The 144179-nt window shown below is 39.6% G+C and overlaps 2 protein-coding genes across 5 annotated transcripts; one reads left to right on the forward strand and one right to left on the reverse strand.

The window, feature by feature from the left end:
* Nucleotides 1-28632: 28632 nt before the first annotated feature.
* Nucleotides 28633-60458, reverse strand: Tgs1 (trimethylguanosine synthase 1). Of its 2 annotated transcripts, XM_027398924.2 has the most exons (14): nt 60199-60454; nt 57992-58074; nt 52184-52248; nt 50408-50577; nt 49284-50103; nt 47988-48105; nt 46004-46090; nt 43760-43934; nt 41690-41990; nt 40535-40690; nt 38825-38968; nt 36096-36312; nt 35163-35241; nt 28633-30277 (listed from the first exon to the last, which is right to left on the reverse strand). In XM_027398924.2, exons 2-14 carry the CDS (start codon nt 58066-58068, stop codon nt 30149-30151), a joined length of 2538 nt encoding a protein of 845 aa, XP_027254725.1. In that variant the 5' UTR covers nt 58069-58074; nt 60199-60454; the 3' UTR covers nt 28633-30148. The 2 variants fall into 2 exon arrangements, with proteins under 2 accessions (XP_027254725.1, XP_027254724.1); XM_027398923.2 differs by lacking the exon at nt 57992-58074 and having other exon boundaries at nt 60199-60458.
* A 25-nt stretch (nt 60459-60483) lies between these two features.
* Tmem68 (transmembrane protein 68) lies at nt 60484-104026 on the forward strand. Of its 3 annotated transcripts, none has more exons than XM_027398927.2 (9): nt 60484-60637; nt 62629-62767; nt 66603-66647; nt 67155-67543; nt 72600-72764; nt 75734-75927; nt 81696-81756; nt 84702-84841; nt 103859-104026. In XM_027398927.2, exons 4-9 carry the CDS (start codon nt 67219-67221, stop codon nt 103868-103870), a joined length of 897 nt encoding a protein of 298 aa, XP_027254728.1. In that variant the 5' UTR covers nt 60484-60637; nt 62629-62767; nt 66603-66647; nt 67155-67218; the 3' UTR covers nt 103871-104026. The 3 variants fall into 3 exon arrangements, with proteins under 3 accessions (XP_027254728.1, XP_027254726.1, XP_027254727.1); XM_027398925.2 differs by lacking the exon at nt 103859-104026 and adding an exon at nt 85940-87235; XM_027398926.2 differs by lacking the exons at nt 60484-60637; nt 103859-104026 and adding exons at nt 61548-61609; nt 85940-87235.
* The last annotated feature ends 40153 nt before the right edge of the window (nt 104027-144179 follow it).

Here is a 144179-nt window from a genome sequence, read left to right on the forward strand (position 1 = left end):
CATGGGCATAGGAGATTGGGAGAGCCAGCTGGCCCTGATGGCATGGGCTTGGGAGAGATGGTACACGGATCAACTCAGCTACCACCCAGGCCCAGATTCAAGGGCTTTAAGTTGGCCCACCCCAACATCTTCCTCATCTGTGAACTGCTGGATCATGTGAAGGGACTGGTTCTGCAGAACCAAAGCTGCAGGATCTCCATGACAGGAAAACAGCAGGATATCCAAAAGGAATTTTGGTGATGGTCCAGTATTGATGGTGTACCAAAAGCCAGAGACCATGAACCAGACCAATGACTCACTGCAATAAACATTTGTAAGTACAGCTGTTTGGACAAAAGGGTATACTGTGTGACACACAGCAATTTCCAGTATCACTATAGAATGAGTGGGATTGGGGTGCATGAAGTGAAATATCCAAATATTCAATAAAAGACGATGTCAAACAAAAACAACCTCCAAAGCAATACAGAGAAACCCTGTCTTGAAAATCCAAAACAACAAACAAACAAACAAACAAACAAAATCAATAACTGACTTAAATGATGGGAGCTGCGTGGCCCACTTGTTGATCAGCATATGAATGCTTATCCAATGGAGTCTCCACTAGTCAAGGCCTGTGGAGAAGATCTCTCACTTGGCAAAGACCAGTGGACCCCTGGACAGCACAGAACACTGCTGAGACTGTGCAGCCTGCATGCTCTCTTTTCTCTCATAATATTGATGATTCTTTTGGTAGTTTTTAGTTTCGTTTTTTTCAGTCACACATGGGACAGATGTGATCTGATCATTCCTGGAAACCCCATTTTTTTCTCTAATACTTTCCCCTAAAAATCTTTGGGAATTTATGCTCCTCAAGTTTCTTATAGAGAGATTTAAGTGTGCAGGATCCTTTGTAGGACAAGGGAACAGTTGGAGAAATACAAGCTTACTGTATGCAAGCAGTTTATAGAAAATCACTCCTATTTCTGTAAATATCCTTTAAGTTTTGGATGATATTGTTGTTCTTGAGAATGTGTGCCTATGTTTATCACATTTTTAGCTTTGTAAGGAGAGGATGTGCCTGGCTTAGCCAAGCCAGCAAATTATTGAGCATTGTTTTTAATTTAAAAGTTGTTTTGATGAAAATTTTCGGGGGGAAACACTTGTTTTTTTGTTTCAGAGGTTAATCATTGAAGGTGGGAAAAACATGCCTGTTTTTTAAGTATAAATAAAGATGGCTCAAGCTACTTTGGGCCATCGATTTATGCGAAACTTCATGCGGTAGTGGACAAGTCTTTTTCTACCAACAACACCCCTTCCCATTTCAGGACCTGAATCTGGACTGTGGTGGGACCATGGCACTGACAGATATATGTCTAGCTTCTTTGTCTTTGCTAGCTTTGTTAGGCTTTAGCTATTTGGATGAACTGAGTCATATAAGAAAGCATAAGTATACTTAACTTTAAATAAATTAAGTGTTGACCTTTAAGTTCCTCAGAGTTTTGCTTAATGTGGCATTTGAAATATTTAATTTAAAAAACTTCCTGTGATAGACAAAACTGCTAGCTCATGGAGACAGCTCTAAGGTCTCCTTCAAAGAAGATTATTGCACACAAAATATGCTACCTGGATTATAGTAACTCTAACCAATGGGCCCCCAAAAACCTACCAAATGCCTTGCCTGCTGTCAAGACTGCTCAAACTGTGGACAAGGTCATTGGAGAACTGACTGTTCCTCTTTGCCACCCAAGTTAGGCTGATGGGGATGTCCTTCCGTATAGCTGTAAATATTTGTTTCTCTTATTAGTTAATGAATAAAGCTGTTTTGGCCAATGGACAGTCAGGATTTAGCCAGGAAGAGAGAAAGGTAGGAGGTGGAGTCAGGAAGACACTAGGAAGGTATGATGTCCAGGCATTCTCCAGTAAGCCAAGACTATGTGGAGATACATAGATTAATAGAAAGGGGTTAATAATTAAGAGAGAGCTATCCAATAAGAATCCTTAGCCATTGGCCAAACAGTTTATAATATAAGCCTCTGTGTGTTTATTTGGGACTAAACATCTGTGGGACCGGGTAGGACACTATCAACATTAGGCCAGTCTCTCAAGTTCTTCATACATAGAAAAGTCTCTCAGATCTTCTGGGTCTGAGAGCAGAAGGCTAAGTTGCCCTGTGTGGCAATGAAATACTTAATACTGTCCTGTGTGACTGTCTGTGGAAGACCAATGACCTCTGCCCCTAAGACCACCATAGAGGCTCCTAGGATAATTGTCTAGGTAAGTCTCTATCATTTTAACTGATACAGAGGCCATTTGGATTATACTTCATGTTCAAATTTATCCTTCTCAGATCTCTAATGATGTTGAGAACTAATTGTAGCTTTATTAGTTTAACAATAGCAAGCACACAGCTGCCTTGTCAGTTCATTTCACATGTGAAAAGTCAGGCCTTGTTTTTTTCTATGACTACGAGGTCTCCTGCTGAAAAAGGCAGACTCATGCAGTTTTCCTTGCTGACAGGCTTCGAGCTCAAAGAAATTTGGAATGTCTAAAGGTTGTGAGGGTTTAGTAAAGTGATTTAGAATGCAAGTTGTAAAGGCTTAAAGATGTAAAAGCTTAAATAAGTTAAGCAGGTCTAAGAAAGTCATTTAAGGTATATAAAGGTCTGTGGGTATAAATGCTTAGGTAAGTTGTAAGGGTCTGAGAAATCGATTTTTTGAGGTGTACAAATGCAAGTTATAAAGGTCAAAGGTCTTTAAGGCATATATAAAACAATTAAAAATTATTTCCAATTTCTTTCCCTTTTGCTATGCCATTGTTATATTAAGACTTCTAAAGTTTAGAGTGTTGGCATTCATCAATGGAGTTAGGATTTTCCCCTAAATTCCCTTCTGTTCCTAGTCTATATTTGACCCAGCAGAGTTTCAGTCAACTAAAGAGTGCAAACTGCACCAAACACACCAGCAACCTCAGTTAGTCCTTCTTAACTACCAAGCCCTAGATTTTCTGAAGCCAGTGTTAAACCAGGATCTTCTGATAAAATTTCCTACTAGCTTTAGTACCAGCCTTGGACCAGCATGTCAGACTGCTCCAAAGCTACCTAGACTTCATTAAACTCAGATGGTCCAACAAAATCAGGACAGCAAAACAGAAGTACCCTGTCCCCTCTAGGCCTTTGGCCAGCATTCCAGGTTTTCTTGGCCTGACAACATTCTGTCCTATTTCAGTTGAGAAGCAATTACAGAAGAGACTACATCACCATAAAAAAAAAAAAAAAAAAAAAAAAAAAAAAAAGCTGGCATGTTAGGTGCAAAGGAAACTAGTTCCCCTCTACTGAAGGAGCCATTTCCCTACCACTATCAAAGTACAAAAGGCTGTCTATGGTGCCAACTAACACATCAAAGCTCATGCTGGCCTCTAGGCTCCTTCGGGATTACAAATACCTGTTAAAACCAGAGAGTTGACAAAGGGTTATTCATGATGGTGGCTGGGATCTGATTGAATGGATTAATTAAAGTATCAACCTTTCCTCCCACATAAATCTGAATCAATGATTTGATTCATATAATCTAGAGATAGTGGGGAAGCTCCATTTTATGCTAGGTATCCATCTTGGTACCCAACAACCATTTGTTTATGACTTAAGTCACTGGAAGATAAATTCCCAGTAATCCTGACTCAGTGACCCGCCACCCAAAAATATACAGCATGACTATCTACTTGTTATGTTATGACTGACTTTTTTTTTTTTTTTTGCTTCTGTAACTTACACAGATACCCAAAGGTTGTTTTGAGTTGCCTTAACCACTTGGCAGAACAGCACAGTTTGTGCTTGCATGTGTAGATATTGAAGGTCTTCTTGTGGTTTTCCCTATTAAGAGTCCTTCCCCAAACCCCTCCTACATGGCAATCTCAAACTTGGCTCAGAGATTTTGTTCTGCTAACAGCTGATCAATCAATCTTTTAATTATAATTAGATTGAGTCTATGGTCTTTTCCCAGGGATCACAAACTCCATAAAAGAAATTGGTGAACATGGCTGAGACCTTGAGAACCTTGCCTCGTATGCAAAAAACCTTGGCCTTAAGCCATGAAAATAAAAGCTGAAAGTTCAAATTGTGGCTCCAGATGGATCTTGGTTTTGTTGCATGGTGTTAAGAATAGAACTCATGGCACCTGCACACACAAGCAACACCCCCAGCTTGTGGTTCCAGCTTCTGTGAGAACTTGCTTTTAAAGCTGACCCTTGAGCCCATTACTAGAGAGAGTACCACATACTCCCAACACAAGGACATTCCAAGATTCACTGTATGTGGTCTCTATTTGTACTTTTGTAGGGATGTCCTGATTTTTTCTGTGTCTCTCCTTCTGTAGGATATGGTGGTCATAACCATTTTGAATTCTTCACGATAGTCCACACAGCCATTAACTGCAACAACATTTGGGTGTTGCTGTAAACACTCTCTGGAGAAGGAGAGACTGCTTCCTGGGTTTTGTTTTTTCAAGCACCCAAATAGTTCCTGAGCATGCTATGCCTGAAACATAGACAAACAAATCTGTGTCTTTCCACAAAATCACAATTCACTGAATAAGAATAAATAGAAAAGGGTTAGCTCAACACCAGTAATTTGTTGTCTGCTTACCTTCATAGCCTGGCTCATGTGAATGCAGGTTCTTTCATTCTAGTCTTAATTATTGGTATCACTCATATCACATGTCACATAGCATAAAGTAAGCCTAGTTACATGTGGTTAATCCCAGAGATGTGAGGAGAAATACCACTGACCCAAATTGTGGCCAAATTAGCTAAAGCAGCTTTAAAAAAAAAAAAAGTCATGTATGTGAGCTGTCTTTCTCTATAGGAGATGTTACAGAAATCAAAATTGGACATAGGTGAGATAAGGGTTTTTATAGTTCAGGAGTAGGGGGTTTCCAAATGGCGGACTTGGCAGGCAAGTTGGTGAAGTCACAGAAGCAGAACATGGGCATAGCAAGTTGGTCATAACAACCTCTTGAAACAAAGATATGGCTGCAAGGTGGTCATGACAAGGTGGTTGTAACAGCCCTTTGAAACAAGGACATGGTTGCTGTTTCCTGAACAAGCAGTACAGAACTATGTGTAGTTAAGGTTACAGATGGAGCATCGTCACCGAGAGACAGATTTAATCATAGACAGGAATGAATCTAGTTTGTTTTACTCTAAGATGGCTTTCAAGCCTAAGATGGAGGCAGGCTGGCTTTCAATGCATATATATAGGTCACAGAATGAATACAAATAAAAGAGACTGCAGCAGGGTTCATGAGGCTTTAGAAGTGGACAGAGAATGTTCGTATTGATAACATGAACCAGACTAGTGTTGCAGGGGGCTGTTGCTGGCTGGAGATGCTGGGGTCAGGGTTTTAGAATGAAGCTGTTCCAGCTTTGAGGTGGAGGGCCGAGAGCCAATTCAGGTTCAGGTCCAAATGGGAGAACTGGTGACAGGCAGTCAGTGGGATAGGATTAGTCAACAGCAGGGAAACAAGCTAAGCCAAAGCTCTAAGGACAGTGGGTGAGTTCTCAGTGGTATCAGATGACAGGTAGTTGTGAGGCCAGGCCATAGTAGTATTAGGTATGGTGTTAGGAGCCATCACTTCATGGGTCCAGATGAGGCAGTTACACCTTTTCCTTGGTCTGGTGTGTGTGATAAGTAGATTTTAATATACCCATGTACCTGGACAGGCTCAACTCACCCGATAGATATATAGGTTGGCTCCCTTTCTGTTTCCAGACATAAGTCATCCATCATCTACACTGGATGAGTGGCACCTGAGGCTGAGGTGTCTGTGTCCACTGGAAGCTGTGGAATCAAAGTCTGCTTGTAAAATGGAGTCTCCTGGGGCAAGCCACAGTCTGAGAATGCAGTTTTACACAATATGGACAACTTGGAGCAGAGCACAGCCCAACTTAACAGTTTCAGTTTCATTTCCCATGCTGTGGCTTCAGCTTTTCAGCTGGAGCAGGTCACTTTCTTCTAGAGAAAGCAAGGAGGAACAATTGTAAAAAGCTCCTATGTGGTAGCCATTCAAACATCCAAAAACTGAAAAAGAAGGCCAGGTGCTAGGGCACACCTTTAATCTCAGGGCAGGAAGATCTCTGTGAGTTCAAGACCAGCCTGCACTAACAGGGGGTTCCAAAGTGGCCAGGACTATATAATGACATCTTGTCTCAAACAAACAGACAAGCAAAACAAAACAAACAAAACACAATCTAAAAAAAATTACTTAAAAATTAAATTATAGGCAACAAATTTAAGACATTTTTATAAACAATTTGAAAGTAGTAAATAATAAACCTTGATCTTGTAGGTTATTTTTTTTTCATGTATGAGCTGTGTAAAACATGACTGAATGGGGCTGGAGAGTGAGTTTAAAGTTATTGCTTGAGCCCACTGCCACATCATCTCCACACTAAAAGGCCTAGCTTCAGATACTTCGAGATATAGCCTGTGGGAATCAATGGCCACATAACATGCCTGGTACTGGGCACCTACCTGTGGCTGATGATACCATGGGTCTGAGAGAAGAACCAACGACTGCTATTTGTCTAAACCAATGTAATTTCTAACTAAGATCTAAATACTTATCCTTATAGCCACAGGTAAGTGTGGCTCTCACTTCTCATCAAATCAGCTATTTTTTTGCAGCAGGAAAAAAATTACAGAAAGCCACATCTGGTCAAAATGCAGAGATCAACTGACCATGGGATGTCCATTCCTGTCTGATAAATCTACAACACAACCTTTACACCTAAGCCTCAGGGAATATCATGGAAGAAGGGGTGGAAAGAGACATCCAGAGGACTAGGATGTCTGCTGTGAAATTGACTTCTTCAAATGATGGGGACATGACACTTGTGAAATCTCAATAATGTGGTTGCCTATATAAGACCCAAAAAATGATGACACCAACTGACATGCCAGTGTGATGGGGTAAATACCGTATGGCCCACCCTAGGTGAAGTCAATTAATGACTGCTGAGAGGAGGATAAGTCATCTCAGGGAGGGGCTCCCGATAGGTTATCCAGACCCAAGCAGTCAGCTGTAAAGCATACATATGAAGGGACGAGCTCCCTATTTCAGCAGCCATAACAGCTGAACATGTGCTTGTCTGACCTTGCCTTAGTCACTAAGAGGTTAGATGCCTGCCTCGTGGCAAGGAACCAATCAGAAGTTAGCTGGTGGCACTATGCTTTACGGCTCTGGGTGTGCTTTTCGGACAAGTGCACAGCAATGATGCACAGAGCATAGCAACCACCCTGGGAGGGCCTATGGGCCATAACAACCAGTTGACCAATCAACAGAGGGCAAACCCTCCAAGCCTGGAGGCACACCAATCCTGAGCCTGTGTGTACCCCTAGACACTCCCCCTACGCTGCCCTATATGATCTCTATGCAGACGGTTCGAGCTGTCTTTTCTAGCCACCCACATGGCAGGTGGGTGAAAGACCCGAGCTAACATGGGGTTAGCTTGTTAAACAACAATAAAGCCTTGTGCAGTTTGCATTAAGCTTTCGACTCCGCCTGGTGATTGGGGTGGCCTCGGTCCTGGGCTGAGATCCCGGAGGCCTGAGCTTTCCGGGGATCTTACACATATATGAGCAGCACTAAATGGATTTAGCAGGTTGCATTTATAAACATGTGTGTCTGCATGTGAGCAATAAGAAAGAATAAGAGGCCATGTTTTTTGAGGAGTGAGGGGGCTGCAGGAGTTGAGGGGAGGGATAGACGAAATGATGTAAATAAGTACATATATGTATATATATATATACATATATATGTATATATAATTATCAAAACATAATTAGAAGTTATCACTTCAACGTTGACCACAGGTGATGTGAAACATTGATTTTTATCATTGATAAAACATTGATAAAACATTGATAGAACAGAAACAGTTTCTTTTTAAAAAGGATTTTGTTTATATGCAGACCAGAAGAGGGCAAAACATCTTATTATAGATGGTTGTGAGCCACCATGTGGTTAATGGGTATTGAACTCAGGACCTCTGAAAGAACAGCCAATGCTCTTAACCACTGAGCCACCTCTCCAGCACCCAGAAAAAGTTTCTTTAAGAGTTCTTATAAGCCAGGCAGTGGTAACACACACCTTTAATCCCAGCACTTGGGAGTCAGAGGCAGGTGTATCTCTGAGTCCGAGGCTAGCTTGGTCTACAGAGTGAGTTCCAGGACAGGCTCCAAAGCTACAAAGAAACTCTGTCTCAAAAAAAAAAAAAAGAAAAGAAAAGAAAAGAAAAGAAAAAAAAAGAGTTCTTACACATATGAATTTTCTAGATCTGATTAAATGTAAAGTCTCCTGGGCAGAGGTATCTAAAGCATGACAGGGTTTGGTGATACCGGCTGGGTGTTGCCTTTCTTGTACACAGAAAGGAAATCAGTGGATGTATGAGCTTGTATAGAGAGAGGAAGTGGTTTTAAGAGCTCTGGGTAGAAAGCAGATTAAAGAGTAGTGTTTTAGCCAGAAGTGATGGTGAATGCCTTTGATCCTAGCACTCAGAAGGCAGAGGCAGGTAGATCTCTGAGTTCGAGGACAACCAGGGCTACACGGAGAAACCTTGTCTTGACTCTTACCTCTCAAAAATAGAATTCTTGATTTTGAAACTCAGTGGCCATGTGATTGCTGAGTAATCTCAGTTTCTCTCAAGTGAACAAGCACTTGCTATCATGATCCCTCACTTGCCATGTGTTGAGTGGAGTAATCTGTAAGCAGAAAGTTTTCATTTCATTTTGGTGTGTTTCAGGAGAAACAAAGAGCAGTGGCAGTATCTGTAGCCAAACCTATAAACGACTGAATAATAAAGGGCTTTCCCATTTTAGCAGACATTTTCTGCTCAAAGCGTCCACACAAAGGACAATGATCACTCCATGGACCTTCACAGGACAGACAGCTGAGGTTCTGAGGGTGGATAGTGCAGGTGTCCCAGGAGAGGAAGGAAGGATCTCCACAGGGGCCTCCCTGAGGACTGGCTGTCTGGAAGGACCAGGGTCTGAGCTGAGACTTGGAAGCTGAGCTGGTTGTAGTGTCCTGCAGCACACAGAACATTCCAGTCAAGAGATAGCCTGTGCCGAGGCTAAGAGGAACTGAAAGCAGCAGTTTCGGTGTGGGAGGGGAGACAGAGGAGGCCCATAGAAGGCCATTTAAGTAAATTAACAAGGCACCTTTGAGGGAGGGCTCCAGAGTGATACAGTGGATTTCCCCCCAGTTGAAGATAGATGGAGCAGCTATTATTTTAAAGAACTGTTTATATTATTTTTAAGTGTGTGTGTGTGTGTGTGTGTGTGTGTGTGTGTGTGTGTGTGTGTGTGTATACGTGCACACACTCGTGGGAGGGGTTATTTGCATGTGAGTGATGATGCTTATGAAGTCTAGAGGCATTGGATTCACTGCAGTTGTAAGCTGTCTGACAAGGGTGCTAGGAACCAAACCCAGGTCCTCTGGAAGAGCAGTAAGTGCTCTTAGTCATCAAGCCATCTCTCCAGCTCCTTAAAGAGTTTTTCTTGTTTATTTATTTATGCTGTGATTTGAAGGCACCTCATTCCTGCTGAGCCAAGGTAGCATACCCACCCAGTTGAGATGTTTCAGGGCAGTTCTGGTAGATGAAGAGCTGCAAGACAGATCGGGACCAGCCCCGTGGTTAGGAGGCTTAGGAGAAACTGAAGCTAGAAATGAGAGTGGCTGATATCACTGTGAGTGAGTGGAGAAAGATGTTTTGCCAGTTGTTTATCCATTGACTCTATTGGTAAGATAAGAGGATGTAGTGGGAGATTTCACCGAGCCATTGCATCTGGCTTGAATTCTGGAACGATAGCACCCAGGATTTGAACTACCTTTTGATTAAAGTCAGGAATTCCTATCTGAGGTGTTCCTGAAGGAATTTCAGACCCTTTGCAAACCTTAAATCTTGAGAGGACCTGGCAAACCAGGAGATCTCATGGCTGAAAATTGCTTAAGCAAATGGTTCCTTCAAAGGACTCCAGGTAAGAGATTTTGGTATGTAGAAACTGACTTGCTATAAGGTATCATTTGTGTAACAAAAAAAGGGAGGCTTTTGCAAAGCCACCAGTGCACTGACCAGTCCATCAGGCTGGACCTCCCAACTGCAGCGAGGCTCCCTGGCCATCAAGGCAGGTTGTGGGTGAATTCCAGGTTTGCTAAGACACTCTGCCTCCAAAAATAAGGTGGGAAGTAATGGGGGAAGACAGCTATGGTTTGACCTTTGGCCTCCACCTGCACTTACAGGGGTGTGTACACTAACACATGCATGCAAGACACACGCACACACACACACCTAGTATTTGTTTTGGTCAACCAAGTAGACATAGTAGGCTTGGTGATGGTATGGTGTATGGTATTGATTATCTGCTGCTGTGTACCAATGGTTCCAAACTCAAGGTCTTGGTGAGACTGCAGTTAGGGTGCTGGTAGGGCTGCAGTGGCTTGAGCCCTGAAGGGACCAGCTCCCCATTTCGGCAGCCATAACAGCTTGTCTGACCTTGTCTTAGTCACTAAGGTCAGATGCCTGCCTCGTGGCAAGGAACCAATCCGAAGTTAGCTGGTAGCGCTATGCTTTATGGCTCTGGGTGTGCTTTACGGACAAGTGCACAGCAATGATGCACAGAGCATAGCAACCACCCTGGGAGGGCCTATGGGCCATAATAACCAATTGGCCAATCAACACAGAGCAAGCCCTCCAAGCCTGGAGGCACACCAATCCTGAGCCTGTGTACACCCCTAGACACTCCCCTCATGCTGCCCTACAAGATCTCTCGGCAGCTGTTTCGAGCTGTCTTTGCTAGCCATCTGCCATGGCTAGTGGGTGAAAGACCCGAGCTAACATGGGGTTAGCTCGTTAAACAACAATAAAGCCTCATGCAGTTTGCAGCAAGTTTTCGACTCTGCCTGGTGATTGGGGTGACTGTGGTCATGGGCTGGGACCCGGGAGGCCTGAGTTTTCCGGGGGTCTAACAGCCCCACTTCCAAGCTCCCTTATGCAGTCATTTAGAGGCCTTAGTCACTTGCCACACAGTGAAAGCTGGTTTCTTAGGTGAACCATCCAAGAGAGGGTGATTGTCCAAACAGAAGCCAGTGGCTTTGAAACTTAATCCCAGAAGTGACATCACCAGTTCTGCTAAAATCTACTTGTTAGAAGTAAATGAGTCACCCTGACCAAAAACAAGAGAGGGTATAAGGGAGGCCAGGCCATTTGGAGGCCCCCTCAGGCTGCTCACTGACCATGCCCATAAACCATGCTTTATGTTAAAGACATCACTTACCTTAGGAACCGTGGCTGTTTGAATAAGAATGGCTCCCTAAGGCTCATATATTTGAATGCTTAGTAATCAGGAGCGGCACTATTTGAAAAGGATTAGGAGTTGAGGTCCTTTTGGAGGAAGTGTGTCAGTAGGGGTGAGTTTTGAGGCTTTGAAAGCCCAAGCTAAGCCCTGTGTCTCTCTCTCCCTGCTGTCTGTGGATCCAGATGTAGAACTCTCAGCTCCTTCTCCAGCACCATGCCTGCCTGCACACCAACATACTCCTCACCATGATAATGGACTAAGCCCCTAAAACTCTAAGAAAGCCCCAATTAAACGCTTTTTAAAATAAGAATTGCCATGGTTGTATGCACACAGGAGTATGTGTATGTGTATATTTGCACTCATATGGAACCCAGAGTCTCAGGCACCAGACAAGTGTGCCACCATGAGCTAGTCCTCTAGCTCTCACTTTTCCTGTCTCGTTATGTTGTCTGTTTTGTTCACATATAATATAGCATATATCTCAAAACAAAAAACTTCTACCTGCTATAACTCTCCAGTAAAATTAGGCTAGAAACTATTTCTCTTAAGAGTTACTCTTGATACCAAATGGTGTAGTTGTCATTAACAATTTTATGAGAAATTAAAAGGTGAGCTAGGTGTGGAGGCAAAATCCCAGCACTGGGGATCTTGAGGGAGAAAGATCATGAGTTTAAGTAAGCTTGGACTACAGAGCAAAATTCCATCTCTAAAAGCTCTATGTTGGGTGTGGTGGCACACACCTTTAATCCCAGCACCCCAGAGGCAATTGCAGAGGCAGGTGGATCTCTATAAATCTGAGGCCAGTTTGGTTCCAGGACAGCCTCCATAGTGAGACCTTTTCTCAAAATAATAACAGCAGCAGCAATATACCCACAGAGAGTAAAAGAAGAACAACTAATGTTAAAGGCTTTTGGAAAAATTCAGTTCTGGGGGGTAAACAATGATTGTGCCACACTGGTTATGTTTCCTTCGAGGAAGAATGTGTTCTCTAGCACTGGTATCCATGTTTGTGGACATAGATACAGCCCCTATAGTGAGGCGCAGAAAAAGAGCTGCCATCCGAGACTAAGCATTTGATGGAACCCTTACAGTCCACATTGGCTCTCTTAGGCCCTCTGGTGTCTGCCTTGAGGTTGAACAAGAAGCCCACAGGACAATACAGAAGAGCTGGCTCTAGCGAGGCAGGGCAGACAGCAATCACAACACCCACCTGTTCAAACACAGAATTGAAACCAGTCCTTAAAGAAGAATCTACAGTGCCATATGTGACAGACAGTAAGCCAGATTCTTAGGAACTGTTGACATTTAAACAGATATGCTAAAACAGTCTAAATGGTCACAATACAGAATAGTTATGTGCTGCAGGACCAAGATCCTACCCCTGCATCAAGGCTGCATGGGGAAATAGGTTCCAAAAAAATGAGATCATGTGCCTGATCCCATTGCTCGGAGCGCCATAAACAGACCAAGCTACACAACTGTTGCCCCCATGCAGAGGGCCTAGGTAGGACCCATTCAGGATCCCTGCTGTCGGTCCAGAGTCTGTGAGCTCTCACTAGCTCAGGTCAAGCTATCTCTGTGGTTTCTCCTGTCATGATTTTGAGCCCCATTGTTCATACAATCCCTCTGCCTTCTCTTCAACTGGACTCCTGGAGCTCAGCCTAGAGCTTGGCTTTGGATCTCTCTACATTTGGTTCCATCAGTTATTGGATGAAGGCTCTCTGATAACAATCAGGATATTCATGAATCTGATTACAGGAGAAGGACAGTTCAGGTACCCTTTCCATTATTGCTAGGATTCTTAGCTGGGGGTCATCCTTGTGGGTTTCTGGGAGTTGCCCTGGTACCAGGTTTCTCCCTAACCCCCAAATGGTCCCTTCTATCAAGATATTGCTTTCATTACTTCCCCTCCATCCTGCCCCCACCACTTGACCAACCCATTCCCTCATGTTCCCATCCCCCATCCCCTCTGCTCCACCTGCACCCCCATTTTGCCCAGGAGATCTCATCTATTTTCCCCTCCCAGGAAAATCCATGTATCCCTCTTAGGGTCCTCCTTGTTACCTCACTTCTCTGGGGCTGTGGGTTATATATAGTCTGGTTATCCTTTGCTTTACATCTAATATCCACTTATGAGTGAGTACATACCATGTTTGTCTTTTTGTATCTGGGTTACCTCACTCAGGATGGTTTTTTTCTAGTTCCATCCATTTGCCTGCAAATTCCATGATATCATTTTTTTTATTAACCATTAATACTCCATTGTGTAAATATAGCACATTTTCTTTATTCATTCTTTGGTTGAGGGGCATCTAAGTTGTTCCCAGGTTCTTTGACCAGTCTTCTTCAGGGAATATTTTTTGCTTTTTAATTTGCCTTATGTATGTTCAACATCTTCAGATATATGCATCCATTTCACTTTAAATACTTCCTTAGGAGCCGGGCGTTGGTGGCACATGCCTTTAATCCCATCACTCAGGAGGCAGAGGCAGGTGGATCTCTGTGAGTTTGAGACCATCCTGGTCTACAAGAGCTAGTTCCAGGACAGCCTCCAAAGATGCACAGAGAGAAACACTGTCTTGAAAAACCAAAAAAACAAAAACAAAAAACAAAAACAAAACAAAAAACTTCCTTAGGACAGACTTTCAGGAGTCAGATTAGTCACAGAAGGGAATGAATCAGACTGGATTGAGGGCAAAGACCAAGTTGACAGGGCAGATCAAGTTAGTGACCAAAGAGCAATAAGAAATTGACAGCTCATCAATCAACTCAAGCAACAGGCCATGTGGGAGACCAGAGGCATGGGGCAATGCACAGCTGCCTGGGACACAAGTGGTATGTGGAATGCCAGGCACTATGGTGATATATTATTTATGATTTATTAATGCTTGTCTGAGGATTCAGAAATCAGGGCATCAACACCCTTCACAATAGTCACAAATAATATAAAATATCTTGGTGTAACTCTAATCAAGAAAGTGAAAGACCTGTATGATAAGAACTTTAAGTCTTTGAAGAATGAAATTGGAGATTATCAGAAGATTGAAAGATCTCCCATGCTCTTGGGTTGGTAGGGTTAATATAGTAAAAATGGCAATCTTACCAAAAACAATCTACAGATTCAATGCAATTCTTTACAGACTTTGAAAGAACAATACTCACCTTCATATGGAAAAACAAAAAGCCCAGGATAGCTAAAACAATCCTGTACAATAAAAGAACATCCAGAGGTATCTCCATCCCTGATTTCAAGATCTCTACTACAGAGCTATAGTAATAAAAACTACATGGTATTGGCATAAAAACAGACAGGTGGACCAATAGAATCAAATGGAAGACCCAGACATAAATCCACACACCTATGAACACCTGATTTTGACAAGGAAGCCAACATTATGCAATGGCAAAAAGAAAGCATCTTCACCAAATGGTGCTGGCTTAACTGGATATCACCATGTAGAGAATGCAAATAGATCCATATCTCTCACCCGCACAAAACTCAGGTCCTAGTGGATGAAAGAACTCAACATAAATCCAGATACACTGAGCATGATAGAAGAGGAAGTGACAAATAGCCTTGAACTCATTGGCACAGGAGACAACTTCCTGAACAGGCCCCCAAAAGTGCAGGCATTAAGATCAACACTTAATAAATGGAACCTCATGAAACTGAAGGTTCTGTAATGCAAAGGTCCCATCAATAGGACAAAACTACAGCCTACAGAATGGGAAAAGATTCTCATCAATTCCACATCTGATAGAGGAATGATTTCCAAAATATATAAAGAACTCAAAAAACTAGACATTAGCAAACCAAATAATGCAATTAAAAAAATTCTAAACAGAATTTTCAACAGATGAATCTCAAATGTCCAAGAAACACTTAAAGAAATGCCCAACATCCTTAGCCATCAGGGAAATGCAATTTGCAACGACTCTGAGAGTCTATCTTACACCTGTCAGGATGCCTAAGATCAAAACCACAAGCGACAGCTCATGCTGGAGAGGATGTGAAGCAAAGGGAACACTTCTCCACTGCTGGTGGGAATGCATACTTGTATAGCCACTTTGGATATCAATAAGATGGTTTCTCAGAGAACTGGGAATCGAAGTATCACAAGACCCAGCTATACCACTTTTCCAAATATTCCCAAAGAACTCGCTACAACACCACAAGGACACTTGCTCAACTGTGTTTACAACAGCTTTATTTGTAATAGCTAGACTGTGGAAGCAAACTAGATGCCTCTCAACAGAGAAGAAAATGTGGTACATTTATACAATGGAATATTTCTCAGCTGTTAAAAACAATGACGTCAGGAAATTTGAAGGCAAATGGATGGAACTAGAAAAAAAAATTGCCCTGAGTGAGGCAACCCAGATGCAGAAAGACAAACATGTTTGTACTCACTCATAAGTGGATATTAGCATAAAAACAGATAGGTGGACCAATAGCTGTAAAAAAAAAAAGGATAAATATGCTAAATCCTCAGACCCCGAGAGATTAGATAACATGGAGGGCTTAAGGGTGGACACCCGGTCTCCCTAGGAAGGAGAAATAGAAGAGATTTCATGAGTGGACTGTGGGAAGGTGAGGATGGGAACATGGGAGGTCAGGTTGTGGGGAGAGGTGGAGAGTACTGAAAGAGGCTACTGAAAGCAGGCAGCATTACAGGGTCAAGTAGAAATCGGGCACAATCTCCCAGGAATCTACAAGGATAACCCTAGCTAAGACTCTTTTATAGAAGATATATAGCCTGAACTAGCCATCTCCTGTGACCAGGCAAGACTTCCAGTAGAGAGAGTGGGAAACCAACTGGGTCACATAACCTTTGACCTACAATCTGTCCTGCCTATGGGATGTGTTGGGGTAAGTGTGGCCTAGAGATTGACTGAGTGGCCAACCAATCATTGATCTAGTCTTAAATTCATGCTAGGAGAGTGAGCCTACTCTCAATACTGCCTGGAGCACCAGGACCCTCAGGCTGAGACCTACGTTAGAACCAAAAATCCAGAGACCTAGGATAGAACCAAACACAACTGGAGGGAAAAATGTCAATGTAATGATAATTAATGATATTCTGCTGTAGACTGGTGCCTAGCTCAATTGTCATCAGAGAGCCTTCACCCATTAACTGATGAGAACAGATTCAGAGACACACAGCCACACATTAGGTGGAGCTCAGGGAATCCTGCAGAAGAGAGGAGAAAAGATTGTAGGAGCCAGATGGGTCAAGGACACCACAAGAAAAAAACACAGAATCAATTAACCTGGACTCATAGGAGCTCACAGAGAGTGAACTGACAGCCAGGGAGCCTGCATGGGAGTAACCTAAGTACTCTGCATATATGTTACAGCTGTGTAGCCTGGTCTTCAAGTGGAATTCCTAACAGTGGGAGCAGAGGCTGTCTTTGACTCTCTTAATAGCTTCTGAGATCCTACTTCTCATACTGAGTCACCTTGCCCAGCCTTAATACATGGGGAGGTGCTTAGTCTTACGGCAACTTGATATGCCATGTTTTGTTGATATCCATGGGAGACCTGCCCTTTCCTTTACAGAACTGGAGGAGGAGTGGATTGGGGGGTGGAAATCAGGAGGGAAGGGACTTGGGGGAGAAGAGGGAGGAGAAACATCCCAGACATAAACAAATAAACAAATAAAATAAATAATGAAGATAAAAAATAATTAGGGAGAAGGAAAAGGTTGTTTGCACACTGCATTTCTTTGTGAGAATGAATATTTCAGTATTTTTCAGTTAATTCATTAGAATAACAATTTAATGAAAATCTCATTAAATGAAGAGAACAGAATAGAATTAAGCAATTCAGTAGCCCTTGCTATCTGGGCTATCAGAGGTTAAGTTCTCTACTATCTCTGGTGTATCAAGTTCCAAGGATGACCCTGAGAGGCCAGAATGGTTCAAACAATTGCAAGCCAAGGTCCAGAATGAGGTAGCCACAGCAGTTTAACACAGCCTTTAGCACAGACACTTGCTGGTTTACATAGCAGGCACACTATTCTTTATCAGGGAGAGTAAAGGATACTGCATTTACTTAACTGGGACAGCAAAAGTGGAATAAATCCTAAACCTAATTTAGGATTTCTTAAATTCTTGACATACTGTCAGACTTGTTTCCATGTTCTTATGTGGAAGAACAACTTAGATTCCTTCTTCTGTGTTACAGAATGTGAGCTTAGTGTTTGACCTCTGGCACCTAAAGTCCTGTGGCACCTAAGAATGAAACTTAATTCCAAGCACTTTACACTCAGTGTAGTGGTTCTCAACCTATGGGTAATGACCCCACAGGGGTTGCATATCAGACATTTACATCATAATTCATCATAGTAGCAAAATTACAATTATGAAGTAGCAATGGAATACATTTATGCTGGGGGGGGGTCACCACAACACGAGGAGATGTATTAAAGGGTCACAGCATAGTAAGGTTGAGAACCAACTGTCTAGTGTAACGTATGTAGTAAAAGCTGTCCTATGCCAAATGGTGATTTTTGTTATTGTTATTCTCCAGGTGTCTGTATGGGGGGTATTATCAGGGAGCACACGAGTACTTGAAAGATATTTGGTAAAAATTAGATGTATTGTCAGTTTCAGACGCTCAGCCCACAACTAAGGAATACAAAGAAAGTAGTCAGTGCGGGGTTGCATACCTGTATCTCAGCAAGTGGGAGTCAGCCAGGAGCAATGAGTTCCAGACTAGCTAGGGATGTATAATGAAGCTGTTGAACACAGCATAATCTCCACAGGCTGTAACTTTGAGGTCACTTTGATGGTCCAGAATGTGGCTGTCTTGTAGAGTATTTCTAATGTTCTTTTGCTTGTTTTTTTGAGACTGGGAGGGTCTCATTATGTAGCTCTGCTTTACCTAGAACTCTCTATGTAGACCAGGCTGTCCTTGAACTCACAGAGATCTGTCTCTTCCTCCCAAGTACTGGGATTAAAGGCTTGAGAAACCATGCCAGGTTTGGAGGCAAAAGCAGGTGAATCTCTGTTGACATCTCTGTTCAAAGTCTTAAAAACAAAATTAAGAAGAAAGTAAAAAAAGTGCTTCATAGTAATTATTTGTTTTGGCTACATATTGAAATGACTTTTTGATAATAAAAATATTCATCTTTTTAATGTCATTAATTTACTATTATTATTACTGTTAGTGTGTGTGTCTATGTAGACAGAGGACAACTTACAGTTTTGTTCATTCCTTTTTAATAATGTCAATTTATTATTTGTGTGTGTGTGTTTGTGTGTGTGTGTGTGTGTGTGTGTGTGTGTGTGTGTGTGTAGAAAGAGGACAACTTGCCGTTTTGTTACTCAGGAATGAAGCTTACTTCATTTTGTGACAAGATTGATCATTGATCTGGAGGTAGACTAGGCCATCTGTCTGTCTCAGCCTCATAGGGCTGAGAGTACAGGTACACACCACCAGACCTGTTTTTGTTGTTGTTTTTGTTTTTGTTTTGTTTTGTTTTCCTGAGTTCGGGGGTCAAACTCAATCCCCCTGCTTGCAAGCCCATCTCCCAGCCCTTGGCTTACCCCATTCTCATATTTATTGGGTATTTGTGGTTTGCCTTTCTGGAAAGCACAAAACTGGATGTTCCAGTTCATACCATTCTTGAATGCTTCTGCGGGGTCTCTCAGTTACACACAATGTCTTCCCCTTTCTGAGATGAAGCATTAGCCCACCTCCTCCTGCTTAGAAGACAGCTTTGCCTTACAATTTTGGGAGGCTGTGACAATGGATTAGGAAGATTGAGCCAGGCATTGCACACTGGGCTGATGTTAACTTGCCTGTGTCCTGGAATCCCCTCTTCCTCATTCTCTCTCACTTTTCCAATCCCCTTCCTTAGTTTTCACTATGAACAGGGCCCCTGGATACCCCCAGTTTTCAGATCAGTGTTAGAAAGCCTGTCTTGAGGAGGGGCTGCACACTCTGCAGGCCTCTCAGAGGCTCACGGATAGAATTTAGGCAGTCTGTTAGCAAGGACGAAAACATTCAACAAGAAGCATGGTTCTAGCTAGTTAGCATTCTGGGATTTGCCATTAACAGACATTTGGACATTTTTCTGTAATGTTCCTGTAATATTTCACATATCACTGCTCTAAAATGATGTAATGAGCAGACCTTTGGCTGTTTTGATATTTAACGTAATAGTTCACAAAAGCGTGTTTATTATAACACAGGTGACATGTTCTCAACATTACATAACTACACTGATACAGTGGGGTTCCCTCACAACCCTAGGCTTTATTCTATACATTTAAGGATATTGTTTTTTCTGACCAGGGTCTGTGGGCTGCACTAAGTGAAGCTTCCAGGTGTACAGTGGGACTGTTAGCCCATAAGCCTGTTTAGGCAAACTTTAGTGCTGCCTCTTTGTCTCGGTATGCTGTAAAGTTTCGTCTGCCTTGGAATGTCTTAGACCAATGTGTTGACAATGAAAATTCCTACTCTGCCAGAGGTTGGTGGCGCACGCCTTTAATCCTAGTACTAGGAAGGCAGAGGCAGGTGGATCTCTGTGAGTTTGAAGCCTGCCTGGTCTACAAGAGTAGTTCCAGGACAGCCTCCAAAGCTACAGAGAAATCCTGTCTCGAAAAACCAAATAAATAAATAAATAATAAAAAAATTATATATTCCTCCTCTGCCTATTTTTCCTGCAATGGTACAGTGAACCTGGAGTGGAAAAGACTCAATTTCATCTTCCACTACCCAAACCACTGCCTTCCACCCAAAGTCAAGACAGAAATACATACGAATATTAAAAGGAGAGTGATTTTTCCTTTTGTGGTATTTGAAAATCTATTACAATAGACTTTAACATTACAAAGTCATCCGATTTAAAATACTGAGTAGAGGCTGGACTATAGCTTGGGGGTTGGGAGCATGTGCTTGGCTGAATTCCACCACCACATGTCACTCCTAAGTGAAGCCAACACAGACAGAACAATATTCTGATGGTACTTCATAGGTTTAGGTACCCTTTTGAGTAGTTTGACATCAGATACTAATATTTGGAAAATGAATGAAATACAAATATTCTTTGTGTTATTTTCCCACTCTTTATGTCAGAAATTATTCCAAAGTAAAATATTTGAAAGAAGAATTAAAATATCATCATCATGTACTCAGCTGGGCATGGTGGCATATGGCTGTAAACCCAGCACTCAGAAGTCTGAAATGGGAGGCCAGGAGTCAGAGGCCAGATAAGGTCACAGCAAGACTGGTATCAAACAAAACACAAAGTAAAACAAAACTGCTGTAGTCAAAACATCTTGCTCCAGAAGGTATATGACCCAGTGTTCCTTGAATTGCTCCACGGACTCAATGATACAGCTAGTGTTGTACAGGCAAAAAACAATAAAATTTTTAAAAAGAGAAAGACAGAGCATTCTTCTAGAACGGTCTAACGTGGCTACTAAAACTAGGCAAGGTAAACAAACTGAGCCAAACAAAACTAAAGTAGTATAAAGTCATTTATCACATAAAATATAGTGGTGATTTAAAACTATACATTTTGATATAGTACAACTTATTCAGATTATCAAGTAATTTGGGAATTTAAAGTGACTTGGATTTTATGCACTAAACAAAAACTTCCTCCAAATCATTACCACCATCACACCACCAAAACCTGTTTTGGACAGTAAAAAAACAAGACATGAGGGTCACTATTACAAGATTCACAACATCCTAATTAATAAAATAAAAAAGAATAGAAACTAATGGGTATGTGATTAGATAAATGTATGTGGATGCCAAAACCTAGTTAGAAAATTAACATGAAACAACTGAGAGCTATTGCCACCATTTAAAATATTTCAGTAGGATGATTGTCTACACACATGTGCATGAATGAGTGTGTGCACAAACCACACACACTTGCACTTAACAGACTACAAATTAATGGAGAATAGTTCCTTTTAATATGAAATGATTTGGCAGCCCCAAGTGGTAATTCCAGAACCCAGTAGGGTTGGCAGTAAATGTCTATATCAGTGGCTCTTGGCTGGCTCAGTGTTTTTGTTTTTAATTCATTTTTACATATTTAGCTTCTCATTAAGATTTTATTGGAACAAGTATCATACAATAGGACACTTCTAAATGCCTGTCAAGCACTAATGGTGAATAAAAGTCTATAAATTAGTTTTTCCCCCATGGGTCTATGGGTTGGCTTCTTGTTCTACACATATTTGGGCAAACATGTTCAGGAAGACAAATAAGAATATATACTGTAAAAAGCCACACATGCATGAGAGGGTGTGCTAAAAAGCTAAAAATGACTAATTTTGGCAACCTGCTTTTACCTATGTCACCCTGTGTTGTGCTAGAGTTCCTATGCAGAATTATTGGTGACCATTGAAGGCATTATTCAAAAGTGCTTTAAAAGAAGAGGATATTGACAGATTTTTGATATTTCAAATTAAATTACTGTCTTCGGGCTGGAGAGATGGCTCAGAGATTAAGAGCACTGACTGCTCTTCCAGAGGTCCTGAGTTCAATTCCCAGCAACCACATGGTGGCTCACAACCATCCGTTATGAGATCTGGTGCCCTCTTCTGGTGTGCAGATATACATGGAAGCAGAATGTTGTGTACACAATAAATAAATACAAAATCTTAAAAAAAAATAATCTGTCTTCAATGAGCAACACAACTGCTTGTATTCCAGGGCAACTGAGCATAGTTACAAAGCTTCGAGAGTGTCAAAGTACTCAGCAGTGCTGCTTTGCTATGGAAAAGTCCGTCACATTTCTGTTTTCTTTGTTCTGAGGATGCAATCCAGAGCTGCAATGAATTTAAGCACACTGTTACTGAGCTTGCTTTGCTCAGCCAAATAGTCATGTTTCTGGCCTTCCAGTGCTCACTCAAAATCCGTGCCCTTGTTTCATTCCCCCAGATCTATCCCAGCCAGGATGAAAACATCCCAATGGTTACAGAGATGCACCAACTCCCACCTACTTAACAAATGTGAACATTTCATTAATATACCCTTTAATGACTCTTTCAACCATTTTTTAAAATTATGAGTGTTTTGCAAGCATGTACATATATACGTGCACCATGTGTGAGCCATGGAGGGCAGAAGAGGGCCTTGAAACTCTTGGAACTAGAGTCACAGACAGTTGAGTCACATGAGTTTTCTTTAAGAGCAAGTGCTTTAAGCCCTGGGCACACTTTTTAGATGAATAATTAAGCAGCACATATTTTTCCTCCTTTGAATGTTGCTATGATAAATCTTTCTGCCAAAAGCCACTGAGCCCCACCACCACGTGTACGCTTTACGCAAGCTGCCCGCCCGAGTTAGGCCCAAATGAATACTCAGAAACTTGTATTAGGTTTAAAGCTGCTTGGCCAATGACTACGATTCTCATCTGTTAGCTCAGTCTTAACTATCATACATCTATATATTTTTATAAGACTTATCTTATCGGCGCCTTATTGGCGTCCCTCCTTGTTGGTGGATCACATCATGCCGCTGGAGCAGGAGCGGAGGGGAAAAGAGCGCCTTCCTGTTTCTCCTTCACTTAAATATGAGTCTCCTTGCTATGTCACTTCCTGCCTGGATCATCACTTCTCTACTACATTTCCCAGAATCTTCTTTGACTCCTAGTCCCGTCTACTTGCTGTCTCATTGGCCAAACAGTATTTTATTTAACAATCAATAAGATAAACATACACAGTACATTCTGCATCAGAATGCAATTTCAGTTGAGAAGTACAATCTTTGAAATTATTATTAACAACAAAGATATGGCCTTCATGGTGACGTTTTTATTGTTACCTACAACATAGATATGTAATTCATTCTTTCACCTCCCTTGGATCCTCCTCACCATAAAGTCCTCCTTTCTGCTTTCATGACATGTATTATTGCCCTTGCTTGTTCTCCCTTTATAGCTCTGTCTACCTTCATTTTCTATGTGTGTGTGTGCATCCATCTAGCACAGAGTTTCTGTGTAGCCCTGGCTGTTCTGGAACTCATTGTGTAGACCAGGCTGGCTTTAAGAGATCATTTGCGTTTTCTTCCCAAGTGTGCCAAGTTGGGATTAAAGGCATGTGACACCACATCAGGCCATTTTACTTTTGTAGTTTTAGAAAATATTTAAAGAAAATTTATGCGTGTGTTGTCTGTGTGTGCTTGAGGAGCCCATAAGAGTGTGTCAAATCTTTGGCAGCTGGAGTTGTGAACCACCCGATATGCTGGAAACTGAACTTGGGTTCTGTGAGATTAGCCAGTGCTTTCTTAACTATGAGCCATCTCTCCAGCTTTACTTAGTAGTTTTGAATTCTTGACTATGTCAGAGAGGTTCTTTCTGATAATATGGTTTGAGGTTCTTCATTCTTTTCACAGATCTGGGACACTTTCCCCCCTATCATTTCTTATTCTGTGCCTTTAGTTTAGTGTGTTTGTGTGGCTGTTATGTGTGCATGAGCACCCAAGTGTGCAGAGGTGCACATGAGAACCCAGGAGGGCATCAGGTGTCCCCTTTACTACCTTGCTATAAGCCCTCTCACTGACTCTGGAGCAACTAGGATCCACTTTTCTCTGCCTCTCCCCACAGAGGTAACCCGCATCACAGGCACCTGAGGCTCTGACTGTCTCTATGGAGAGTGCTAGGGGTCTGAGCTCAGGTTCTCATGCATACAAAGGAGCCATCTCCACAGTCCCTGACTTGCTCTCACCTCAGCTCCGTCTACCCATAGCTTGGGAATTTTGACCATATCCTGCAGTTTTTCTAGGCTCACATCTGTTAGAATGCAGCATTTCCTTGAACTTGTCCTCCATCTGCTAATTCTTTTTTAAAGCTGTCTTGTAGTTCCCACAGACCTAATAAACAGCCTTGAATCAAGCAAAACCACATTACTATGTGAGATGTTTCTGCCGATGTGTAGCTACTAGTCTCATCAGGATGGACTTCTGCATCTGATAATTTTTTTCTAAGATATATATAATAAAGTGCTATATCCAGCAAGGAACATCACAAAAATTGGTAACCGCATAATCCCATATATTGCATTAATCATTCTGTACTTTATACATAACAGAAAAGCTCTGGTCATAAGAGTCTTCTCTAATGGAAGGTTGCAAACACATTTTAACAAAACCTAAGGCAATCATTTTTTTCCCACAACATTAGTAGCATTGAAAGATGAGTGAATTTTTCTCTGTTTTAGTGACTATGTTAATCACTGGCTGAAATTATTCATTAATATAATCCTAGAAAAACCTCAGCATGATTACTTTGAAACTACTATGGTAGGCAAGAAAGAAACAGACATAGGCAATGTCCAGTAGTCACTGCCTTATATCTGCTGGGAGACATAAACTTAGAGTCCTTACAAGGTGCTGTTGAAATTGGGAAGTGATGATGACTGTCAAGTAGATGATTCTCCATGGATTATACCATAAGCAGGGAATAGCTAATCACAGATGAAACATGGACCTCAGGAAGACATGACATTTCACCATCAAGTAGCATGCATGCACTACCCCTCTACCTAGCTTATGATGGAACAGCAATTTGAGAAACTCTTTCCTGGCAATAGACATAAGTTTTCCATATAATTGAAGCCTAGAGGGTAAAAGCTATGAAATTTGAAGGTGCTAAAATTATAACTGCATCTGATAATTTCTAATCTGCTTAAGCCAGTTGGTGCTCCCCATTGTACTTATCAGATGGAGTTTTAATAGCCAGCATTTTTGTTACAAACAAACTAAATTCCCTTGTTAAATGTCTCCAACATAGCTTACTTCATTCACATTGCTGTTTATTTCCCTCTTTCTTCTTGCTGACTACCTAATCTGATACTGGCTTTTGTCTCCAGGCACTGGACACATTTCCTTAATCATCTTGCTTGTGATGTCTTTGGGTCATGGACTATTTTGAGATCTTTAGCTGGTATTTTACCTGTTTGTCTTTGAACTCTGTAGCTGAGGAGTCAGTCTTTTGCTGGAATGGTGATTTATGCCTTGCCTTTTCATGTTTACTGCTTTTTTTTTCTTTAAAATCTTATTTTTAGTGCATGCATTAGTGTATGTCATGGTGGGCATTTGGTAAGAGGACAACTTTGTAGAGTGGTTATCTTCCTTCCACTGTGAGTTCCAGGGATTGAACTCAGGTTGTTAGGCTTGTGTGATGTCATAGTTAGCTCCAATTTTCAACTGAACATACCCTCAAAGAGGGAAATTCAACTGAGGAGTTGCCATCGGCTTGCTGGGGGGAAGGGGCATTTTTTTGATCGCTTGGGCTACTGTGAGCAGTGCTATGCCTAGGCAGGCAGACCTGGGCTGTAAGAAAGGCAGCTGCATAGAAGGCAGGAAACAGTATGTTGCCATGGCCTCTGCTTCAGTACCTGCCTTGACTCCCATCAGTGGTAGATTGTGAAATACACCCTTCCTCTCCAAGCTGATTTTGGTTAGTGCTTTATAGAAACAAGAACACCAGAGAAGTGCTTTTATGTGCTGAGCCACTACATTGGTCCTACTGTGTTTTGTGTTATGATTTATGTATCTGCAGGTTTGGATATAATTTCTGGTTTTAACTGAGGCTATTTCAAGTGACACCTTGTTCTTGAAGGCTTAATTTCTAATACCATTCATTGAGAAACTAGTGTAATGGTTAACAATACTAACCCACACAAGATACAAAAATACACTCAAAATCAATCAAAGTCAACTAACACATAACCAATGACTAAAAAGGTACTAATGTACAGTGTACTATGAAGTTAAAGAATATTAAGAAAAATTAATCAGGTTAAAAATGAAAATAGTAAATGAATGAGATTAAAGGGATAGGGCCAGAGGAAAATAAGAGGACAAACAGGCTAACCAAACAATTTAAATAAGGAATGGAGAAGACTGCTCCTGAGGAGACAAAGGCAAAGCTGTTAGGAAAAAAAGTAAAATATTTTCCAATAAGAAAATTCATAAATGTAGAAAACACCAAAGCATAAAGTTTTTTTTGAAAATAAAGATAGTAAAAACGAAAGATTAGCCAATACTGAAAAGTATTTTATAAACAAAACTAGATAAATGGCATGGAGAATAAAAAGGAAACCAATAGTTTTAAGATACATTAACATAGAAATACGGCACCGGAGAGACGGCTCAGTGACCACCACCACTGACTGCTCTTGTAGAGGATGTGGGTTGGAATCCTTAGCACCCACATGTGGCCCACAACTGTTCCTAACTCCAGTTCCAGGGCATCGGATGCCCTCTTCTAGCCTCAGCAGGAACCAGGTACTCACTGGAGCACATACATACACATAAGCAGAACACTCATCTACATAAAACTAAAACAAACAATCCAATAAAGTAAAAACACTTCTAAAAGTATAATAAAAAATACCCAAACCAAACAACCAGGGGCATAGAAGGGAAAATATTCATTGTTGGAGGACCTTGTTTCCTGGGTCTTTGAATTTCAGGATTTGTACCACAGCTAAGCTTATTTCTGTCTGGTAGTGATGACTGCTGGCACAGGCTTCAGTTCTGTACCTTCACATACTGTGGCCTCTGCTGGCCACATTTAACTCTGTAGACTCATCTGAACAGGTTCTCTCCTACCCTTCCCAGACTCTCCAGTTCAGAGCCCCCTTGGAGTGGATAATGCTATGGCTGGGAGTTGGTTCTTATATACATTGGGAGATCTGTATAAGCAGAAATGTTTGCACTTTCAAAATCTACTAAGAGTTTATCCCCTTTTCATTTTGCTGACTTCCTCACCTAATACTGGCTTTTGTCTCCAGGCACTGGACCGATTTCCTTAATCATCTTGCTTGTGATATCTTTGGGTCACGGATGCGGCACTGATGTAAGTCTTCTACCTTGGCTTTGCAGTTTAAACTCAATAGCACCTTATCTCATGGCAGGCAGCTGGCTCTAGAGGCTGGTCTACTGGAGTCTTCAAACCCAGTGTCTCAGTTAGGCTTACTATTCTATGATGAAACACCATGACCAAAAGCAAGTAGGGGAGAAAAAGGTTTATTTGCCTTACACTTTAGCACGGCTGTTCATCACTGAAGGAAGTCAGGACAGGAACTCAAGCAAGGCAGGAAATTAGACAGAGGAGCTAATGTAGAGGCCATGGAGAAGTGCTATTTACTGGCTTGCTCAGCCTGCTTTGTTATGGAATCCAGGACCACCAGGCCAGGGATGGCCCCAACCACAATGGGCTGGGTCCTCCCACATCAATCACTAACTACCACATAGGCCTGTCTACAGCCGGATCTGACTGAGGCAGTTCAGGCTCCCTTCTCTCCACTGACTGGTGCCAGCACATCCAGGGCTACTGAACTATTATCATTATTGTTTGATGAAGTCTGCTTCCAGGCACTGGTGGGCTACCTCTCTCTGCTCTTTCAGATGTTCAGATTCTTACTTTATACATCTCTCTGATGAGGGTTGTTTCTCACCTTGAGATGGTGGAAGTTTGGATCTTGATATGCTAACTGGATTGTTCCATGTTCTCAGGTCCCAATTAGCTCAGTTTTATACAATAGGTTTCTTCTCAAGATAGCATCTGAGTAAAGCTCTCTGTGCTAGGAAAGTCTTTTTATTTTTCTTTCTTTTGGCGATTTACTTTAAATGAAATCTATTTAAAGTGTGTGCATGTGTCCAGAGACCAAAAGGCATCGGATCTCCTGGAGGTGGAGTTACAGGTGATTGAACCACCTGACACTGGAAAGTGAACTTAGGTCTTTGCAAGAATATTACTCACTCTTAAAACCACTGAGGCATCTTTCCAGTCAATTAGGAAACCCCTTCTAATGCTAAAGTATTCTGACACTGTGGGCGTTCTTCATTTTGGTTCATCGTTCTCATGTTTTCCCACAATTTCCAGCTGCTTCACACTCCTGCTGTGCATCTCTGCAGAGCTTCCTCCATTTTTGTCTTTGGAATACAGTCTATTTTCCTTAGCCTGGTATTTCTGCCTCACTGGGTCTTACTGAGGCAAACTGGACACTGCAATCTTAACTGGAAGTCTTAACAAAATTTCAAGACTATAACTCTATATTACATTTCTGCATTCTGATTTTGCAATGACTAAGTAAGAAGATGTGGGTGGAGTTAGGAGCCACCCATTTAGGGGCCCACAGTCACTTGTAATTCATATTCCAGGAGATCTGACAACTTCTTTTGGCTCCGGAGGGCACCTGTACAAGTGGCATACACCCAGAAAGTAACAAATCTGAGTTCATGTGTGCATGCACATACAAAAGCCTTTAAAAAGAAATTCTGGCTAAAACGGAGATATGAAAACACAATTTGAGATAAATAAGCCTAAAAGCAAGATCAACTTTATTGAAGCAATTTGGCTGTATTTATCAAGACTGAACTGTACACAAGACCTGTGGTCTAACTGCTAGAAATTTACCAACTGAAATATTTGTTCAACAGCGAATATTGTAAGGAAAGACAGTACATAATAGTTGTTAATAGTAAAACCATGAAAACTGCTTGAGTGCCTCTTGGTGGGGAACTAGTTTATATACACAGATGATGGAATACAAGACACCCATTTAAAACACGAGGTAGATTGACATGTATGACATGTATGGGCTGAATGGAATGGGCTTTAAGATAAACTGATAAGACAGGAGGGTCAGGAACTCAAGGTCATCCTCAGCTACACAAGAAGTCTGAGGCTGGTCTGAGTCACACAACATTATCTATAAAAACTAACCACACCAAAACAGAAAAGTAAAAACATTGATTGATTAAATAAAAGCATCTTGGGTTGGAGAGATGTCTCAGCAGAGAAGACCAGAAGACCAAGTGCATTTTCTAGCATCCATATTGGGCAGCTCACAACCACCTGTAACTCCAGCTCTGAGGAATCCAACACCCTTCCTGAACTTTGTGGGAACCTCATACACATGGGGATGGGGGTGAGGGCAGGAATACACTCACACACTCTCTCTAAAAAAGGCATCTATTTAATAAAATATACATTAAGTATACAAAAAGGGAAGGCACAGTATATCAAAGGAAAAGTTTCAATCTCTTCAGAAGAAGAATTAACATGGGGACAGTGGGATGGTTCAGTAGGTAAGGGCTCTTGCCATTAGTTTAGCCTGATGATCTGAACTTGATTCCCAGGAACACACACGGTAGAAGTAGAGAACAGATTTCTACAAGTTGTCCTCTAACTTCTATGCACACACATGAAATAAAAATGTAATAAAAAAGTAAAATACACTGCTAACTGTGATTATCTTTAGACAGCTGAATAAAAAATAGGTAAGATAATGGGAGAGTTTTACTTTTTTTGTTATATCATTAAATTGGTAACATTATTTCACTAGGGGTTAAATGTGTAGGCAGAATTTTTTTCTTTTTCTTTGCATTTTTAAAAAAAAACGCAATAATTATTTTACATACATACACACAAAGAGGTTAAACCAAAATACAGTTACAGTATAGAAAGAAATACACACATATATACAGACATACTTAATTTAAGTACAGTGTCATGCCTAGACTATTTCTTTGAGGCAAGGTCTCATGTAACTCAGGCTGGCCTTGAATTTATGCAGCACAGGATGACCTTGAACCTCTGAAGTACTAGGATTATAACAGGCACCTGCCACCTCCTGGCCGGATGCTTATTGTTTTAAAGTACAGAACACAAGCTCAGTTAACATTACCTAAAGATCCAAACCACTTCATTAGTATTCATTAAAACTCACAAAGGTTCCCATATCACATTGCATACAGTATCAAAGATTGTAGAAGACCTTTCTAAGCGTCTCTCATTCAAATGTCTCTAACTCCACATGATCTTGCTGTCCTCACACTTCAGCTTCAGAGGCTGGTCTTCTGATCAGGTCACCAAAATATGCTGTGATTGTCTTTAATTTGTTATTAAGAAAGTTCTGTTCTATTTCCACTTGCCCTCCAGGACCAGCCAAGGATGCCACCTGTCAGGAAGAACACAGAAGTCATACATACTTGCAGGATCTTTTTTCTTCTTTTTCTTCATTGTATCATTAAGTAGCTCTGGCTAGTCTACTTTGTTGACCAGGCTGTCATCAAACTCAGATATTCTGCCTCTGCCTCCTGAGATTAAAGGTGTTCATTGCCATGCTCAGCACAAACATGATTTTCAAAAGTTTTTATTCCCCTAACATAAACTATCTGTAAGAGAAAGACTGTCTTTTTTATGAAAGTACTTTAAATAAAGGAGCACCTCATTCACCACTGCCTGCCAGGTATGCATTAATATAGTACTCATTGTAGAAACACTTGCTTCAGACTGTCTCGATGTGAGTCAGATCACTATGCTATGCTGTTCTACAGATGCCATCTCACCAGTGCCATAATCTAAGGATTCAGAGGAAAAGAAAATGGATAAAGCCTGCACGTCATGTCAGTTTTAGCACAGACATCTAAGAACCCACTTTCCTAAGAAACTCAGCTTTAATTTTTTTCTTTGTAGGTGGAGGCCAGAGGCCAACTTGTATGGGTCACCATGTGGGTTCCAGGGATTAAACTTAGGCCATCAGGCTTGGTGGTAGGCCCTTTACATACGAGCATCATCACCTACCTACTCCTAAGATACCCAACTCCCTTTGCTCACGCTACTCTCTCCATTGCACAACAATGTTTACTGTTTTTTGAGTAGAGCCTGTACTTTTCAAATTAGCTCTTTCCTGGATCTCTATCTCTGTTCACTTCCTCTACCTGATGTTCTTTTGTGTTACTTTACATATCTCTGTGTATCTGTATAACTGATTTTTGGGGTCTACTAGAACATAGCTACTGACTCGAGGAGATAAAAGCAACCCCCTTTTCCATTAATATTAAGTTAATATTAAGGATGCTAATCAAACAATTGGGCAATAAGAATAATTACCTGCCAAGGAGCTCTTTGCTCTGCAACACTTGCACTGGTCTTTGTAACATTTCAAACCAGCAAATTAAGAACTCTAAGTTCTTTTCTTTGTTTCTTTAAACCCTGGCTGTCCTGAAAGTTACTCTGAAGACCAGGCTGGCCTCAAACTCACAAAGATCTACCTGCTTCAACCTCCTGAGTGCTGGGATTAACCCTCTTATACAGAAAAGATTTCCATCTTGCACTCCCCCTCCTACCCCTTTAAGAGATTTATTAACCGAGAAATTTCTACCTTCTAACATATAATCTTAATCATTAATCAGATTATCAGATTGGTAAAAATCAAGGAAATAGTGAATGCAGTGGAAAGGCCCAGCCAGTCAGAACAGGAGGTATGTGGTAGACAAAGGGAAGCCCCAAGTTCTGGGGGCAGGCAAACTATGCTCAGAGGTTAAGAACACTTGTTGATCTTGAGTTTGGTTCCCAGAACCCATGCTGGGGGTAGATCACAACATCTGTAACCCCAGTTCTAAGGGATCTGATGGCATCTTCTGGCCTGTGTGCCAATTGCATACACATGGCATACATTCAGACACATTAAAAACAAAACAAAAACGTCAAAAATATCCTTATTCTTCTCTACCTATCTACCCTCCTACATATAAACCAATGAAAATAAGCTACAGTGAGTCAGCACCCACCTATCCCCTGCACTACATATGGAATACAGTTTATTTTTGATGCTGAGGATTGAACCCGGGGCTTTGGATATGCTAATATCATTTACCACTTAGCTAGACTTTCAGCCTCCTATGGAATGAATTATAAAAGCTAATGGGAATCTAGATAATAAAAATAAAACAGATGCTAACAGACTATTCATCTAAAAAAGCCAAGGAGGGTGGAGTAATAGCAGAGAAGGGCCAGGAATTGCCTGATGGAAGGCTATGGGTTTATCCTATTTTTATGTATATGGGTATTTTGCTTGGATATATGTACCACATATGGACAGTGACTGTAGAGGCCAGAAGAGGGTGTCAGATCCGCAGGGACTGGAGTTACAGCTAGTTGTGAGCATGAGGGTGCTGGGAATCAAACCCTGGTCCCCTAAAAGAGCAGTCAGTGCTCTTAGTAGATGAGTGTGTCTTCAGCCTCCAGGTTTACTTTAATACAAATCCAGGGATGCTGCCCAGGGTCACCTTGTTATAAGACCAGCATAAAATTGATCCAAGTGCTTGAGTTGAACTGAAAAGTGTAACTGCTCTTATGGATTCTTGGTTACATGTTTTGTGTAGTTTTGAAAACTAAAGAACAAGGAGCTACTATGCCATGCTGACTAGGAGGCCTGCTCTCATTCTCATGCCTGGAACGTAACTAGACTCTTCATGTTAAGAGTCCATGTACAAGGATTTCACATCAAAGTGGTACCTGAAACTGCTGTATGCAGCTACCATTAGATGACTAAGATGTTCAGAGGCTTCCATCTCTACTATATAGGCTTACTTTTTAAAAGAAATTTCCAAAGCATGCTTTGTTTGCAAAGCATGGTGAATCCAAAGCTAGTGCTGCCTGGAATTCTAGACTGTCAAGGGAAAGAAGTGAAGGAAAACAGTAAGGACTAGGAACCAAACAAGATTTCAAACTGTGGTCTCTCTGAACCAAACCCATGCCTCTGGGTTTCAGAAGCAATTTCAGAGAGGCATCGATTTCCAAAGAGCCTTTCACAAAAAGATGTTTTTAATGAATCAGTTCTGGTTTTACAATGAGAGTTTGGATGGCAAGGGATACATGTTCCAGAACAACCCCAAAAGAAAATGGGAAACCCAGAAAAATATTTCACTGGCTACAAAAAAATCAACAGGCATGATTTCCTACATGGAACACTTTCTAAGACAGATTCTATTTGCATTATCTCTACACTTGGTTTAGCAGAGGAGTAGAATGTAGCATAACTGCTCTGAAACTAAATGTGTGGTACAGATACATTTATAGGAAAAATGCAGCCCGAGTTGCAAACAGACTCATAATCAACTCCTTATACTCTTTCAACCTTGCATTATATTTCCTTTCATTTTAAAACCTCATACAAGGATGAGGCTGGAGAGATGGCTCAGTGGTTAAGAGCACTCACTGACTGCTCTTCTAAAGGAACAGAGTTCAGTTCCCATTACCTACATGGTGGCTCACAACCATCTGTAATTTCCGTTCTAGAGACCCAAGGCCCTCCTTTATGGGCACTGCATGAATATGGTGTGCAGACATAGAGGCAGGCAGAACATCCATATATTTTTAAAAAAACCCTCACACATAGATACTTTTTTTTTTTTTGTTTAAAAGAAAAATGCTGATTTCCCCTGCAGCTTATTTCATACCAAGCAGTTTCCTTATCATTTTCCAGTGTCAGTATTCCCCCTAGAGGCAGAAATCAGGAACTACCAACTCTAATTGTGGATGGTGTTTGTAGGGGCATTCACATACAGGTGAGACATGAGTGCATGTGGAAATGTGGAGGCTAGAGGTGGATGTCATGTGTCTTTCTTTCCTTGGCTGCTCTTCACCTATTTGTCTTTACCAAATGAGTCGTCTCCCTAGTTCCTACATGTCTAATTCTGACAGGTTTTGTGGATAAAAGCAAAGTAAAAAGGAAGCTAATTTTTGTGATAGATTTTCCAACTGGGTGTGGTGGCACACGCCTTTAATTCTAGCACTTGGGAGGCAGAGGCAGCAGGATCTCTGAGTTCAAGGTCAGCCTGGCCCACAGCCTAGCCCCAGGATAGCTAGGGCTGATATAAAGATAAACTCTGTCTTGAAAAACTGAGAAAAATAAAAGTGGCTTTCCTATTGCTACTGAAATAACCAAATGAGTTTGTCTACATGTACCACTAAGGACCATGACTTAGCCTGTGAAGATCATGTAGCCATGTGGGACATAGTTTTGAAGCATGGCAGCCTAAGTCTAGAAAGCAGTTACGCAAGTAACGATAACAAGCTCAACACGAAGAAACCTAAGAAACTCACAACCCTAATGCTGTGAGCAACATCACACTTAGTATCTTGGGAGGCTTAACGTTTGGTCAAGTAGATCATAGATAAATGACTGAAGCAAGGCAGAGAATTTCCCTTCCCTCTAACTCAGTGTAAGCACTCAACTTTTTATTTATCTTATAACCCAGAGTCTCAACTCTAGAGCACATTATAATCACTTGGGGAGCTACAAACAATTTTTGCTTGGGCATCCTCCTAGAAAATAAAGCAGAAGTCTTTCTTAGTGGGTCAGGGCCATCAGTGGTTGAAGAAATCTATTCAGCCCAAATTCACGACTCTTAGATAAGACACAGAAGCCCATCTGTGAGTTGAAGGGACAGACTGAGGTAGTCTAGATGGAAAAAGTAAAGTCTAAAACACTGAAACTACACCAAAGGCCAACATAAGTATGCTCCGAAAAAAGGCCAAAAGATAGTAAGAAGGCAGATCTCTGTAAGTTCAAGGCCAGCCTGGTCTATAGAGCTAGTTCTAGGACAATTGAGGTTGCACAGAGAAACCCTGTCTTGAAAAACAAACAAACAAAACCCCCAAACAAACAAACAAACAAATGAGATGGCAAGGACAGTTAAAATTGTTCCTGGTTAAGTTAAAGGCACTCGTTTCCTTCTTTCCCTTCCTGTCTTAGCTCAAGTGCTGGCATTCTGAGCCAATACACCTCGGTAAGGTCTTATCTTTTTAGCTGGGATCAGTAAAGTGGGCCTTGGCTAGTTGTTCATGCAGCATCTGTCACCCTATCAGTCCATCTTCATAAACCCAGGGAACACCATATGCATCTCTGTGTTCCTCAGGAGCCGTGGTGGTGGGGGACAAGCCAGGGGCTGCTCACAAGCATGTTCTCTGCTAAGGAAATGACCCTGTATCCTTTCCTGCCCATTCTTTCTAACAGGTAAGCAGAGGCACACAGAATTTCCTCAGCAATGGCTTACCTGGTCAACATCAGCATTTCTTGGAAGAAAATAAACAATATTATTAGTGATCTTCTGGGAAAGCCTGAAAACTTCAAAGGTGAAGAGAACAGTTAAGGGAAAAAACAGTTTCTGGGCAGAAAGATGCTCATTATTGTTCACAAATCAAGTGCATTTTGATAGGTAACAAAAGGGCACAGATTTCAATCCAGAGAGTTACTGATACAGGATTCTGGAACCCAGCAACAATAGCACAGATAGGTTAGAAGATTTGGCTGCTTTAGCAGAAGGCAGTGTGAGTTGAAAATCACACCCAGAGGTCTGAGGTTTTGGAGAAACTCTCAATTTGTGCTAATTCCAAACACTGAATAAATCTCTTTATTCTCAAGGCAGGTTCAGTAGAGGCACACCCAGACCTTGGGCAGTTCAGCTGTGGAGCTTCTGCATCATAAATCAGAACCTAGCTTCACATCAACCTATCTTCACAAAATCCTATCAAACAGCACTGTTGTGTCCATTCCTCAGGAGCTAGGGCTGGGCTCTTGCATTACAATGGCAAAATTAAACAGCAACAGAGGGATCTATATCTGTAGATCAACCAACACATAGTCTTTACATTGCCTATTTTTAAAGTTTTAGTTATTATTATTAGAGTGTGTGTATACCAGAGAACAACTCCCTTCTTTCACCTTTATGTGGGTTCTGGGACTCAAACTCAGGTTGCCAGGTTTGTGTAGCAAGTGCCTTTACCAGTTGAGCCATCTGGCTGGCTCCACATGAACTGTTCTCTGAGTAAAATACAATGGAATTATCAAATGTGATTAGTTAATGCTTTTCCTCTACACCAAACTCTCTCTCTCTCTCTCTCTCTCTCTCTCTCTCTCTCTCTCTCTCTCTCTCTCTCTCTCTCCTCTCAAAGCATTTATATGGACTATTAGGACTTTCAAAGGATATCCATCAGGAAACATCATTGTTCGAATGTCAAAGGTCTCTGCAGTAGCATAATCTGGTCCCCCCCAAGGCGGGCTTAGGAACACAACATCAGCCTTTAAACAGGGAGCCAAGAGTAGGAAATCTCCACAGATAAACTCTATCTTATCTGCTATCCCATAAACTTCAGCATTATTACGAGCAAGATCAATCTTAACAGGGTCGATATCAATGGCAATCACTAAAAATTGAAAAAGAAAAAAGTCATTGACATGAGTTCATCATTCCAGTAATTCAGGTTCTGAATAAAGTACTCAAAATAAGACTTAAGAGACATTAGCAACACAGAAATAAAAATTTTAGCTCAAATAAATTTAAATTAGAAAGGCTCACCAGAGTTGTAGCAAGAAACCATGATGTACACGTTTCCATGTTTTCTTGCCTACCTATCATCCAAAGCAACTTGCCACAAAACATGGATAGCTTTAGGGGGTCAGGGATATGTACAGTTGAAGCAGTAAGTGCTTACAAATGCTGTTACTTGCATGTAAAGCCCAATGCTAGCTTTCAGAAAAGGCCAGTTTCCTTAAGATTAGTCAATGCTTCTAGTCCCACAGGCTGTCAGGGCAGAGCCTAGGTCATCACAGCACTAGGAAGGCCCAATACTGACTACTTGCTTCCTTTTCTTCTCAAGGTCTGGTGATTTGTAAGAGTGAGTGATAAAATGACATCAAAAGGTTATAGAGCAGTGGCTTTCAACATTCCTAATACTGCGACCCTTTAATAAAGTGTCATGTTATGCTGACCCCAACCATAAAATTATCTCATTGCTACTTGATAACTGTAATTTCGCTACTGTTATAAATTGTAAAATAAATATCTGATATGCAGGATAACCGATATGATATCCCTATGAAAGAGTTGTTCAACCCCCAAAGGGGTCATGACCCACAGGTTGAGAACCACTGCTTTAGGTAGGAGTTTGACAATGAGAACATGGTACTACCTTCCTTTAGGACCCACACTGTACATCTTTCTTTATTAAATGTGTGTTAAGCTACATAACTCGGTAACAAACCTCAATCAAGAAACCAATCTACAATATGCATGTTTTTCATGATACTTAAGGAAAATTTCCAGACTTGTTTTATCATTGTTCAGATATTTAACCACTGTCTTAAGACAAAATGCTAAAAATGAATGAGTTGATAACTTCGGAGAAAAAAATACTTTTCATGCAATGTGTGTGTGTGTGTGTGTGTGTGTGTGTGTGTGTGTGTGTGTGTGTAGCTTATCTAAAGAAATCTGAGAATTTTGAAATATTGAATTAGTGGAACACAAAATACAAAATAATTATTATCTGATAAATGTGAAAACTGCTTTTATCTGAGTTACCGGGAGACCATATGGCATCAGCTAATGTCATGCATGCCTGGGTACTAGAATCAAGGCCACAGCTCATCAATCTGGTCTTAAAACCAATGGGCAAACTCACTTTGTCTCTGTTTTCTGATTCATATTTTGCTTTCCTAATTAACATTAAAAAGTTCATATAAATTAATGAGATTCTGCTGAAATTCTTTAAAATGAAAGCCACAACTTCTGGTGGGCATAATATGAAGATGCTGTGTGAAAACTATCTTTAGAGTATGATTTAGCTGTCTTTTGTCTCCAAAGCACTGGGATAACATAGGAGCCACAAACCAATGCACTGCCTATAAGGGCTCTCTACCAGAATACATCTTCAGTCCCAGGCATTTAAAAAGAAGGGTGGCGGGGGCATGGTCTCTCTGTAGCTCATTACAGTTTCAAACTTGCAACCTATCTTCCTGTCTCCCAAGTGCTCGTATATATGACTACATTCCATAAGAACAGTCTACTTTTTTTTTTTTTTTTTTTTTTTTTTTTTTGAGACAGGGTTTCTCTGTGGCTTTGGAGGCTGACCTGGAACTAGCTCTTGTAGACCTGGCTGGTCTTGAACTCACAGAGATCCACCTGCTTCTGCCTCCCGAGTGCTGGGATTAAAGGCAAGCGCCACCACTGCCAGGCCAGTCTACTAATTTTTAAAAGTGTTTATTTAGTTATTTATTTATGTGTGTGGTGGCAAAAGCCCTTGCCCACCAAGTTACCTCACTGCCAAACAGTGTTAAAGCTTTGTTCCTTGAGAAAAAGTGCACCAGACACCTGACAATAATTAGTAGACTACTCAGTGGTGGAGATTTTTTTCTCCTGGTTCCATGGGTTAAAAAAACCATGAGGATAACATACTATTCAAAGAATGTTTGGAGCTTTGGAATTTTACAGTTGAAAAGTATCACAGGACTATGTGAACTCAATGGTCCTTTAAAGTCGAATGATGTCAAAAGGTAAAAAGGCACTGAGTCACAGATGATGCTTGGTCCCCCATCCATTGTTCTTTAATTCTAAAGAATCCTTATATGGCTTTGTTTTTATAGACTGCTAGAATCTTGGCTTCAAAGATTAGTATGTGTCCATACAATCCTGTGCAATTATTTATCTTTTTATGTCTCAATTTATCTCTGAGATGAAGACAGTAACTTGTAATTTATGACTGTTGACTATGAACATATTAAGTGCTTACTAAACATATTATGTAAGATTAACAATAAACACAACAAGCTACTGTTTTAAATATTTGGTATGAAATTAATTATATGTTAAATCTCATCAAAGAAATGAACAAGAGTAGAAATATTTACTGTATAAAATGGAACTAAGAGAGTTCTTTGTACCTCTTTTCCCCGTTAAGGCAAACTGAATGGTGTTTCCTCCAACTCCACAGAAAGCATCCACTACAATGTCACATTTGAAAGACTGACTGACACGGCCAGCAATATGCTCAGCAATCTTCTCAGGAGTAACTGAAAACCAGCCCTCTGTAAAGGAAGAGTATTTTTATAAAATGTTCAATTCCAAGAATTCAAGCATGAAAAAGAAAACACTGCTCAAGTTAAAAAAACAAAAACAAAAAAAAACGTTTTTGGATATGGAGCAATTGCTTAGTGGTTAGGAGCTTGGTTAAAAGCCTGTACTGCTCTTGTTAGGAACCTGTTGGTTTCATGCCCACAACACCTCTATCTTCAGCTCTATGGATCTAGCCCTCATATCTCTTCCCACAGGTGCAGCCCACATATATACTCATAAAAAAAGCTTAGTTTCTCATTGCAAAAAATACAAATTATCTAGCTTTAGAGAAAGGTTCAACAAAATTGCTAATTCCTGACTCACTGGCAAGATATCCACATTTCTCCATTGTATGTATTACAACTGTTTGTAATTCTGTTTGAGGCATTACCTACTGCTTATCAGCAATGGGAAACAGCAAGTTCTAACTGATTTCTCAATTATTTTATTCACAGTGGAGAGGTAATGACAGATTTCTATAGATACTTTGAGAACATTTACATGTTTTCAAAAAAAAAACCTTTGCCATCCTCAGAAATGAAGCCACACTTAACTGGAGGAAAGAAAATACCTGCTTTCCTTTCTACCAAAGAGCCTGCTTTTCTCAGAAAGAGATTTAAAGTTCCCCAGCTCCCACCATTACAAACTTTAGATGGCTCTTCCTTACTATGAAGAGTTCTACACTCCTCTCAACATTTTATTTATTCCTTATCCAGTCTTTTTTCTCTTAAGAAAATTCCCATATACTTTCTGTACCACACTATTTTACAAATTATATGGGGGCATAGAATCACCTATACTTCACAACAGACCTCTCGATTCTGATAGGTAACAAAGAGATAAATATGTTAGTCTCAATATGAAAATGAGTGTCAGTCTTCGAGATTAATTTAAGTCTGTTAAAATCAGAGAATGGAAATTCAATGATGAATTCAAGTTTTCAGTGCTAACTAATTAAATTATAACTTTCTGCATTTGGTATATCTTCATCAGATGATCTTTTTAATAACCTATATACTTTTGCTACTTTGTATAAGATGCTACAAATATGGACTAAACCTGAAGTTAAAACATATAGTTGTATGTATGTCATGCTGGAGGAGTGCCTCAGTGGTAGGAGCACCTGCCTGGCTCAGGTGAGGCCCTGGGCATGAGAGTCTGAGGAACCACTACAGATTAAAGGAAGCTAAGGAAACATGAAAACTAAATGCACAACATGCTCCTTTAGGACAACATCTGGGTTAAGTAAGAAATAACTTACGATCTTTGTTTTACATTCTTGTGGTACTGGGGACTGATCCCAGGGCCTTATTATTACAGAAAAGCACCCTTATTCTTAGAAAATGCACACTAAATAACAGAGAGTGGCATGATATATGCAACTGGATCAGAAAGACAAGACACACACAGAATAGAAACTGTAAATGCTGGCAATAGCTGAATCCAGGTAAAAAGGATATAAAAATTGTTTTACAATTTTTTCTAAATTTTAAGTGGCTTCTAAATAAAGCTAAACAACACAAATATATTTTATTTACCTTTATCTAACTTGATCCCATCATCAAAACGAGAGAAGAGCCTGTACCTCTGGGCCCAGTATTTTGCCAGCTCTGGATCAGAGGCTATTTCAGGTGGCAGACCATTCATTTTTTTGTTCTTCCCTTTTTTCTTCTTTTTCTTCTTCTTCATTTCAACTAAAATAAGATACAGACAATACAGATCTGACCATGAAAAGAGAAGGGAACAAAGGAGTTCACAAGAAACAGTCATATCAAATTGTCAGTTTTGGACTGTACCAGACATATATGCACTGACACACCCAGAGAAACAGGAGGGTAAGCACTTCAGGTCATAGCTGGTTGAAGGCATAGAATAACTTCCCACTTATAGCACTGATAGGAGATGAAGGCTAAACATCCGAAATCCCCCCAAGCCAGTACCCTGAAACACATCTGGTCCCATCATGTCACATACAGGATACTCAACCCACATACAAAAGCACTAATATAGGTCTAAAAATTATCCGTAGCCACAACACTGCTTTAGCTGGTGAATTACACAAAACACAGATAATTTTCTTTACTTCTTTTGTTGCTGTTGTGCTATGGAATTGAACTCAGAACCTTGGGGTAGACAAACACCAACTGAGCTACATCTGTTATCATTTTTTTTTTTTTTTTAAATTTTATTTTGAGGCTAGGTCTGTGGAATTTTTGTCCAGGCCAGTGTTGAGCTTTCAATCCGCCTGTTTTAGACTCCTGAGCAGCTGAGGTTGTAGGTGAACTTTTCACATTAAGTTCTAGTCCTGGCCATTAAAAAAAAATACAAAAGGTCATTCATGTAGTGCCAGCTACTATAAATGTTTTGTTAATATTTTACCAAAAAGCTCCAAATGATTACAAAAAAAATTATCAAGAAGAAAATGCACACTTCACCAATTTCAGGAGGAACATGCCACTGTCAGCCAGGGACAGAGTGGCAGCAGAGATCAAGGTCCACATAGATAAAAAGTGAAGAACACTCAAACACCAAATCACAGCCATTAGCACATTCACACTAACATGCCTTTTCTCCACTTAAAAATCTTTAAAAATGAATCCTATAAATGCTACAGAAGTGAGAACAAAGGAAACATAACTAAGAAAATGTCCTTACCCTGACCTAGAGGCAAGGGGAAGGGTATTTATTCTTACCTCCCATTGCTGCTTGGGGAGAGTTAATTATTTCTTCCGTTATACAACCCTGCTTCTGCGGGACAGTGGTGAGGGAACTGCCTTCACTCTTTTCTGCTTCAAGTTCACTGGCTGAAGAGATGGTCTGACCTCTGTCAGGCTCTGGATCTCTGGTCTCCATCGGGTCATCAGCTTTCTCCAAAGGCATGTCTTGCTCCTCAGAGTCACTGCTTGTGCAAGAGTCTTGCATTTTGTTGTGAGAAAGCGACTCCTGTGAGGTTTCATCTGCTGGTTCATTAACCCATTTAAGGAATTTTTCCACCTGAAATTGTAAGATACTATTAGAAATATAAACTAACTATGAAGAACACAGTTTATCTTTTTACTTTTTACCATTTGTGACTTGATTAACAAACAGTCCTAATAATTAGCTCAGAGAAGTGCAATGTATCAAACAAGCTACTAATTCTGGGCTATTTGGAATTTAGAGGAGCACCTACTGACTTTACTAGGAATTCCTTTAAAAGAAAAATAACAGATTAAGAATTATCACAAATATACATATTCAGTCACTCACTGATTTTACATTTTGAAGAGCTTTCTGCAATGGCCAAGCTACAAACAATGTTAAATGTTACATGGTATTAACAGAACACTGCCAACCTGTCTTAAAATAAAGCCAGAGGACGCAGGAGGGATGGGCAAGGATGAGATGCTCAGCAGTTATAGGCTGTTCTCACAGAGGACCTGGGTTCTGTTCCCAGCACCTACATGGCAGTTCACAACTGTTCCTAACTGTAGTCCCAGGGATCTGATGCCTTCTTCTAGTCTACACAAGTATCAGGCATATACATAGTGCACACATATAAACACAGGCAAAATACTCATACACAGAAATTAATTTTGAAACCAAACCAAACCAAAGTCAGAGCTATCTCAGAAAGAATGAGTAAGAAGAGCAGGGCTGGAAAGATTAAGTCCTAATAAAATTGGTTTATTTGATAAAATGTTAAGGTACCCCAGGTTTGGAGGATGTACTTCTTTCCATTTGCTGTACAATGAACCTTCTGTATGTCAGGTCTTTATGACCATTAGAATGAGTAAATTTCAGAGAGTGGCAAACAATGATAAAGAAAACCCCACACTCCGAGAGGAAAGTGCCACCTATATACCCAATTGATTAAGGACACAGCTGCCACTATATACACCTGTTTCTATATTCATCTATAGGTGAATATATGGGAATTGTTATTATTCTCAATACACTATAAAAAGTCTGAAGAGATTGACACAAGGCAGTCTATGTAAGAAAGGGTTATTAAAATATTCATGAAGACATCAGCATTGACCAAACTGAAATATAATAATGATAATGATAATAATAATAAAACTACCTATCAATTTGTAGCATGCTTTGCTAGAATGCTGAAGCCAAGAAGTACCCTGAGGGCACAAAAAGTCTTTCAGAAGCCTAAGACTGTGCTCCTGGTCCTTAAAGGGGGCTGGTGACATCAATGACGGGACGGCTCTGCTCATCAGAAAGTCCCCTTCCCCAGGAGAAGGAAAGCTCAGCAGGTCACATGATGCTCTAATTTGTTTCATATTTCTCTACAGCAAAGACCAAGAGATCTTGAAGCTTTCAGCTTACAGTGTGACTCAATTAAGAGAGCTTGTATGTCACATTCCTGGGTAAGCCTATTACTTGAAAGCATGACCAATCTTTGGATGAACTCAGATTCCAGGCTTGCAGTTAGAGCTGCATCAGAATCTGGACTACTGGGATCCTACTTTGTGTGAGACAGGTAAGAAACTTCCCCTTGTCCTTGTCTGCATTACACGGGCAAAACAATCTAACTGGCTTACCTTCTTAGATGCTCTAACATTTTAGTTTCAAACACCCTTCTCTTCATATTACCTAAATTTCCTGAGGACCCCCCAAATCTAGTTTACACAATATGTATCTTCATAAAGCTAGTGGAAAAAAACTGAGGTACTCTTCAGTCTTGAAGGGTGGCACTTCCCGTTTGAACACAACTTTAAGGAAGCACTTCCAGACTGAGTGTGTCTAACTGAAGGCAAGTGTGCGCACACCTTACTCCGCACTTTACTCTTCTTGAGAAGGGGCTTTCCCGACTCTTCCGTGAACAGGATGTGCTTGTTCTTCACAGTCATTTGCTTGCGCATATCCAGGTACTTTGACTTGTATTTCACATTCTTCTCTAGATACCTGACCTGCCGATGACTGAAATTTGGAATTCCACCATATCTGGATCAGACCAAAAGTGGCACACATGTTAAATTCTAGAAAAAGTTTCCCATATAGAATCCCACACCAGAAAATTACAAAATCAAAAAACCCAAAATAATGTTTTTCACTAGTATTTGCTAGTTATATCCACCATTTTAATCTTAGTAAGTTTTGAAAATGATGAGTTCACATACTAACTGCAGAGTTCGGTCTAGTTTTTTTTTTTTTTTGACAATTTAAAAGCAAATGTTAAACACTGATGAGACTAGCAAGGCTATTTCTTTGTGTTTATTATACGGTTATACGATGTCATAAATTCTTGATTCTTGTGCCTCAGATTCTTGAATGCTGGGATTGTAAGTGTATACCTTCACAACTAAAACACATTTTTAATGTAGATTACAAAGTAGAAACTGTGTAGCAGACTGCAATTAACAGGGATAGAATAAAACAAAACAAAAACATGTTTTCTTGTTAGAGAAAATTTTTAAGAGTGATGACAAAGACTTTGAAACATATCTGGACATGTTCCAATTAATGTTAAGAACAGTCATTGAATGCTTAGTCTACAGCAATTCTGACCCAAACATCTGAGTTTTTAATCTGTCTGCCACGAAGTTTTCTTTGATGTGTCAAGCCCCATGACATTTCCTCAAGTCTTTCTCTTTAAATAGAATTCTATTTCTAAATAGAAAAGACAAAAGTTAAATCCCAAGCAATAAGTTTACCTCCATGAGTGTATACTATTAAGAACTAAACAACAGTTTAATAAAATCAATGCTGCCAACAATATAAACAGTTTTTATATATAATATTCAACTCTTTCCTCTTTAGCCTAAAGTGAAAGTGACTACACAAACTACTATTGTCTTTAGGTACCTAAGCAGGTGACTTTTTTTGTTTGTTTGTTTGTTTTTTGAAGTAGGGTTTCTCTGTGGCTTTGGAGGCTATCCTGGAACTAGCTCTTGTAGACCAGACTGGTCTCGAGCTCACAGAAATCTGCCTGCCTCTGCCTCCCCAGTGCTGGGATTAAAGTCACCGCCTGGCACAGGTGACTTTAGAAGTAATTTATAGGATTTTAATTATAAACCATGATCTTTTGAACTAATCTGGAGTCTTTACATTAATCATGAAGCCATTCTCATTTTCTTCCCCGAATTCATGATACACAGGTACTTAAATTTCTTAACAGGTAATTAGTACATTAAGTCTGAACCCTTAGAAACATAAATACTCAAAGATTAGAATAAACTGACTTAAACAGTACATAGTGAGGCTGTTTTATTCATTCAGTTTAGTCTTGCTGTCATGAGATGAAATTACATTTACTCTTAGATAATTACCTACTCATATTTCTCTTTAATATGTGGGCATTTAAGGCCAGAGAAAAGTTAGGTTTCTACACACAAATGTTCATAGCAACATTTGTTTATGGGTAATAATAGCATAATACCAGTAACACCCAAAGGCCCTTTAAAAGGCAAATGGTTGAACGAATTTTAGTATCTCCACACAATGTGCTGACTTTGCCATCAAGGAGGAGAGAACAATGGAATGCATGCTTAACAGACATCATTCTTAGAGCTTAGGAAATAAGCTGGATATTGTTATTGAGGATGGAGATTAAATACAATACATTTGCTGAAAGGATTTGGTAAATGTTCTGTGTACCAAAAAGAAAGGGAAAACATGGGATACTACTGTGAAAAGCAAGCTGAAAATCATGCATCCTACATTAAGTAATCTATGTATCTAACTGTGAAACATTTGAATTTTCATGTTTGCTACATCTGAGCTTAAACCCTTTGTGAAATGTCATCTAGATGAGGTCAAATATTTGTGACTTACAGCTGCTTATTTGTAAAACAGACAGAGGTAACATTTGGCTGTTGCTCAGTGCAACTGAGTTAATACAGTGAATACATCAAATATATAATACTATTTCTACTGTTAAGTCTTCTAACAGGAGAAGTTGGTGTTTTAATTGTATTATTTGCAATGGTATCAAATAAAGTTCTTAGCTATCATCTACATTAGATCTAAGGTGGCTGAAGTTGTTAGGATTTCTAGAAGGTGACAGTACTTACTTTTGTCCTGAACCATGCTTGAATCCTAGAAGGAAACCATTGTCATCAACTTCTGAATTTGGGTTTTCATCGATGTCCAATTCATGGCTAAAAAAACAAAAACAAAAACAGTAATAAGCCATACTTTTCAGAGTTAACAGTGCCATACATACCTGGAAGTCTGGAGAAAAAGTACTTTCATCAAGATTTTTGGATAACTTAATGTACTCAGCAATGTTTGAAACACACAAACAAGCATCGAAACATCTGATGTTAAATTGTATGCATGTGTGTCTATCTATGTGTATGTGTGTGTGAATACAGGGGCCTATGAAGGCCTCAGGTCCTCTGGAGCTGGAGTTTCAGGCTGTCTGATACTTCGGGTGCTTGGAACCTAACTCAGGTCCTCTGGAAAAGCAGCAGGTGCTCTTAACTAAGACCATCTCTCTAGCCCCCAATCTTAAAGTCTTTAAGTATTCTAGCTCTATTCTTGAAGATGGTGTAAATATCTCTCTATTTCCTTTGGAAAAGCCCCAGTAAAAGCTGAAGCCTGAGATTAATTTTTTTGTATTGATTTTTCTAGGTCTCAATTCACCCCCCACCCAAAACAAGCAAAGTACCAATCAGACCAAAAACAAATTATGGGAGGACTGTTATTAAGAATAAGGTATAGGGGCTCAGAGATTAAGAGCACTTACAGCTCTTTAAGAAGACCATTGTTGGTTCCCAGCACCCATACTGAGAGGATCACAAACTCCTGTAACTCCAGCTCCAAGGGATTTGATGCCCTCTTCTGGCCTCCTTGGGTACTTCCCGCACTACCTTCTGAATATACACGGAACTAGAAAGCAATCTTTAAGAAAGTCTGTGATGCTGATGGTAAGTAGCTCAGGAGAGTCTACCACTTAGGCCTGTGAAGGTAAATCTTCATTGTCAACTTTATCAGACTTGGAACACTTAGAAAACACACCTCTGCTTAGGTCTATCAGAGGTTTCCTAGAGATCTAACAGGGGAGGGAAGAACCACCCTGAATAGGTCTGATGCAATGTAACCAGCTGCCTCATGTGCCTGCAGTCAATGAGTTGCTTCTATCGACACGCCTTCCCTACTATGATGGGACCATGCTCTCTAACTACAAGAAAAGCCTTTCTTTCCTCATGCTGTTTTTGTCACAGAATTGACAAGTGTCTTAAACAGGTACCCTTAGAAGCTCTGATTGTTGCCAAGCAGTGGTGGCTCATGCCTTTAATCCCAGCACTTGGGAGGCAGAGCCAGGCTCAGATCTCAGTGACTTCAAGGCCAGCCTGGTCTACAAATCAAGTTCCAGGACAGTCAGGACTATTACACAGAGAAACCCCGACTCAAAAAACAAAACAAAACAAAGAACCCAAAAAACCAAGAAAAACAAACAAACAAAAAGAAACTCTGTATGACCCATAGCATTAAGCAGAATATAGCAGGAAATAACTCTAGCTGTTTATCTTTCCAAGTAAATAAACCAAACTCATTAAATATTTTATCAATTATCTACTAAATTTTAGGAAGTTAAGCACAAATCCTCTGCTTCTAGGAACTTATAGCAAATAATGGGACAATTCATAAGGTAGCTATATAAGGTAATGCAGCAGTAGCCACTCAGACTTCAGACTTTGCACATCATTTCCTAGATGCTATTCGGAAGAAAAAAGTTGTATGTGGAACACTACAAAGAAATGAAATATCTCCACCTAATGTTCCAATTCTGTAGTGATCTATTCTTTCCTTTTTGTGTCAGCACTTGGACACTTTTACTGATAGCTACTGTCACATACGGTGAGATAGCTCCAGGCAACCTAATGATCTCACAAAAGTTGCTATAAGTCTCATTTTTATAGTTGAGGAATTAAGAAATTTATTTAGTTATGAGTGGCAGAATTAGGGTGTGACTGAATCTAAAAGCCTTACTGATAGATCCTTCTTTTGTTTATAGTATAGTATTGCCAGGCTAGATTATGTGTAACTTACCTTCTCTTCACTTTGCTGGGCTTATGCTCAGGCGGATCATCGTCACCCTCATATCCATCAGTTTTGTTAGGGTATGCTTGATCTTTGCTTACATTTGTTCCTGAAGACTCCTTCAACTCTAAGGAGAGAGATTAGTGTATTTTCCTGGAGGTCTGGCAACTTTTCTATTATCTTCAAAGACTTAATTATATGCTATGCTTGTAATATTTAAGGCTTCATGATCTAACTACACAGTCACATGTTGTATAGCAATGCTTTGGTCAATGACGACACTGTATTTTATATTCAATGGTGGTCTCACGCAATCTTATCACAACTTGACTGTTTTAATTTCAGTGTTCTCTGATGTATGCACAGCAGTAAAATCACCTGATAATAACCCTCTTAGAATCTCATCTCCTACCTAAACGAAGCACAGTGTGCTTTAAAAAGAAAACTAAAACTAGTTTGTCCAGATCCATACAAAGTATCCTAGAGGGCACAGCCTTACCTTTCTGGAAACTGTTGGCAGGCACATTCTTTCTTTGTTTTTAAATCAAATTGTTAAATCAAGGTTCAAATTATTTCTTCAGTGCCCCTACAAGGTCATGAATATCTGGTGGTACTCTGAGATGGTGTGGAACCTTTAAGGGGCAGGATAAGCGCAGTAGTGAGTGGGTAAAAGGAGACAGGTACAGATGACACAGCCTGCTCCATTTCCCTTCCCACCTCTGCTCCTGGATCATCGCAGATCTGAGTAAGCAGTCTCAAGTTCCTTGCACCACTGCTGATAGCCATCTCCATGGCTGTGCCTTCCCTGGCATGGTGAACTGCATCCTCAAACCATGAGACAAAACAAACAGCCCCTCAAGTTGCTTTTTGTCAGGATCTGGTTACAACCACCATAGAAGTAGTGAATATAATGAGAATACTGAAATCCCTCCAATTATCAGTAGCATCAGAAATGTTGGTATCCTTTATAGAGCAGGATGGCTTACCCTAAACAAATTCCACACAACTCTTGGTATTTACCTGTCAAATTCTTGCTTCCAATTCTAATTCATTTGTTCTGGAAAACGGAAAGTTAAGAGTTCACCATAATTTAGATTTCCCAAGAGATTTTCAAATTTGCCTTTACCGGCAACACAGGTACAGAAGAAATGAGTATTTTTGAAGATGCAGTGCAAATCTTATTAATATAGATGGACAATTGATTGTGATACAAATTCAGTGGGATACATACTTCCATTACATATTGATGTGTTAAGTAGACTGTTTGATAACCATTACCTAACAGAGTAAGCCTGGACTTCCTACCTTGAGCTGGTTGGTCTGTGCTTCTGTTCTCAGATATGTTACTTTCCTTGGGTGTTCCATTAACGGTGTTACTTCCTCCAGAGGCAGGACACTCTTTGCCACTGCTATTCTCACTCAGCTGTGTATCACAGTGTACAGAGGACTCTAACTGGCTCTGTTCTACTTCCTCTGAACTCAGAACTATATTATTAATTCCAGTAAGTATTTCATTATGATCTTTATCATTTGAACCAGAACTTTCATCATCAACTGTGTTAGGCGAAGAAGAAAAAGACACTAAATCTACTTTCATGCTGTTCTCATCTTTTTTGTCAACCTCTGTTTGAGATGTGTAATACCCATCTATATCACAGTTTTGTGAGGCAGCAAAAGTCCAACCCTGAGCTTCCCAATACCGAAATTGTTCCAAATAATACCAATAAAGCTGACTGTAATGTTGCTCCCATTCTTCCTTTGTGTCAGCAAGGTTCCAAGGTTCAGAAGACAGTGTCTGATCTGGATGTTTTTCCTGCCAGCTCTGCCACAATAGCCCTTCTCCATATTCATTCCAATACCTTTCCCAATTCTCTGTGACCTCTAGCTTTGGTGACAGTGTGCTTTCAACAGGAAGGTTTTCTGTTTCAGTATTTGTTTTGCTTTGAAATTCACATGTTCTGTTGTTCTCACAGTGTTCAACAGATGATGGGTCATCCGAAACTACAACATCATCTTCTTCATAGTCATTTCTCCAAGATTCTCGGATCATTTCATCTAAGTACTTCTTTTGGTGCTTTCTTCTTTTTTGCTTTACTTTAACTTTATTTCTAGTATTCATAGATACCTGCATCAGACAAATGGTAACAAGTCTGAGTCTACTCAAAGATTACCATAATCCAAACCACACCCAAACTCCCACTGTGAATCGTTAAAACACAAACAAGTGACTTTTATGGAGTTTTCAAGTTACACACGAGACATATCCCAACTTGTAGTTTAGTTATATATAATACACATATTATATTAGTACACACACATATATGAGTAAAGTGTTCTAGCAATGGATGATTTTGATTGTAAATAAAAATGTAATACTTTAATTTTTTTCTGAAAAACAAGAAATAGAAATAGTAAGACTAGATTAATACCTCAAAATTCTCATGTGCAGACACTCTTCCAAACTGAATTGGCAATCCCATACTTCTCATGAGTTTGGCCTCAGAATCAAGTTCACTTTCATCTGGGCTCATGTCTTTGCTGGGTGATTCTCCGGTGTCATGGGAATGACCATCTTCCTCCTCTTCTGTAGCTTGGTCTCCTACAGACAGCATCTGTTAGCTCCATTGTAGGGAAAATGGAAAGGCAGCCTTTCTTATCCCCATTTAAGAACCCGAGATCCAGAACTCTTACATGACTTGCCCACTCTTTTACACACACACACACATACTACATATACTTTATACCCCCCCTTCAATTTCATGTATGAAATTCTACCAAAGAGGTTCTTCAATGAGGAAAAAAGACACCCATCTAAATAGTGAAGGGCATTACATCACTATTGCATCCAAAGTAATCATGAAATCTCAGGTGAGCACAGGATGGTGAAGATGAATTTACTAATTGTGCTCCTCTCATTGTAACATCTTCCCAGGTGCAGCAGGAGCCCAGTGCTTACAGAACTATCATTTGCACAGCACTGTAGGAAAACTTGCCTTATCCTATCTTTGAGAACATTAAGAGTGTTTCGAGGGCAATTATGACAGCTTATCCTGGGGTTGTCTTTGGCTTTCAACTCTGTACTGCAGTCCTGTTCATTCTGAGAAACAGAAATGTAGTTTATGTGGAAAGATTAAATGGACTAGGGAAGTCTGAGAGAATATAAAGTCATAATACATACCAAATTCTATTTTTTATTTGGGAAGATAACTCAAATGTCTTATTATTTCAGCCCCCCCCCCCAATAAAGCTGGAATGGTCACTTGTGATTCATCCTAATTTTCCCTTTACTATAAAAAATTTCTGACAGAGGACTTCACATTTTCTACTTCTCAAAATTTCAAATTCAGGCTGGAGAGATGGCTCACTGGACTGGTTGCTCTTCTAGAGGTTAAAGACTCCCACATGTTAATTCACAACCACCTATAATTAATTACAGTTCCAGGGGACTGATGCCCTCTTCTGGCCTCCATGTAACTCCATGCTTGCAGTGCACTTACACACATGCAGGTAAAATACCAATATCATACAATTAAAAAAGGCCTTAAAAAGTTTCTTTTTTAAACAAGAACTAAGTATAATACTTCTGTGTGCTGATGCTGTTCAGACTAGCACCAAGGAACGAATTCTTCTAAAGCAGGGTCATTGGATGGCAGGGTGAAGGAACATTCCATAAAGGAACTGCTGCTTTTGTAGTCTTACCAACATTTAATCCAGTCCCGTAGAATCTACTACTCTGGAAAAGTGTGTGTGCAGGGCTTTGTGCTGGTAGTGACTGAAGGTAACTATGTTATTGATTTGCAGTAACTTAAATCTTGGTGCATTAAACAGGGACTGCAACTGTTGAATAGAGCTGCTCTGACACACTCAAGGTATCTTGCTATCACTGTAACCAACTAATGCCAAAAGAAAGGTTTTTATAATAAAATCGCATGTATCTATAAATAAACAAAGTTTCAAATCCTGGCTAATGGAATTCAGGAAGGAATGGCAGACAAGGCAAAGTCTAAGCCAAGGAAACACAAGCTACAGAAGAAAAAAAAAAAGATAGTTTTGAGAGGGGTTCTAGTATGTATGTGCATATATTCGTGAAGGAAGGGTCTACAATCACAGGTTTACTTGCCATTCACAATTTTATGCCAGCAAGCACAACATATTACCACAAGGTATATATATATACATGGGCCATGTAGTCTTATTCACATTACCTGCATAATTGCCACTGCTTTTGATATAGTAGCCTTTTAACCCCAAGTTGTACAATTTTCGATCCCTGTGAAACAAAATAAATAATCCATTGAAGTTGAACTATAAACCTGCAAAGAAGAAAGACTTAATACTGCATAGATTAGCTAATAAAAAGGTTAAGAAATAGGATAGCAACCTATTAATACATTTCTCATACTTACATAGAGGCAATAATGTTCCTCATAGAATTGTTAAAATTTGATTATATAAAATAGCATTTCTTGATACATGATACACACTTATAATTACTACTTTAAAATTAAGTGGAATTTCTTCTGGATATTGAGGGGGAAATCTGATTTTTTTTTTGTTATACACATGCAATTAGGGAGTCTCTAGGTTTTTGGAAACATATGAATATATTTCTATAGTGGAAGGATTGAATTTACCCACATATAAAGCTACATGCATAGTGTAATGTAGTTAAAACAGGAGGGATGTCTATTACCTAATTCTTATTCAACTTTTCTAAAGAACATCTATTTCTGAACTTTTAAATTACTATAACTGGAATTTCATTACTAAAATAAACCTACAGAACACTTAATAAAAGCACACTACATATTGTAGCTAAAACTCCCTCCTCCTGTCTACTTTCTTTAATAGGGTCTCTCCATGTAGCAAACTCTAGCCTTGAACTTGAGGATCATCCCCCTTCAGTATTCCAGCTGCTAGAATCATAGGAATGAACCACCATTACTGGCACTAACACTAAATTTCTGGTGAACTTATAACAAACGTCACAAAATAAAATTCTTGTGTGCTTGATCTATTATTTCATCTCCTCCTGGTAAAGGAATACTTTATGAAATAGAAAGTAGATGGATAATCACAAAACAGCAAACAGGAAGGAATAAAGTACAAATGTGTTTTAGCCTAGCCACACTATCAGGAACACAGACACTATGGGCAAGGGAAGGAGTGGGAGCCACACACAGGCATTAGTGTTTTGTCTACTGGCACCTAAAGATATGGGACACTAAGAGGTGGAGAGAAGGTCAGTATGGTTACCATTATGGTTATAATAAACAAATAAGGAAATGGACTGAGGAAGATAGAGCTAAGACTTGCCTTGTTAAAGGAGGTCATTTAAGTACATAATGAATACAAGACAAAATCTGGAAACCTGGAAGGCTATGAAGAATCCAAGGTATTGGTTCAGTATCATAAACTCATGGCATTAAGTACACAACAAATATAGAACTAGTTTAAAAATGTTGAATGTGTACACATACACAAATATACATTCCTGCATGTACTACAAGCTCCTATGGATACTGCATAACTGTACTGAGAAGACACACGAACAAATACAATGAATGTGGCTGCTCCCTCAAGTTCCTGCTTTGGAGACTTCCCCCTATGATGGACTGGAACCCGAAGCTGAGAGCTAGAATAAACCCTTTCTCCCTGATGTTGAAAACATTTCAGTGCATTTTCATCACAGCAACAGAAAAGAACTCAATGGAGTTGAAGGTCAGGGAGCCCCAGGAACCTACCTGTCTCTGCTTTCCCAGTACAAGGATTACTAGCGTGGGTCACCATGCCCAGCCGTTTTCAGATGGGTTCTGGGTATTGATCTCAGGTCCCACATGCAAGCACTTTACCAACTAAGCTAAATCCATACCTTTTTATTGTTTTCTGCAAACTATTCTTGTAACTTAAAATACTTAAAAATGGATTACAAAAAATTCAAATAATTAAAAATGCATTTTACAGCATAAGCACCTTTATAACAAAACTAGTAACTACCATCTCAGCATTTCCTAAGCATATAATTTTACATTCATAGTATAGAAATATTTTGTATTCTGATGAATGGCTCAAGTTTTTAAAACCAGCAGAAACTTCAAGCCTCCAAACCAATAATATATCTAACTTATTTATGCTTGTATATCTCAGACCCTTCCAAAGTAGACCAAAATTAAACTGATGATCTCCTATCACTGCCCCCAAATAAAACTCCTTACTGACCAGTGATCCCTCTTTATCACCAAAAAGAGCAATACAAGAAATGGGTTACCTTTGACCTATTCTTCTCCTGTGTATGCTCTTTTTTCTTGACTTCTCTCAATCCAATGCCCACAATTTCTCAAACCTTTTTTCCTTTTACCCTTTTCTATTAATGTTTCTAATTTCAAAAACTGCTTTGTGACATGGTCTTGCTATAAAACCAAGGCGGGCTTAGAAACTACTGCTATCTTTTTAATCCAAGCGCATTCTCTTTCCCACACAAAGTTTGAGTGGTCCTTCTACAAACCACCATTCACACTACTGCAGATAAATCTTATGGCAGGGGCAAACTGATAGAATCACTTCATTCTCCTGCTTCAAGTTTTCCTTTCTGGGATTTTATTATTTTTGTTTACTTAGTGCTATAGTCACTAATAAATCTTCTGCATCTCAATTCTTTCTTTTAAAGAGCTCTATTAGCATAATCATCACACAGATAGATTTCAAGGATACCATTTGCTTTCCCCATACTCACTCCCCTCATTATCATCTCTTCTTCCCTCCTGCTCCTGCCAGCCACTTTCCTTTTCCCTAACAGTCCCCAATCTGGACACTACAGTGCACAGGAATTTGGTGCACATATATTGTAACATGTACCAAATACTCCCCATTTTATTTCTCACATCGAGTGTATGGTGTATATATACACACAAATATAAAATCTAGATTACAGATTTCAGAGAAAATGTGGTATTTGTCTTCCCGAGTTTAGCTTAAGATGACTGACTATCCACAGTTCATTTGCTTTCAAATGACACAATTTCATTTTCTTTATGGACAAATAAAACACCACTGTGTTTTATCCACTCATCTGTTAATGGATGCCTAGGTTGACTCCATAACTTGGTTGTAACTACCTACAATATACACAACAAGCATTTATCTTCATAATATGCAGATTTTAGATTCCTTTGAGTCTATTATCAGAAGTGGTTTATCTGGATTATTGGGTAGTTTTTTTAAATTTATTTTTTGGGATCCTTCACACTAATTTTCATAATGGGTGATTCCATCCAATAGCTCCATAAGACTTTTCTCATTCAATCTTAGAGAACATTTGCGAGGACTGTTGTTTGTTTTCTTAAGAACATTCCAGAATGAGATGGAATCTCTATGTATTTTGGATTTTATATTTCCCTGATATTTAAGAACATTTTTCATGGATTTGTTGATACTCTGTATTTAATCTTATGATAAGTGTCTGCTCAGCTCACCTGTCCATTTATTGATTGGGTTATTTTGTGTTAATTTTTGACTTCTTTATTAAGTTCTAGGTTCACTTTCTTTGAGATACTTCTTAGTTACCATTCTATTGCTTTGAAGAGACACCATAACCAAGGCAACTCTTGTAAAATGAAGCATTAATTGGGGGCTTGCTTAGTCCATAATCATTATATTATGGCAGGAAGCAGATGGAAATGTGGCTAGAGAGCTTTATATCCAAAATGGATGGACACAAGGATGACGACAGGACAACACCACAGACAGATTCTGACACATCTCCTAATCCTTTCCAAACAGTTTCAGTAACTGGATTCAAACATACAGAAATATGGAGGCCATTCTCATTCAAACTACCACAATACTGCTGCCAAAAATGGGGGGGGGGCGCAGAGGAATGAAGAAATAGTTTCATGGGTAAGAACCCCTGAGGTGCATGCCTGTAAGTCCAGGAAGGGAGTTTGCTGGCTAGACAGCAAGCTGTGAGTTTCAGTGACAGACCTTGTCTTAAAGGAATAAGGTAGAGAGGGATAGAAGAAAATATTAGGCATTCTCCTCTGGCATCCTCATGCACAGGAGTGTGTGCACCCACTCACATACATGTATTACATACATACTCACCCATTCACCAACACCCATGCATAGAGGGTGGCCTACGGGTGCCACAAAGTGGTAGTTTGAATGATGCAGGATCAGGTATTTGAACACCAGTCCCCAGGTGATGGCACTGTTTAAGAAGGTGTCGCATTTTTGCCAGATGAAATTTATTACTTGGGGCAGGATTTAAGAGTTCATAGATATGCCCACTTCTAGACTCCATTCTTTCAGCTTGAGGCTCCAGCTGTCTGCTGTCATGCCTCCCCTAACATGGACCCTTCCTCTGGAAAAGTAAGCCAAAATACTCTTGTGCAAGTTGCCTTTGGTCATGGTGTCTATCACAGCAACAATAAAGCAACTACCACAGCTAATGTAAAAGACATAGCTTTGGAGAAGCTCAAACCTGGGGTGTGTCTCCTCTTGGTATGCATTCTTTTTTCTAGTAACATTCATGCTCACCTCTGTGTTAAAACCTCTTAATCTCTAACTCAGCTTCCTAAGCTTCTTTTCAGCTTTGAAGTTAAACATTCTGTCTTCATCTAAGTAGCTGTCTTGAAGAAGTGGTCGGGTGCTGCCCTTTCTGACCCACTGAGACTGACATAAACTTTCTTGTAGATGGAAGTTTCTGTCCTGCCTGTGTCCGGAATGTTAATTTCAAAGGGAACTTAGATGGCTCAAGTGCCCCACTCTCTGCCAACAAAATAGCTCTTGGGCTATTTCCACACCCTGTATTAAGTTTTCCTTGGCAGATGTCTCATTGGCTCTGGCATCTTCATTAACTTGCGGTCTCCACTCAGGATTCATTTTCGTAACTACAGGCAATGGCTTTTTAGGGCCTTCACTTCATGTAGTGACTCCAGCCATGTAATGTGTTGCCTGGCTTCTCTCAAAAGTTCTCTAAAACCATTCAGGAAGAATCCAACCCTTCACCCTTGCACCTTTCATGACTGCAAAGCCACCACCACACAGAAAACTGCCACATCTGGCTGTTTGAATGGGACAGACCCTGCGCCCCGAGAATCACAACTGTAGCAGCTTTTGTGTGCAGCTGCTTTTTAGGAGCAGAAAACTTTGCCCCTTTCTTTCACAAGCTGGAGGCTGTCTAGGAGAAGTCCATAGCACTCTTCTTTGTTCTGGTGCAGAGTAGGAGGCCTCTCCCTAACTGTGCTAATCTCATTAACAGCTATAGCCTCTCTTTCAGCACATGCCTTGGCTGTACATAAGCGTTCTAGTAATCTTTTTCTCCCCAAGCTGTCTACATTTTCTGTTTCTTTTTGTCTCATTGCTCCTTTTCTTTTTTGGTTTTTCGAGACAGGGTTTCTCTGTGTAGCTTTGGAGCCTATCCTGGCACTCGCTCTGGAGACCAGGCTGGCCTTGAACTCACAGAGATCCACCTGCCTCTGCCTCCCAAGTGCTGGGATTAAAGTCGTGCACCACCAACGCCCAACGCCCAACGCCCGGCCTCACTGCTCCTTTTCATTATAGACCTAGATAAGGGAAATCAGTATTAATTATACCAGATTCAATGTCATGTACTCTGAATGTTTCTCTGCCAAAGAAATAAATTCAATACTTTTAGCTTCAGGAAAGTACTCAGGACATGGGCAGAAAATAGCTAGATCTTGCTAAAACATCACAGGATTGGCTGAGTTAGCATTAAGTCCTCATTTCCCTTGGGCCTACATAGTTTGCCTTACTCTCAGCACTACTGCTAAGTGGTTTATAGTACTCAACCACTTTTCTAGTCCAAAGTTCCAAAGTCTTCCACATCCCCCCTAAAAACAAAACAAAACAAAACAAAAAACCACCAATGTGGCCAGGTTCTTCACAGCAACAGTCCCATTTTCTGGTACCAATCTCTGTTCTAATTACTTTCTGTTGCTGAAATAAAACACCATGACCAAAAGCAACTTATGGAAGAATTTATTTTGGCTTACAATTCCAGAGGTAGAGTCCATAATGGCAAGGGAGACATGGCAGCTGGCAATTGGAACAGGAGGCTGAGAGACCTCATCTTCAACTGAAAACATGAAGCAGAGAGAATGCAAACTAGAAGTGACAATGTTATGAATGCTCAAAGTCCGCCCAAGTGATCTACTTCCTCCAGCAAGGATGCAACATCTTCCCAAACTGCCATGAAATGGGGACCAAGGGTTCAAAGACCAGAGCCTATCTTTGGGTGTTGGTCATTTCTCATTTGAACAATCAGCCATATGTTTCTGGTGGCTTCTGATGCTCTATCTCAGTGGGTCACTAAGAAATTTAGATAAGATCACAGAGCAGCTCTCAATCATATAGGATTATAGCTGATAATGGCCTAGGGCAGCGGTTCCACCTACATTCATCAGAAAACACAGATCTTTACATTAGGATTCATAGCAGTAGCAAAATTGCAGTTATAAAGTATCAAAGAAACTTTATGGTTGGGGTCAACACAACATTCATTAAAGGGTCACAGTATCAGGAAGGTTGAGAACCACTGGTCTAGGGGAATTAAGATGCTTTTACTGTAAATAAAACTTCAGTCTTAGGTGCCATTCCTAGAAAATTTCAGGTTCACACTAGTAAGATCATAAATGCTTATGCTTAAACATGGCTAATTGTTATTTTAGCATTCTCTTAAGAAAATTACATATCGAAGGGCATGGTGGTACACAACTTTAATCTAGTATCGGGAGGCAGAGCTCTGTGAGTTTGAGGCCAGCCTGATCCACAAAGTGAGTTTGAAGCTAGCCAGAGTCACTTAAGACCATGTCTTAAACTTTTGGGGTTGATTATCTCCTCCCACCCTGTGGGTCCTGTGGATTGAACTCAGATCCTCAGTATTGGTGGTAAAAGCCTTTATTCATTGAGCTATCTCACTGGCCTACTTTAACATTTTGTTAAGGATGCTGGTATTCTTGACTTTGAGTTGACGTGAGACTTCAAGAAGACTTCGAATGCAGGTGTTCCTTTCTCTTCCCAAGGTCTCATAACTTTCACTCTCTATCCTGCCACAGATTCATATCAAAGCACTATCACCCTGTCTCACAACCACAATTACTGATTAAGTACTGTGTAAACTACTATCTTAGTGCAATATTGATCTCCTTTGCTTAGAAATTCAACAAAGCCTGGTTCTGTCTTATAGTCCACTGCCTACCAGCACATGTAATAGGAGCACACACAAAAACAAACCAAACAAAAACCTTACTGAATTAAAATCACATCGGACTATAAAGGGGACAATATTTTCATATATTAAATTTAACGTGCTATTTTATTTTGTTTTCCAGGAACTTTCAGATTTCTTCCCCAAGTACATAATGAAAAAGAATACCTGCTAACTTAAATTCTTAAGCTATAAAATTCACCCCCACAAAGATCTACAAAGATCTGAATCTATCAAGAAGCATGTGACACTGGGGCAAATAAACATTTTCTATGCCAAGCAAAAAACCCCGACTTAAGGTGGCTTACTTCATACCATTAACATAATAAAAAAGAATTCTAGTTTCGAATTTTTTTTGTCAGTGCTTTTACTACCAGTAGGTTCTTTGACAGAGATCCGCCTGCCTCTGCCTCCCGAGTGCTGGGATTAAAGGCGTGCGCCACCACCGCCCGGCTCATTCAAGCAATTTTTAACATGAAACAAACATTCCTCCCACAACTGCTATAAACATTCTTAAGCCTTTCATCTCAATTAGAATTCGAAGTTTCGATTGTGTGAATTTTTGTTAGAGGATTTTGCAGTTTGAAAAGAGAGCCCTATTTTGAACCTTCACCTTTTATTATGCTCTGTCAGTTTACACTTCACACCTCCATCTCATTGGTGTAGTTCAAGCGGATCTCGAACTCCCTCTTGATACAGACCCGGGACGCCTCGTCTAACTCATATTCAACTTTGAGATCGGTCCTTCATTTATAAACGCGAAATAACATATGCAAGCTACCATAGTTTTAAAAATCAAAATTAGAATAAATCTCTCCTTCAGTAATGGCAGTAGGAGACCATTCCGTCACGCCCGAGGGGCTTCGGGTTTTCTTAGACACTACCCGGCCCTAGAAGCAGCAGGTCGTCTGGCTTTCGGGAAAGCCTTACTCGACCTCGGCGACGCCACAATCCCGAGCAAGGATAAAAAGGAAGACGACAGTGGCGACTTACTCCACAAACGCCCGGGAGCAGAGGCAAAGGATCTTGTACTCCTCCTCGCGGTCTTCAATGAAGAGCAGCATTTCGGCCACGTGGTTCCACTTCTCACAGCACATTTCGTCCTCCGGGGTCTCTGTCCTGTCCGCGGCGGGGCTGGGCTCTGCTCGGGTGCTGGGGACAGAAAGGACTCACCGACCCCGGGCGGAGAAGGAGCAGGAACGCGCCCGGGGAAGCTCGAGCCCGCCAGGCGCGCCACCGGAAGCAGCTACGGAGGCCACAGGAAGGGGCGGGACGAGGGCGGTGTCACACGCAAGGCGGCCCGGGTTTCTTCCTCACAGGTGTTTGTAGGAAGCCTGCTGAGCCCGAGTCTCCGCCTGTCCCGGCAGCCCCGACGCTGACTAGCTGCCGACGTCGCCGAGGGCAGCCTGGCTTCCCGTGCCTTCCGCGGCAGGTGCGTGGGGCCCCACATGGACCTCCTCGCGCTGCTCCAGCCTGTGGCGGGCGTGGTGTTGGGGTCGCGGGGCGGGGAGCGGAAAGGGGAGCTGGTCCCCTGGTCTCTGCGTCTGCGCTGCCCCGGCGGGGAGCAGAGTTGTTGTCACCCGCCACGGCGAGTTCTCGGTGGCCCGCATCCTCTTCGCTCCGGGAACTTCCCTCAGTTTTCTTGTGAAGCCAGGCGTCTCGCATGCCTGGTGATGGCCCAGTTCCGCTCGCAGGATGGAGCTGGAGGGAAGCGTGAGGCTAGTGACAAGGCTTGTGGATGTGCCGCCGGAACAGGCTTGGAATCCTAATTTGTGGTCTTTAGTACCTTGTGACCTGGCAAGTGACTTGGCCTTTCTGAACAGCATCTGGTCATCTATAAAAGGGTGCAGAGTAGCAATAACTACCCAGTGAGGGTTGCGGAAAGGATCAAAGGAAGCAACACTTAAACTTACATATTTGCAAATTCGAGTTGGTCCAGACCTTGTAGATGCTGCGCTGCTTTGGTCGCTGGGTTTTCCAGTCCACTAAACATTTAGTAAGAAATAATAATACATAAATTGGATATAGAAAACGTACAGTATTGCTGTATTGGGGTGAGGTGGGGGGCAAGGCATTCAGTACTAGGTGCTACTTGAAACTGGCCAACAGCATCTTCAAAAACAAAACAAACTTATTTGCCCCAAGGTTGTGCATCACTGAGGACTTTGTGCAATTATTAAATCTGAAATACCATTAGTACTTTTTATGGACTATATAAGAACTGAATTGAAGTTCAGATACTTAGAATGCTCATTGAATTTTCTTTTCTTTTCTTTTTTTTCCCCCGAAACAGGGTTTCTCTGTGTAGCTTTGGAGGTTGTCCTGGAACTCGCTCTGTAAACCAGATTGGCCTGGAACTCCCAGAGATCTGCCTGCCTCTGCTTCCCGAGTGCTGCAATTAAAGGTGTGCACCACCCACCAACGCTCAGCAAATGCTCATTTAATTTTCAAAGGAAATGTGTATTCCCTCATTATTAACAAAGTCAAACACACTGAATTTAGGAGTTCGGAAGGAAAGAGTACTGCAATTACAGACACTTCAGTCTAGATGTCATTCCCGGACATGGTGTCATACACCTTTAATCTCAGATTTGGGAGGCAGAGGCAGGCAGATCTCTGAGATTTAGGCCAGCTTGACCTGTAAAACCAGTCAGGGCTACACAGTGAGAACTTGCCTCAAAGTAAATAAATAAACAGAATATGTATTACATCATTATTGGAGTGAGTGACTAGACTTAGAATATAGTACAGTATTGAACAGTAGTCATCAAAAGAGTGGAAGATTTTAGCCAAGAGTAGAAGAGCATTTTTATATTTAAAAAACAAAATCCTTGAAATGCAATGCATATCAAAACCTGGAGGTAGAAGCTTGAAATCTAAAAGTTTTTTTTTCTTCTTATTGTTAAATGACACCTGGGTGTTGGTTAAAGGCTAATAAGCCAATAGGTTAAAGGTGCTTGCCACAAAGCATGAGCTAACTCATGAAAGTTGTATTTCACTTCCACATGAACAGCCATGGCACGTGCTCACTCATGCATCCTCCCCAGGGGATCAGGTAATAAGAATAATTTAAAATTCTTTAAAAAGTAAATGGGTGTTGGGACCCAGCCCCCACAGGGTCTCCGTGAGTTGTTTTCCAGCATAACCACAGGTACCTCCTGTTTTCTTGGCCTCGCCCACTAGCATCAACATCCTGTTATGAACCTGTCTTGTTTTGAAACGTTATGCCTTGCCCCTATCCCCTTCTTGTTTCATTGGCAGTGGGTGGGGGTTGTGGTTTCCTTGTTTTTGATAGGGCGTGGGAGTGTGTTCTTCTAGCAGGTGGTGTTTTTTCATCTCCTCTTGTTATATAAACTACTGGCTGCAATAAACCCATGACATTCGATTCTATCGAATGACCCAAGTTGTATCCTTAATCTGCAGACTCTGCCTGGTCTGGTTCTTCGGGTGCTGGTGACAATTGGAGGTCTCACTGAGATCAGGGAAAGCAGAGGCATCCTGACAGACCACTCCTAATGATTGTTAGGAGGAGCGCATTGGGGTTGACAGTGCCGAATTGAAAGTAAGTAGCGCTACTGTCATTGGTAAGTGACTCAGAATGGGGATTTCAAGTTCCTTGTTACTTTTGCAGGACCAACTCACTCATTTTTTGAAACAGCAAGGCGTAGGCATTAAAGCAAAGACAGTTCGAAGTTTTATTGGGGCCTTAGAAAGGACTAGTCTCTGGATTTTGACTAGTGGGGGATTAAACATTCCCGATTGGGAACAAGTAAAGAGTGATTTACAAAATACTCTTCAGAAATAAGAGCCAGATGGAGTGTCTATGTCAGTCTTTTCCTTATGGAGATTAGTCAAGGATGCCCTCTTGAGTAAGAACGTCGAGGTTAAGGAACAAATATCAGAGAGAGAGAAAACCTTTGCAACCGCACAAGATGACATTTCTCATCAATCTCTTGCTAAGGGATCTGAGTCCAGTGATAAACAGGATGAGAATGAGGATCATTCTGAGGAAGAAAAGGAATTGGAAGAGGAAATTAAAGATTTACAAAAACAGTTAAGGGAGATTCGAATGAAGAAAAAACTCAAGAGCATAAAGAATAAACCTTGCCCTCTGTCTGCATCTGCTCCCCCTCCCCCCAATGCTTATGAGGATTATATTCCTTGCATCCCTGATCCTGCTGCTTCATCTCCCAGAGGGGTAGTTTTTGGGAAGTCATTGGGTTATAGAAGTCCCTGATCTTAATAATCCAGGACAGGTGATGTGGCAGCATGTGCCCCTTAACTTTAAGGAGCTTAAACAATTGAAAGAGGCTGTCTGCAGTTATGGCCCTTTGGCTCCATTCACAATAGCTATGATGGAGACCTTCTCAGCATTTAATCTTACCCCGAGTGATTGGCAACAGCTTGGTCGAGCAACGCTTAATGGAGGAGATTATTGTTGCATCAAGGGGAATTTCAGAAGGCATGTATCACCACAGCCAAAATGAACACACAGGCAGGTTTTCCTCAAAGAAATGTTGATATGCTTACTGGGAGGGAGGGTCTCTTAATTGTTCTTCCAGATTCTGCAAATTGACTAATTACTGGGGAGCTAAAGACTCCATGGTGTTGGTGCCAGTTCCAGGAGTGATTCCATTGCTGGTGAATTCGAGCATGGGGTTTCCCCTAACCTTCTGTCGAGAAAAAGTGATTTTGAAATTACCCTTGCTATTGTGACCACTATTACTGCAGCTGCTACTGCTGCTACAGTTGCTGGTGTAGCCCTAATGCAGACAACTGCTATTGTTAGACCCTCGGAAAACTCAAGTATCCAGGGTCCCAGGCCACGTTCGCGGTCACCCCAATCACCAAGCGGAAGGGAAGCTGGTTCCTTCACTGTTGCTGCCACCTTGGATCAGCTTTTTGGAGAGTTGCATCAGCTCTGTCACTTCAGAATGCTACTAATAGATATATACAACTTGGACTTTTAAATTTAAATCAGCAAATAACTTTATTACAAGAACAACTGGATTATGTTTGGGAGGTTCATGCAGTAACCTGCGCTTTTGAATATTGTGCCATTAATTTGCCTCATAAAGTGGCATATTTATCTTATAATGTAAAACAACAGAATGCCTATCTTAAAGGTCCTTGGAATGATACTTTTGTAAACTTCATGCATGTCACTGGCTGCAGATAACCCTTCTGCACAAGTCTGCTTTAGCCTCTTTGACAGATAGCTACCTATGACAGGCAACTTTGCTGTATCATTTCTACCTAAGACAGAGGTCACGAAGACTGGCATGATACTCAGGGATGGGTAAAGAAGTTGTTTTGATATGGGATTGAACCTAAGACAGGTGCTTTCTAAAAACAAAAATGGGTGAGATGTTGGGACCCAGCCCCACAGGGTGGCTGTGAGTTGTTTTTCAGCATAACCACAGGTACCTCCTGTTTTCCTGGCCTTGCCCACTAGCATCAACATCCTGTTATGAACCTTTATTGTTTTGAAACATTATGCCTTGCCCCTATCCCCTTCTTGCTTCATTGGCTGTGGGTGGGGGTTATGGTTTCCTTGTTTATGATAGGGCATGAGATGGTGTTTTTCCATCTCTGCTTGTTACATAAACTGCTGGCTGCAATAAACCCATGGCATTCTCTTCTATCGAATGACCCGAGTTGTGTCCTTCTTAATCTGCAGACTCTCGCCTGGTCTGGTTCTTTGGGCTCTGGCACTGGTGACAAATGGGAACTAATAATTGTATATATTTCTGGGGTACAGAGCAGCATTTCAGTGCATGTATACAGCATGTATTTGTGATCAGGTTGGAGGAATTGATAGACCTCTAACCAAGATATATCATTTCTTTGTGTTGGGAGCATTCAAAATGTTCTATTAGCTGTTTTTGGTTATTTTGTGAAACACAGTTTTTCTACTAGGCTTTAAAAAATTAACTCTTCCTTTTGGCTGTATTCCATACCCATTAAATCATCCTGTCTATATCTTTCCTCCCCTGCACTCCTCTTGAGCTATGGTATCCCACTTTTCTTTTTTGTTGTTGTTGCCTTGTTTTTTCAAGACAGGGCTTCTCTGTGTAGCTTTGGCTGTCCTGGAACTCACTCTGTGGACCAGGTTGTCCTCAACTCACAGAGATCACCTGCCTCTGCCTCCCTGAGTGCTGGGATTAAAGACCTGTGCCACCACCTCCTGGTACACTATTCTTTATCTTTGAGATTAACTTCATGTGTGAGATATGAGATAGTACCACCAAAAGTTAGGGTGAGACTTCCCACCTCAGTTAACATAGTCTGAACATAGACATTCACAGAGGTTTGCCTCTTAGGTGGCTCTAAATCCATACTCTTTTTTTTTTTTAATGTGTTTTTTTTTTTTTTTTTTTTTTTTAGATTTTGTTTATTTATTACATATACGGTCTATACAGTCTTCTGCCTGCATGCCAGCAGAGGGCACCAGATCTCATTCAAAGTGGTTGTGAGCCACCATGTGGTTGCTGGGAATTGAAGTCAGGACCTTTGGAAGAACAGTCAGTGTTCTTAACCGCTGAGCCATCTCTCCAGCCCCTAAATCCATACTCTTGACAGTCAGGAGTAACTACAACAGCAATGTTGACTATTTTTCATATGCTTTTTGACTGTTTGTATTATCTCCTGAGGAATTACTATTCAAATCACTTGCCCTCTTTTAATGGGATTATTTGGGCTTTTCTTGTTGAACCTTTTGAGTGCTTAATACAGTCTAGAAATAATCTGTTGTTGGAAGAATAGTTTGCAAGTGTTTTTCTCATTGTCAGTGTTTTGCTTTTGATGTTCATGCTTTGGGGGCATAGTTTTCCCTGTATTTTCTTCTAGTAGTTTTAAAGTGTAAAGTCTAACATTGCTGCCTTTTTGAAAATAAATTGATTGTAAATATGTGCGTTATTTTTATGTTTCTGTTTGGTTCCATTGGTCTGCATGTTTGTTTTTATGTCAATTTCATGTTGTTTTGGTTACTGTAGTACACACTGAGGGAAGATATGGCATTATCCCTATTCCCCAGATTCCTTTGGTGATTTCAAGTCTTTTGTGTTGCTTTATGAGTTTGGGGGTTGATCTAGTTCTGTGATTACATTTTTCTATTTCTGTGAAGAATGTCTTGGTTTTTTTTTATTGTCTTTGGTATTTTTATTGGAATTTCTTTTAATCTCATATCATTTTTAATAGTATGCACTCCGTAACAGTATTAATTTTGCCAAACCATGAACATGCAATGTTTTCAATTTTTTGTGTCTTTTCAATTTTTTCATACCTGTCTTTGTTTTTAGATTTATTTATTTATTTAGTTAGTTCATGGAGATGTAAAGTTAAGGTATAATGATTTTTATTTAATAGTATGTTTCATTTGTTTACTGTATTTTCAGAGTACATGTATTGAAGCCAGAGACAAGATGTTTGTGCCAATTCTGGTAAGTCAAGTTGTTTCAGAGAATTATTTCATACAGTACTTTTGTAGCTATGCTTTCAGTCGTTTATGTTTTAATAGGAATTTTAGTGATTGTAAGATAAGTAGTATGGAATTTTAATGCTAAAAGAGCAGATAAGCTCTCATGTAAACCTAATTCTCTATAAGAGAAAATATAGTGTATGTCATCATTTCCTAACACTTTGGATAACTTCACTGAGTCAGATGCTGATGTTGTCCTTTGTGAAGGACACAGTTTGTCTTAGTGTAAAGAGTAAAATGTTCAGTATGGTCACAGAAGAAATGAGGTAGATTAACAGTTTGAGCTGTAGTTTTATTCCGCGTCAGCCTTTTCTTCTTAGTCACAGCTTGCAGGTTATTTTACAAGCTAAACCCAACACTTGATAACTTTGTAGTTAAACATTAAAAGAATCTACTCATCTTTTATGTAGACTAAACTATTTAACTGTGTAGTTGTAAAGAGATTAACTGGATTATTCTTCCCTCATAGGGTTGAAATTAAAACATATGACATTGAAGAAAGAGACTGAATTTGGAATTTTCTTCTAAAGAGAATGCTAGACAACAACCAAACCTGTACTGTGGGACAGGACTGTGTGCCCTACATGACTTGTGTGGTTCACATGCTTGAAGAATGGTTGGGTGTGGAGCAATTGGAGGACTATTTGAATTTTGCAAACTATCTCTTGTGGGTTTTTACCCCACTGTTACTTTTAATCCTCCCCTACTTTACCATCTTTCTTCTCTACATTACTATTATTTTCCTCCATATCTACAAGAGGAAGAATGTGTTAAAAGAAGCCTACTCTCATAATTTATGGGATGGTGCAAGGAAAACAGTGGCAACTCTGTGGGATGGACATGCAGCGGTTTGGCATGGTAAGCAGGGATGCTGTGGTCTCTGTTGCCATGGTGTGGAGCACTGACACCATGTTTCTGTTTATTGATTGGGAAGTTACTGAAAAATAGATTGGAAGGGTTATTTAAAATTCCTTGTTAAATCTGCTTACATATATATATATATATATATATATATATATATGTCTTTAATTGATTTTTCCTAAACACATTTATTTCTGTTTAAGAATACATAGCACTTTTAATTACTGTAAATTGAAATATGCAAATTGCTATTTAAAACATCTATAAAAATTACTTAAAACTGTCAAAACTTCTTGTTTTCTTCCCATGCAAAGTAATAGCTTTTATTGTGACATTTTCATATGTATCTGTCATTATTCTTTGTTCATACTCATAGTCAATCTTTTTCCTCTCCCCATTTCCACCTCCTTTTTGACTCCTCCCTTTTAAGCAGTCCCTTTGCTTTCATTTCATATATATTCCATTATTGTCTTTTGTTCCCACCTTCCTTTTCCCTTCAGATCTCTTCCTCTCCTCATAGTTCTCTTTTTCTATTTCATAGAAGCTGCTTTTCCTTGTTGTTTTTAGATATTTTTTTTGTGTATGTATATGCATATGAGTGAGTGTGCTTGTAGAGGCTGAGGAGGCTGTCAGATCCCTTGGAGCTGAGTTATAGGCTATTATGAGCCACCTAAATTGGTGCTAAAAACTGAATGCTGGTCCTCTGCAATAGCAACAAGTCTGCTGAGCTGTCTTTGCAGACATACCTGGTTTTAATTTTTGAGTTTTGGTGTGAGGGAGGGTGGATCTTGCTGTGTAGTCTTGCCAACCTGGGATTTGCAGTCCTGCTTTGGCTTCTAGAATACTACTGGGATTATAACTAGTGCTATCCTGTTTGGCTAGATTTTTTTTTTTTTTCTTTTTTTAGTTTTACTTCTTAGAGACAGAGTTTCTCTGTAGCCCTGGCTGTCCTGGAAATCTCTATGTAGAACAGGCTGGCTTTGAACTCACAGAGATTCTCTTGCCTCTGCCTCCCAAGTACTGGGATTAAATGTGTGTGCCATTATTACTCTATTCAGAGTCAATTTGTTTCTGCCAATGTGACATTTTAAGAGTGAAATATTATAACAATAGTAAACACTAAATATAAGTTGTATAGTGATATTTACCTATTTGTTGTTTGATTCACCTGGGAAGTTGGTGTATCTTTCTAGATAAGTGAGATGCAATACGCTTCTCTCTAGGAAATTTACTCTTTCTTTATGACTTCAGTAGCTGTGATGCTGTACACTTAATGATCGGAGGCTCAGTTTTTGGCCATCATGAAAATTCTGATTGTTTTCTAGGACTTGGTGGATTTCTTGACCAATTTTTACTTCATTTTTCAGCCAGTCCCTTATTTGTAGATAGCTTGCATTTGGACTATGTCAAAATGCCAAAGATTTGATCCATATGTGCCTCAAAGCATTTTGTTTCCATAACAGAATACCTGAAATTGGGTAATTTATAAATGGCTTAATTCTGAAAGTCTCATGCAGCTTTGTGCATGGAATAAAAATGGAAGGGCAAGCAGGCCTCGAAAAAGAAAAAGAAAGAAATCATAAAGGGTAACCTTACTTTAAGAGCCTGCTATTTAAAAAAATAATTACTAACATGTTACTATACAAGTTGGGATCCACTGAAATATTTCCATGGGTGCTCACATGTACATTAATGTCCATCTACCCTCCTGCTCCTCCAGTCTCTAGTGGCCATGTTCTATATATACATAAAATAAATAAATCTAAGTTTTACAAAAAGATGAAGGAAGAAAGGAAGAGAGCTCTTGTTCTTTAGACCATTTACAGTTGTTTGGTTTGTTGTTGTTGATTCTTTGGGCCTCATATGTTTTAGAAGTCAGTTCTGGATGGTGAATGTTTTCTCATTTTGTAAGATTTCTCTGAACACTGTTGTTTCCATTGCTCTGAAGAATCTTCTTAGCTTGTAATCACATAGCCTACTTTACTTATGATCCTGTTTTAAAAATTAGAAACTAAATGATTCAAAGTAATTTAGTTCTTAGAGTAAAACTTGCTTATGGGAGCTGCTTTGATCTATTCATTAGGGTGTTGCCCCAACATCTAACCTCTCAGTAGACCCCATTTCTTATAACTGTTGCATTGAACAATTCAACCTCAGCATGTGTTTTGGTGAGAGTGAAACCACGTTTGAGCCAAAACAGCATGTAACAAGGATCTCTCTCTCTCTCTCTCTTTTTTCTAGACAACCCAAAGTTGTTTCAGAGCAGAGGTTTTTTGTTTGTTTGTTTGTTTTTTGTTAATTTTTTTGATTTTATTTATTTATTATGTATATAGCATTCTGCTTCCATGTATATCTGCACACCAGAAGAGGGCACCAGATCTCATAATGGATTGTTGTGTGCCACCATGTGGTTGCTGGGAATTGAACTTGGGACCTCTGGAAGAGCAGTCAGTGCTCTTAACCTCTGAGCCATCTCTCCAGCCCCTGTTTTTTTTTTTTTTTAAGACAGGGTTTCTCTGTGTACTCCCAAGTGTCCTGGAACTTGATATGTAGACTGAGCTGGCCTTGAACTCACAGAGATCCTGCTGACCGAACAGTCTTTGGAATAGACACATGGTGATACACATCACTGATGTATGCTGTCATTAGGAAACCTCACCATCCATGTGCCTCTTAGGCTAATGTATTGGCATAACATTCATTTAGCATTCATATTAACATTTAGCATTCATACTAAGTATCTATAAATCCTCTATAAATCCTCCTTTTTGAGTGCTTATCATTTCAAACACTGTTAAATACTTTTATCCACTTTGACTTTTCTAAACCTTATATCATGAAAGGGCAGTGGTGGCACATGCCTTTAATTCTGGTACTCGGGAGACAGAGGCAGGAGGATCTCTGAGTTCGAGGCCAGCCTGGTTTGCAGAGCAAGTTCCAGGATAGGCTCCACAACTATACAGAGAAACTCTATCTCAAAAAACAAAAAAAAAGAAAAATACCATACATCATGATAGATAAAGTTTATATACTATCTTCATTTTACTCCTCAGGGAATGGAGGCTCAGAGAAGTTATTTCAGAGGTACATTAGGAAGCAGAGTGAGGGTACAGTCTTTGACAAAGGGTTCTAGACTATACATACAGTACACCAGTCCTGCACTGAGGATTCAGGGCTAGAACATGTGGTGATGAGGTTTGCACACAGGAATTATGCTTTTGATGCTGTGAATTCTTAGTGTTTACTATTAAAAGTCTTCTGTCCAGTACAGATCTCCAGCACCCTCAGTGTTTTACACAAAGCAGTAAGTTAGCATGCATGTGCCTGTCGCAGAATTGCAACTTGATAGTCTTTAAAACAGTGACATTTATTGAAATTATTTATGATAGGTGCTAGGAATTTACATCTTCCTCCAATTTATATATCAACTTACATTTCAAGACATATTTTAAACAATTTGAATTTATATATGAGTGGATAAGACGATACAGGTAAATTTAAGTACTATCTTACACAGGAATTTGCAAGATAGTTTTAGATGTGTATTTGTGGTTCAGAGGAAATGAAGTATTCAGCACTTAGTCCACTTTAATGTTTTATTGTGATGAGATATTTTATCTGGGTAAGTGTTAAGTTTTTAAAAAGTTGATCTTGTGACATAACTAAAAGTTATTTGTGTCTTCATTTGGATTTTGTTTTACTCAAATAAGTTTTAATGTGTGCTTTTTAAACTTCAGAAACGTAAAAGAAATAACATGATTGTTGTAAAAATATAATAAAAGAAAAATTTAGCTAAAATTTAACGTGAAGATGAACTTTGCTAAAATTTTGGTCTACTTATCATTCGTATATGTGTGACTAAATAATGCCTTTCATGCCATTAATATGAATATGACTTTTAATAATTTAGTAATTTATTTAGTTACCTGTTGCTGAGCAGGTTTTTGTTTATGATGTTTTTACTACTTAAAAATATCTTTATGCTAGAAACTATTCAGTATTTCATATTTTGTAGTTAAAATTTATCCTCAGATTGTATATACTCTGATATTTCAGAACATTCTGTGGTTCCCTATTCTATACAATGAAGCACCAGTTTGAAGCTTTTTAAATAACTCATTTTAGTTTGGTTGGCAGAATCAATGATGTTTCTACCCTCAGGTGGCTAACAGTCTTTTAGCTCAAACCTTTTGCTCAAGTTTTAAAAGGCATTCTTGGAAAATGGGCCTGGTGTTCTTAAAATTAAGCGAAGTTCTTATCATTTATTTACCTTGAAAATCAGTAATAAAGTCCTCAATAGATATTTTATGTTTTTAAAAAAATTAAACAGTGAGGTACACTGTTGGACAGAAATGATCCCTGAGTATATTCACAATAGGACCCCAGTTACCCTATACACATCAGCAAGAAAATGTAGGTGTATTCACGCTTGGCAGTGAAATATTTGTGGGTGAGAGTGTGCTAGGATCCTACTTATGCTATACACACATCAGCAAGAAGATGTAGGTGCGTCCATGCTTGGCAGTGAATCATTTGTGGGTGAGAGTGTGCAAGGCCATGAGTGTGGGGAAGCTAAGTCAGGTTTCGAGGGATCCCTGATGGCTGTCCTCAGCTGCTGAGGCAGCCCTAGCCCAGGGCCTGCTTCTCCGCATTTGGCTCTAACCTCTCTCTCGTACCAGCCCATGCTGGTATGCATTCAGTCCTTGTTTCATTCAGGCCCATGCCTGTATGTGTGCTGTCTGACCCTTCACCATGGGCTGGACTCCTCGCTGCTGAGTATTGTCTGTACAGCTCTGCTCCGCTTTGACTGTCTCCTGGACCCCCTTGCTGGTGGATCCCCTGACCTTCCTGAACTCCCAACACACACACTCTGCCACCTCTCCACTCAAGGGCCTTGCTTATTCTGTCATGCTTTAAGACTATAGAGCCAAATTATTCTATGTCTGAAAAGAAAGGGAAGCGGGGAGAACTATCCAAAGGAGAAGGGAACCCAGAAGGCCAAGACAGGTTTTAAGTTACTGCATTAAATATCACCAACTTGTCTTTCAAACAGGTTATGAAGTTCATGGGATGGAAAAGATACCGGAAGGACCAGCACTTATAATCTTTTATCATGGAGCTATTCCCATAGACTTTTACTACTTCATGGCTAAAATTTTCATCCACAAAGGCAGAGCTTGCCGAGTAGTAGCTGACCACTTTGTCTTTAAAATCCCAGGTAAAATTTAACTGTGTGTAGTGATCAAACTATGTGGTAGTCTGTCTTTAGTATTGTTTAGAAAGTGTTTTGCCTCTTTAAGATAAAAAATTTGAAAAACTATTATCCAGTTTAAATAATATATCTTGAAAAAAAAGTCAAAAATGTCACCTACTTTTACCTCTGTTACATAAACTGACCTTGAGTGGGTAATCCTCCTTCCTTAGCTTCTCAAGAGTCCTGAATTTCTAGGTGTGGCCACCACTGCTGGCTCTAATTATTCCTCCCACTCTCCCTCCCTCCCTCCAATTGCAATTATTCAGTTATTCTCTTCTTCCTCTTTTTTTTTTTTTGGCTGTGCTGGGGATTGATCCCTAGGGATGAGAAGATGCTAAGCAAATGCTCTACCACTGAACTACAGCCCCCCACCCCCAGCATTAACAGAACTTTAGTCAATATTTTCTAATTTAAAAAAAACTTTGAAAAATTGAGACAGGATGCTGATGGCTACCCAGACTGGCTTTCAGCTTGTGGTCTTAAGTAATCTTTCTGCCTCTGCCTACCAGGTAGGTGGATTGCAGACACATATGCCCCAACAGCAGGCTTAATTTTTGAACTTGGTTTGGTTTTGCTTGAATCTTGAACTTGGTGATGCTGCAGATTGAACACTAGGCATGTGCTCTGACCTTGAACTAGACCCCTAACCCAAATCTTGAACTTTCAAGTATACATAGTTTTGTGTACAAGGTAGTTAAAATTTCATATTTTTATAAGAATGTTTTTTTCTTGTTTAATGCTGTTAAAGTTTAATAGCAAATCAGAATTAGGAAAAAATATACAGGGTATATTTGTCCTCATTATCCTAAAGAGTATGCTTATACATTACATCTCTTCCAGTATATGAGCTGCCTCGTGGACTCAAGCTCTTGAGGTTGAGGACTGCATTTTAAATCTCTTCATAACAGCTTTATAGCTTTTTAAAGTTTAGTCAAATTGTTTAAGATAAAGTAGTTAAAGATAATCATTGAATGAAATTACTGAGGATAAATCTTTTCTGCTACCACTAAATCACTAGAAACAAGCCAGGAGAGTTGATAGTATGTTGTCTGCAGTAATAAAAGCAGAGCTGGCCCAGCAAGCAGACTCATACCCAGCATCGGGTTAAGGACCAGTCTACTCCAGTGCCTTCCATACATATGGTCAGTGATTTAGTGTGTGTTAGAACACCCATTTATACTTGGTGTATATGTTAAACCAGATGCAAGGCTTTTCTTTGGAAATAATGTGATGACTTTGTATAGATTGGGAACAGAGGATGTTACAATCTCATCATACCTAGTTATTTTGATATTTGAGTGACAGATCTTCACATATTTACAGTTCTGTGGGTTTTATGCCCCTAAAGATTTAATGAAAGCATTGCTATCTTACAGTGCCTCAGTTTTAATATGTGGTTCAAGTGTTTACTTCACTGTTGCTCTCTTATGGAGCATGGGTTTGCTTTTTCTTTTCATAAATAAAAAAACCGGAACATTTTTAGGTTTTTCTTTTTCTTTTTTTTTTTTTTTTTTCCTGGTTTTTCGAGACAGGGTTTCTCTGTGTAGCTTTGGAGCCTATCCTGGCACTTGCTCTGGAGACCAGGCTGGCCTCGAACTCACAGAGATCCGCCTGCCTCTGCCTCCCGAGAGCTGGGATTAAAGGTCTGCGCAACCAACGCCCGGCTCCATTTTTAGGTATTTCAAAACAGTTTTTCCTCTATGCTCATACCAACTTTTGACATTGATTTACTTTTAGTCATTTATTAGTTTATGAAGTTATAAAATCAGTATAATTCTTAGTGCAAGAGAGAAATTCTGTATTTTACCTTGTAATTTACCTCTCTCCTGTTTACTCTGAGAGTGCACCTAATTAGGCCAGTGAGGTTTTGGTGCAGGGTTAGCACTATTTCACTCTTACTGACATTTTTAATATTGTTTCAGCTCTGAAGGCATTGGGAAGCTATGTTAGTCTGCTGTCCAGTTCCACAGACAATCCATGGTCTCAGTCTCAAGCAGGAAAATACATGTACAGTGGCAATCACATTGAAGTATTTCTTTATTGACAGGCTGTCTTTCATGAAGGAATAGTCATAGTTTGAAAAGCTATATAATGTTAAGGTTTGGAATTAGCTATTCTTGAATTGAATACCCTTCCTCAGTTGATTAAAACTCTCAGTGATATTTGCTATTATTATAAAAATTAAATTGTAGGATTAATATTATCTAACTTCTTATCTCAATAGATTTGATTATAGTCTTAGCTAATTTTGGTGTGGCTGAACATAGTGGGATTTACTTTCTCTCAGGTGGTTCTTTGTTTAGGATTATTGGGAGATTGGGTTTTTGGTTGCTGATGACGTTTCATCTCTGATTGAGAATATATATGGCATGAAACTTAGTGGAAGTACTTGGGACTGGACATAGCGCAGTGGGAACACGTCGGTGTATGACTTTAAATATGCTGCCTAACTTTTTTTTTGAGACAAGTTTCTCTGTGTAACTCTGGATGTCCTGGAACTTGTTCTGTAGACCAGGCTGGCCTGAACTCACAGAGATCATCCTGCCTCTGCCTCCAAAGTGCTGGGATTAAAGGTGGAGTGCTGGGATTCAAGATGCATCACCACTGCCCAGTTGCTACTTAACTTTTAAGCCCAAGTTTTGTCATCTGTAAAACGGAGTGAAAAAATCTCTATTTTTCATGATGGTTTTAAGAGTTTGAAAATGTCAAGTAGCTATAGTAAGGAGGCGATCAGCCAGGAAGTAATCAATAGTAGGTGATCATATGTATATATAACTTCATAAATGAAACTGGACTTGTACCTTAAGAGTTTTTGACTTAAGAAAGTTTGTAAAAGGATGGGTAGTAAATAAATGGCATAGATCATGATGAGTTTTGCTCTTAAAGAATTGAACACACTAAAGATATATCTTTGTGATTTTGTTTTTTGACAGGGTTTAGTTTATTGCTAGATGTATTTTGTGCTCTTCATGGACCAAGAGAAAAATGTGTTGAAATCCTGAGGAGTGGCCATTTGCTAGCTATTTCACCAGGTGGAGTCCGAGAAGCCTTACTTAGTGATGAAACCTACAACATTATATGGGGTAATCGTAAAGGCTTTGCTCAGGTTGCAATTGATGCAAAAGTGGTAAGTCAGAGCAAAGTAATTTTTCAAAGAAATGCTTAAAAAGTGAGCCAAAATATATGAACCTAGATTCTTTTATTGTAATAGAAGTTACCATATGTAACAATTTATAGGGACTATTATGCGTGAGAAGCCATCTTACAAAACAAAAAACTGACCTGGGAATTTATACAGTTTTATTTTTTTAGTTGTAAATTCCACTTTTTATTAGATTTGTAATTCTGTGCACAGTGCCACCATTCTTTCAGTTTTTTTTTTTTTTTTTTTTTTGATACAGTGTATTTTAAACCTTTGGTAATTTGACACAAATGTGTTGGTGTATTTCATGGATGAATTTGGTTTAATAGTTCTTTTATGTGTAATCAGTTTTTATAACAATACAAGTAGTATGTGATTAATGTCATTTTTTCATCAAATATGATTAGCTATTTCATAGTATAATTATAAGAAATGGACAGTGGTATAATTTAGATATTTCTAAAATACTTTTCAAATGACTTCATCAGTAAAATTAAACGTACTTGGGAGATTCTATAATTATTGTATTTCCCATACTGAACAGTATGAATGTGCTTTTGATGTTTTCTTTTGCCTTTGGAAAGTATTTTTTAGTCTTTTGTTCTCCATAGCCTAAGGAACTTTATCCTAAGGAATACTTATTGTCAGAAGGGGACATTGCTGTCTTTTGCTGGAAACTTGGTCTTTTCTCCAAGCCAGGAGGTTGAGTCAGCTGCAGTAACTTAGCGTTTCAGGTTGCTTTCCTTAGGGAGACCAGCCTGCATCATTTGTCTGACTGTGCATCATGTAAATGTAGACTGTTGATTAAAAAAGGAAGAATTGTGATTCATTTTAACCAAAGAATACTATCTAAAGGGGAATGGATGTTGCTGTATTTGAATTACAAAGTTACAGCAAGACAAAATACTCCAAAGAGCTCAGTAGCTCTTTTCTCTCCTGTATGCATACACCTGCTTTTGTGTGACTCCCAGAAGGCATTGCTATAGTGCTTTACTATGGGGTCCTAGTTTAAATGAATCTACTTCCTAACTTTTAAAATATGTGTTTAAGCAATACAGTCCTACAGTAGACTATAAGTTCCTTGAGTAACTTTAAATTTTATATTCAAATCCTTAGTGCAATGGGTTTAAGTATTTGTTGAATTAGCTTTTTTTGTCTTTAAACACAGATTACTTAACTCAGCAAAAGCTTTTTAATTTATTTATGCATATGTTGTACTAGTAATGATTAAAATCGACTAATACCACATTTTACCCATTTTCTAAAGTTTTAGCAGCACAGATGTGGAAACCAGAATTATAGACTGTGGGGATATATAATACAGAAGGCTGCTTGCAACCATGTGCAACTAAGAATAATCAATGAATATTTTAAAGCAAGAACAAAACAAAACATTGACCTGTTTTACATTTATATTTTGAAAGATTTTTTTTTAAGTAATAGTTTTGAGTCTTATAAGTTTATCAAGGAATTCTAATTCTTCATCCTTATGTTGATAATTTTAAGGAGGATATTGCTTAGGGTACCTGAAAGAGAAAAATGACAAGAACTTTCCCAGATTCTTGAATTTCTTGGTAACTTTTTATGATAATCTATGTATTTCAATTAAGATTTTTTAAAATAAAATTCCAAATTTTTGAGAAATAGCCTTCTATAAATTTAAAATAGATACCAAATTTTAATGCTGTGAATTTACCAATAACACTATAAGTCTGATAAATAGTTTGCAGCACTTTTAAGTTTTGTTCCAGGGCTCTGCCCAATCAGGGAGTGATGTGTAGTATTCTAATTCAGTGATTCTCAAACTACCTTTGTCAGGAGTCACTTAAGACCATCAGAAACCACAGATATTTGCATTATGATTCGTAACAGTAGCAAAATTGCATTTATGAAGTAGCAACAAAAATAATTTATAGTTGGGAATCACAATAACATGAGGAACTGTTAAAGGATCTCATCGTTAGGGAAGCTGAGAACCACTGTGTTACAGCACCCTAGCATTAGGGAAGCTGAGTTCCACTGTGTTAAAGGGTCTCAGCATTAGGGAGGCTGAGAACCACTGGTCTAATGTTATGGATAAGGAGACACAGGCCCTGAAAGCAAGGGATGGGAGGGATCTGGTCCCTACAAGGCATCAGCAGAGCAGAGCGCAGTTGAGGCAGCAGTGCTGGTGCCATCCCTGACTGCATTTCACATTGAGTGTGGACACGGAGATTGAAGGAGCCTTCTAGAAATGTTGTTATGCCAAGTTTGTGAGACCCCAAAAAAGACAACCAACAAGCTGACTTACTGATGCAAATGCACAAGTTTTAATTTTAAGTTACAAGACTCATCGGGGACCCTGTCCAGCAAACTGGCACAGCAGCTGCAGGAAAAGGGTCCTGGCCTCAATTGTAAGAGGTTTTTAAAGGAAAAACACTGAAAGCATGGTGGTACATGCCTTGGCCATTCAGGATTGGGTAAGAGTAGGTGACCTTTGGACTCATTGACATGGGGTCTAGAGAAATTTCAAAATTGTTACTAATAGTTGTCCACAAGGACAGTTGTGACAAGAAGATGTTATTTATCAAAATTAGTCATTGCCTGACCACCCAGATGGGGTCACTCTGTCCCGGGTGGGTACAGTTTGGGTGCTCCTTGGAACTGTTTATGGTTCCTTGGTTGGAGCTGAATCAGTCTTGTGCCACAAACAGAATTTCTGAAGGTGGATTTTTCTGAGGATGGAGTTAACTCCATCCTTTCTAGTTTACCTTGCTCTTACAAATGTGAAGGAAAAACCTTATACAGTTGTAAATGATAACTACCTCATAATAGACCAAACCAAATTTACATAAACTATGAGAAAACACAACTACTACGGCAGTAAGATTAGCTACATTTAAAAAGGGACTGCTGGGCTGAGGCTATAACTTGGAAGAGCGCTTGCTTGGCATGTGCCAAACTTTGAATATGATCCTCAACAATGCCCTCCCCAAAATACCTTAAAAAGTAAGCTGGACATGCTGAAAGAAATTAAAACGGGAATCTAATTGTAGTTCATAAAATATCAGCAGAAAATATCTAAACGCCATTTGAATGGGACACACTTTTTTTTATTTTATCTTTTTACTCTTCTCTCATATTACATCCCAACTGCAGTTTCCCTCCCGCCACCTCCCTTCTCCCCCAGATCCACTCCTCCTGTTTCCCCTCCCTCCACTCCTCCCACCCACCCCCCAACCTCTCCTCTTCCCCAGATGTACTCCTCCTCTGTTTCCTTCCAGAAAAGAGTAGTCTGGGACAGACTTTATATGGACCATATGCCACTCTTATTTTGTGAATTCCTGCAAGTATTCAGGTAGTTTCAAATCTAGGTTGGGGAAAAATTAGTTCAATTAATTAAAAATAAATAACAAATGTAAAAGAAAGGAACATTGTACTTAAAAATTATTTGTGACATTTCATTTTATCTATAAAAACTTTTGAGATAAAGATAATTATACTTTCCCCACTCTTCACATGAAGAAAGTCAGGCTTAGATTTGATGATCAACTTGTTTAGGGTTTCCTTTGTTTTTAGTAGTAAGGACTGTAACCATACTAAACTGATGTCCCAAGAATAGCTTTACAAATCTGTACACTTGTGTACCTACATAGAGACCAATGTGGGGACAGAAATAGTAAATTTTCGGTTGTTTATGCAGCTGTCTTGTATACAGATACGTACAAGGAAAGTGTTAAAGGACTGTACGCAATTAGTTTGTAGTAAGCTAGTGCTGCGTATTCAAGGATTGAAGCTTGATGCTCTTAAAACTGTAGGACAGCCAGCTAAGGCAAGTTGTCTTCTATGATGTGCTTCTACAGTATTCTTCTCCAGAAGTCTAGCTATGTAAGGGATGGTGTTGAACTTGAATCATCCTCATGAAGCACACTATAATACAGACTTTTGGGACCATGCCTGTTTGTAGACACAGTCACCAGCTCCAACCAAGGGAGAAAAACTGTCTGTGAGTGGAAAGGTTTTCTGTTTGTCCTGTGCGTTCTAAGTTTTCAATTCTGGGAATGTAACTTTTAAAACATTAGTATTTCAGCCATTTCATTGTACGAAACTTGTAATCTTAGATAGTAGTGGATTTTGTTTTACAAAAGAATTCTGTGTCCATCATCATCTCTATGTAGTGGTTCCATGAATGAGTCTCATCATTTCACAGTTTGACAGCTGTGGCTTCTTGTTCTAGTGTGGACATGGCTGCCGCCTGTCTCTGACCTCTGTGTTTGTAGAGCACAGTCATTAGGAGCGTCATCTCTCTGTATTTACCCATTCCTTCTTTAGTTCATCCATAACTTCCTTTTGTCTCATCTATTCCAGGTGCTTTTCTAAGTACGAGGGATACAGCAGTGAACAAAACATGTATTAGGTGTCCCTGAAATATGTTAGATGTCTTACCTCTGGTGAGAGGGGACAGCAGGTGATCAGCTAGTTCAATGTGAGGACAAGTTGTGTGAAGTTTATCCTTGTGTTTTCTTCTGCCCAGGAAGTGAGTGAAAAAGACTTAGAATATCATTATCTTTGTCTTAAAAGGTGTCTAGTTCTGCAGATAAAGTGGAACTTCATGAACACATGTACACATACATGCGGGTACGCACATACACACACACACACACACATACACACACATATAGTTTTATCAATTCTAAAACATTTAGTTCAGTGTATCTGTTTATATATGAAAGTATTTTATTCAATTTTGATATATTTTACTGTTTGCAATAACATGACCTTCCCATATTATGATATTACTTTATGACATTGACCTAATATTTCCACTATTAAATATCACTTGGTGTTCATGGACTATCCTATAAACTTGTTATCTAAAATTCTTCAATTTATACTCTTTTTAAAATTCTTACACATAATTTTTGTTGATAATGAACATTTTAGATTTAGTGGGTTCACAAAGATGTGTTACTAATTCCATGAGAACATCTTACTGAAACCTATCATTTAAATTGATATAAACTTTCCCCTTGTCTTAGTTACTTTTCTGTTTCTGTGACCAAATGCCATGATGAAGGTGACTTATATAAGAAAACATTTAATTTGGAGCTCTTGATTGCTGAGGGTTAGAGTCCATGACCATCAGGTCAGGGAGCATGGCAGCAGGCAGATAGGCCTGGAAAAGGAGCTGAGAATTCATATCTGATCCATAAGCTGGAATCAGAGAGAGCTCACTGATTGGCTTGGGCTTTTGAAACCTCCAAGTCCACCCCCAGTGACACACGTCCTCCAACAAGGCCACACCTCCTAATCCTTCCAAAGCAGTTCCACCCTGAGGAACAAGAATTCAAGTTCCTATGAGCCTATGGGGGCCGTAATCATTACCCATCACAGCCTTCAAAGTGTCTTCATCTTGTAACTTCTTTAATGAGCATATTTAGGAATGAGTAAAACTAATTTACCACATTCATTTTTTTTTTAAATGAAATCAGTGAGTATTATAATCCTCTTGAGTTTCAAGGGTTTGTATGTAAGGAAAATCAGTAGATAAAGTATTGCATGTTGCAATTAGAGGATAGTCTTTCCAATTTATATTTTCATAAATGATGGAGTCAAATTTAGTCTGATAAATCTTGCCACCTTAGTTATGCCTTTGGTTTGAAAATCTATTTTTAGGATTTCAAATGTGTCTTCAAAAAAGTTGCCTTAGTAACTCAATGGAGACCTTAAGTGGATTTATTTATTTACTTTTTAATTCAAATTCTTTTCTTTAGCCTATTATTCCTATGTTTACACAAAATATTCGAGAAGGATTTAGATCACTTGGAGGAACAAGTAAGTTCTCATTTGTATGGTTTTTAATTATAGTGTAATCTATAAAACAGGCCTTTTGAACACTATTAGGAAAACTTGATTTTTTTTTTCTGCTTTTGAGACAGGGTCTCACTGTGTAGTTCTGAATGTCCTAGAACTCACTGTGTAAACCAGGCTGGCCCCAAACTCACAAAGATCCTTCTGCCTCTGCCTCCTGAGTACTGGGATTAAAGGCATGCATCACTCACTACACCTAGCAATTTTTGAATTATTAATTTTAGAAAATGAATATTTAGATACTGTTCTTTATAAACTGAGTGATAATTGGTTCTAAGTAATGGCAGTTATTATTTTGTAGGGACTGGGGCTGGCCTCAAATTTGTGATTTTCATGCTTTGGCCTCCTGAGTTTCTGGTAGATATTATGTTTTTGTTAAGGGTATTATATACATAATTAGAGATTATTTGAATGGGCTTTTTAAAACTAAAGAGTGATTCATCTAATATATTGTGTTAAACTATGTTGATGAGATTTAGAATATATTTATATACTACCAACTGAAGAAACTAGCTTTCAAATTGGATGACCTACATATTAAACTAAGATTGGCATCGAAGGAGATGGGGATGACATTTGCTTTGGTTTATCCTATTAATTAAAAAAATTACAAACCATGATGTTTACATTGATAAGTTCTTTTATCTGTCTTTAGTTTGCTAATTAAAAATTCACTTTATATATAGATTTATACTGTTGCAAGAATAAAAATTAGGATTTTTTTCTCCTTTATGTCTCTCATTTTGGAATGTTCAGCTTGTTTGTTTTTCTTTTTATTAGAAAGAAAATTATTTTACATGTCAATCCCAGGGCCTTCTCCCTCCCCGCCTTCCCTGTAGTCCCCCCCTCCCCCCCACAACTAACACCCTGCCTATCCCATACCCTTTCTGCTCCCCAGGGGGGTAAAGCCTTCCATGGGTGGGGTCTTCAAAGTCCGTCATATTCTTTGGGATAGGGCCTAGGCCAAGCCCCTTGTGTCTAGGCTCAGTCAGGGAGTATACCTCCATGTGTAATGGCCTCCCAAAGTCCATTCCTATGCTAGGGATAAGTATTGATCCACTACAAGAGGCCCCATAGATTTCCAAGGTCTCCACACTGACACCCACATTCATGGGGTCTGGATCAGTCCCCTTCTGGTTTCCCAGCCATCAGTCTGGGGCCCAAGAGCTCTCCCGTGTTCAGGTCAGCTGTTTCTGTGTGTTTCACCAGCCTGGTATGGACCCATTTGCTCATCAGTTCTCCACTGCAACTGGATTTCAGTTCACTTCAAGGTTTAGCTGTAGGTGTCTGCTTCTATTCCACCAACTGCTGGATGAAAGCTATACTATGGCATATGAATTAGTCATCAATCTCATTATCAGGAGAGGGCATTTAAGGTAGCCTCTCCTCTGTTGCTTAGATTGTTAGTTGGTGTCATCTTTGTAGCTCTCCAGACATTTCCCTAGTGCCTGATTTCTCTTTAAACTTATAATGTCTCCCTCTATTATATTATCTCTTATCTTGCTGTCTTCTGTTCTTCCCCCAACTCAACCTTTCTGCCCCATCATGTCTTCCTCAACCCACTTTTTCTCATTCTCCTAGTTCCCTTTCCCCTTCCCCCATGCTCCCAATTTGCTCAGGAGATGTTCAGCTTGTTTTTAGCTTGTGATTTATATATTATGTTTAGTTGAATATATTTTTTGTAACTGTTGCTATTCCTATCCACATAGAAATCCCTTGTTTTAACTCATTTTTATATTAAACTTTAGAAATTATTTCTAATTTTTTGTTAATCTTTTAAATAGCAAATCAGAAAATGTTACAGAAATTCTGTTTCTTCAATTATAAGTTATTTTCAAAATTCTACTTACCTGATTTTCAGTTTTACTTAAATTTAAAGCTCAGTATCTCTAAATTAAGTATCTGTTGTCTTTCTTTATTTTTGAGGCATAGTCTCATTGTTGCAGCATTGGCTGGCCTGGAACTTGTTATGGAGACTAGTTTGGCCTCGACCTCACAGAAATCCACCTACTTCTGTCCCCATCCCCACCAGTCTGGAATTATAGGCATACATCATCATACCTGGCTAATTTTAATTTTTTTAAGTGTTACTTTGTATGTAACAGTAATTTTTCTGTTTTTATATGTAATCTGTTTTCAGTACATAACTGTGTATTTCATGAAACTTACCTTTTTGGATTCCATTGTTGCAGTTTTTGTTTTTTTAGCCTTCTCCAGTTACTTTTAATACCTCTAAATTTAATCCTGCTGAGTTTGAAACATAGTCATCTCTAGCAGGCCTGTGCGTGGTGCTGCATGAATTGGGCCTGTGCGCCTTTGTCTTTTCTTTTGTACTTGTAAATCATTTGCTCTTCGTCCTTGATCGTTTTAGCTTCCAGCTTTGCTGGCACTTATCAGCCTTTGTTTTCCAGTAATAGTCACTGGGTTTTCTTCTGAGATTCTTGTGTTTTTAAAATGTTATTTGGTCTCTTAATAAATTGATTTAATTTTTCCTTTTATTTTCAAATTTATAGACAAACTGAGTTCCAAGCACAAAAAATTCTTGTATGTCTCTTCAGCAGTCTCTAGGCTCTGTCCTGATGAGCACATTGCTGGTGCATTTGTTATAGCTGATGAAAAGCTTCCATTTAGGAAATGCTCTACTAGTCCTGTAGCTCAGTGGTAGATCACTTGTTTAGGATGTGTGAGGAACTGGATTCAGCACCCAGCTTCAGAATCCTAACACACACACACACACACACACACACACACACACACACACACACACACACACACACTCTCGCATATTAATTGGTAAGAATTGGTATTTTTGCCACCTTCGTGCAAATCTTGTGTAATTAATTAGAAAGCTTACGGTTCTGTGCATAGCACATTTGGCTAATAAAATGATTTTGCTTATTTTAAAACAGGATTATTTAAGTGGCTTTATGAAAAATTCCGCTATCCCTTTGCTCCATTGTATGGAGGTTTTCCCGTGAAGTTGCGGACCTACTTAGGTGATCCCATTCCATATGACCCAAAGATAACAGCAGAAGAGCTAGCTGAAAAGGTAATTTGTGTTTTCTTAGTCTTAAGACAGAGTTTTGTTTTAAATTATTTGAAATTTCATTGTTTATGTATTATATTCCAGAAATGCTTGGTGATTTTGCCCCATTGGAGACATTTGGCAAGGCAGTGACATTTTTACTGACATGAAAGAGTATGGATGGGTGTGACTGTAGACATTTAGTGTTTAGAAGCCAGGGATAGATTTATAGACATCTGTAGGAAATCTAAAAATACGTTTCTATATCTAAAATTTTAATAGTAAGAATGAGGGTTAAGGAAAAAGGCAGAATTGATGCTAAAGACTTGGAAGTCAGGTTTTGTGCTGTGATTGGAAGCCTCAAGGTTTACAAGGCAGAAGGCAGTGGGGATTTGTAAAGTGTTGAAATGATCAGTAATCTAGCAAAGCGATAAAGAGTCATGAGGATGAGAAAAGACTGCTTTACTTGGGAGGGATTAAGCTTTGAGAGAGTCTAAAACTATGAAAAATAACAGTAAACCGTCCTGGCTTGTGCTAGGCAAGTGCTCTACCACTGAGCCAATCTCTCTTCCTGTGTATGTTTTGGTTATAACCTTTGTGCCAACCTTTCTATACTATACTAGTGAGATTCTTTTAAAACATTTTGAGTTGTGATGGAAAATATGTGAGTTTGCTGAGCATGGTGATGCACAATTAATGTGATATTAATCTCAGCTCTGGGGAAAGGGCTAGAGGTAAGTGGGTCTCTGTGAGTTTGTGGCCAGGCTAACCTGTATAGCTAGACTCTGTGTTAATCAAAACAAGATGAAACAAAACAAAAATCGGTATACTTACAGTTCAGTTCTGTTAAATAGATCCATGTTTATCTTGAAGATTTTTACTATGAAAAAACTGAGTCTATTCCCACTGAACCCCTTCCCATTTCTCCCTCTACTGAGCCCCTGACAAGACCCCGAAACCTGAAATAGTAAAATTGCTAGAAGAAAGCATACACAGTGCCCTGCAAGACATGGGTGTGGGAGAGAAGTTCTTTTACAAGTAGTATAACATGAAAATCCTATAAGATGATTGATGTGTACTGAGGCCAAGCCAATAGTGGCTTTTCTTTTGTTTTCTAACTAGACCAAGAATGCTCTTCAAGCCCTGATTGATAAGCACCAAAGGATACCGGGGAACATTAGAAGTGCGCTGCTGGACCGCTTCCATAGAGGGCAGCAGGCTAATTAGGAGGTGTTTTAATGTGTCTGTAGTGACAAACTCACATCAGCGGAACTGTCTTTTACATTTTTGAGGTTGTATATTAGTGTTTCTAAAACATCATGTTAATAGGCGTCTTCCTTAGAACTTGTTTATTTGAGTTTTTATTGTTAATCTTGTCCTGTCAATCAGTTTGTGTCATATTTAATAAGTAACTCACCACTTGCCTGACCCAGAAAATGATCATGTTGCATTTGCAATCTTTAGTAGTATATGATAAGTATAGTCTTAGAGTAAGTTTTTCCTAATATCAGCAGGTTAAGCAGACTTTCCTAAATTATGTCAATTGTTCTGATCTGATCATAAGAGAATGCATGTATTAGGGTGTAGTACTTGCTTAGTTTAGATGAGAGATGCCTTTGTTTATCTACCCTTCATTCCATTCACAACTGCGGGTAAGTTGTGGAATGCTTTTGTACCTCAATGATTTATTTTAAGCATGATAAAATTATGGTGATGAACATTATTTTAAGTTTCTTTGTCTACTGTGATATCTGTAATGTGGGCGCAATAGCTGAATTGATTCCTGAATCCTTTAGGAGTTACATACATGTTTTTGTTCTTTGGGTGTTGAAACAACTCCTTCAGGTGTGATGTCTAGTTGCCAAGCACATTGAAAGAGATGTACTGTTTTATAAATCAAGACGTTGTTATTTGTGGTATTTATTTACTGAATTGTTTAGTATTTATTTTAAACAAGTATCTAAGTAAACATATAGGATGAGTTGTCAGCATGGTGTTTTATGGTGTAAGGACAGAATCACAGTCATGCTCTGCACTTTGCATTAGAAGCTGATTCCAGGTTTAAGAATAATGATCAAGAAAGCTCTGGTTTTGTTTAATATTATGGTTTGTTTTGCTGGGCTTTGCAGCCAGTTATGTGGCTTATTATTTCAATCGAATGTACTTGAATGATGGAGCCCTCTGAAAATGTAATGGTATTTAATTTGTTGTCTCCTTGAAAATTTATTTTAAAAGTATTCAAACAGCAAAGTATAATAAATCTACTGCAGTATGTCCATTTCCACCTTTGTAGTACTTGGGTTTTATATGGACTTTTTAATTACAAGTGTATATCTATGATATGTGTATATATATGTATAAAATATATAGAAATGATGTGAAAAATAAAGCTGAATTGCAGCTCATTCTCTTGTGAAATTGTGTGTGTGACATCATTTTAAAATAATATTTTTGTTTTATTCTCCTTATTTCCCATCAGTCATGTCTTTTATCTTAGCTGCAATAAATGTGTAATATACTTCTCATGTAGTTTTCAGAGGCAATTTTAGTGAGTCAATTTGCTGTTCCCTTCTGTTAGTGAACTTTACTTGGTTCAAAGCTGTTAAATAATTCCAGAATAAATGAATAAAAGACTATAAAGTGAATAGGAAAACTGTTTTGGACAATCAGTTGGTTTTAAATATTGAAGGAAGAGCACCATTTGTCACTAATGTTGCAAGTTTCCCCAGTGTTTATGCCTACTGTTTTTTCAAAATAATCTTCGGTTCCTGATACTCACAATGTCAGGGTTCTATCCTGATTGATACATTTTTATTTTTGCTGCTTAAACTTAAATCCCCTTTGTAAGATCCAGGGTCTGTGATTTGCCACAGACATGGAGATCATGATGGAGGGGGTGCATTAGAGCCAGACTTATTTCTAGGCCAGTGTTTACAGTTAGCCCTATGCTAGCATGAAGGGATTTTGGAATGTTGACTCTGGTCTGCTTTGCAGAGAAAAGCTTCAGACCCCTTTAAAAACTTGTATTTAGAACAAAAAGAATCTCCAACTTTCCAATGTTGCAGTCAGAGTAGAAATATACCCTGTATACTCTACCACAGTCAGCAATAGTTAGAATACCACTTGGTCCTATTGTCCTCACACTCTCTTTCCCTCTGTCCACATCCATATCTAGTTTTTTGCTCCTGAACAATGATTAGTAAACTAGCAATTTGTCATTACTAGAATAGTTTTGTGTACAGACCATGCATTAGTTTTCATGGGCTGTTAAGATGGTTTAACAGGTAAAGGCACTTGCCACCAAACCTGCATTCAATCCTTGGGTCCTACATGGTGGAAGGAAAAAGCCAGTGTCTGCAAGTTGTTCTCTGACTGCCCTACATGTTTACTGTGGATTCTGTTTGTCCACACATACACACAGTAAATAAATTAATTTTAAAAATTAATATTTTTAAACTGATGTTTCATTAGTTTCTCACAGTAATGGTTCTATCAGATGTTCTGTGTGCTCCATCCTCCATAGGAGACTCATGCGCTGGATTTAGTTTTCTTGCCTCATTAGTCTCAGCCCTACTTTGTTTTTAATAATACTGATAATTTGGAATGGAGGGGATGACTGTTTCCTAGTGAAGCCCTTAATTTATTTTATTTTTCCAATGGCTTTTATCAGGATTTGATTCAGGATATGTGATCCAGACCTGTGACTTTAGTGATGCGGGTTTTATGAACACATCAAGAGGTACCTATTGATCTGCATCATTTGTAATCGTAGTTAACTGATTAGTTAAAACAGTGTGCACCATTCTTCCTGAAAGTTATTTTTCTCCTTTTAATCAGTAAGTTTATAGACAGGTACTTTGAGAGCATCTGTATCTCTGATCTTCCATATTGGATCTGGGGATTAAACTCCAGGCAGTCAGGCAAGGCAGCAAGTGTCTTTACCTGCTCAACTGTCTCACCAACTCCATAATGATTATTTCTCAAAAATGTGCTTCGTTTTCTTTTTGTAAGATATACATAACTGCAAGGCTTTTATTTGTTTGGTTTTTGTTTTTTGATTTTCCAGACAGGGTTTCTCTGTGTAGCCCTAGCTGTCCTGGATCTAGCTCTGTAGACCAGGCTGGCCTTGAACTCACAGAGATCCATCTGCCTTTGCCTCTCAGATCTCTTGCTGGGATCTGCAAGTTGTATTGTTTGACCGTTTCAAATATTGTTTACTAGCATACATTCACACAGTTGTGGGACTGTCTTTACTAATAATGTTCCAGAACTCTCATCATCTCAGAGACCCTGTAACAACTGAAAATCAGCTCTCCATCCCCAACCCCTGCACACATGCTCAGTCCCAAGCACCTTTTCTACTTTTTGTTTGAATACATTTGTTCACTTTGCTTAGCTCAAATAAATGGAATCAACCTGTCATCCTTTGTGTCTAACTTGTTTTACTTTGCATTGGTGCTTGGTGTTTTTCTGATACTGTATTGGCGGGTTTTTATGTGAATTGACACAGACTGCAGACATTGGGGAAGAAGTGCCTTAGATGAGAAAATGCCCCCATGAAATTGGCATGTGGGAAAGCCTGTGAGGTATTAATGATTGATAAGGGTGGCCCATTCCATAGGAGGTGGTGCCACTTTAGGGTGGGTGGTTTTGGGTGGTATCAGAAAGCAATAGCAAGCCAGTGAGAAGACTTTTGCTTCAGTTCTTGATTCTAAGGTTCTTGCCCAGCTTGAGTTCCTGTCCTGATTTCCCTCAGTGTAAGATGAAATAAACACTTTTCTTGCCCAAGTTGCTTTTGGTCATGGTGCAATAAAAACCCTAAATACATATAATAAATACACCCTAAAAACAACTTGCTGGTCTACAAATTTAATTGACACCAGCATCAAGGTGTGAACATAGATCTCACCACATGATGGTTCATTTCCTTAAAGACTACCCCCATTTCAGATGCTAAACACAATTGTGGTCCCCAGGCTACCCTTGCTTTTGCCTGCCCAATAACTCACTTAAAGGTTTTCACAACCTTCCTGGAGCAGACCACAGCACTCAGGAAGGAGCTATACTAATGCCATTATAAAGGAAGCAATGCAGGAAATCATGGAAGAGTAAGCTGAGAGTAGGGTTGCAGAGCCTGCAAGTCCTCTTCTTGTTCTACCCATCCAGCACAACCTTGTCCACTCCAGTCTGGATTCCCCCAGGCTTCATGATGGAGTTGTTGAGTTATAGGCCACAGGTGATCTACTTACAACCCATCTGTCCATCTGTTGAGGTCAGGTGGATGAAAGGACTTACTCTTGTGATTGTCCTCTTTTTATAATCAGCTGCCTGCCTTTCGAAAGCTCAGTGTGGATCCTCTGCTGTGAGTTTTCTCATTAACATGTAAGAGGCATTCCTGTTTACAAAATTCTTAGCTAGGCCTAGTGGCACACACCTGTAATCTATCTATGTGCCGTTGTCTATTCCCTCAATAGTTAATCCAGTTGAGCAAGCCTGTCATCTGGCCAAGGAACCAACCGTCAGGATGGTGAGTTTACCTTATGCCATGCGAAAGTGTTAGGAAGAACAAGTAGTCTTTAAATGAGTCAGTGTATTTTTCCTTCCTAGAAGTGCCCCAAGGCAGACCCTACAGGGTGCTATGAAGTTCTGTTGTGTCTGCTCACCTTTCTGAGTACCAACTCAGGCATACTGTTCCTTTTCTTCTTCTCTGTCTCTTTCAGGTGCTGGTCTCAATAGAATTTTTTGTTTTCTTTCTTTTCTTCCCCTGATGTTTTGATCTTCCTTACCCGTTCTTTAAAGCTGCTCTCCCTGCCAGGAGGTGCTTGACCATCATGTGGCCGGCCACCATGAGACTTAACCCAAACAGCATGCCTTTCTCTCTTCCCCTTCCTCCTCCAGGTAGCTTCTGAGATTTACAACTGCCTGATTTGGAGTTTTGCCTTTAACTCTAAAATAATCATCCTTGAGCTCCCATTTGAGTCCTTTCTAATTCATTTTATTAATTAGAATTAAGAACCCTAAGAAGGGACCCCTGATTTCTCTGGTATCACTTCTATCTCATCTCCTGAGGGTGGGGTTTTTCCCACTTCATTTTTGAGAATATTTTTTTCTCTCTCTCTATGTGGTTGCAGCCTCATGTGTACTATGGCTGGTGTGGAGGCCAGAGGACAATCTCAGGTGTTTGTTGGAAACAGGTCCCCTGTCTGTTGTCTCTGTTCACCACTGAGTATGCATGCCAAGCTAGCTGGCCAGAAAGCTTTTGCTCCCTCTGCCTTCTATCTTGTTGTACAAACACCAGGATTACAGAGGTACACTACCATAGCCTGCTTTTATAAACTCAGGTGCTCCTATTTGTGTGGTAAACACTTTGCCCACTGAGCAATCTCACTAACCCGGGATTTCTTACATATTCTGAAAATTAATCTCTTATCAGACATGATTTGTAAATGTGCCTCCTTTCCCAGGTCTTCTTTTACTTTCTTGATAGTGTGCTTTGATACTTAAAAGTTTTTTTTTTTTTTAATTTGGTGAGATCCAATTTAATATTTCTTTCTAGTTTGTTTTGTGCTTTTGTTGTCATAGCCAGGTAATTATTGTGAAATTTAGTGTCATGAAAATTTTTAATTTTTCTCTTATCTTGAATGACTATTTTAAAAGCTCGTATTGTTGATTCTATTTAATTTTTTTTTAAATTTTCAGAGATGATGCCAAGTAACATCAGCTTATTTGAAAGAATTGTAAAAATCAAAATAAAAAAGTGGTTTATGCTAACCCTAACATAAAACTAAATCACCAAAAGTTTAAGTTTAAGGCCAAACTAGTCTACATAATGATTTGATTTTCATGTCAGACAGGGCTATATAGCATATTTCTTTCCTTCTCCCTCCCCACAAATTAATAAAACAAGAAAGTTAAAAAGGAAGGTTCTTATACATAATTGACTGGTAGTTTGTTGTGAAATATTACTTTAACTAGGCAAAGATGTCTTACATTTGTTTATGCTGCATTTGTTTAATTATGTAAGGATGTGTTGCTTTGCCTGTCTAAGGCACCTGATTGGTCTAGTCAAAAGCTGAAAGGCCAAGCCAATAGCTAGGCGGTAGGGGGATAGGCAAGGCTGGCTGGCAGGCAGGCGGAGAGAATAAGTAGTGGAAGGAATCTAGGCTCAGGAAGAGAGTAGAGAAGAGGAAAGAACAAGGGAGAAAGACAGGGAGATTCCTGGGGTCAGCCAGTCAGGTGACCTCCAGCCAGAAGTCATGCAGGAAGCAGTGAAAGCAGGACATAGAGAATGAAAGAAAGGTAAAAAGCCCGGAGGCAAAATGTAGATAAAGAGAAACAGGTTAAATTAAATTATAAGAGCTAGCAAGAAATGAGCCTAAGCTAAGGCCAAGCATTTATATCTAATAAGTCTCCATGTCTTGATGCGGGAGCTGGTTGGTGGGTCAAAAGAAAGCCTACTACCTAAAGACACTTAAGGAGTTGTTCAACATTCCTAGCCATCATGGAAATGTAAATCAAAACAACTCTGTGATACCATCTTACACCAGTCAGAATGTCTAAGATTAAAAAACACCGATGTTAGCTCATGCTGGAGAGGGTATGGAGAAAGAGGAACACTCCTCCATTGTTGGTGGGAGTGCAAACTTGTGCAGACACTTTGGAAATCAGTATGGTGGTTTCTCGAAAAACTGGGAATCAATCTACCTCAAGACCCAGGAATACCACTCTTGGGCATATACCCAAAGGATGCACACTCATACCATAAGGACACTTGCTCAACTATGTTCATAGGAGTATTATTTGTAATAGCCAGAACTTGACAACAACCTAGATGCCTCTCAACTGAAGAATGGCTAAAGAAAATGTGGTAGATTTACACAATGGAGTACTACTCAGTGGTAAAAAACAATGACATCTTGAAATTTGTAGGCAAATGAATGGAACTAGAAAAAACAATTCTGAGTGAGGTAATCCAGACTCAGAAAGACAAACATGGTATGTACTCACTCATAAGTGGATATTAGACATAAAGCAAGGGATAACCAGGCTATTGTTCACAAACCCACGGAAACTGGGTAACAAGGAGAGCCCTAAGAAAGTCATACATGGATCCCCCTGGGAAGGGGAAATAGACAAGATTTTCTGAGAAAATTGGGAGGGGGATAGAAGAGGAGGGAGAGGGCAGAGGGAGGAGTACATGAGGGAACTGGATGGTTGAGATGGGGGAAGGACAGAGAGGGAGAGCAAGGAAAGAGAAATCTTGATTGAGGGAGTCATTATGGGCTATCAGAAACTGGGCATTAGGGAAGTTCCTAGGAATCCACAAGGATGACCCCAACTAAGACCCTAAGCAATAGTGGAGAGGGTGCCTGAACTGGCCTTCTCATGTAATCAGATTGATGACTACCTTAATTGTCATCATAGAACCTTCATCCAACAACTGATTGAAAGCAGATGCACAGATGACAGCTAAGCACTGGGTGGGGGGTGGGGGTGGAGGCTCCCAGAGTTCAGCCAAAGAGAGGAAGAAGCGATAGATAATATGAGCAAAGGGGTCAAGACCATTTTGGGGACACCTACAGAGACAACAGACCCTAGCTAGTAGGAGCTCACTGACTCCAGACTGACAGCAGGGAAACCTACATAGGACCGAATTAGGCCCTCTGAGTGTAGGTGACAGTTGTGTGGCTTGGGCAGTCTGTGGAGCCACTGGCAGTGGGACCAGAATTTATCCCTCGTGCTTGAACTGGCTTTTTGGAGCCCATTCTCTTTGGAGGGATACCTTGTTCAGCTTACAGGGCTGGGGGAGGGCCTTGGTCCAGCCTCAAAGTGATGTGACAGACTGTTGATTCCCCATGCCTTACCCTCTCTGAGGAGTGGATGAGGGGTGTGGTAGGGGAAAGGTGGGGAGAGCAGGAGGAGGGGAGGGAGTGGGAACTGGGATTAGTATGTAAAATGAGAAAAGATTGTTTTAAAATAAAAAAGGAGAAAACCTGATACAATAGTACTCTACCAGAACTGCAACCTTTCATAAAAACCACTGCAGCTGTGTGTACACACACACACACACACACACACACACACACACACACACACACACACACACACGCCTAGAAACTATCATTTAACCTTAGACTGATTCTACTCTTATTATTAATTCTTGCAGCCAAGGATTATTATTTAAAAATACCTTGTGAAGTTCTCCTCATTTTTGCCTTTAAAATTTTCTTTTGCCTTGAATACACACAGACTTTATTGAGGGGTGTGTATTCTTATTGCAATTCTAGTCTACTCTCAAATCAATATTGTACTTCTGGGCATCTCTCTGATTATTATTTAGAATGACAGAATAGATATGAACCCTTAAATCTTCCCCATTGCACAAATTGACTTCCAGATGTCATACTGCCTTGTGGTATGGAGGCTATTTTGACATTCTGGGTGACTTTATAGTTTTATTTTAGATGCTAGTTTATTATCTGTGATGCATTTCTCCAGTGTTTGCCATCCCATCAAATTCTCCATAGCAGCTCTTTGCTTGATTTCTCCTTTGTTCTTTTCTGATGTGAGCTTGGTATTTCATAGTGACCCTTACTTACCCTGGAAATGTGTATATTCTATTGTTTAAGTGACACGTTTCTATTCTTTTAGCCTTTAATATTTTAAAATTGTGAATCATAACTAAATGTGATAGTCACATATGTTCATCTGGCTTTAATTTTTCTTACAATTTTTTGTCAGATTTTAATTAATGTTATTTTAGCTTCATAGAACTAATAAAAGTGAGCCTTTCCTCTACTTTGGAGGAATTTTTATATTATTGGTATTTCCCCCTTAAACATGTGGAGGAAATCACTAGTTGGGCCATTTGTTCTAGGAATTTTCTTTGTGGATTTTACTTACAATTTTGTTTGCTGTAATATGGGGTTTTTCTTCTTGGTAACATTTTGTATTTTTTTATGTTTTGATAAGATATCCACTAAGGAATTTTTTATCTGAAATTTCAAATTTATTGTCACGGAGCTGTTCCTGTTCTGTAGGCTTTGTAGTGAAATGTCCTCTTTTGTAAGTAGGGTTAATAGTCTATGCATTTTCACTGTACCTCTGAATGTTTGTCTGCCTGTGTCCCTTCTCTTTTTTCTCTGATTCTGTCTTGATACAACATTTAGGGTTCTCTATCTTTACTTAGAATCAATGTATTCCTCATGGAAACAAATTGTAGATATTGTGGGCTGCAAACTACTCCTAACAGAGATATAGTGAGTTTTAAATTCTATAGACTTTTGGGTCATGCATTTTTTTATTCAAGCTTTTAATCATCAGGTAGTTTAAAAATGTGTATTATGTACTTGGGTGTTGCTCTGTGTCAAGGGTTGAAAAACTCAGACAGCATGGTGGTATGCATACCTGTAATCTCAGCAGTTGGAGAGACTGAGACAGGAGTATTGGAGAAAATTCAAGGGCAGCCTGGCCTTGAATACAAAATAGAAATAGAAAATACCAGTTTAACCAAGGCTAAATAGCAAGAGCCTATCTCAAGTAAAACAGAAGTATTCCCTAAGCCCCTGAATGTCTTATGTCTCAAAATATTTTCCTTCTGATTACTTTTTACAAAATATTATAAAATGTGAAAACCAGAGATGGAGAGATGGTACAGTTATTAACAGTGCTTAGTATCCTGTAAGAGGACTGGTATTTGGATATCAGCACCTACATCAGGAAGTTCACAAACACCAACTTCTGAAAACACAGACACACAAAGAAATATAAAATAAAAATAAAATTGTGAAAGCTACTCTTAGCTCATGGATCATACAAAACAAGTGTTCAAAGCAGGTATCAGGCTTTGTTCTAGCAGATGTCCTGAAACACAACTGAGTTTTTCATTGTTTTTTTTCAGTGTTTCTGTTTTTGTTGTATTTATTACTCCAGTAGTTTCTGTTTTTATCTCTATTTCCCTTCCCCAGGCTTTAAAAACAGTTTCTTTATAATGTCTTGTGTTGGATACTTGATTGTTACTTTAGCCTTTCTTTTTTATTTTTTATAACATTTTTGTCGATTCTTTGGGAATTTCACATCAAGCACCCCAATCCCACTCACCTCTCAGTACCTCCCTATCTGTCCCTCGCCCCTGCAGCATCTCCTCCCAAAAAACCTCTCTAAAATTAATTAAAAACAAGACAAATTAAACAAAAAATCAATCACATTTTTCCTCCATCTTCCCTGCCTCTTCATTTATCCTAGTGACATTGGGAACTTTGGTGTGTCAAATCAGCCCCACCTGCAAATGTTCACTGCAATGAGTCATTGGTCTGGTTCAATGCCTCTGGCCTCTGGCACACCGTCATCATGGACCCTCAGCACAACTCCTCTTGGATATCTTGCTGTTTTTCCTGAGTCATGAAGAACCTGTAGCTCTCATTGCACGGGACCAGTCTCTTCATATTCTCCAACAGGTCATAGATGGGGTAAATGTGAGGGTGGGTCAACCTAAGGCCCAGGCAGCTGATATGGTCAGTCTGGGCCACTGGGGCCACACTAGTCAGGTGAGGAGCACAGCCAGTCCTCCTAGGCCTGAGCCATTAGGGCAGCTCTCCTACACCTGAGGTGAGGGGTGGACCATCTCTCCCAAGTGCATGGGGGGTGGTGGTGGTAGTGGTGGGACACATCACTCCCACTGAGGGGTGGGACCAGCTCTCCTGCTGCAGTGTCCAGTAAGGGGCAGGGCCAGTTATCCTAGGGCCAGTAAAGGGTGGGGCCAGCTCACCACACCCCTGTAGATTTCAAAACCTATGGCCCCCTGTGGTAACATTGGCCATGGACATCAACACAAACCCCAACTGCAGGAGGACCATGGACCCAGACATGGCCCTCGGCAGCAGGTCATGACCTTTGGCAGCAGCTTGGCCCAGATATCATCATGGCCCCAGTGTAGTACAGACTACCCAGATCAGTATGGCTCTGGTGGCAGCATGGCTCCCAGACACCAACATGGTCTCAGGCGGCTGAACAGACCCCAGGCATTTCCATGGTTCTCAGTGGTAACAGGAGGCATGTACATCAACTCAGACCCTCACTGCTGTAGGACTATGGCCCTCAGCCTGGCCTGGACAACACCATGGCCCTGGGTGGTGTCAGTATGGGCCGCTCAGATTGGCATGGTATGGCCCTTGGATACCAACATGGCCACAGGTTTCAGCCTAGACCCTAGGCATCTGTGTGGACTTTGGTAGCAACAGGGGCCACAGACATCAACTTCTTCTTTCTTGCTGCAAGCCTTTATCCTTTGTTATAGAAGTAGCAACTAATATTCTAGGTATCAACTCCAGAATATTTGTTAATTACGAATTTGGCTGTATGTATAATATATACTAGGTGCTTTATATTCTCAAATAGGCCACAGAGAAAGAAATTCCTTCTCACTGCGGCACCAGCAGTAATTGCAGCCTCTAGATCTCACACTACATAGTCTTAGTTTTCCCCTTTGATATAGCTCTGAAAAGTTATCTTTAATGAGTTAATAGCACAAGTCACATCCCCCCTGAGACTTAAGTTTTCCAGGATGTTTTGCAAGTCACATCCAGGGGAGATGTAAGGCACCTGCTTTTCTCAAGACCCTATCAGCCTTCCTGGCTCTGAGAGATATGCATACCCTATGGCTAGACAGTTGTTAAATGTGCCTGTCAATAAAAGAACTATAAGCCTTGTGGGATAAGAGAAGACCTCAGGAGAACTTTTTTTTTATTATTTGAATTAGAAACAAGATTGTTTTACATGTCAATCCCAGTTCCCTCCCTCCCCTCCTAAAACCCTACCTATCACATATCCTTTCTGCTCCCCAGGGAAGGTGAGGCCTTCAGGATAACTTAGAAGAAGGAATTTTGGGAGACTTTTAGGAACCTTGAGAGAATTTTTAGAAGGAACTTTTAGATTTTAAGAGAACTTGAAGAGCACTTTTAGAGAAAAAACTTTTAAGGAGGGAGCTTTTAGAGAGAAATCTTAAAGAGAGCTTTTGAGAGAGAACTTTTGGGAAGAACATTTTCTTGGAGAATAAAGAGCCATGAAAGAAATGTGTGTGTGAACCTGTTTATTTCCTTTTGGCCCTCAGATCAGAACTTCTTAGTAAGTCCCTAACCTGCCTGTTGTAAGCCTTCTCTCTGAACCCCTGATACTTTCTTACATATGCATTTAAACCATTGTTTCTGAGAACCTCTTGAAAGCTAAGCATGAGTTCTGCCATGGAGCTCCCCAGCCACCCTTTAACGCATTCAACTGAAAGCCTTATTTTTACTTATTTCCTTTAGTACTGCCAGGGAAACAGAAGTGCATTGCTTAGTTTCCAAGAATTTAAATTGATTTGATTATTTTTTGTTTGCAGTTGGTTTCTAGCCCAATTACTCTGTGATCAGTGAGTGTAGTTGAATGACTTAAATCATACTACATTTGCATAGTGGCCTTGCATATGTTCCATGAACACTCCCAAAGAAAGTGTTTGGTATATATATTATTTAGCTCAACTTTGGTAACTACTGTTTGTGTCTCTTGTATGTTAGTGGACCTTTTACTTCTCATTTTCCTACTTTTTTGCCTAAAATATTTGGAAGTTTTTGGTCATTTATTAATTTTATATGTATACTTGTTTGCCTGTGTAAATTTATGTGCACCTCATGCATACAGGAGTCCACGAAGGCCAGGAGAGAACATCTGCTCCCCTAGAAATAGAGCTATAGATGACTGTGGGCCACCATGTGCGTGCTGGAAACTGAACCTCTGGAAGAGGTTCTCTTGCTAGAGTGTAGTAAATACTTTCAACTGCTGAGCCATCTCTCAAGGCCTACAAATTATGTCAGAAATCCATATGCATTGAGGATTTCATACTTCCCTGATGAATTGATGTTTTTATCATTATGGAATATCAGTCTATCTCAAGTGATATTTCTTCCTTTAAAATGGAGTGTGTTACTAGTATACCTAACATGGCTTCCTTTTGGTTAATGTTTACTTTTTTCTATTTTTAACATTTAATTATTCTATATCCTTGCATTTTGTATGTGTTTCTTACAAGCAACATTATAAAACAAATCAGTAGAAAATAAATAATCGTCTGACAATCTATTTGGATAACTGATATATTTCATTTCATTCTCTCATTTATTTTTACATATGTGTGCACATGTATGTATTTGTATGTACCATGGCCCATGTGTGGAGGTCAGAGGACAACTTACAGGAGTTGGTTCTCCTTCTGCCATTTGGGTCCTGGGGAATTGATCTCAGATCATCAGGCTTGGTGTGTGCCTTTACCTACTGAACCACTTCTCCAGCTTGATTTCATTTTTCTAATGCAAAAAGTTACTGATGTACTTACTGGGCCTTACACCCATGAATCAATTTAATTTAAAAGGTTTCTACCCTGTTTCATAATCTTTAATGTTCTTTCTCCAGTCATTTCATAGATTCACAAGGCATTTTCTTTAGGCTGACCCCCACCCTCTCCTCCCTTGTTACTGGCTTTCCTCTCCAAATGAACAGATCTCAGTTGGAGATCTTGTGACTCAGCTCCCTGTGGGCCTTATTTCCCTTTTATATTTTCTTTTCTTTTCTTTCTTTTTTTTTTTTTTTTGGTTTTTTGAGACAGGGTTTCTCTGTGGCTTTGGAGGCTGTCCTGGAACTAGCTAGCTCTTGTAGACCAGGCTGGTCTCGAACTCACAGAGATCTGCCTGCCTCTGCCTCCCGAGTGCTGGGATTAAAGGCGTGCACCACCAACGCCCACCTCCTTTTATATTTTCTGTCTTCATTTCTCTCACTTTTGAATAGTTTTTTGATATGTGATCTAGGTTTACTGCTATTTGATATATAAATTGAGTTTATTGGAGTTACTGTGCTGAGAGTCCCCCCTGCTCACGCCACACACCTTGAAAATGGCTATCCTCTCCTCCTCTGTCTCTTCTTCCCTTTCCTTCTTCCTTCTTCCTCCTCCTTATTCTTCCTCCTCCTCTTTTACTTCTTCTCCCTCATCCCTTCATCTGCCTCTCTTCCTCTTTCTCCTCTTCCTCCTTCTCTTTCCCTCCTCCTCTTCTCCTTCCTCCTTATCTCTCTCTCCCCAGTGCTATCACTGGGCTGTGAAGTTTGGTTCTGATGTGTACTCTTATTGCTCTACCCCAGTGGTTATGAATGGGTCCAATTTTACCCTTAATAGGACATTTAGCTCAGTCTGGAAATATTTTGACCTGCCATCCCAGGGAAGGGAAGGAAGAAATATATCTTTTTGTACAGGCCAAGGATGCTTACAAAGATCCTGCAGTGCGTAGATTGTCACACAATGGATTGCCTGGCCCAGTACTGCCAAAGCTGAGACTCATGCATCTTTCTTTTTCTTTTGAGATCTATGCTTTTTAGTTTTTGCTCATATGTTTCCAAACTTTTTGTATGGGACATTTTGAGAGGTCTAGTTTAAGTCTGTTTTCTAATAGATTTTTAATACCTGCCAGTTGCCTATGGACTTTACCATCAAGGAGCATCCTAGTATTTCCTCCTGAGACTTGTTAATGTAGTTGTTGTTTTGCTTTTCTGAAATGTGATTGTCTATTTTCTCTCCACCTGACTGGAGTTGTCTTTGTTTTATAAAAATGAATATTTTAAATGTTAATCTTAGTTTCTTACAGAATATTACTTTTCCAGGGCCATAGTTTATTCTTCTTTAGTGTACTCTAGTGCTTTGACACATGTTTAACAACTACTTCGTAGGATTGTTGTTATGACTTGAAATTCAGATTGAAATCTAGTTGCCATGTACTAAGAGGTGGAAACTTTGGTGGGTAGGCTATGAATGCTGTGTCCCAGGAGTGGACTCCTGATAGCCAGATACATTCAGCTTCCTTCCTCTCCTTTATGTGTTCACTTGCCCTTGTACATTTTGCCAAGGGTGATGTAGTACACAGGTTCACTTTAGATGCTGATGCTACACTCTTGGATTTCCCAGATTCTATAACCACAATCCCAATAAAACCCTACAAATCATGCTGTCTCTGGCAGAAAACAGTTGATGACGGTTTTCAGGATTTCAAAAATGAAATGTGGAAAGTGCTTTGAGACAGTCCCTGACATGTGGTGTGTGCTCGACAGATGGGGGCTGTTGATACTACATTGACCAATGCTTATCAACACTGTTGATCACTGAAACTTACAACATGGTCAGGCTTCTATAGAACTTGAAAAAGAGACTGAATTTACAAGGTAGGTCTGACTGCTGGTAACTAAGGCAGTCATTGAACTGAGGGGAGACAGTTATGAATGGGTCTCATTAGCAGAACCTGACTCTGCTGCAGACTGAACACAGCTATGGGCCATCAGTGATGGAGAGCCATGTGGTATGATGTCTTGTTAGAGATGTATTGATTACAGGACTAGTGAGTGGTTTTAGGTGTATCTCTCAATTAACCTCCATCCTGGAGCTATTGCTTTTAGATGACTTTTCTCCTCTTGCCTAACAACATAAGCATTTCTATGCTGACTAAAGCACGGCATTGTTGTTTTAATTAACTGAATAGTTCTACGGGAAGACTGAGGTTTGTCCTTGTCAATGTGGTCTCTTCATAGCCACTGTTAGTGAAGTTCTGAATTCAATAGTTTTTCCCCAGGAAAGACAGAATATTATTTGTTAAATGTTAAATGTTATTTGACATTGATTGGAACTGTGTAAAGCATTTCCCCACATTATTGCTTAAGAATTCAATGGAACATTGCTTACTCCTAAAAAGACTTTATGGGTGTATAAAACTGAATTTTATGTTCTTTGAAGTAAAGCAAAATAGTAAATGATTGTTTGAAATTGTCTTAAATCCATACATAAGCATATGGCTTCATTATGAACATCCTATAGAGTTATGATCTCCATATCAGTTTATAAAGATGTCTTCTTAGTATGGTCATGGTCAGTTGGAAAACAGCAAGAAAAGCAACAATTCAGAAATAGACCATAATTTTTGCAACATATTAAATTTTGAGTGGTAGCTATACTATATATATAACTAAATATATATAGATTCTAATTAGTCTTATTACCCATAAATTCATTTTAATAATTTTTACCAGTATTCTGGATATTTTGATATTTTAAAATCAAACAATTTATATTTTAATGTTTGCACAGGAGATGAATTTTCAAAACATTAATTAAAACAAAAAATTCAAATTAGTTTCTTTTTATCAGATTAAAAGACCGAAATTTCTGATTGCTCATCTTATACAGTATTTGGCTTCAAGAATAACATATGTACAGCAAATGTAAACTTAAAGTCTGAAATAAGATGTTTAAGAGATTATATTTTAAAACCAGTTTCAAGTATTTCTGAACATGCCAAGATATTATTTACCCTTTAAGTTTTCCACAGAGAAATAAAACCAGAGAATTATTACCAGAACTGAAGATTCTACAGTCTAAAGTAGGACTGAGGTGCAGTTCTTTGGAATATGTAAGATTAAGTAATGTTTGGTTTCTTTTCACATTACCTAGATTTGAAATACCATATGTCTGTGATTCAGAATGTCAATTATAGTATATATTGACAGGTTTTTATGGTAGAGTGGCAATATTGGTCTTCTATGGAAGAGCAAGAAAAAACCCCCTTTTTTTGTTGTTTCTTGAGAAGAGAAAAAACTAAATAAAAGGAAAGCAAAAGCTCGGTCCTCTATAAAAGGTCCACTAATTGAATAGTGCTATTCTTCTTCTTCTTCTTCTTCTTCTTCTTCTTTTTTTTTGACACTTAGTAGCATTGTACCTGGTAACAGGGATAATGTAATACCATCTAATTCTTATGTATTATAGTCATGGACATATGAACATGTATACAAAATACAGACACTGCATGGTGACTGAACAGTTGAGGAATAAAACCATAGTCTAACTCGCAGCATTTACAAATCACTTACAAATTATCTTAACAGCTTGTTTAGACCTGAATAAATTTCAGAGCTAGAGCAAATAGGATACCTAATTTTCGAGTGTTTCTCTTTATTAGACTCCCCAAATTCTGGTTTATTCTTTCTTTAATGTAGTTATTGCCATGAGGACTCTGCTGAGTCTGTGGCCAGTAGTCTTTTGTGTCATAACATCCATACTCCCTTAGTTTCTGCCAAGTTATATCCCACAAGCTTCTCCTGTGGTTAGATGTGCTCAAATAACAGCTGGCCATTGGGATGTAAGCTAAGAAGTTTGGGAAATTTCAGAAAAATCTTCTAAGATGAATTACAGTCATCTGCTCTTCTTCTTCTTCTTCTTCTTCTTCTTCTTCTTCTTCTTCTTCTTCTTCTTCTTCTTCTTCTTCTTCTTCTTCTTCTTCTTCCTCCTCCTCCTCCTCCTCTTCCTCCTCCTCCTCTTTTAAAAAAGGTTTATTTATTTTGTATATAGTGTTCTGTCTGCATATACCTCTGCAGGTTAGAAGAGCGAACCAGATCTCATCACAGATGGTTGTGAGCCATCATGCAGTTGCTGGGAATTGAACTCAGGACCTCTGGAAGACCAGCTAGTGTTTTTAACCACTGAGCCATCTCTCCAGTCCCCTGACTGCCCTTTTTGAAGACAACACTAGATGGCCAAACCTTAAGCCATAGTGTGACCTGTAGTCCCACTCTGGGGCCAGCAAAGGATCATGACTGAAGCGTCCAGGACATGGGCTTCATGAGTGAAATGGCAATAAACCTGTGATGCTTTGAAACCACTGCTATCATGATCCAAACTAGTCCTGAGACACATATTGAGGCTTCAAATTTTGTAAAATGATTGTTTAATCATCGTGAAAGCTTTCTACTGACCTTTCCCCGCTTCCTTTCTCTTGTGTTGTTTCTTTGTGGTGCGGAAGATGGAACCTTGTTCTTGACAATGCTAGACAGATGCTCTACCTCTGAACTGTGCCCTAGCCCACTCTGTGACTGTTGGGTTAGCATGGATTGCTTCCATGCTTGTGTTTCCCCATGGATGCTGACTCACAAACTGATGAGAAGAGGCCCGTCATGATTCATATGCATTTTTTTCCCCATCAGGCTAATACATAAAGCGCAAACTCTTTGATGAATAAAGAAGACTTATTAATACATAAAGCAAAGCTTAAGAAAACAAAACAGTAGATGCTGCAGAGTGGCTGCTCCTGCCCATTCAAGATGGGCACAGAGGTGAGGTAACAGAAGAAGCTTCAGATGCCAATAAAGATGCTGAGAATGTTCTCCACATGCAAACTCCTTTTTCCTAGTTCATGCAAATGTGTCTGGACCTCTGTCCTGTGTTTTCTTTATGTTTTAAATGCGGATGCAATAGATCTGTTTGAAGCTAGTGCCTTTGAGGAATCTACCCTGCAGAGTGAAAGCATGGTTCTCAGTAGCAAAGGTGACAGTGAGGGGCCAGTGTCAAAGTGTTGTGTTTAGAGCAGTGTGTGTCTATCATACAAATAGCTGAGACGCTTCAATCTTATTCAAATTGCAAAGTCAGTACAACATTTTCACAAGAAGTGGAATTAAAGGAAATTTTTTAAAAAGCTAGAAACCCAAGCCACCTTGCTACTTAATTGAGTACATAGGTCATTTTGACTTTATGAGGGTATGAAAACAATATTCATTCATTGGATACTTCAAATTGTTAACTTTGATCATTTCCCAGGCTCAATACTCTCTCATGACACTGGGTGGCAGCAGTGAGCCACAACGGACATCCTATCTTGAAAATGACCCAATGGTTGAAATTCCAGTGTGCAATAGTGAGGCTGGGTTTAAATGTAAATGTATTTGAACTTACAGTTATTTCAACTTACGATAGATGCATAGGCTATAACTTCATCATGAGGAGCATCTGTATGTTGACAGTAAAGCAAGCAGCTGGGTCTGATAATGCAAGCCAGTGATAGAAGGTAGCAAGAGGACAGCCCATGCAAGGCTGCTTGGGCTACATAGCAAGTTGCAGACCAGCTTGAGTATTCAGCAAGACCATTCTCAAGCTCTACCTCTCCTCAAATAAAAAAAAAACAACTATTTTGGTAACCATTTTCAGTTTGTAACTAAAAAGACTGAAATGCTAAATTAAAATTATAAAAATATGCAAGGAAATGCAAACATGCATGAACACCTCATTTAGTGACATTGAATTAGGATAAGGTCCCGTGTGACAAACCCAGGGCACAAGCCACCCCGTGCATTGTCACTCTACTTTTATTTACCACCACCACTAGGTTTTGACCACATAAGTCTACTTTGTCAGTATAAGTTAATTGCATAAAATAATGGGTTTCTGGATATTTCCACACTTATTTCCACTGATATTTCCAGAAGCAATACACTTCGGTTGTAGCAAGTATTTTTCTCAGTATCTCTATACTTTGTACCTGATTTTCTTCTTAGACTTGTCTAGGACAGCTAAAATGTCATGTCCATGGTAGTCAGCTCACTTTTTTACATGAGGATGGGCCTTAGAGTTCTTTCTATTTCACGTAAATGTTTGCAGTCCCAGAGGTACTACAGACAGAGTGGCTGTCAGCTTACTTCCTAGTGCCGACCACATTGAACCTGACTGCTCCTGTTTCTTCAGCAACTTACGTCATCTTATGTCTCAAGTTCCAGAGGAGATGCCGGCATTAACTACCATCTAGAGTGGGTCTGGTGGAATAACAGACACAACACACTTAGCACAGTGCCTGGCATACACACTGGACGGGTACTACATCTTACTAATGTTAATTAGCCATAGTTTACCTTACAGACTGCTGTATCCTTGGTTCCTTCCAAGATATTTATCAAACTGTAGAAAGTTACCACACAAATGAATAAACAAAGTATAGAAAGAATTAAAACATTTTATTGTACTAAATTTTGACAGAATTTATATAAAAAGCAACTCAACTGACTCATAAGTGTGCCAATGCACATAAATCTCAAGCAACGAGCCCTACTAGTGAGGAAATTAGAATCAGTTAAAAGTGCTTGTCTTTGATGATAAATCAGAGCAACTCAATTTCCCTAAAGATCAATGCTCAGGGCCACAGTGATCCAAGCTCTCTCTACAATGCTTTGCATTCAGTTTTCCGTGTATTGAATTTAGTTCGGTTTTATTGATTAGTTCTGCCATCATGAAATGTGATAAAGAGGTATATGTTAGGCATTTTAGGACACAAGTGAATGGATTTTGCAGCACCAATGTGAATAAATACTAGAAAGAACACGACACTGCATGGCTGTATTCACATATGTTCAAGTCTGAAAAAGAGTAACTGGCTTCTGTGTAGGCCATGGTGGCATGAAGCCTCAAGCCTCGGACTGTAAAGCAGTGTAACAACCTAGACGGGGACACCGTGACTCTGAAGGAGTGTTGCAAAGAAAAGGTAATGTCGCATGAAACGTGTGTACTAGCCATCTTCTGGAAAATTTTACTTTCCCTTTTCCACCAGAGCACATTGATTGAATAGGTATTGTCTCATCTCCCTTTCCTTCTCTTTGATATTGACAGTGCTCAGTTTTCTACATGAAAAATCACATTCCTATGTGCCACTTTGAGTATAAACATCTGGAGGGAAAGCGAAACCTTGTTCCTACTCTTTGTCCCCTTCTTTGTTGTTGCTGTCTCATGGTCTCCAGGAAGGACCGAAGCCCTTCCCTTCTCTCACACATCATGACACGGTGTCCCCTATAACAACCATGCAAATGACCATGCAGTGTCACAGCTGGCTGTGCCTGAGTGCTTCTTGTCTTCATTGAACGTTTATCCACTGGTTAGTCTTTATTGACGATTGCTTCTTGAGTCCATGTTTTCTGTGATGGTAACTAAATGGAATAGCACCTGGCTTTTCAAGGAAAATATTGTGGAAAAAGTATGTTTGAGATTTATTTTTCTGACCTACTCAGTGTACGTCACATTCTTGTCACCACTTCCTCTGTCTGTTTCCAGAACATTTCCATCAGCCTCAGATGAAATTCTGTGACTATGAAACAAAAGATCTGTATTCTGCCTTTCCTTAATCCTCTTACAGTCTATATTCTTCTACTTTCTTTAAAGATTTGACTATGTGTACATTCTTAAAATTATGCAAAAATCTGTTCTTTTTTTAATGTGGTTTGTTTCACTTGGCATAGTGTTTTAAGGTTTCTTCCTACTATTGCAACATGCAAGAAGTTCATAGTTCCCCCCCACCCCCATGCAATAAACCCCTTTATCCAGACATTTTTACATGTAGGCATTCAGCACAGAGTCATTGGTCTAGTTTGAGGCCCCTACTCTCTCTGCTCCACTATCGATGCTGGGCCCTCATTAGGACTCTTCCTAGACATCTGTTGCTGCCCTTGTTGTGGAGATCCTGCCACCCTCAGTCTGAAGGACTTCCCCACGACCCACCTGTGCTCCAGCAGATCCCAGATGGAGTGGATATTGGGGAGGGCCAACACTTAACCCTAGTTGTGGGCCTGGGTAGTTGAAGGGTTAGTCAGTCTGTCAGCTCTCCCCTGTCTTCACCACCAGGGTGAGCCTTCCAGCATTGCCCTGGTTAGTTCACTCCTTGCAGAGATGAGCAAGGGGCAGGGTCAGCTCTCCCACACCTATACCTTCAGGGCCATCTCTACAGTGTTGCTTAGTTGAGGTGTAGGGGTCACTCTCCTGAGTGCTGTAACTGATGAAGGGGCAGAGACATCTCTCGAACTCTGTCACTTTATAGCTTTTTAAAGTTGAACAATATTCTATATGTTTATACCATATATTTTGTTTCCCATTTATCAGTAGATGGATGCATGGGTTGTATCCATATTTTAGCTACTGTACCCAATTCAGAAGTTATGAACGTGGTGTACAAATACATGTATATGCCTTTGCTTTCAATTATTCTGAGTATTTGGGTAGAGGTGGAATCACTGGATTGTATGGTAATTTCTAAAGTTTTGAAGGACCACCATGTATTTCACAGTGTCCATATCATTCCATCTTCCTACCAGCAATGAATCTGGCTTCCATTTTCCTTCCTGCCTCAACGTTTATTTTGTTTTTTGGAAAATAGTTACCCTAATAACTATGGGGAAGAATCTTGTAGTTTGAATTACACTTTCCCAATACTTAGATGAGTGTCTTTCCATGTGCTTTCTGGCTATTTGTACATTTTTGGAAAAATATCCACTTATATCTATTTATTTTGCTAGCATGAGAATCAACTCTATTTCATTAATTTTTGATTGCTTCCATTTAATTATTTTCTATTCTCATATTAATTATTTATTTCTATCTATTGATTTTAGGTTTTGTTCATTCTTATTTTGCCAAGGTCTTCAAGGTGTATTGTTAAGATGTTTATTTGATTCTTCTGGTTTTGCAAAGTAGGCACTTAAAGCTATAACTTTCTCTCTTAGGACTGTTTTCTTTGCATTCCATAGATTTTGGTATGTTTCCAATTTCATTTAATTCTAGGAATTTAACTTTTTTATTTTTTTCTTGTAAAGGTTTATTTATTCTTCTTTTATTTGTAATTTTTGCCTGCATGTGCATCACATGAATACAGTGCCTGCAGAGGCCAGAAGAGGGCACTAGCTTCTCTGGAGTTGGAGTTACATTTATGTAACCCACTTCCATGTGGGTGTTAGGTTCAAACTCATGTCTTCTGCAAGAGCAGCCAGTACTCTTAAACACTGAGTCATCTCTCTAGTCCTTGTCCTGATTTCTTCATGACCCATTCATCATTCAATAGTGTGTCTAACCTCTATAAGTTTGTGCATGTTCTATATTTTCAATTGCCACTAATTCATAATTTTATTCCATTGTGATTAGAGAGAATACAAGAAATTATTTTACTTTTCCCGCATTAGATAAGACTTATATCATCTCATAAATCTATGTTAGAGAAAGTTCCATTGACTGTTGAGAAGAATTCTAATGTATTTGTGTGGGATATTCTTAAGATGTCTGTTAAGTTCATTTGATCTACAATGTCATTTAATTCATATTTCTCTTTTTGTCACAATAATCTGTCTGTTGGCAAGAGAGTATTGTAGTCATCCGTTAGTGTTCTGGGATTAATCTGTGACTTTATAGTAGTATTTTTTATGACATTGGGTATAACTGTATTTCATGCATATATGTTTAGAAGGTCATGATCATTTGATTGGTTGTTCTTTTTTAAAAGTTTATTTTACTTTCAATTCTGTGTATGTATATGTGTGTAAGTATGTGCACATGAGTGTGTGTGCACCCAAGGAGCCCAGAGGTATGAGATCCCTTGAAGCTGGAGTTGTAGGCAGTTGTGAAGCACTGATGTGGGTGCTGGTATTCAAACTCGGGTTCTCGAGAACAGTACAGATACCTAGCCCTGAGCCATCGTCCAGCCCAGAATTGCTGCCTTAGTTAAACTTAACTGCATTTTCTCTTGTACTAGTTTTGGCTTGAAGTCTGTTTTGTCAAGTATTAGAACAGTAACACCTTCTTGCTCCTTATTTTCAGCTGTTTGGCATACCTTTTCACCCTTTACACTAGTGGAGCATTTTTCTTTAATTTGAAGTAATTAACAAAAGATTTCCTTTTAATCGATTCTGCTAGTCTGTGTCCTTTTCTTGATCTTTGTGTATTCCTGAGTTGGTTTTGTTCAATGTCATCTGTAAGAGGGAGAAGCAGTGGACATAACTTCAGCAGCAGTCCAGTGTTCTCCAGTGTGTGTGTGTGTGTGTGTGTGTGTGTGTGTGTGTGTGTGTGTGTGTTGTGTGTAGCTGTAAGTCATTGCTAGACTTCAGCTAGCCCCCATACTCTGTGTTAGCTTTCTTCTGTTTCATCAGAGCACCTTCTCCTGCTTTCCAATGTGCGTGCATAGCTTTGTTCAGCTGGGTGCTAATTTATGTCATTTTGCAGTGGCTTCTTCCTGCTCCCTGCAGAGCTCTCACCTGCTGAATGAGATCATTTAAAGAGCTTGCCTCTTGCAGGAAAAGAGATTCTTGTGCATTATGGCACATTACTTTTTGGAAACTGAAATCTGATCACACAATTCTGTCCTCATTTCCTGTTTTTAGTTTGTTTTCTTATGGTGTTACTTTGCTGTCAACAATTACAGAAAACCCAGCTTTGCAAAGATATAATGCCACTGAAGAGAAATAGCATCATCTAACATCGAAAAAAGTTGATGACCTCTTATAACTTGAACCACTCCTGTATCTGATGCATTTTCTCTAGGCCCGAGGTGATAGCAAATTCTGAGTTTTGGCACAAAAACTTTCTCCCTCTTTCCTCTTCAGTTACTTGGATAAACACCCTCATTATTGGCTTCTCCATCACAGCTTCTGAGTGTGTCCCATCTGTGGATATATTGGTGGAATGCTCATGAGAAAATGCCACATCTGGGTAATGATAATCCTGATGGTGAATTCTCAGTAATTATGAGAATTGATTTATTGATCAGTTTTGAGTTGTAGGCATAACAACAGTAACATGCATGATCACATTAAATCCCTATTTTAAAGTCACTGTTCACATTCCCTTTCTAGAGAAGAGACACATGTCACATGTTCACATTCCCCTTCTACGGAAGAGAGACATGTCATAGACCTATGTACATAAGAGGTAAGCAATTATCCCAAGATCACAAATTGGGAAGTAGCAGAACTGAAATCTAAGCTCAAGAGTGTCACCAACTCGGTGATTAGCTATCTAACCACAAGAACACATCACCTTATTCCACAACAGTACATGACTTCCCCAGAGTAAAGAGAACCAAGAAAAGGTCCAATGTTGCTCATGGTGTTACCCCAATGGCTTCTTCTGGGTTTATAATTTTGTGTGTTAATTCCTCAGATTATGAAGGAATACAAACTTGCCAGCTCTGGAGGTGCAGATTATTTGGTTGAAGTTCTTCAGTGCTGGAGTACTGGGGTAGCAAATGCTTGGGGCAGCAAACAGAGATGAACATTGGGATTACATAACATGTGAAGAAAGTCTGACACACAGTCTGGGGCTTGTTGTTAGCAAAAGGTGCTTGTGTATGCCCCTGAGGACTTATTTTGTTAACTTTAAATCTTGATATTCCCTGATTTGGAAAAAATAAATCATGGTCCTTTTGGCAAAGTGTTGCCCTAATTTAGGGACTGAGCTATATGAGAAAACATTAAGTTCCCAAAGAGAGTAATTACTGTCCTCTTACGGAGTAAATGATAGGTCCTTTAAAGTCTCTCTTCACCTTTGGTCTCTATTGTGAGGCAGATGAGCAAATTATAGAATAGGATAGTAACATGGTGACAAAAAAGGCAAACCACCCACAGATCCCTTCTGCATCCCTTCCAACCATTGCACACAGCCAGATTTCCCACATCTCCTTCAGGGTCTAACCAGGAGAATTGCCCTGATCTTCAGATCCACACTTTCTCCTCAACCTGATAGACCAAGCCTGGATCCCACATCTAGTGTCCTCGCCTAGTCTGGCCATCTCTGCCTGCATTGCAGTCAGTTCTTAGACTTCTACCAGGTAGCCCTACTTGTAACCACCTATAGGTCCCTTCTATTCTGCTTCCAAATACCTAACACAGCCAAACTTCCCCCATCCTTCACCAAGACAAGGTCTAATTCAATCAGTCTCCCTGATGTCTTCATCCATCCCATCGCTCAAATGGGGTCGCTCAAATCATTCATCCCAGTCTCACATTCAGTGCACTAACCTAATCTGTCCACCCCTGCCTGTGCCCCAGCCAACCTCTAGGTTTCAGTAAGGACCCACCTTACCTACAACTACTCACAGATTCCTTCTCTGTTGCTTCTAACCATCCCACCCAGCCAGACTTCTCACATCCGTGCCCTGGCTTAGCCTGCCATCACCTGCCATCCTCCAGGCAGGATACTCCCTAATTATCTCAGAACCTAAAGGATACTTCCATTCCATATCCAGTTTTTCTATCTAGCCAGATCTACCTTCACACACCATCTTGGATGTGGAAGCACACCAGCCCACTCCCTGCTATCCACCTAACTTCATCCACCTGAGCCATTTCCAACATTCCCACACATACTTTCTTCTTCCCTAATCTACTCTGTCTATGTCAGATGTAGAACTAAGAAAAGAAGTCTAATACCCAGCTATCATACACAAATATCAACAATATGAAATAGCAAGCCAGTATCTTCTCTCTAAAATCTACCAGTACTGTAGAAATGCTTGCCAATAAGAATTACTTAGGTGAACCCCAGGATGCAGAATTTAAAAGAACAATCATAAACTTTATCAAAAAATTCAAGGAGTTTAAAGAATACACAAAGAATCAACTCATTGAAATTAAGGAAAAAAAACATAAGGAGAATAAATGCCTGATTGGTACAAAAGAAAACATAAACAAGGGTAATGGAAATGACAGAGACCTTGAGAATGGAATTCAGTAAGTAGTTAGAAATATTGAGCAGTACATGAAACATCAAATAATATGTTCTACTCAGGAGCACACAGAAACTTTTCAAAAAATAGATGACATCTTGGAACACAAAACAAAACTTTACAAATTTATAGAGATTGGAATAGCTCTTTGTATCCTCACTAACCAATATGCAATAAATTGAAACTTGACAGCAAAAACACTTTAGCAAATAAACAAACTCATGGAGATTAAACAACTCATTACTGAATGATGAATGGGTCAAAGGAGAAATTAAAAAGGAAATTAGAAAATTCCTGGAACTAAATGAAAACGAAACTACAATACCATAAACCATCTCAGAAACATTGAAAGAAGTCCTATGGGGAAAATTTGCCTAAATTAAAGGATCAGAAAGAGCACAAATAAATGACTTAATGCTGCAATACAAAAACTTGGAAAAAAGATTAAACTACCACAAATCCAGTAGACAGCAAGAAATAATAACAAGCAGAACAGAAATCAATACAATAGAAATATAGAAAACAATGCAAATAATCAATTAATCCCAGAGCTAGCTCTTTGAGAAGATAAATAAGATTAACAGACCCTTAGACAAACTAACCAAAAGAAAGAAAGAGAGGACCCATATCAATAGAATCAGAAAGTAATGGGGCAATGTTATAGCAGATCCTGAAGAAAAGAAGAAAATTATAAGGGATTATTTTTAAAGCATATATTACAGAAATCTGGAAAAGATACAGGAAACAGATGAATTTCTAGATTCAGCCAAATCACAAAAATTAAATCAAGAATAATTCCAGAACCCAAAGAGACTGTGGTAGTATGAATAAGAATGGCCCCATATCAAAGCCAGCCTGGTCTACACAGTTCCAGGACAGTCAGGGCTACACAGAGAAACCCTGTCTTTAAAAAACAAGAATGGTCCCTATAGACTCATATTTGAATGTATAGTTAGTGGCATAAGGAGGTGTGGCCATGTTGGAGTAGGTGTGGCCTTGTTGGAGGAAGTGTGTCATTGTGGGGGCAGGCTTGTGGTTTTGCATACCCAAGACAGGCCCAATGACTCGTTTTCTTCCTGTTGCCTGTGGATCAGGATGTAAAACTTTCAGCTCCTACTCCAGCAACATGTCTGCCTGTGTGTCACCATACTTCCTGCAGTAATGACAATGGATCAAACCCCTCAACTATAAGTCAGTCCCAATTAAATATATTTCTTTATAAGAATTCCCATGGTCATGATGTCTCTTCATAGCAATAGAAACACTGATTAAGACAGAGACCCATAACAAATGATGAAGCTGAAATTGTAATAAAAAGTCTCCCAGATAATAAAAGTTCAGGGACACATGGAGTCACAGCAGAATTCCATCAGTCATTCAAAGAAGATATCCAATCAGCCAGTCCCTCTTAAACTATTTAAAAACAAACAATAAATGAAATAGAAGGAACACCCCTAAACTCCTATGAAGCTCGTATTATTCTAATATAACTATATAAAAACACAAGAAAGAAAACTACAGACCAATATCTTTGATAAACATAGACTAAAAATCAATAAATAAAATAATAGCAAACAGAAGGCAGTCATGTAACAAAAAGGTTATTCACTATGATCAAGTTAGCATTATCTATGAAATGCAGGGATGATTCAACATAGGCAAATCAATAACTGTAAAAAACCACCTAGACTTAAGGACAAAAATCACATGATCACTCAATAGATTCATTAAAAGCCTCTTACAAAGTCCAACATACCTTCATGAAAAATGTTTCAGAGAATGCTGGACTAGAGGGAATATATGTTAACATAATCAAATCAAATCAGTGTATGAGAAACCCACAGCCAACATTATCTAATGGAGAAAGGCTTCAAGAAACCCTGCTGACATCAAGAATGATACAGGGATGTCCACTATCCCCACTCCTTTTCAATATTGTCCTTGAGGTATATCTGAAGCAAGAAGGCAAGAGAAGGAAATTAAAGGAATACAAGTAGGTTAAGAAGAAGTAGAACAATCCTTATTTTTAGATGGTATACAGCAGAGTATACATGGTATACATGGTGGTATACATTAGAGATTCCAAAAACTGTACCAGAAAATGTCTAGAAATGATAAATAAGTTCATTGATGTGATAGGATCCAGAATCAATTTGCACAAATCAATATATTTTCTATATACCAATAACAAACATACAGAAAATAATATCATGGGTTTTTCCATTCATAATACTCAAAATATCTAGGATTAAACCTCACCAAATTTATTAGCGTTCTCTAGAGTAGCAGAACCTATAGAACCACACAAAGGGCATTTATTAGAGTAGCTTACAGTTAGTTCAATAATGACTGTGTCTTGTTAGAAAAGTCCAAGAATCCAATAGTTGTTCAATATAGGAGCCTGGATGTGACAGCTGGTCTTCAATATAGGTTAGCAGGAATCTCAAAGAAGTAGGTTTTGCTACCAGTGAAGGAATGAACTTGCCAGAGAGTATAAAGGAAAACAGCCCAAAAGCAAGAGCTTCCTCTTCCATGTTCTTTACGTAGGCTGCTGTCAGAAGATATTGCCCAGATATAGGGTGGGTCTTGTGACCTCAACAGTTCCAGATTTAACATGGGTCTTCATATCTTGAATGATCCAGTCAAGAAAAAATCTCTCGTAGGTGTGTCCAGCTGCTTTTTAAAAATTCAATTCCATAAATAGTCTAGGTGATAATCAAGGATGTGAAGAACTTCTACAGTGAAAACTTTAAACCTCTGAAGAAAGAGATAGAAAGACATTAGAAAATGGGAAAGACATCCATGTCCGTGGATTAGTGGAATTAATATTGCCTCGAGGTATTTATGGACTCAATGCAATCACAATTAAAGTCCCCATCTCATTCTTTACAGAAACACAAAAAATGTCCTAAAATTCATATAGAACCACAAAAGACCCTAGAAAGCCCAAACTATCCTGAGCAAAAAAGTACAATGCTGCCAGGATTAACACTCCAGATCTTAAGTTGTATTACAGAGCTGTAGTAATAAGAACAATATTGTACTGGCACAAAAATGGGCAGGTAGACAAATAAACAAAATAGAAGACGCAAACATGAGTTCATGTAACTTCAGCCATTTAGTATTTGACAAAGTTGACAAAAAACATCTACTGGAGAAAAGACAATATCTTCATCAAACTGGATGTCCAAATGTGGAAGAATGAAATTAGTATCTATTACCTTGCACAAAAAGTTAACTTCACATGGATCAAAGACATGAAACACTGAAACCACTAGAAGAAAACATAGGTCGCACCATGTGTGATACAGGTGTAGGAAAGAGGGGATTCCACTTGCTAACAATTGACAAGTGGAATTTTATAAAACTAAAGATTCTGTGCAGCTAAAGAAACGATTAACTTTGTGAAGAGGAAGTCTATGAATGGGAGAGAATCTTTTCCAGCTATACATCCAGAATATATAAAGAACTCAAAGAACAAAGTAAAAAACTTGACTCATTCAAAATATGGGCCTGGGACATTCCACAAAAAAAGAAATACAAAATGGTTAGAAAAAATACCTTTAAAAAGTTCATCTTTCAGGGCTGGAGAGATGGCTTAGAGAAGAGCACTGGTTGCTCTTCCAGAGGACCCAGGTTCAATTCCTAGCATCCACATGGCAGCTCACAATTGTCTATAACTCCAGTTTCAGGGGCTCTGACACCTTCACAACATTGTGCATAAAATAAATTTAAATAAATTATTTTAAAAAGTTCATCTTTCTTAGAAATTGCAGAAATACAAATCAAAACAACTTTGAAATTTCATCTTACCCCAGTCAGAATGGCAAAAATTAACAAAACAATTGACAATAAATGCTGGAGTGGGTATGAGGGAAAGGGAACCATAATTCACTGTTGGTGGGATTGTAAACTAATGTAGCCAGTATGGAAATAACTGCAGAGAGCCCTCAAAATCTAAAAATAAATTTACCACATGACACAGCTATACCACTTTTTGGCATATGGCCAAAGGACTTGACATCTTACACTATAGATACTTGCTGAAACACGTTCATCCCTACTCTTTACAATAGGCAGGAAATGAAAACACCCTAACACATCCTTAAACTGGTGAGGAGTTAATGAAAATGTGGTATATATATATATATATATATACTATGGATTACTATTCAGTTGTAAAGAAATATGAAATCATAAACTTCTCAAGTAAATGGATGGATCTAACAAAAATCATATTGAGTGAGGTAATCCAGACCTAGAAAGACAAACATGACATTTTTTCTGTCATCAGAGGCTCCTAGACATTTATCTTACAATGTGAGTATATATCCTAGAGTAACTTCAGAGAGAAGGAAAGTAAAAATTGACCTTGCTGGGGCAGCAAGGCTGGTGAACAGTAGAGGCAGGGATTACAGATATAAGCAACCTAAGCAACTTGACTAGGGAAATGGGATGAGAAAGGCGGGGGGGTGCTCTTTAGGACCGAAGGAGATCTGAAAAAAATACCATAAGGAATCATAGTCTTTTTATTTGTTTGTTTTTTTCAGACAGGGCTTCTCTCTCTCTCTCTCTCTCTCTCTCTCTCTCTCTCTCTCAATTCAAATTAGAAACAAGCCTGCTTTACATGTCAATCCATGCTTTCTCTCCCTCTCCTAATCCCATGCTCCCCCTCCCCCCCTCTGTTTCCCAGGGCGGGTAAGGCCCTCCATGGGGGATCCCCAAAGTCTGTCATATGACCCTGGGCAGGTCCTAGGCCCTCCCCACTTGTGTGCTCAGGCTGAGAGATTATCCTTCCACATGGGATGGGCTCCCAAAGTCCTTTCTTACTCCAGGGATAAATACTGATCCACTACCAGAGACTCCATAGAGTGCTGAGTCCTCCTCACTGACATCCATGTTCAGGGGTCTGGATCAATCCCATGCTGGCCTCCCAACCATCAGTCTGGGGTCCATGAGCTCCCCCTTGTTCAGGTCAGCTGTTTCTGTGGGTTTCACCAGCCTGGTCTTGACCTCTTTGCTCATCACTCCTCCCTCTCTGCAACTGGGTTCCAGAGTTCAGTTCAGTTTTTAGCTGTGGGCAGACAGGGTTTCTTTGTGTTGCTTTGGAGCCTGTCCTGGAACTTGCTCTGTAGACCAGGCCAGCCTTGAACTCACAGAGATCCTCCTGCCTCTGCCTTCCAAGTGCTAGGATTTAATGTGTGTGTCACCAACACTCAGCAGGAATCATACTCTTTGTCTTAAAAACAACCAATGTAATTCTGTTCATAAATATTAAAATACACACGTTAGTTGAAATGAACTTCCTTGGGATCCCTATTTTCACACTGCACCATCTAAGAGACAAAAGACTACCTAATAAAAACCCAACACCATGCACGAAAAGCCCTGTTTTGGGTTTTTAGTCAGAGCTAACCATGTGTCATTCAAAACATACAACCTATTGCTATTACTCTTGGTTGTTAACAAGAAGTTGAAGGTAAGTTCCTATTTATGAAGACCCTATGTACTTCAGACAAAGTGTTCAGAGTCCTCTGAACTGGAATTACCTGAAAGTCTACCCATAGTCTAAACTTTCATGGTACCAGAAGGTGTTTTGCAAGCTTCCAAGGAAGCGATGTAACCAAAAGTGCTACAAACTTCCAAGGAAGGGATGCAACCAATAGTCCTACATAGCTATGACACCTATGAACTACAACAAAGACTTAGTATGGCATAATAACCCTAAGGGTGTACTAGTGGAATGACTTACAATCCATTCAATGAGAGAGAAATCATGCCTGGTATTGAAAACCTAGCCAACTACCAAGGCTAGTGATGTCATGGATCTTGGAGGAGAGTCTAAACTTCCATTTTAATAAATAGACATAATCCTTAGTTACATTCTACATTTGTCCTTATACCCACAGATAAGTATAGTCCTCAATCCTTGTGGTAGTTTGAATCAATTAACCCCCATAAGCCCATAGGGAGTGTGATCTTATTAGGAGGTGTGGCCTTGTTGGAGGAAGTATGTCACTGTGGAGGTGGGCTTTGAGGTTTCTTATATGCCAAATCCATGCCAGTGTCTCAGACCACTTCCTGTTGCCTGAGGCATCAAGATGTAGCTCCTCCACCCTCAGCACCTTCTCCAGCACCAAGTCTGCCTATGTGCTGCCATGATGATAATGGACTAAATCTTAGTACTGTAAGTCAGCCCCAATTAAGAGTCTTCCTTTATAGGAGTTTGTGTTGTCATGGTGTCTCTTCACAGCAATAGGCATCCCTCATCTAGGAAACCTTTCTTTGTAATTGAGAGAGACCATTGCACAAAATCCATGTGAGCTCAAAATGCAGAGTTGTGGAGCCCAGTTCCAATGGATACATCTATAACACAGTTTCTACACCTAAGCCTTGGGGGTCATCATGGAAGAGGGAGTGGAAATATTTTAATAGTCAGAAGACCAGGGAGTTTGCTATGGGACTGTGTCTCTCAGTAAAGTCAGAAGCTACATCCATAAAATCTCACCAACATGACTACTTAAATATGAACTGAACAAGTGCATCAGTAGAGAAGCTAATGCAGACAGGGAAAGCCTAGGAGGCCTCAACCCTATACAAAAACCTACAGGCTTCTAAGGAATTCTCAGAGCAGCAGAAATAGTCTTCTCCATGGAAGAGCACATCAGTAGGTTAGCCCAGATAGCATAAATATGAGCAACATTGTACAGACTGAACAGGTTATATTTAGGAATACATATGTATATACATACACACAGGTGCATACTATAACCAAAGGAGGCCATGAATATGGAAGAGAACAAGAAATTGTATATGGGGTGGCTAAAAGGAGGAAAAGGACAAAATGATGTAATTATAATCTTCAAAAACAGAAAAAACTGAAAAAGAAAAAAATAAGGGAAAAAAACCCCATTTCTTCCTTTGATTTTTTTTATTTTCAAATTTTGGGGCAAGAAAGGATAGACAGAATGGAAGTTCAGGCGGCACATCCTGTCTTCTCACTCTAACATAGCCTTGGCTCTTCACAGCCGACATATTACCTAGTAAATGTCATTGACATATGTAAAGCATGCTCCTCATGTTTCCTCATTCTCTTTTCAAATGAACTACAGACTTCCTTTCAGATTTTTATTCTGCTAGGTCAAGTTTGCTGTTGAACCCACTGGTAAATTTTTCAGTTCTACTATTGAAATTATCAGCTTCAGAAATTAATTTTTCCCCCACACTCCCATCTTCTTAATAATCTCACTTTGCTCATGTATGTTTTCTTAGTCTACTTCAGTTATCATGGATGCTGTCTTTTAAGCATTTTTGTGACTGTTGTTTTAAAGTCTTTGTTAGTCATTTGTTAGATCTGCAATTCTTTAGTTTTAATTTCCATAGTTTTATTGTGTTCCTTTGATTGGGCTGTTGCTCTGATTTTTTTTTTTTTTTGGTGCACTGTGTGATTCTTTTTTTAGGACTTGTTTATTTGAAAACAAACAAGCAGTGGCTTCTCTAAGTCTCTATGAGATGGCTTCATGAAGGCAAAGACTTTACCCAGTCAAGCCTGTTGGAAATTTTAGGATCCCTCTAGCCTTCCCTGAGCATGGATTTGAGTGTAACATTCTACAGTTATAATTCCTTAAGTAGCTTACCTCTGCTTCCTTTTAGAAATTCATAATCTGTTGCTTTGCCTGCTGCTTGCCCGAGGTGCTACGGCTCTAACATGCTGAGGTTGTAGTGTCTATTCTCAGCAGCTTCCAGACAAAGCTGCTTGTCCCATCAGCAGTCCAACAGTAGTCCGGTGGTGGCCCACATCAGGCAAAACAGGTGCAGTCCTTCTGGAGGACTCCAGACTAACTGGAACTTTGGGTACACGATTCATTTATCCCTCTATCTCTGACTTAAGGGAAGACCTTAGATGACAGAGATTTTCTCTAAGTGGCCATGTGCTTGGTTGGATATTGAAAGTGGTATGAATAGGTATACACAATACTAGGGATTTTCCTGTCCATTTCTTCTAGAAATACTTGCTTGTTTTATTCTTGTCTGGGAGTCTTAATTAGTCTTTTGAGTTCTCAAAAGCTATTTTGGTTTCTGTGTTGTTGCTAAACTGTATAACTGAGAGAGACTGAGGGTTCCCATTCATCTATCTTGTTGCTATTCCCATTGACATTTTGATGTGTGCTTTATGTATTTTCTTAAAAGTATATCTTTTATAATTTGAGATTATAATATAATTACATGTTTTCTTTTTCCTCTTAACTCTCCCATATCCCCTTCATTGCTCACTCATATTTACGGCCTCTTTTTTTTCATTAATTGTAGTTAGATACATATATGTATTTGTATATTATACATATACTTATGTATATATATATATATTCCTAAATACATAAATACAACCTGCTCAACCTGTATAACGTTACTTGTTTGAATGTTTTCAACACTGACCTTTTAGTACTGAATAACCAATTGGTGTGCTCTTCCCTTGGGAAGACTATTTCTCCTGCTCTCAGCATTCCTTGGTTGCCTGTAGTTCTGTAGGGTTGAGGTTTCCTGGGCTTTCCCTGTCCAAGTTTGTTGTTGTTCTTGCTCAGTTTATGGTTAGGCAACCATGTAGGTGAAACTTCATGGGTGTCAGTTCTGACATTTCTAGAACACACAATCTTTAGTAAACTCTGTGATCCTCTGACTCTTACAATCTTTCCACGCTCTCTTCTGCAACGTTCCTTTAGCCTTAACTGCAGCAAATTTGTAGATGTGTCAGATGTAACTGGGCTCCATAACTCTGAATTTTGATCAGTTGTGGTTTTCATATATTGCAAAGAAAAGTTTCCTTGATGAGGGGTGAGGACTGTGTTTTTCTGTGGGTATAAGGGCTAATATTTAGAATGTAGTTAGGGATTATGTTGGTTTAGTAAAGTGATGGTTGCAAGTTCTCCAAGATCCATGACATCACTGATCCTGGATAGTTGACTAGGTTTCCAGTAATAGGTTTGATTTCTCTCTTGTTAGGAAGTCTTAAAGTCCAATAGGCTGTTGGTTACCATCAAGGTATGTATGCCACTCCTGTACCCTTAAGGTTACTACTGTTCCATGCTGTTACTTGTGGTTAATGGGTGTCATAGCTTGGTAGGACTCTTTGTTGCTTCCCTTTCTTGGAAGCTTGCATGACACCTTCTGATACCATGAAAGCTAGTCCTCAAGGAGTAGGCTTTCAGATCAGTTTTTGCTCAGGCCAGTCTCAGAAGTGTATAGCATTTTCATGAATAGGAACTTATCTTCAACCACTTGGGGACAACCAAGGGCAACAGCAATAACTTACAATATTTTGGGAGTCTTTTGGACAACCATGACCAAAACCTCAAAGGAGGGTTTACCGTACATTGGTGTTGTTTGTTTATTCAGGCTGTCTTTGGCCTTTGGAAGGAACATTATCAAGCCCACATGAGAAAATTTAAACTAAACCATATATTTGTACAGATACTTATATTTATTATAGCTTTTAGGAACATAGTTAATAGTATGATTCTTTATGACTTTTCAAGACATTCTTAGTGTGTTTATCTTCCTCTCTCCTCTCTATTCAGAACCCTGCTGTTTTTCCCATTCCACTGATTGGATCATTTTATTCTCCTCTCTATTGCTCTCCTCAATTACCACCCCCACAATGGACCATTTTACTTTCCTGATTTCTGCAGCTACTCCACTATATACACACATGTGTATATATACACATATATGTATGGATATACACATATATGTATGTATGTATGTATGTATGTATGCATTTATGTATGTATTCACATCTGAAGATTTGGAGCTAGGAGTCTCAGATTAGAGTGAACATAGGGTGTTTTCCTTTTGGGGTCTGAATTACACCACTCTATATGATCTTTGCTAGTTTCATCAATTTATTATACTAGACCCTGGAGACAGATCATATGTTTTTATGTACAAAAGAATATGACTGTATCATTCTTACTAGTTTTGTAGCTTTTAAAACACTACAAATCGTAGTCATTCCATTAGATACTATTCTTAATTATCAATTTGATATCTATTAGCAACATTTCATTCTATAACTGTATCACTTATTTAATGGCTTATGTATTAAGAGTTGAGAAAAATATGCTTTCTAGTTTGTTACTGTTTGAATAACACCTTGCTTAACATGCTTGCATATAACATTTTGTTTCTCCACTCATTTTTTTTAAAGATAATTTTATCCTAAACTAGTGGGGTAAGTGAGGGTACGCATGAAAACTGAATTATGTTTTGTGTGTATGTATAACATGAAAGTAAAAGAGAAATTGTCTAGGGGAACAGAAGGGACAAATATGAGTGAGAGGGGGTTAAAAAAGAGGGTGGGGGTGGGGTAGATACATTCCTCATACAATTATACATTACAGAAATAAAACTCCTGAATTATGCATTGATAAATTACCCCCAGAAAAGGCCTATTTATTTATTTTAAAGATTTATTTATTTATTATGTGTACAGTGTTCTGCCTGCAGGTATAACTGCAGTCCAGAAGGGGGCACCAGATCTCATTACAGAAGGTTGTGAGCCACCTTGTGGGTGCTGGGAATTGAACTCAGGACCTTTGGAAGAGCAGGCAGTGCTCTTAACCGCTGAGCCATCTCTCCAGCCCGGCCTTTTTTATTTATATAACTACAACTAGCACACGAACATATTCTGCTCAACACATTTCAATACTAGCTATTAGCAATTCTAAATTAGATGTTAGGAAAAATTATGTTTATTATTGTTCAATTTGATTTCCTGATAAAGAACACTGATCAGTTCTGTGAAGTTCATTAGGGTGCAGTCCTGTGTTGAAGATGTAACAATGACCAGAGTGTGACAATGACAGAGGGCACATTCTACTTACTAATTCTAAAAACAGTTGCACATGCCTGTGTACTTCAGCTATTTTGTGTTGAGATTTTTATTTATCATTTTTATCACATCTTTAAAATTAAATGGAGAAGAATTTGGAAGGATCATCAAAAGGAGAAATCCTCTTCTCATCTCAGCCTGAACAATTGTGAAACAGATCAGCCATTTTAGATCATTACTCTAATCATGTCATTTTTTTTACAACCTTAAATTTCTTGTTTGATTTTTTTCTCAAAAACTCCTTTTTGTTTATCTGTAAATGATGTTATTTTTCACCTCTTCAGTAAATATTCATTTACTTAATACATATATTTAGGCCTATTTTGTGCATTGGTTCTCGTGTCTGATTTTGCTGGTGCAGTGTTATTTTTATTACTATAGCTATGCAAAGTTGTTTGAAATTCCTCTTGCATTGTTCCTTTGATCAGTATTACTTTGGCTCTTCAACATCCTCTGTGGCTCCATATGAATTTTATGAAGATTCTTTTCTTTCTTCCTTCCTTCCTTCCTTCCTTCCTTCCTTCCTTCCTTCCTTCCTTCCTCTCTTCCTTCCTTCCTTCCTCTCTTCCTTTCTTTCTTCCTATGAACAATGTCATGGGGATTTTGACTGAAATGATATTGAAACTGTAAGTTGCTTTTGGTCATTTTCACAATATTATTTTCACTAATCTATGGGCATCTTAGTGTCTCTTGTCAGGCCTTCACTTCCTTAGTTAGCTTTAGGCTTATTACTAGGGTTTTACTATTTTTTCATTTTTTTTTGTCTTGTGAAATAGAGTGTGTCCATGATTTCTTTCCCATCAAACTCTTAAGGTACTCTCATTGCTTACATTCAGCAGTTACTTCTATTAGCCTATGTGCTCCACCTGTTAGTCTACCAGGAAAATCTTGTCATGGACTTTTAAAATAAATGACCAAACAACATATGGGTTTCTTGTAGGGTATAAACCCCAGTCAGAACTATGAAAATAACCTTTGAAAACAGCTTTTATTATTATTATTATTATTATTATTATTATTGTTGATATTTTATTCATCATTTTAAAATTTGTTTGACATACCAACCACTGTTTCCCCATCCTCCTCTCCTCCTGTTCCCTCCCCTCACCTCTCTTCTACCACCTCTCCCCCATCCCCTCCTCTTCTGTCTCCATTCAGATGGTGTTAGATCTCTCATGGGAATCAGCAAAACATGACATATCAAGTTGAGGCAGGACAAGGCTCCTCCTCACTGCATCAAGGCTGAACAAGGCATCCCACCATCAGGAATAGGTCCCAAGTCACACTGCTAGGGCCCCCCCAAAAGACAAAGTTATACAACTTGAAGACAATTATTATTAATCTATAAACAAAGGCTGGTAAGGTGGCTCAGAAAGTTGACAACCCAAGTTCAGTGCTAGAACACACATGCTAGAAGGAATGAACTGACTCTCAAAAGTTGTCGTCTGGCTCTCCAGGCATTCTGTGACAAAAGTCTTTGTGTTCTTGTTTGCTGCACACAACCTATAAATTAAAAAAGAATACCTGTAAAGAACTCTCTGTCTCTCTTGACCTCCAAAAAGTAACTGTTGGTAAAGATATGAAGAAATTGAAACATTTGTTCAGTTGGCAAAAATGTAGTATATAAAATGATGCAGTTGCTATGGAAAAATCCCTGGTAGGTCCTCAAGAACTTACATGTAGAATTACCAAACTCTATTTTGGGCTCTATGTTTAAAAAGCAGGATCTCAAAGAGATATTTCCAACCATATTCAAAGGATCATCTGTCACATATGTGAAATTCCAAGTGTTTATCAGTAGACAAACATGTAAATATCATGAAGTTCCTATAGACAATGGGAAAATAGACAACCTTAAAGGGAAGTGTGATTTTGACACCTGTTACAACATGGATAAATGTAATGATAACTCTGCCAGCTGCCTGGGTTCTGTTACCACCTTAGGGCCCCCAAATAACACATAGAGTCTTATATTAGTTACAATGTTGCTGGCCAATGACTAGGATTTCTTATTTGCTAGCTCAGTCTTAATTATCAACCTTAACTACTACTCTACATATTTTTATAAGGACTTATCTTACCTAGGACGTCGGCCTTATGTGTCCTCTCTTCCCGGGGATCACATGGCTACTCCTCTCTTTACTACATTTTCCAGAATCATCCTTGACTCCTAGCCTCACCTATCTTGCTTCTCTATTGGCCAATAGTGCTTTATTTATCAACCAATAAGACAAACATATACACAGAAGTACTTCCCCCATCAGATAAATCTTGAGGCTATGATGCTAAGTGAAATAAGCCAATGGTACCTAGAGTAACCCAGTTATAGCAAATAGAAAGCAGGGAGGTGGTTACCAGGAGGCAGAGGCAGGAAGGAATGCGGAGTTAGTGTTTAGTGGGTAGAGAGAGTTTCAGAATGAGAAAATGAAAGAATTCTGGGGCTAGGTGGTGGTGATGTGTATAGAAATGGTATAAATGTACTTAACACACTGAATTGAACACTTCCATGTTATGTATACATTCCTACAATCTAAAAATTGCTAGTGTTATTAGTAAAGAATACAGAAACATTGAAAAGGGGCAAATTGACCATCAAAAGAAAATGATTGCAGTAAATTTACATGTACATTACTTTAAGACTTAAATGGTTGTGATATCAAAATCACCCCTTAAACAATAATCACTGTTGGAAGGGGGTTGGGCTAGTTCATCAATTTTAAATCTTGTAAATAGAAAATTATGTGTAAGATATATCATTTTGGCTAGCTTGAAGGATTGTCTTTCTGTACTTCTTGTTATGGTATTTATTTTTGTGGAACTGGTCATTATTATTGTATGTGGCCTTTTGCTTGATTAACAGATGAGATTAGACGTGTGTATTGAAAAGGAAAACAATAAAACATCAAATATGTTTGTTGTGGAACAAGAATATCAGCTGGGAATACTAAATGACCCTTTCCCTTGGTGTGCAGCTCTAGCTGCTGAGACACTATCATGTTTTTCTTGTCTGATTTTCTGCAAATGGAATTTAGAACTCTAAATTTAGAAACATATTAAGCTGGAATCTATGTAGTCCTATACAAATATGCATTAGTTTCCCATTTAGTCTAAGGTTTTGCCTACATTTTCTGTAAATTTTTATTGTAAAAATGTTGACTGCATTCTTCTGCATGGAAAAAAATCACCTCGAACACTGTTCACTTTAATAGTATTTTACACCAATTTTATTCATATCATTTCATATATTGTGAACACCAGTTGTATATAACAAGTTCTTTAAGTACTTGTATGCTTTGTGAAATAAATAAATCAAAATGTGTGCATTTTAAAAATTAAATCACCAATATTTCAGTGCTGATTTTAATCAAACTCCCATTAAATAAAACCACAAACTAATGTAGCTAATGTTTCACATATCTTTAAAAAAAAAGGAGACAGCAATGTAGTTAATAGCTATAAAACCAATTATAACACGCATACTAGAATAAAATAGTTTGTTCAGAATGTCTTTCAAGTGTTGCCTTCCTGAAATTGCAGACATTTTTATAGAGTGGGCTGGAGATGCAGAAGTCTGACTCCAGACTGCTGAGCTTGCAGATATATTAAGCAACTGGTTCTTGGCCAGAAACCAGCATCCATTGTCAGGTCAAGAGTTTCCAATGTGAGCTTCCAGAGAGGCCAAATCTTTTTTCTTATAATTCAGTTTCTCTTTGTAAATTAGTGGCTTTTAACTCCAAGTCTTTCAGAAGGCTTTTTAGTTATTAAAGTTTTGTGTATTTCCGAGAAGGTCCATCTCAAAGCTTATCTTGCTATTGTGACTCAATTTCTTAGTATTATTGGGAATTGTGAGCGTCTTGCCCTATATCTAGCAAGGACACTCAAAGTTTTCATTTTCAAAAGATTGAAGGGTTATTCTCCTCTTTGGGATTTAGTCCATCATCATGAAAAAAATTATGTGAGTACAGGTACTGAGAGATTGCATTTTTCATTTACATGGCGGGGCTCACAGTTGTTCTGTGTACCTTTAAAAGTGTCCTCTCCTCTTTTTTTTTTTTTTTTCTTTTTAGATTGATGATTTCTATTTGTATGTCCTTGCTTATTTTTTGACTTTTTGAATCCTCTCAAGTTTATTTAGTGGATTTCAGAAGTCAAGTATTAAACTCTCAGACCTCAAGTTCCTTTCTTCTCCTCCTCCTGCTTCTCCTTCCGTTTCTTCTTTATTTTTTCTTCTGGGGTATTTCCCCTTTCTGCTGCCATTTTCTCTTTGCATCAATGATGAAGTATTTTCTTGTGTGCTGAGGACATTCTTTGTGGCTGTTTTGGAATCCCTGTTTACTAACCTCAGCCTCTGCATCACCTCAGAATATGCATCACGGCCTCATTTGTATGTCAAACGGTTCTGGAGTGTGTTTTGAATATTGTGAATGGTCTTTACGTGTTTTTTTGATTCTGCTGTTTTTCTCATAGCATTTCTACTCTGGGTCAGCAGCCTGTGCAGTGTGTAGGCGCTGCCTGCCTACACAGGCGCTACTCTGCTTTAGCTTGGGCTTGTGCTGGGCAAATGTGACTCAGAGGTTGGCAGGGTGGGGGTGGGTTTGGTGGATGTTTACAGGTGGAATTTCTTTCTCTGGCTCTCTTCTTTCTGAGAGGTATCCATTCACCTTCCAGCTGCTTCTTAATCTTAGTTCTGTTAGTCTTCAGGTCAGTATTATTATAACCTCCCCTCAAGGCTGTAACCATAGGAACAGGAAACTCAGTGTCTCAAGAATTTATTGTGTTTTCAGGTGGTTGTTCTTACAGTTTATCCAGAGTTTAACAGGTGTTACCTGCATGAAGATTGGTCCCATGGGAACCATTACTGCTCCCATGGTTGCAGGTTCAAGAGTTCAGCCTAACCTCCCTGATTCAGCATGATATGTGTTTCTCTCATTTTTACAATTTAAAGTTTTATTATTTATGAATACTTCAGTATAATATCAGAAATGTTTGCAAGAGAAAGATTTTCTCTAAAAACAAGTCACCACTAAGCAGATGGTAAAGTTGTGTGTGTTTAAATGTAGCCTTACATTATTTTGCAAGAAGTTACGGCAGAACGACTTATATAGGATTTCACTCCATGACACACTGTGATGAGGGGCAAGACTTTTGACTTCTCTAAGTTTCACATTCTCCTTTGTACAGAAGTCAGTGACTTCCTTTGATCTCTGAGTCTACAATGTTGGTGCTAGAATCAAGTGACAGGCTACCCTTAGCTGCAGTTAAAACTGAGAGCAAAATTATGACAAGCTTCATCTGATTGCTGTGGGGTACTCACCAGAGAAGACTGTTAGAGAATCCTTATTACTTTGCTGGTGACTATACTGAGTATTTGGGATCCCAGTGTAGCCCGGAGTCTTTCTCAGGGTGAGCTTTTAAGCACAAAAACCATGTCCTGGGTTTGTATACCTCAGTTAACAAGACCAGTTAGACAGAAGCAGAACTACAGAAACCAAAAAGCAAGGTTAGTAGTACATTTAGAGACTTTGATGGATTAGACCTTTGTTTTAGTTTTTGAAAGGTAGTGTTGTCTGCTTGCTGAGTTTTACAGCCTGAATAGCACTTCCATCATGGAGTCAGTAGTGATAAGGTCTTGGGGTCCTCTAAGGTCTGGGGCCCTGTTACATGGTCTCATCAAATACTCAGTGTCATGAGAGCTGATGGGAGTACAATGGCTTTTCCTCAGGTTCTTGCTCTCCTGTTTTCAGAGGCTGTCATCACATCAGATGGGCAAGGTGGTTTTCACTTCACCAGGTGGCAGACTATTATGGCATAAATGTGGGTTGCTCTCCTCAATATGTGTGGAGGTTTGGTTCCCCCAAATTGAGGGAGTTGAGACATAAAACTCTTAAGAGACCTTCAAGTTGAGGTTAATGTAGCCTCAGGACAATGAGTTGGTTCTGAATCTGGGGTGTTATAAAGAGAGCTAGGAACACCCTGCCCTCTCATTCACATGTATGTCCCCTTTTCACTTTTTGTAGCCTCTAGAATAATGAGCCAAAAGACCTCTGTAATTATCCAGCCTCAGGTAGACATTCCCTTCTATTTTTGGTTGTGAGTCTACCCTTTAATGGCTGACTCACCTCTCCAGCCTTCAGAAAACAGACTAAGACAAAAACTGATGTTGTTTCTAGAGCATGTTACTCAAACTTCCATTTAGCTTTAAGCATAGTTTTACTAATGTTGCAAACCAAACAAACCGATCAGCTGATTCTAGCGTGGTGTGCTTGAAAGCTAATCTATTGATCTGCAGGATTGGCAGGACTAGAAGGAGGCTGATACGTAAAGTGCTCTGTTAGCCATGCTGTCAATAATTCTGTAAGCTAAATTAACCCAGAACTAGTATCCTAGGTTAGAAAGGAGGAAAAAAAATAATTGTTATGATAATAACAGCAATACTTGCTCTTTTCTGAGTGTGGCACCTTTTTTTTTTTAAACTTAATTTTTGCAGCAGACTTTCAAAGAATATAATATCATTACTATTTTAGAGTTAATGAGGCTGAAATGCAATACATAGGTATCCTTTCTGTTTTTGAGTCAGGGTCCCCTGAAGCTTGCACTGGCTTGAACTCACTATATAGTTGACGATGACCTTGATCTCCTGACCCTTCTGCCTCCATCTCCCAAGTGCTGGGATTATTAACTCACTATCAGGATTGACTTTAGGCTTTAAATACTCTTTTAATGACTCCCGAAGGAAAAAATGGAAACAGATTCCCAGGATATCATGAGGTGAGACAAACCATTCCTCTCCTACATGAAAAAGCAGGGTCTCTGGTGGTAGGGACACTCAGATTCACAAATAAAATTTCTGTGTAATTAATGGTCCTGGATTTAAAAAACAAAACAAACTTCAACTCAAAAGCCTTTGCTGTTCAGGCTCCATGCTGACTGATTCCCAGTTTTATTCCATTTCTTTCCCGATTGAGCCTGTTACCATCTATTCATCAGTTAATTCCTCCTCCTCTCCCTCCTCCTCCTTTGCAGCTCCAATTGGCTTCAAACATGAGATTCTCTTTCCTTAATTTCTACAGTTCTGGGATTAAAGATAAGCCCCACCATGTCCAACACTTAGTTCCATCATCACTCTTGCTGTGCGCATGTGTGTGTGTGTGCAAATCGTGTGCACACATAGAAGACAGTTCATAGGGGTTGGTTCTGGGGTCAGGCCATCAGACTTAGAAGTAAGCTTTTACCATCTGAGCCAGTCACTGAATGCCTCCATTGAGAGCCATATACATTTTGTTAAGTCAGTGTCACCACTGAGAGTCATACACAATTGTTGTAATGAACCTCTAGGGTTTGTGAAAGACTAATAATATCACTTCCCAGAAGTTTGTATCCTCATTTTGTATTTGTTTTTTAATTCTAACTTTTATCCTTCCATACCCAAGGCTGAACTCAGAATCACCATGTAGGTGATGTCCTTGAACTCCTGATAGTCTAGCCTCTACCTCCAGAGTACCGAGATTATAGGTGTGCACTTCTACAATTGCCTTATGTGCTTCTGGAAATTGGCCCCAAGGCTTTGTGCATGCTGGGTAAGCACTCTGCCATTGCAGTCACACCCCTAGCCCTCTGTTTTTTTTTAATATTTTTTTTGCATATCACTTAACATGTACTGAAGGAATATGGGAGAAAACTGATTTTCTATTAGTTAAAATTTTGTCTTAATGCTCAAAATACAACTGCCCCATGTTAAGAGTATGTCCTACCACTGAATTACAACCCCAGCAAGATTTGAGTTGCGAGCTGATGTGCACACCGGAGAAGGTGCTTTGTCTTTCTTCTGCCTCCCTGTCTGATGGTGATCAGCAAGCTAAGGGGCACATCTGCAGTAGAAATAAGTGAGGCTGACGTCATTTTTATTCTGGCTGTTGCTTTGTACTTTTCCAGGTTTTAAGGTAGTAACTTTGAAGAGAAGGAACATGTGACAGTTTGGGCTCATCCTTTACTGCCTGTGGTTGTCTCTTGGCAGGCATCTTTTTCAAAGGTGTGGGTGAGAAGACAAATTTGAGTCACAACGAGAGTTGCAGACAGATCCGTCACTTGTGGGCTTTGCCAGTCGTATTCTTACATGCAGGGTGATGTAGTCGTCGGCCTCCGTCAGCAGTTCAGTGCTGAGAGCTCAGACAAATACCCTCTGTGCTGACAGCTCTTTTTATTTATGCCCTGCTTGGGAATGTGGGAACTTATCATAGTCCCCAGGCTTGTCAGGGAACGCTTAGTAAGACACATCAGACAATTGAAAGTCACATTCCTTCCCTTATAAGACAAGAAATCTGCTCCAGGACGGAGGCTTTCTCCAAGGCTGCCCCAGGCAAAGAGGCTTGCACAAGGCCCATAGTCCCCAGGGAGGTTTGCATGAGGTCTGAAGTCACTGGAGCTCTTCATGATGCAAGTCTTCACTACTCGGATTTGCCCTTTGCAGGGGAGCACAGTTGAGTGTGCTTGAGCACACGCACGCATGCACACACACACACACACACACACACACACACATGCCAACACACACACACACACACACACACACACACACACACACACACACGTACGTCATTCTCTGTGATCTTGCAGATTTTTAGTCTCACAAGGTTTAGACTCTGTCTTAGAAACCTACCTTTTAAACCTGTGGTGAAAAAGCTCAGACTGAAGATCAGGTGACTGTCACATTGTTATGTCAAGGCAAGACACCATCCTCAGAGATAGATGGTGACCTCAAATTAACTGTATTTTCTTATTTTCTGTGTTCATGGTATAGTAGCCCCAACTCCTAACATTTGTTTGGTCCAGGTATATGAGATCAACTGTAATCCACAAATATTAAGCAAAAACTTCCCAAAATAAACAATTCACAAGTTTGAAGTTGTGCATCATTCTAAAGTGAGTGATGAAGTCTTTCCCCCCCCACTGAATCTGCTGTGGGTATGACTCGCCCTGTGTCTAGGACAACTGTGCTGTGAGAGCCATTTTCTGATGGCAGATACGAGACTGTGGACTAATGTACCTTGTATTACAGTGTATTGTAGTCAATCTTGATGTGATTAATATCTAAATTAAATTTTATCCTGAGATAAGGAGAAGCAGGTACGCAAGATCGTAGTGTCTGCAGTTTTGAGCATCCATATCATTCGTGGACCATGTCCCCTCATGATAAGGAGAGACTAAATTGACACATCAGCCTTAACTGATCAGGGGGAGTGACCTTCATATTGGTGCCAACTAACCTTAGAAATAGCAAATAACATGGCTAGAATCATCTTTGACATCTAAACCAACATGCCCAGCCCATGCCCACCCCACTCTATTATTATTCAGGCCCATGTAGTCCAGAATGCCATCTCAGTGCCCTGAGTCACCCCAAGACCAGGCACCAGACAATTTGGATTCATTCCTGGAACTCAGAGCCCGTGGAAACTTCTCAAAATATGAAGTCCCAGACCTGTTTTGCTAACCCTGCTTGTCCTGTTCTTTCCCTCAAAAGCTACAACAGGAGGCTTGGAGGATAGCAATGCAGCCTAGCACTAGCTTAGCTTGTCTATGAGACAAGTCCTGTCACCAGAATCCTAAATAGACAAGCCTCTATGCTGCCTTGTTGACAGGTACTTCCTGAATCAGCCTGCTCCACTGCCCTCAGATCCCTGGAAAGGTAGGAGTACGACATTGCAGAAAGGGCTGGTAGAGGAAAGCTGCCCATCTTACGGCTGCCATAAGATGGAGAGAAGACAACATAAAGCAAATCCTCCAAAGGTCCAAGTCCTTTGACCCACTTGCTTTAAGTGGGCTCCACCTTCCTTTGTGTCCAGCATCTACAGTAGTCCAATGATGATGACTCCATCAAAAGATTAACTCATGGATTAGGCCAGTGCCCTCATTCCTTCCCCAAAGCCCTACCTCTGAACACTGCACTGTACAGAGGGAATTTCATACACAAACTACAGTGTCTGCATTTTATTTTGTCATCTTTAATTTTCAGAATCCTAGCTGATACATTCAAATTGTACATATTGATCAAATGCCATGTGAAGTTTTGATACTTATGTGCATCGTGCTTATTTTAAAATAGATATAGGTGAGCTTATATTTTCTGACACAGGGACATCACTCATTGCCAAGGCTGGCCTGTTATTAATAATAGTTTAGGAAGATTCTATAGGTCGTTACAATCTTGCCAATGTTTTTACTGTTCAATTGGGTAAAAATGTAGAAAAAAATGTCAGCATTGTGGGTGAAAAGGTGTGGGATCGCCTACACATTAAACAATAGTGTCAGGTTAAACAAAAATCTTGCCACCTTAATTATTAATAGAAATGAAAATTCATCAGAGTAAATGCAGTGTACTCCACTGAGAAATCAATTCCTTAATAGCAGCTGAAATATTGTCTGCATAAAAAAGAGACACAGAGGTTGTAGGATATAGTTTGTGGCTCTAAACAGTGCAACACACATGTGGAGCTCAGTACAGCCAGTGTCTATGTCTAGACCAGAGGAGCTGGAGGCTACATGTACTTCTGTTATATGAGAAAATATTAGATCTAGGGTAAGTGATGCTTTTTGAAAGCACTCTCTAGGTATTGGAATGTATCCATAATCAAATAACAGGAATTATAATGGGGTAGAAGCCGTCAACTAAACTGGGTACCTCCACAAACTTAGGAGTTGGGGTTAGGGTATAGCTTAGTGAGACAAGTGCTTCCTGTGCACACATGAGGCTCTGGGTTTGGATCTCCAGCACCCTATAAAATCAGAGTTAACAGCACACACCTGCAATCCCAGCGCTAGGGTGTGGTTTGGTAGAGACAGGCAATTTCCTGGGGCTTGTTGGTCAGCCAGTCTAGCCAAATTGGTGATCTCCAGGTTCAGTGAGAGATCTTGTCTAAAATGAACAAAGGTGGAGAGTGATTTCAAGAGACCCTAGTGTTGACCACTGGCCTCCACATATGTGCATAGGCCACTGTAAATACATGTACACATGTATTCACAGTGTCTGCCACACTTAGGGACAGTATGGACAAAGGGACCAGGTTTATGAATAAAGGATGAAGCTCAAAGTGCAGACCAAAACTCAGGAGGAAATTTGCAGAAAGGTGCACTTTACCTTTATTTACATGGAGAACTTTCTAATGAAGAGTGTAGTTCAAAAATGAGTGTTTTCTTAAACCATTCCAAGTATTCAGAGAATAAATTATCACTAGAGAGAATGTAGTTGAAATTCCTATGTTAAGTGGGTAGTTAAGACACAATCACCATTAGAATATTTTCCAACTCTAAATGAAAGGAGATGGATTTTCCCATCCCCCTAAGACCATGTTTTATTGTATAATCATGGGATTTACTGAGTGTAGCATTATTAATTTTGTTATAAATACATAAAAATACTGTTATAACTAGGGTTTCTGTTGCTGTGTTAAAACACTGTGGCCTGTTTTTGGCCAGGCCTGAGCTGTTGCTAAGGGCCATGTCTGGGTCTGTGGCCCTATAGCAGGCAGAGTCTGAGTCAACCTCTATGGCTCCTGTTGCAACTGAGGAATGTGTGATTGCCTGGGGTCAGATTGGCCACCTGGAACCATGTTTGCGCCCAGGGGCCATGCAGAACTAAGTGTTAGGTACTGCTATCTGGTGCCATGATGATGTCTGGGCCAGGACTGCAGCCAGGAGCTAGGTCTGGGTCTGTGGCCTTACTGCAGTCAGGGTCTGTGTTGATGTCTGTGGCTCCTATTGCCATGGATTCCCAGCATTTGGGTTGCCACCTGGGCCTGTGTTGGTGTATGAGGGCCACACTCCTACTGGGGGCCATGCCTATCTGGGTGGCCTGCATTGCCACCTGGGGACAGGGTAATATCCTGACCTGGGCTACTGCTGAAGACCATGTCTGGGTCCATAGCCCTACCATAGCTGGGGTCCATGGTCTGTGTTGCTACCAAGGACCGTGTGGATGCCCTGGGTCAGGTCAACCACCTGAGTCCATGTTGGTGGCCAAGGGGCATGCTGCAGCTGGAGTCATGCAGATCTGAGTGACCTTCACTGCTACCTGATGCTATGGTGATGTGTGGACCAGAGCTGAAGCTGAGGGCCATGTCTGGCTTCCCTGTCCCTCCTGTAGCCAGGGTCTGTGTTGTTGTCTCAGGTTCCCGTTACCATCAAAGGGCACATGGATGCCAGAGATCTGGGGCCATGATAGTGTCCAAGGGCCAAGTTGCTGTCTAAGTCACCTGCAATGGTGACATCCAGACCTGGCTGCTATCGAGGACCATGTCTGGGTCCATGGTCCCACCATAGCTGGGGTCTGTGTTGCCACCAAAGGTTACACTGAAGCCTGGGTTTTGGGCAGCAACCTATGGCCTTGCTGGTGTCTTGGAGCAGGGAGGGGGTGCTTAGCCACCACTGGAGCCATCCTGATCTGAGTGGTACTCAGAGACAGGATGTCATTCAGGCTTAAGATGCTGCGGAGGGCCATGTGTGGTGGCCCATTTTGGGCCCTGGGATAGATGGCACTGCTCTTTGCTGAATGCTACAGCAAGAGAGCTGGCCCCCTGACTCTCATGGGAGAGCAGGCCCTGACAAGGAGGGAGGCAGGGAGAACTGACCCTGATGGCTCAGGCATAGGGGATCTGGTTATGCCCATTGCCTGATGAGGTCAGCGCCAGTGGCCTGGACTGACTTGCTCAATTACCACTCAGGCCCCCAGTCAGACCTGGGGTTGGCCCACCCTAACATTTACTGCATCTAGGACCCACTGGAGTTTGTGAAGGGACTGGTCATGTGGAATTGCAGTGTCTCCATGACTCTGGGTGCCAGTGGGATATCTGAGAAGGATTTTAGTGAAGATCCAGTGATGATGGTGTACCAGAAACTAGAAGCTTTGAACCAGACCAATGACTCACTGCAAGGAACATTTGCAAGTGAAACTGATTAGACAAAAGAGAAAGATCAAAGAAATTTTTTTTTTGTTCTTTTGCAGTTTTTTCTTTTTGTTTGTTTGTTTGCTTGTTTTGATTTGGTTCAGTTTCGTTTGATTCCTTTAAAATTTTTTGTTTGGAGGCCACTGCAGGGGGTGAGGGAGATATGGAGGGACTGGGAGGTGAGAGGAGTTGGGGTGCATTTAAAAAAAATAACTACCATGGCCAAAAGCAACTTGAAGAGGAAAAAGTTTATTTCAGCTTACTTTTGTAGTTCAGCATGAAGGGAAGTCAGGGAAGGAGCTCAAGGCAGGAACCTGGAGGCAGGAACTGAGGTAGAAGCCATCAGAAATGTGGTTTACTGGCTTGCTTCTCTTGGCTTGCTCAGTCTGCTTTCTTTTATATCCCAGGAGCACCAGTCCAGGGGTTGTACCACCCACAGTGTACTTGACCCTCCTACATTAATCACAAGTAAAAGAAGTGCTCCACAGGATTGCTTACATGTCAACCTTATGGGAGCATTTTCTCAAATGTGGCTCTCTCTTAGATAACTCTAGCTTGCTCCAAGCTGACAAACCAATCAGGACAGCAACCAGTTGTTTTTCTTTCAAGGAGTATTGCTTGCCCTGAACTGTAGCATGAATAAAAAAAAAAAAAAAAAAAAAAAAACCAAGAGACAGATAGCTAAGGCGCTGGTTCTACCCTAGAGTAACACAATCCATATCTCTGAAGTGGACAGAGGCCTGTGCTCAGGTGTGTAATGCTGCCTCAGAACTGAGAGTTGGCATTTCCTTGTTCAAACTGATCAGGGCTCACTCAGAACCATTCCCGCTGAATTTTATTGTGGAACAAATTTCTCAGACACTATGAGGGAAACTTGTGGAGGGAAAAACACCCAATTTTCTGAAGAATACAGGCATATCACACTTCTGCTCTTGTCCTTGAATGTGGGTGCATCACTATGTGGGAGGCAGTTACTGTAACCCCTCACCCCCTTGGCCAAGAGTGAATCTCCTTGGGTCTAAGAAGAAAGTTCCATTATTTTATCTACTAAATAGAAATGCAAGCGTGCTGTGAACTTTACAGGGATACTCCTCCTTGTCACTCAAGGCACTGTGAGGCGTTCAGTGTCACCTGGGATCATTTTCTTTAGGTCTTACAGCTATGGACAGTTGTTGACTCCTCAATTAATAAAATTTGCTATATCTTATGGATAAAGTAAACTTTGAAGCTGATTGATCCTTTGGCTTTGCTTTGGTAATTAGCAATTCTGCATTTAGTATGCAGTCTATTTTTAGTAACTGACAATGGAGGCCATCATGACACCTAAAGTGTTTCCCTTGTTTTTACCTCATTATCCATCATCACTTCTTTATGATAATTTTTTTTAATGTGTGTGGTAAAAATTTTAAATTGTCCTGTATACACCTTTTTGGCAATACATACTCTAGGAATAAAGATGTAAACTCAATACCAAATAAAGACAATGGCATATAAATAATTTAATTTTGTTATTGTGTTCTGTATAATATAAAAATGTTGTTGAATGAATTGTTAAAAATGTCATATATAATGTGGATTTTAGACATAGAGTAAAGGATTACCAGCCTACAATCCACAGTGCCAGAGAAACTAGTAAACAAGGAGTACCCTAAAAGAGCCAAACATTGTCCCCTGGAGAAGGGGAAAGGGTCATGATCCCCTGAGCAAATTGAGAGCATGGGAAGAGGGGGGAGGGAGCTATGAGAATGAGAAGGGAAGAAGAGGAGGGATGCAGAGGTCATGAGGGAGCAGAAAGTTTGAGTCAGGTGTAGATTAGAAGAAAGGATATGTGATAGGGTTTTAGTTGGGGGTGGTAGGGGAGGAAGGGAGGGAGAAGGGAACTGGGATTGTCATGTAATTCAATCTTGTTTCAAATCAAACGAAAAAATGATAAAAAATGTCACACACACACACATAATCTTAGCAAAGGACACAGATAAAACCAACAATTAATAATCTAGCTGGGTATGGTTGCACATGCCTGCAATCCCAATATTCAAGAGGCTGAAACAGTTGGCTGGAAAGTTTGAAGCCAGTTTGGGTTACATAGTAGATCATCTTTCAAAAAACAACAACCCTCCCACCAATTTAATAATCATTTTAGTAGTTGACAACAATTGAGATACAAATCAAATTGTGTGTGTGTGTGTGTGTGTGTGTGTGTGTGTGTGTGTTTGTCATCACAAGGAATGCATGCCCTACTTAAAACTACAATTTTCAGTTTACAGGTAAAGACATTGAACTACAGTGAGCAAATTGATTTCCTCATATCACTGGGGGCTGAGGAAGTCATTCTGAGCATGTGTCCTACACCCCAGCCCCAGCTCACATACAGCAGTAATCTGATAGCTTTGGTCCTGGATGGCTTCTGCTGCCTCCATTCCAGGAACTAATTTGCCCTGTGCAATTAATTCAGCTCTTTAGTTCAGGTCACCTTGTCCTCTGAGATCAAGAAAACAAAACAAAACAAAACAAAACAAAACTGAGTACAAACTCTTGCTTTATATCCTGGAGAAATTCTACAGTGTCTGTGGAATCCTGATGGCATTGTTCCTACAACCCATTGTCGCTCAACGTTTTTGCTTGCATGGGCCTTTGAACCTCTCTCCTTTTTCTTTTAGGCTAGTTTCCATTCTGCTCTGTAGTGATCAAAGTGGGACTTGGCTTCTTTGAGTGATTTCCTCACCTTCTCCTGGCATGCACTTGTGTGCAGCAGATTTTAGTAGGTTTGGGGAAACTGAAGAATCTAAAACTAACATCAGCCATTGGACACACTCCTGTCCACAAGAGCCTTTCCACTGTCTTGTCCCAGGAGAGCTCATCCTCTCTGAAATGTGGCAACACTGAGACTCAGGCCTTTACCTTTCTTCGTACTATGTGGTCACAGAAACCAGAGGGTTGTGGTGAGGCCCCATTTTTGTGTGGTGACTCCACGATTTTTGAGTATGGAGAGTTTTTTTTTTTTTCTCAAAACAGGGTCTTTTTGTGATTAGGCTGACCTAGAACATGCAATCTTCCTGTCTCAGCTTCTCAAGTGCTGGGATTACAAGCATAGATCATTATGCCTGCCCAAGTTTGGAGAAATCGAAGGCAAGGAATTTTAAGATCACTAACTCACAGTGAGTGTTAGCTTTTCATTGCTATAATAAAATACCCAGGATAAGCAACTTAAAGGAGGAACTGTCTACTCGGATTCATGATTTCAGAGATTTCAATTTATGATCCATCAGTGTCACTGCTCTGAGGCATGTTAAGAAAAGGGCACTGTGATGAAAGTGCAAAGTGGAGGAGAGCTGTTCATCTAACAGCGGCTGGGAAGCAGAGCAAGGAGCAGAGAGGCCACGTCTCCACACGGTCTAGTTTCTACCACCTCCCAACAGTGCCAGCTGCTGGTATCAAGTCCTTAAGCAGCTAACCTTTGGGGGCATTTCAGAATCCCGCTGTGACAGTGAGAAGGGCATTTACTGTGATTGCTGTCTGCTCTATTTGCCAGCTTCGGGAACTTGCAGATTTCTGTCTGTTCTGGAGACTACACCATTGCTGGGCTTCCTCCAGGGCAGTCTTGTATGAGATCTGTCCTGTCTTTATGAGTCTTGTTTCAAAAGTTGGCCCTGACCTTGTTCAAAGTCTGGTATGTGGCTTGGAACCTGTTTATGTGCAGACTGGTTCTGACCAGATTTCTACTCAGCAATTGCTGTGTGGTGTTGTTCGAAGGTTTTTTACTTGAGCCTGGAAGTATTCGGCTGCCATGTTTCAGTGGGGATTCGGTGGAATCAGTTTTCTCCTTCTAGGCCATGTGAATTCTAGGGATTGAACTCAGGTCATCAGGCTCCGCAAAGAGCACTTTTATCTGCTGAGCCATCTTGGCAGACTTTCTGATAGGTTCTCCCACCCGCAAGTCTTTGGAGTTCTGTGCATTTTCTGCCATATTCATACATCTTTGTACATTCTGTGTATCTCCTGCCATCATTATGAGCACAGTTTGAGGGGACACAGTCCATTGTGATGGAAAAGATGTGATGGCAGGAACAGCAGATGGTGGCCTGCCACATTAGGTTCAAAGACAGGAAGCAGAATGACACTTCTTTTACATGTTGATTTTTCTTTTTGTTTGAGACAAAGTCGTATTCTCTAGCCCACACTGGTCAAGAATTCTTTATATACCCAGGATGGCCTGGGTTCCATTATATACCCAGGATAGTCTGGGATTCATTATTTACCCAGGATGGCCTGGGATTTGCTCTGATCTCTCTGCCTCAGGCTCTCAGATGCTGAGAGTACATGCCTGGGTTACATAGTGATAATTCAAATCCAGATGAATATTTTGAATTTAAAACATGGTTTAAATGGAAATAAAAAGTTGGATTCAAAGCTTAACTTTTGTTATTTGGTATAACCAAGGAAAAGACCTTTGCATATAAAATATATTTTGAATAAAATTCAATGGCAGAATGAATTAGAAATGTAAATTTAGTGATAGAATATAAGCAACAGTAAAGGAGTAATAAAAAGAAATATGAGTTGGGTATGTATGGTATATGGGTATATGATACCCCATGTTAAGGAACAAACCTATTAACCAACAAATGGAGGCATGAGGCTTTAATGTTTTCCATTTGTACCTTTGTGGTCCACCATCTTGCCAAGCCTATAGTGCAAACATCTCCAATCCATCACAGTGTGTGTGTGTGTGTGTGTGTGTGTGTGTGTGTGTGTGTGTGTGTGTGTGCACTGTTGTAATTCAGCAGGTGGGGAGTTTTCTCTTCTTGTCCAAGAGGGAAAGAAGCCAGTTGAGGCTAGTTTATGACTAAAGGTTGTTCACAACTAACTCAAAAATCTGAAATTTGAAAAGCCCTCAAATAAGTTTTTCACAAGCTGAGATGCCACAACAATCAAAGTACCACATACGATATCTTTCTAAAGTCAAACTTTGGAGCCCTAAAAATAGTGTGTAAAACACCTGCAGACCATGTGTGTGTGACATGTATATGAGACATACAGTAATCTGTATTCAGACTTGGGCCTTGTCTTTCAGATGTGTCATTACATATATTCAAATATTCTAATGTTGGAAAATCTCTGAAATGTGAAGCACTTTTGGATAAGGGACTAATCTGTGTGTTCCTGCTGAATCACTAACCTGAGTTGGTAGTCCTGTGTTCACTGACCTTGTAGTTATTTAGTTTTTCTTTTTTAAAATAATTATTTTTCACCAGGGCAAAAAAGCTTTAGAAATACTAACTGATGAGAACAGTCTTATCTGTCCCATTTATCAGTTGTTGATCTCAGTGTCTCTGCTACTGGTGTAATGTTCAGGAAGCGGTCTCCTGTACCAATTAAGTCAAGGGTATTTCCCACTTTGTCTTCTAATAGGTTCAGTGTAGCTGGATTTATGTTGAGATCTTTGATCCATTTTGACTTAAGTTTTGTGCAAGGGGATAGGCTTGGGTCTAACTGCAGTCTTCTACATGTCTGCAACCAGTTATGCCAAAACCATTTGTTGAAGATGTTCTCTTTGTTCCATCGTATAAATTTAGATTGTTTGTCAAAAATCAGGTGTTCGTAGGTGTGTGGGTTAATATCAGGGTTTTCAACTCTATTCCATTGGTCTACCTGTCTATTTTTGTGCCAATACCAAGCTGTTTTCAGGACTATAGTTCTGTAATAGAGCTTGAAGTCAGGGATGATGATGCCTCCAGAAGTTCCTTTATTGTACAGGGATGATTTGGCTATCCTGGGTCTTTTGTTTCTCCATATAAAGTTGAGAATTGTTCTTTCAAGGTCAATGAAAAATTGTGTTGGGATTTTGATGGGGATTGCATTGACTCTGTAGATTGCTTTTGGCCAGATTGCCATTTTTACAATGTTGATCCTACCTACCCAAGAGCATGGGTTATCTTTCAATTTTCTGGTATCTTCTTTAATTTCTTTCTTTAGAGACTCAAAATTCTTACGGTACAGTTCTTTCACATTTTTGGTTGGTGTTACCCCAAGGTATTTTATGTTCTTTGTGGCAATTGTAAAGGGTGATGTTTCTCTGATTTCTTTCTCCACCAATGTGTCATCGGTATATAGTAGGGCTACAGATTTTTTTGAGTTAATCTTGTATCCTGCCACTTTGATGGGGGTGTTTATCAGCTGTAGGAGTTCCCTGGTAGAGTTTTTCGGGTCACTTATGTAGACTATCATATTGTCTGCAAATAGTGAGAGTTTGATTTCTTCCTTCCTGATTTGTATTCCCTTGATCTTCTTTTGTTTTCTTATTGCTCTAGCTAGAACTTCAAGGACAATATTGAAGAGGTATGGTGAAAATGGACAGCCTTGTCTTGTCCAAAATTTTAGAGGAATTGCATTGAGTTTCTCTCCATTTAATTTGATGTTGGCTGTTGGCTTGCTGTATATTGCTTTTGTTATGTTGAGGTATGTTCCTGTTATCCCTGATTTCTCTAAGACCTTTATCATGAAGGAGTGTTGGATTTTGTCAAAGACTTTTTTGGCATCTAGTGAAATGATCATGTGGATTTTTTTCCTCAGTCTGTTTACATGGGGGATTACATTGATGGATTTTCGTATGTTGAACCATCCTTGCATTCCTAGGATGAAGCCTACTTGATCAGGTGGATGATTTCTCTAATGTGTTCTTGGATTTGATTTGCCAGTATTTTATTGAGAATTTTTGCATCAATGTTCATGAGGGATATTGGTCTGTAGTTCTCTTTCTTAGTGTGTCTTTGTGTAGCTTGGGTATCAAGGTTATTGAAGCCTCATAAAAAGAGTTTGGCAATGACCCTTCTGCTTCTATTATGTGAAATACTTTGAGGAGAATTGGTATTAGCTGTTCCTTGAATTTCTGGTAAAATTCTGAACTGAAGCCATCTGACCCTGGGCTTTCTTTGGTTGGAAGACTTCTGATGACTGCTTCTATTTCATTAGGGGTTATAGGTCTAGTCTATTTAAGTTGCTTCTCTGTTCTTGATTTAATTTTGGTTAGTGAAATCTGTCCAGAAAATTGTCCATTTCCTTTAGATTTTTGAATTTTGAGGAATATAGGTTTTTGAAGTATGACCTGATGATTCTCTGGATTTCCTCTGTGTCTGTTGTTATGTCCTCCTTTTCATTCCTGATTTTATTAATTTGCATATTCACTCTCTGCTGTTTGGTAAGTTTGGGTAAAGGATAGTTTATATTGTTGATTTTCTCGAAGAACCAATTTTTTGTTATATTGATTCTTTGTATTGTTCTCCTAGTTTCCATTTTATTGATTCCATCCCTCAATTTGATTATTTCCTGGCATCTGCTCTTCCAGGGTGTATTGTCTTCTTTGTGTTCTTAAGCTTTCAGTCGTGCTGTTAATTCTCTAGTGTGATTATTCTCCTGTTTCTTTATGTGGGCACTTAGCGCTATGAACTTTCCTCTTAGCACTCCTTTCAAAGTGTTCCATAGGTTTGGGTATGTTGTGTCTGCATTCTCATTGACTTCTAGGAAATCTTTAATTTCTTTTTTATTTCTTCCTCAACCTATGAATCGTGCAATTGGGTGTTACTTAATTTTCATGAGTTTGTAGGTTTTCTGTAATTCATGTTGTTGTTGAATTCTAACCTGTTGAGGTTTGCTATGTTGCCAAGTATGTGGTCAATTTTAGAGAATGTTCCATGTGGCACTGAGAAGAAGGTAAATTGTTTTGTATTTGGATGGAATGTTCTTTAGATATCTGTTAAGTCCAATTGCACCATAACTTCTATTAGTTCTTTTGTTTATTTGTTATGTTTCTGTCTGATGTTCATGTCCAGTGGTGATAGTGGGGTGTTGAAATCTCCCACTATAATTGTGTGTGGTTTTGTGTGATTTGAGTTTTAGTAATGTTTATTTTACAAACATTGATGCCTTTGTATTTGGGGCATAAATGTTCAGAATTGAGACTTCATCCTGATGGATTTCTCCTGTGACGAGTAGGAAGTGACATCCTTCATCTCTTTTGATTGTTTTTAGTTTAATGTCCAATTTGTTGGATATTAGGATTGCTACAATCACTTGTTTCTTGGGTCCATTTGATTGGAAAATCTTTCCTCAACCTTCAATTCTTAGGTGCCATCTGTCTTTGAAGTTGAGGTGTGTTTCTTGTATGCAGCAGAAGGATGGATTCT

The sequence above is a fragment of the Cricetulus griseus genome, chromosome 2, assembly GCF_003668045.3.
Source record: "Cricetulus griseus strain 17A/GY chromosome 2, alternate assembly CriGri-PICRH-1.0, whole genome shotgun sequence".
NCBI lineage: Eukaryota > Metazoa > Chordata > Mammalia > Rodentia > Cricetidae > Cricetulus > Cricetulus griseus.

Excerpts from the sequence above, each read along its gene's own strand:
- Tgs1 (XM_027398923.2), bottom strand. The coding sequence starts at position 60,302 with ATGTGCTGTGAGAAGTGGAACCACGTGGCCGAAATGCTGCTCTTCATT. Across the intron at positions 50,104-50,407 it reads CTGCACATGAGAATTTTGAG|GTATCTATGAATACTAGAAA; the intron begins GTATTAATCTAG and ends TGTCTGATGCAG. Across the intron at positions 43,935-46,003 it reads AAGCATGGTTCAGGACAAAA|ATATGGTGGAATTCCAAATT; the intron begins GTAAGTACTGTC and ends GGTCTGATCCAG.
- Tmem68 (XM_027398925.2), top strand. The coding sequence starts at position 67,219 with ATGCTAGACAACAACCAAACCTGTACTGTGGGACAGGACTGTGTGCCC. Across the intron at positions 81,757-84,701 it reads TAGATCACTTGGAGGAACAA|GATTATTTAAGTGGCTTTAT; the intron begins GTAAGTTCTCAT and ends ATTTTAAAACAG. Across the intron at positions 84,842-85,939 it reads CAGAAGAGCTAGCTGAAAAG|ACCAAGAATGCTCTTCAAGC; the intron begins GTAATTTGTGTT and ends TTTTCTAACTAG.